Source organism: Schistocerca nitens, chromosome 6 (genome assembly GCF_023898315.1).
Source record: "Schistocerca nitens isolate TAMUIC-IGC-003100 chromosome 6, iqSchNite1.1, whole genome shotgun sequence".
Lineage (NCBI taxonomy): Eukaryota > Metazoa > Arthropoda > Insecta > Orthoptera > Acrididae > Schistocerca > Schistocerca nitens.
The window spans coordinates 684,981,041-685,125,219 of NC_064619.1; the positions used below are offsets into that span (position 1 = coordinate 684,981,041).

Sequence of the window (144,179 nt, forward strand, 5' to 3'; positions counted from 1 at the left end):
GGTTACCCTTGACGCTGCATCACAGACAGGAGCGCCTGCGATGGTGTCTCAACGACGAACCTGGGTGCATGAATGGGAAAACGTCATTTTTTCGGATGAATCCATGTTCTGTTTACAGCATCACGATGGTCGCATCCGTTTTGGTGACATCGCGATGAACGCAAATTGGAAGCATGTATTCGTCGTCGCCATACTGCCGTTTCAGCCGGCGTGATGGTATGAGGTGGCATTGGTTACACGTCTCAGTCACCTCTTGTTCGCATTAACGGCACTTTGAACAGTGGACGTTACATTTCAGATGTGTTACGACCCGTGGCTCTAGCCTTAATTCGATCCCTGCGAAACCCTACATTTCAGCAGGATAAAGCACGGCCTGTACGGGCCTCTCTGGATACAGAAAATGTTCGGCTGCTGCCCTGGCCAGCACATTCTCCAGATCTCTCACCAACTGAAAACGTCTGGTCAATAGTGGCCGAGCAACTGTCGCGTCACAATACGCCCGTCACTACTCTCGATGAACTGTGGTATCGTGTTGAATTCTGCACGGCCAGAAGTGGTTGTTCTGGGTACTTATTTCTCAGGATCTATGCACCCAAATTGCGTGAAAATGTAATCACATGTGAGTTCTAGTATAATATATTTGTCCAATGAATACCCGTTTATCATCTGCATTTCTTCTGGGTGTAGCAATTTTAATGGCCAGTGGTGTATAATAACGGCTGCACTTATACCAGTTACATCCTGTATAATGTGTATAATGTGTGTGCACTGATCCTCTGCAAGATTTGCTGCCGCCGAGCAAACGTGTTTTCTTCGCAATCGTGCTGTTCGGCTCCCGTCGACGGCTGGCCCGCGGCTGTCCATCCCAGGTGTTATTATTTTTGGAGCGGTCGCATTGACTTGCATCAGATCAGCCGCGGTGACGAGGAGCAGAGCAGCCGCGACGGTGGCGCCGCGCGCGGCAGCAGCGGGCGGCGGGCGGCGGGCGGCGAACCCCCGTGCCCGGGCGCTGCCACAGGGGCGCCGTTTTCCGGCGGGGGCGGATGGCGCCGCCGTCCATCACGGGCGCGCTTCCCGTGTCCGCCTCGCCACTGTGCGTGTGTGCGCACTGCGTGCCCCCCACAGTGCAGATAGCCGCCGGCGGGTGCCGAGCCCACCACAAGTTACTACCTTAATGCTGTCACGGGCACTTAAAACTTGTACCTGCCCAAGTTAACAAACAAGATCTTCATGGTTAAGAATATACGTCGGTAGGGGGGTGGGTGTGAAATGTTCCTGATTTTACACCGAGACAATAGTGTCAGAATTTAGATCGTACATAATGCATATGGTTCAAACGGCTCTAACAAGGGAACCTCCCCATCGACCTCCCTCAGATTTTGTTATAAGTTGGCACAGTGGATAGGCTTTGAAAAACTGAACACAGATCAATCGAGAAAAGAGGAAGAAGTTGTGTGGAACTATGAAAAAAAAATAAGCAAAATATACAAACTGAGTAGTCCATGCGCAAGATAAGCAATATTAAGTATGCTGTGAGCTCAGGAGCGCCGTGGTCTCGTGGTTAGCGTAAGCAGCTGCTAATCAAGAGGTCCTTGTTTCAAGTCTTCACTCGAGCGAAAAGTTTACTTTTTTTTTAAGTTATGATCTGTCCGTTCGTTCATTGATGTCTCTGTTCACTGTAATAAGTTTAGTGTCTGTGTTTTGCGACCGCATCGCAAAACCGTGCGATTAGTAGACGAAAGGACGTGCCTCTCCAATGGGAACCGAAAACATTTGATCGCAATGTTATAAATCAACCGATTCCTCCACAGGAAAGCACGTGCGATATATTCTATACGACACTGGTGACGGCATTTGCGTCACATGACAGGAATATGTTGTCGACCCACCTAACTTGTACACTTGGCGAATAGGTAAAAAGATTCGTCTACCTTGCCTGATTTAGGTTTTCATGTAAATTTGGTAATCACTCCGAAAAACGTGATGAAAACGTAAGGGTTTGTCACATAAACTGAAAACAAAAAAATTAAACTTTTCACTCGAGGGATGACTTGAACCAAGGACCTCTCGTTCCGCAGCTGCGCACGCTACTGAAAATAAAAAATTAAACTTTTCACTCGAGGGAAGACTTGAACCAAGGACTTCTCGTTCCGCAGCTGCGCACGCTAACCACGGGACCACGGCGCTCCTAAGCTCATAATGTCCTTGATGGACCATATCTTGCACATGGAATACTCAGTTTGTATATTTTGCTCATTTTTTTCATAGTTCCACACAACATCTTCCTGTTTTATCGATTGATCTGTGTTCAGTTTTTCAAGGCCTATACACTGTGCCAACTTATAACTAAATCTCAGGTGGGTGCGATGGGGAGGTTCCGTTGTAAGCACTATGGGACTTAACATCTGAGGTCATCGGTCCCCTAGACTTTCAACTAATTAAACTTAACTAACCCAAGGACATCACGTACATCCATGCCCGAGGCAGGATTCGAACCTGAGACCGTAGAAGCAGCGCGGTTCCGGACTGAAGCTCCTAGAACCGCTCTGCCACAGTGGCCGGCCATACATAATTATCCAACATAAAGGGTGTTTCAAAAAAGATATATGTATTATGTGGTGTCACCGCCAGACACCACACTTGCAAGGTGGTAGCCTTTAAATCGGCCGCGGTCCGTTAGTATACGTCGGACCCGCGTGTCGCCACTATCAGTGATTGCAGACCGAGCGCCGCCACACGGCAGGTCTAGTCTAGAGAGGCTGCCTAGCACTCGCCCCAGTGCTTTGCTAGCGATGGTTCACTGGCTACATACGCTCTCATTTGCAGAGACGACAGTTTAGCATAGCCTTCAGCTAAGTCATTTGCTACGACCTAGCAAGGCGCCATATTGTTCAAGAATGTATTCTGAACAGATAATATTGTGAATCGTGTATCGTCAAGAGCAACGTTCATCATTAATGGACTAAAGTTAAGTATGAAACTAATTACGTCCGCTTTCTGAATTCTCATTACTTGTCATGTTCCAGACCTCATGTCAGTATGGTTCTTCCCTCCTCGCGCCAGCCTGCGTGAGCTAAAACGCGTGCAGTTCGGCCTCCACTCGTAACACGGTGTTGGCTCTTCTGCTAACACAAAATATTACAAAATACAATGTCGTCAGAACTATCAATCGCTGGGCCATGGCTCGGCTGTCGGAGGAACGAGTAGTAGTTTATATTTACTGCCGCTAGATGTCGGTTGCCTAGTGTTTCCTTCATTACCGTACACACTGCAAAATGGCTGCTCTGCAGCACAAATCATTTGTGTTTTCGAGTTTGCAAAGAGTAATTCCGTGGTTATGGTGCAAATATGTTTCAGACTGAGGTATTGAACGCTTCTTCTGAATTGACAGAACATTCTAAATTGCTATCGACAGTTCGTAGACACCGGATGTGCATGTAAAGGAAAGAGTTCTGGCAGCCCTCGAGTTTCCGACGAACATTTAACACGATTTCAAACCGCTTTCCAATGTTGTCCCACAAAATCAATTCGTCGCGCCAGTCGGGAGTTACAAAAGAAAAATGTTCAAATATCTGTGAAATCCTTTGGGACTTATCTGCTAAGGTCATCAGTCCCTAAGGTTACACACTACTTAACCTAAATTGTCCTAAGGGCAAACAGACTTACACACACCCATGCCCAAGGGAGGACTCGAACCTCCGCCGAGCGGTCTAGGGCGCTGCAGTCATGGACCGTGCGGCTGGTCACGGCGGAGGTTCGAGTCCTCCCTCGGGCATGGGTGTGTGTGTGTGTGTGTGTTTGCCCTTAGGATAATGTAGGTTAAGTAGCGTGTAAGCTTAGGGACTGATGACCTTAGCAGATAAGTCCCAAAGGATTTCACAGATATTTGAACATTTTTCTTTTGTAACTCCCGACTGGCGCGACGAATTGAAGATCTGTAATCTAAACTTGAGACATTTGTAAACACGTGAATCAAGTTTCATAATAGTATTCTTATAGTTTAGTAAATATTGTTTTAAAAAGACCCTTTATTCCCCATCCGCCCCCCCCCCCCCCAAATCCGCGAAGCATTAGAGTAGCACTGGGTGATATTTGACGTAACTAATAAAATAAATCTGTTACTGAACCGTTTGAAGAGGGTGGCATTCACGAGCACAAAAACCAATTTTTACTATTCACCTCCTGTTTGTAATAGCAGTGAATAACTATTCAGTTTTTAGTACAATGATTTTAATCTTGTTAAAATTTCAGTAACTTTAAATAAATCAATACCATTCTTGCAGTGTCAATGTAACGGACAGCTCAGAGTTCCACCTCGCCAACTGTTACACTCATGTGGTTCCATGTAGTTTGGATGTTATTTGGAAGCCTGCAATGTATTCATTTCTCATTAATAGGGCTGGATGTTACCCGTGGCTGGAAAGTACTAGTTCCTTGTGTAAGTCCGGTTAACAGAGGCCGGGTTGCGCATCCCTTCCAGTGCGTGCCGGCCGCGGTGGCCGAGCTGTTCTAGGCGCTTCAGTCCGGCACCGCGCGACTGCTACGGTCGCAGGTTCGAATCCTGCCTCGGGCATGGATGTGTGTGATGTCCTTAGGTTAGTTAGGTTTAAGTAGTTCTAAGTTTTAGGGACTGATGACCTCAGTTGTTAAGTCGCATAATGCCCAGAGCCATTTGAACCATTCTGAAACTTCCAGTGTGGAGGTCGTGACTCGCTTACAGTTCCAGGTGTGTTGTGAGTTCTTCAATGCAGTCTTGTACCAGTGTATACAAAAGTGTGATATCTGAAAGTGAAGTATAGAAAATTTACCTGCAGTTTTATGTGTGACAGGCACAAAAGTATAAAGGCAGACCTGTAGTTATTTGCAAGGGTGTTTTTCGGTAATGGATCAAATTAACAAAAGTTCTCTGAATTCCACATGTTGGTACCATCAGTGCCTTGCACAAGGATTTATTCAGAACTGCACCATGAATTACGTGAGCATTATAGTCGCTTAACCCCAAAATATGCTGTTTCTAAGGACCCTCATTTGTCTAAAAATACAAGAATACAAATTTCCGGAAGGCCGCTGTACTGAGCGGTTCTAGGCGCTTCAGTCAGGAACCGTGCTGCTGCTACGGACGCAGATTCGAATCCTGCCTCGGGCGTGGGTGTGTGTGATGTCCTTAGGTTAGTTATGTTTAAGTAGTTCTAAGTCTAGGGGACTGATGACCTCAGATGTTAAGTCCCATACTGCTTAGAGCCATTTTGAACAAATTGCTTATCTTGAATATACACCTCATGATCAGAAGTTTGAGGACACCTGTTAGTGGATATTAATACCGAGTGTGTCCACTGTTCACCTTATGACAATCTGAACACTGCTGGGGACTGTGTCAATGAGGTCCCTGAATGGCTGTGTGACGAGGCAGTGATGTTGGACGCTGGGATTTGGAGCGCAGTCAACTAAATGAGTCCAGAGGTGTTCCACAGGGTTCAGGCCTGGTCTCTAGTTAGACACGTCATTTCAGGAATGGTATTCTCCACACGTCATTGCTGTTATATGATAGTGTGCATTGTCATTGTGCTACAACCGACCATCGTCTCAGTACTGTTCCTTTACCTCACTCACAAGGGGACGTCACGACGTTGATATCACGGATTTATCTCAGACTTTGTACACCTTTAGCGGGCCATTAAAACAGCATAATGTGCAAGTAGTAAGGTGCACTACACTGGCAATTCCGAGAAAATCGCCAAAGAAGTTTCACCATCTACGAGGGCCGTTCAGAAAGTAACCTGCGGTTGATTTAAAAAAATACACCAAGTTAAATAAAAATATTTTAATATATACATCTTACAACTACATCTTTGCACTATTTTCCTACATAGTCTCCATAGCGATTGAGGCACTTATCGTATCTCTTCACAAGCTTTGAAATTCCTTCTGCATAAAAATCACCCGCTTGTGCCTGGAGCCAGCCTGTGACCGCATCTTTGAGCTCTGCGTCGTCATCAAACCGCTGTGACCCGAGCCATTTCTTCAAATGCATGAAGTGATAATCACTTGGCGCCAGGTCTGGGCTGTAAGGTGGATGGTTGATAACGTCCCACTTGAACGACTCAAGAAGGGCCGTTGTTCTGCAAGCAGAGTGAGGACGGGCGTTATCGTGCAAAAAAACGATACCGGAAGTCAGCATACCACGGCGTTTGTTCTGTATAGCCCGTCGTAACTTTTTTATTGTTTCACAGTACACGTCTTGATTAATGGTCGTACCACGTTCCATGAATTTAACCAACAACACCCCTTTGGCATCCCAAAACACCGTTGTCATCATTTTTTTTCTGGCAGAAAAATCTTGCGAGGCTTTTCTTGGTTTGGTAGGCGAATTTGAATGTGCCCACATCTTTGATTGTTCTTTTGTCTCAGGGTTCACGTACTTAATCCAGGTTTCGTCACCGGTCACGATTCTGTTTAACAATGGTTCTCCTTCGTCCTCATAACGTGACAGAAAGTCTAATGCAGAGGCCATTCTTTGAGTTTTGTGGTGGTCGGTAAGAATTTTGGACACCCATCGTGCACAGAACTTACGGTAACCCAATCTTGCTGTCACTATCTCGTACAAGAGAGTCTTAGAAATCTGTGGAAAACCAGTAGACAACTCCGACATTGAGAAACGTCGATTTTCGCGAACTTTTGCATCAACTGTCTGAACGAGTTCGTCAGTCACCAATGATAGTCTACCACTCCTCTCTTCATCATGAACGTTTTCTCGTCCACTTTTAAATAAACGTACCCATTCACGGACAACTCCTTCACTCATAACTCTTGGTCCGTACACGGCACAAAGCTCACGATGAATAGCTGCTGCAGAATATCCTTTGGCTGTAAAAAACCTTATGACAGCACGCACTTCACATTTGGCGGGGTTTTCTATTGCAGCACACAATTGAAACTGCCACAGAAACTAAACTAGCGCAGGTACGACGTTCACTCGACCACGGCTTGATGCCGACTGACCTGTTGAGTGCGTGAACGCACAGATGGCGTCGCTACTCCCCCCACAACCCGCACTGTGACCAATCGGAGGTTACTTTCTGAACCGCCCTCGTATTATGTAATTGATGTACCTGTGTGAAGATGCTTTCCGCAAGACGTCGCTGTGGTGAAGTGCTTAGCGTTCGCGCTATGCAACAGTGTCATGGCCGAGGCGACGGTCCGAATCCCGCAAACACTTATTTTTAAATCTATGTTTTTTCTCCTGAAATTTTGACAATAGGATGATGAAGTACTTCTCCAACCGCCATTGCACATGCAAAACGTTTTGGTGATTGCTCTGTATAAATAAGGTCCGCTTCTTGAAGAGTTAGCAGTACAGGAACGCGTCTTTTAACTGACGTTCTGTAAGTGCATTATGCGTTGGATCGTCATGATATTCCTTATCTGCAGTAGTCGAAGAACAGGCAGTCACCGTCATTTTTGTAGTACAAGAGTAAATTCTGCGATATTTAAAAAATTTCTACCCACACAATACGTTCTTGCGACGTTAGCAACGTCTCACCGCTGGGCAGGTTAATTGCCAAATGGGGCATGCCCTTGTACCTGCTTTTCGAAGCATCCAGGTGCCTTACCTTAGCAGATGGCGTGTACAACGGATTTCGCAAATCACGACAGGCATACATATTCAGGAAATATGCGTTTCTTCGTTTACTTTTCGATAGTTATCAATATGTTTGTTCTAATACTTACATGTAATTAAAAATGGTAAGTAGTCAGATAATATGAAACGCCATATAACTTGATGCAAATACACGAGTTTTTACATACATCGAAAAAAGTTTTGCATCACCTCTGTTTCGAGAGTTCCGGAACCTGTACAGAAAATTGGAATAGAGGTGGTGATCCAGACTGCTTTATACACCGGTGCCTCTAAGTCACGCAACGTGTATCCACAGGACATGTGGCCTGTAATTGAAGAAGTATCATGATGATCTCTCCATTGACAAAAGATTCCGGAATAGTCCCCCATTCGGATCTCCGGAAGGGGACTGCCAAGGGGGAGGTAACCCTGAGAAAAAGATTGAATAATCAACGAAAGGATAACGAGTCGGGGCGTGAAATATCAGAAGCTAGAACGTGGTAGGGAAACTAGAAAATCTGAAAAGGGAGATGCAAAGGCTCAATCTAGATGTAGTAGGGGTCAGTGAAGTAAAGTGGAAGGAAGACAAGGATTTCTGGTCAGATGAGTATCGGGTAATATCTACAGCAGCAGAAAATGGTATAACAGGTGTAGGATTCGTTATGAATAGGAAGGTAGGGCAGAGGGTGTGTTACTGTGAACAGTTCAGTGACCGGGTTGTTCTAATCAGAATCGACAGCATACCAACACCGACAACGATAGTTCAGGTATACATGCCGACGTCGCAAGCTGAAGATGAACAGATAGAGAAAGTGTATGAGGATATTGAAAGGGTAATGCAGTATGTAAAGGGGGACGAAAATCTAATAGTCATGGGCGACTGGAATGCAGTTGTAGGGGAAGGAGTAGAAGAAAACGTTACAGGAGAATATGGGCTTGGGACAAGGAATGAAAGAGGAGAAAGACTAATTGAGTTCTGTAACAAGTTTCAGCTAGTAATAGCGAATACTCTGTTCAAGAATCACAAGAGGAGGAGGTATACTTGGAAAAGGTCGGGAGATACGGGAAGATTTCAATTAGATTACATCATGGTCAGACAGTGATTCCGAAATCAGATACTGGATTGTAAGGCGTACCCAGGAGCAGATATAGACTCAGATCACAATATAGTAGTGATGAAGAGTAGGCTGAAGTTCAAGACATTAGTCAGGAAGAATCAATACGCAAAGAAGTGGGATACGGAAGTACTAAGGAATGACGAGATACGTTTGAAGTTCTCTAACGCTATAGATACAGCAATAAGGAATAGCGCAGTAGGCAGTACAGTTGAAGAGGAATGGACATCTCTAAAAAGGGCCATCACAGAAGTTGGGAAGGAAAACATAGGTACAAAGAAGGTAGCTGCGAAGAAACCATGGGTAACAGAAGAAATACTTCAGTTGATTGATGAAAGGAGGAAGTACAAACATGATCCGGGAAAATCAGGAATACAGAAATACAAGTGGCTGAGGAATGACATAAATATTAAGTGCAGGGAAGCTAAGACGAAATGGCTGCAGGAAAAATGTGAAGACATCGAAAAAGATATGATTGTCGGAAGGACCGACTCAGCATACAGGAAAGTCAAAACAACATTTGGTGACATTAAAAGCAACGGTGGTAACATTAAGAGTGCAACGGGAATTTCACTGTTAAATGCAGAGGAGAGAGCAGACAGGTGGAAAGAATACATTGAAGAAGAAACGTGAGTCGATTTAGAAGAGATAGGGGATCCAGTATTAGTATCGGAATTTAAAAGAGCTTTGGAGGACTTACGGTCAAATATGGCAGAAGGGATAGATAACATTCCATCAGAATTTCTAAAGTCATTGGGGGAAGTGGCAACAAAACGACTATTCACGTTGATGTGGCGACATACCATCTGACTTTCGGAAAAGCATCATCCACACAATGCCGAAGACGGCAAGAGCTGACAAGTGCGAGAATTATCGCACAATCAGCTTAACAGCTCATGCATCGAAGCTGCTTACAAGAATAATATACAGAAGAATGGAAAAGAAAATTGAGAATGCGCTAGGTGACGATCAGTTTGGCTTTAGGAAAAGTAAAGGGGCGAGAGAGGCAATTCTGACGTTACGGCTAATAATGGAAGCAAGGCTAAAGAAAAATCAAGACATTTTCATAGGATTTGTCGACCTGGAAAAAGCGTTCGACAATATAAAATGGTGCAAGCTGTTCGAGATTCTGAAAAAAGTAGGGGTAAGCTATAGGGAGAGACGGGTCATATACAATATGTACAACAACCAAGAGGGAATAATAAGGGTTGACGATCAAGAACGAAGTGCTCGTATTAAGAAGGGTGTAAGACAAGGCTGTAGCCTTTCGCCCCTACTCTTTAATCTGTACATCGAGGAAGCAGTGATGGAAATAAAAGAAAGGTTCAGGAGTGGAATTAAAATACAAGGTGAAAGGATATCAATGATACGATTCGCTGATGACATTGCTATCCTGAGTGAAAGTGAAGAAGAATTAAATGATCTGCTGAACGGAATGGTCTAATGAGTACACAGTACGGTTTGAGAGTAAATCGGAGAAAGACGAAGGTAATGAGAAGTAGTAGAAATGAGAACAGCGAGAAACTTAACATCAGGATTGATGGTCACGAAGTCAATGAAGTTAGGAATTCTGCTACCTAGGCAGTAAAATAACCAATGACGGACGGAGCAAGGAGGACATCAAAAACAGACTCGCTATGGCAAAAAAGGCATTTCTGGCCAAGAGAAGTCTACTAATATCAAATAACGGCCTTAATTTGAGGAAGAAATTTCTGAGGATATACGTCTGGAGTACAGCATTGTATGGTAGTGAAACATAGACTGTGGGAAAACCGGAACAGAAGAGAATCGAAGCATTTGAGATGTGGTGCTATAGACGAATGTTGAAAATTAGGTGGACTGATAAGGTAAGGGATGAGGAGGTTCTGCGCAGAATCGGAGAGGAAAGGAATATGTGGAAAACATAAGGAGAAGGGACAGGATGATAGGACATCTGCTAAGACATGAGGGAATGACTTCCACGGTACTAGAGGGAGCTGTAGAGGGCAAAAACTGTAAAGGAAGACAGAGATTGGAATACGTCAGGCAAATAATTGAGGACGTAGGTTGCAAGTGCTACTCTGAGATGAAGAGGTTAGCACAGGAAAGGAATTCGTGGCGGGCCGCATCAGACCAGTCAGTAGACTGATGAACGAAAAAAAAAAAAACTCTAAGACCCAGTAGCACGTCCTCTTGCATTGATGCATGCCTGTATTCGTCGTGGCATACTATCCACATGTTTATCAAGGCACTGTTGGTCCAGCTTGTTCCCCTCCTTAACGGAGATTCGGTGTCGATCCCTCAGAGTGGTTGGTGGGTCACGTCGCCCATCAACAGCCCTTTTCAGTTTATCCGAGGCATGTTCGATAGGGTCTGGAGAACATGCTGGCTAGTCGAGCGATGTTGTTATCCTAAATGAAGTCACTCACAAGATGCGCACGATGGGAGCGCGGATTGTCGTCCATGAAGACGAATGCCTCGCCAGTATCCTACCGATATGGTTGCACTATCGGTCGGAGGTTGGCATTCACGTATCATACAGCCGTTACGGCGCCTTCCATGATCACCAGCAGCGTACGTCGGCCGCACATAATGCCACCCCAGAACTGTAGCGAAACTCCAGCACTCGTTGTAAGTGTGTCTAAGTCGTTCAGACTGACCGGGTTGCCTCCAAACACGTCTCCGACTATTGTCTGTTTGAAGGCATATGCGACACTCATCGGTGAAGAGAGGGTGATGCCAATCCTGAGCGGTCTATTCGGCTTGCTGTTGTGCTTACCTGTACCGCGCTACATGGTGTCGAGGTTGCAAAGATAGACCTTGCCATGCGCATCTTGCAGCCTGATGCGCACAGTTTGAGTCGTAACAGAACGACCTGTGGCTGCACGAAAAGCATTATTCAACACGGTAGCGTTGCTGTCAGGGATCCTCCGAGCCATAATCCGTAGGTAGTGGACATTGACTGCAGTAGCAGCCGTTGGGCGGCCTCAGCGAGTCACGTCATCGACAGTTCCTGTGTCTCTCTGTTTCTCCTCTATGTCCGAACAACATCGCTTTGGTTCACTCCGAGACGCCTGGACACTTCCCTTTGTTGAGAGCCCTTCCTGGCACAAAGTAACAATGCGGACGCGATCGAACCGCGGTATTGGTTGGTTGAATGACAGACAACACGTGTACCTCTTTCCTGGTGGAATGACTGGAAGTGATCGGCTGTCGGACCCAGTCCGTCTAATAGGCGCTGATTGTTTACATCTTTGGGCAGGTTTAGTGACATCTCTGAACAGTCAAAGGGACTGTCTCTAAGTGGGAAAAGATATTTTAGAAGCGACACGGAATCTTTAAATTGAACGGCCTACCCCCTATCATGAAGAACAGATGACTGCAATGTAGTCACCACACAGTACGTTGGCACACTGCAGAATGTCCAGCATGGGTCAGGATCATAACCAATGAGCTAGATAGCCCTACACAACAGATGTGTTGTGTCGGTAGTTTCAGCATGCCTTGTGCTGGTTACACGTACTGATGGTAGGAGAGTAGAGAGGATAAGGTGGACAGAGAAAGGATAGGAGCAGGTGGACAGACAGAGAAGGGGATGATGGACAGAGAATTGAGGGAGGAGGGCATGAACAGAGAGGGGCAGGATGAGAATAAAAGAGGGGGGAGTAGGCGAAGTTGTGGAGGAACTGCTGAAATTTATAGATAAGGAAAGAGTCGAACAACGTATTACTTCCTCCCACATACATCTCACGAAATTATCACGACGAGATGGACAGAGAGAGGGGAGGAGGATATAGGCAGAGGAAGGCGGAAGATATGGCTGGAGAGAGGGGGGATGGACAGAGAGAGAGAGGGGGATGTAGGAAATCGAGAGACAGAGTTAGGAAGAGGAAATGGACAGAAATATATGGCAGCTGGACAGAGAGGCAGTGGGAGGAAGAGAAGATCACAAGAAATGGGTAGATGTGTGCAATATATGTGTTGAATACCTTGCGAGTGAAATCGTGGGAAAAAGGCATGAACATCAACGGTCTTACAGCGCTACCTTCGGATATGCCAGAAGGTACATTCACATAGGACGATTTCGGTCAGTTAAGAACAGTGTTGTGGTTAAGTTGGAAGTTGGCAGGTAATCCATTCTGACTCTCACTGCTGGCCACTCTGTAGTCGCCATGAGCATGTACCACCTAGAGGAGGATGGATTCTAAACAAAAGGAATAGGGAGACAGCCCACTGAGAATTGTCACTAGTCAGCAACGGCGCTGCCAGACATTATGCCATCCTCAGGTACGTAGATCAGCTCTTACTTTTAGTTCAGGTTTTGTCTAGATAAAAAGAAGACGAGCTTAGCAAGTAGGAGGCATTATTTTTGATAATGTGTGATTTTCTCCTGAAAAACGGAATGCATTTGTGGATGAAGAAGACTTAGATGCAGATGTTGGGGGAACATAGGCGATATCAAAACAATATCGAGTGGGCAAGCAACACATTACACCGAATGAGAAAGCTTGAGGTTTGTGGAGCAGGTCTGCGGTCGATAAGTCATCGTGGTGTAAAAGAAAAAATACTCAAATACTCGCTAATGATCCGTGAAGTTGAAAAATAACTAACTGCAGTGTGTGATTACGAGTGAAGGAATACAGCTTACGTAGCTTTCGGAGATTATATCGTGATGTTTTTAATGCGTTGACGTGTTGTCATTCTATGACTGTTTCTTTTAGTGGTAGCAGTAGTGAGGATTTATCATCCATTAGAATTCCTACGCCGCCGTTGGTCGTTGTGGAAGCGGCCCACACATCATTCACGGCTACACGTGTAGCACCGCTAGCGGGGCCATTGCGGCTGGCGTGTACCGTAGTGAGCGAGGTCTGTGGCGCTAACGTCAAGTCTAAAAGGCACTGGGGTGGCAGGCAACTGTGATGAGGCGAAGTAGTCGCTCGTGTAATACATGCCCTGCAGTCTCTCGCAATGGTTCGGTAGATCTTCCTGTATACCGCAACCATGTGCTTGGTTTATATTGCAGTGAACAACGAGAATGTCCTAGCAGATATACATTCAGCAAGCAGAGGGTGCTTCCAGTGTCATTGTCATCCCCCCCCCCCCCTACCTGATCGATATTCTAACAGTGTGTGGGAAGAACTACTATTGGTATTCCTCAGTCTGAGCAATTCCTCCCACTTCCTCCTCGGTGGTCATTCTGTGAGACGTATACAGGGTGTTAAAAAAAGTGTCCAGTATTTCAGGGGATGATTGTATGCATGGAAACAAAAATATATAACCGTGGGTCCTAGAAAACATACATTATGACATATGACCACTTGTTCAGAGGAGGTGCTTAACATGATGTCCGTTCATTTCAATGCGCGCCTCTGTCCTTTGATGGTTCAAATGGCTGTAAGCACTATGGGTCTTAACATCTGAGGTCATCAGTCCCCTGGACTTAGAACTAATAAAACCTAACTAAACTAAGGACATCACACACATCCATGCCCGAGGCAGGATTCGAACCTGCGACCGTAGCAGCTTGTCCTTAGATGTAAGGATTCATACACTCTTTGAAATCACCCTGGCTGGTTCTGAATGTGCTGAGATGCATGGAAAATATGATTGTGTTGTGTCTGCACATCGTTTATTCGAGAGACATAGACTAATTACCTCTTGTGCCTAGTGGATTTAGGTCTAGGGAACGAGCAGGCCAGGGAATAAGGTTTTCAAATGTCCTCGTCAAGTGCCTATGCACAGTGCGGAGAAAATGTGCTGGTGTCCACATTATGAATGAACCATATTCCGTAATCTGTCCCGACATGGCGCATCCCCCAGCAAGACAGGCAGTAAACCCCTCAGGAAGTGATGATAACGAGCCCCAGTCAGCCTCAGTGGTATCACGTAAGGCCCTAGCAATCTATTGCCAAGGACGCCTACCCATCCACTGGGTGAGAATCGATCCTCATGCGTTGTTTCTTGAACCGCATTCACAAAAGTCAGATGAATGAAAAATGTGAAAGATCGCTTCGATTTAGTTTTTACGTAATGAGGTAGCGTGGGACCATGTGTCAGAAGCTACTTGGTCTTCGTAAGAGTATCTATTTAATTCCCGAAAGCTTATGAACACTTTAAAACTCAAAAACGAACACTACAAAATTAAATGACGCAGAAAAAGATTTGCAGTAGCACATTAACAAACAACACATTTGCGTGCAAGGCTCTAAGCTACTGCAGAAGTCATTAGTACAGAATAAAAGAAGCGTTTTTCAATGAAGACAGCCTTTCAATTTATATTTGAAAATATGGGTTCAAATGGCTCTGAGCACTATGGGACTTAACATCTACGGTCATCAGTCCCCTAGAACTTAGAACTACTTAAACCTAACTAACCTAAGGACACCACATAACACCCAGTCATCACGAGGCAGAGAAAATCCCTGACCCCGTCGGGAATCGAACCCAGGAAACCGGGCGTGGGAAGCGAGAACGCTACCGCACGACCACGAGCTGCGGACTGAAAAATATGGGGATTCACCATTCGAATATTTCAGTTCTGAACAAAAACTAATCATAACGACACCAGCAAAACTGTTGTTATCCATGTAAAACTCGTTTTTATATGTAGTAATCATATGATTTTCCTTTTGAATGAGGTAATACTATTAATAAGAATTCTGTTGACGATGTTCTTGTGCAGGGGGATGTGTATCTTTTTCTTCTACCATTTCAAGGCATTTTAGGCCATATGTTTCGATCCAGTTCTCAAAATCTGTTTCTTTCTAGTTTTCCAGTACTCCTTCAACACATCGGCTTGTAATCTATTTACTTTTTTATGTTATTCCTCCCATGTTATTTAAATGCTCCTTCTACTTCCTACTAGTGTAATTTGTTTTCTCATTGGTTCTTAAAACTATTAAGCTATTGTCTGACTATACTTTAGCTTATCTTATTGAGTACTGCATGACCTCTGATTGATCTAACATACAGAAATACTGGGAGACACATAACTGTGTAAAATCTAAGACATATTTATTTTATTGTTTCTCTTTTCACATTGTATTTAACTGTTCCGTATGTTGTTTGGAGTATGTTTTAGTTTTGTCTCATTATCGTTGTCATGTTTGCAATTGACAGTGCAGCCTTTATAGCTTATTATCAAGTTATATTTTATATTATTTTGATATTTTCGTATAAATAACGTGTTATTAGTTTTATTTTGTGACACAAGCAACTTGTGATAGCTGATTCGACGTAATTTATGAGTAGTAAACAGTAGCCGGCCAACACTATCACCTTCAGTCTGGAACCGCGCTACCGCTACGGCCGCATGTTCGAATCCTGCCTCGGGCATGGATGTGTGTGATGTCCTTAGGTTAGTTAGGTTAAGTAGTTCTAAATTCTAGGGCACTGATGACCTCAGACGTTAAGTCCCATAGTGCTCAGAGCCATTTAAACCATTTGTCTATACCAAAGGACGCCTTTCGCCAGTGGTACTAAACATCACTGAAATTATATATTTGTTTCATTGCACACTTTGACAACAGAATTTTAATTTCTTGCAATCTCTGTTTTTTCTATTCGGCCGTACCTGATGATACAACTTCAGTGTTGCAAAACCGACTGTACTAATAATGGATTATTCAACAGTTGCTGCGGTTTTGTTTAACGAGAATGCATCCTTACAGCTGTGATTGCACACAGTATAAAGTTTGTTGCCTCGCGGGAAAGTTCAAATTAATAACGTGAATGAAATAGCCGATCAAGCACGTAGCGTAGTAGTCCAGTGAATGAAGGCCAAAAAAGGTCGAACGTGAGAAACAATTTGTGCAGGCGCTAGGTTTTGTAAGGTAGGATGCAGGAGTGCCAAGAAAAACATGGCGGTTGTGGAGGTACGCGTGAAAGTCACCTACGTATGTTTTCCTTGAACAGCTCTAAAAGTGGCGCCTGTAGCGAAATGTTCCCCGGTACAAAATTTAACTAATTTATTTATTCTCTAGGGCCAATAGCGTGCGCGCAGAGTGTGAGACAATGTTGAGAACCTAGCACACTGTGCATGCCCTGTAGCTTAGGTGGTCTTTGTAGACCACCAATTTCTGGTAGTTTCCCGGCTTGATGAACGACAAGAATGCCATGTCAAACTGTTCCTCTCGACTTCCGCTGTGGTATGTTGCAAAAAAACTGTAGTTTACACCTTGCATATGCAGACGCAGAAGTTATTCAGAAATATGCCGTATGGTGATCAGCATTTTTCCTCTCACGAAATAGCCAGGAAGACATTTGTGTCATCTTTTAACTGACAGCCTCCTTACCTGCATACCATGCAGTTTGTGATCCAAATCGTTTCTGTAAAGTTCGTAATCAAAATGGTTTCGTGTCTCAGAAGCACCACTGGACTGAGATCGGTACTCGGCAGTGAGCCTGCACTGCAGTCTGAGGGTAAAGGGCCAGAATGGCGCGTGATAGCTGACGGCCGTGATGACGTCACGGATGAACACCGCCAGTCTGGCGCTGGTAAATGAGAATTTTTGTAATTTCCGGCAGCTACTTGGACGGAAGGTCCTCCAATAAAGAACGGTTCCATAAAACTCACGTATCTGGGGTTTACTGCCGTGCACAAGTACTGAAATGAGAGACAGCCGTGCCGCGTTTTCATTCGTAACCGTACGCGATGACGTGCTGCCGACTTTACGAGATCTACGTGTTTAGCAGCTGCTGAGGTTTCCATTTTCATTTATCGCCAGCAGCTCATGACACGCCCTTATTATAGATGCCATAAATCTTTCGGCACAATGCGTACCTGTTATCTGAGGTGCACTAAAATGGAAGGCACCCTCTCCCGCAGTGCTGTAAAATTTCCTCTCGCGAAGTGAAATCCTATGTGTTTCTCGGAAGGAAAGTATATAAACGCTGCGGTTATCAGAGTTAAAATCTGTAACACGTGTTCAGCGCGTGCGAGAACGGAATGGAACGTCGATCCTCCCACACGTGAATCCAGTTAACAAGAAGACAAAACTCTTCGAGAAACGGGATGTTTCATTTCAGATTCTGGAAACGTTATAAAAAGCACCATGGAACCTGTGCGGGAAGCATTCGCTAGAAACCCAAGTAAACCCATTAAAGAAAGCCAGTAGGGAAGTAGTCGGTCCCCGTTCGAAGGTGCGTATTGTACACAAGCGCCTCCAACTTTTGCATCACATTGTGCCTGAGAATCACCGCACGCTATGTGATTTTGCTGCTGAAATGTTGCATTGTATAGACGGACACAGCGACTTCTTGAATGTTCAGTGACGAATCTGGCTTCCACGTCTGTGGCAAAGTTAGCCGATATAACTGTCGAAAATTGGGAAGCGAGACTCCACACAGTACGGAAAGGACACACCAAAGGTTGGTGTGTCGTTGGGATTACATCAACATGCTGTGATTGTTACATTTTTTAATGGAGTGTACAGTGATGGGGTACACTTTTATGGAGACGTCAGCTATCTATGCAGTTCCACAGCTGCCTCCCGAGATCATTTTCGAGCAGGATGATGCCCCACTCGACTGTCGTCGGAGTGCTACCGCATGTCCGCGTGAGGCTTATGCTGAGCGCTGAGTCGAAAGGAGCCTGGCGGTCCCGTTGCTTGCCCCATCGGTCTTCCGATCTTTCTCCGCTGGATTTGGGTGCCTTAGGCGTTTATCAAGGACATTGTTCACAGAAAGAATGTTCGAGATCTAGTAGATTTCAGACAACACATTTGCGCCACAGTAGGGGCCGTAATACCTGTCATGCTTATTAACATGTTAAAAAAAGGTGCCCTCATTGAACTATACCACCATGCACAGAAATCTTTGAGCTCCTGTGTGCAGTGGTGGTCAAAATAGTTATAGGTACTACAATATAAACAAACGTTTTTATATACCTCTAACCACACATTCTGTATATCAGAATGTCTTAAGTTCACATTTTGTTCCAGATACTTCCATATAACTTTTTCCATACACGACTGAAAGGAGTAAACACAATCCTCTCCACATTTTTGTGTAGATAGGTCTGAAAGAGGTGTCATACCCATTCAACTGTACTGCGCTGCACGAACCATGGGTAGACATTTAATAACTTTCGTCGCTGTTCTCTCCATAATCATCTCCTTCATGCGGCTGTATACTTTATGACGACTGACGCCGTTTCACACTCATGTAAGATACTATGGACGTGAACTATGTTCTCTCACTCTACAGAATTGTGTATATGATAAATCCAAGCTCGATGGGTGTAGGTTCTAGTATAAGGAGAACAATATTTCTTTATACTAGGTAGGAGTAGAAGTAGAATTTGAAACAGTTCGAAAAGAAGTGTGCTACTGTGGCGACTGTAAGGAGTACGTCTGCATACTGCACAGTAAACATTTGTGCGCATGCATCGTACATTGCAGCGTTGGCCATGACATGGTTAGGATCACATCTTGGAGAGAGTGTCCTCTATCGACTGAATATTTACCCAAAAACATAGAATGTCTAGTACACTAGCTATAAGCATTTGTTTGTGTGTATTTTTAGCCTGGGCATCCTGTAGAAGTGTACTGGGAAGGAGCGTCCACATGTCACATCAGGTAAGCCATGTCCAGCTGAAGAAACTAACTGATGACGAGATCCCGTAGCGGTGTCAAACTGTGGGGATGTTGATCCCTACCTTTCACCGACCGTTTCAGACAGTCCCAACTATTTTCTGTGCGATTGAAATGTGACAATTTAGCGGGCCATTCGAGATGCGATCGGATGCCTGAGTGTTCGTCAAACCAGGAACGAACGCGTGCATCCCTGTGATTACAACTGTTTTCATGTTGGGAGTGTCGCCAGCGTAGTTACCATGAACATGTAGAACAGGGGGCAAAACTTTGGTCACCCATAATGCTGAACTAAACATTATGGTTTACGTCCTCTATAACCTGAATGAGAAGGACCCATTAATGGTACGAAATACACCCACAGAACTTCTCAGAACCACCTCCGACGTGAACTATACCCTTTGCATCATCTGAAAGAAGGCATTGTGAGGTACCCGATTCCAAATGTTCAGTGCAGTGTTTGTTCAGAAATTAGTTAAGACCGACGTGTAATCACTGGAGGTCACTGTTCGTCTACATCTACATCATACTCCGCAGGCTACCTAAAGGTGTGTGGCCGAGGGTACTTCTGGTACCACCAACTGATGCTACTTTCCCTGTTAGACTCGAGAATGGCACGTGCGAAAAATGATCGTCGGTAAACCTCTGTACCAGCTCTAATTTCTAAGATTTTCTCGTCGTGATAATTTCGTGAGATGTATGTGGGAGGAAGTAATACGTTGTCCGATTCTTTCCTTCTCTATAAATTTCAGCAGTAGATCTCTCCGTGATGTACAACGCCTCTCTTGTAACGTCTGTCAACGGAGTTTGTTGAGCATGCCTGTAAAGCTCTCACGCCGACTAAACGAACCCGTGCCGAAACACGGCGCTCTTCATTGTATCTTCTCTAGCTCTTCTATCAGTCCTGTCTGGTAGCGGTCCCAGATTTGTTAACAATACTCAAGAATAGTTCGAAGAAGTACCTTCTATGCCACTTCGTTCGAGGATGAGTTACATTTCCTAAAGATTCTTCCTTCAGATGTCAGCTTGGCATCGGCTTGTCAGACTAATTGGTCTATGTGGTCATTTCATTTAGGATCGCTCTGAATAGTTACTCCTAGATACTTTACGGGAGATACTGTTTCCAGCAGTTTCTAATCAATAGTATAGTTGTACAGTAGTCGCTTTCTTTTCCTCTGTAGGCCCAATACGTTACCTCTATTTACTTTCAGAGGTAACTGCCGGTCCCTGCGCCATTTAGCAAGCCTATCCAGAGCCATTTAGGAAATGTGAGAATTATCAGCCGTCATTTCCCTACAGCCTGGCCTCCGGATTACCTGATCTTAATCCGTGTGACATCTAGCTACGGTGTAACTGAAAGACGTTGTGTCCAGTGTTCCAATTACGGACGTAGCTGAACTGAAAGCAAGCATTGCGCAACGCGTTCTGAACGTGACCCCCAAGACACTCCTAACTGCTGGGGAACATGCCGTTTCTCGATTTCAACTTGAGGCAGAAAACGGTCGACAGCATGTGGAACATGTCTTGCGCCACTCTCTTAACAATTAGAAATCGATGTTATTTTTGTTTTCATGCGGTTTCTGGCTCCAGGAAAATTACAAACCGATGTTGCTTTCATTTTCGTGCGGATTTCAGCCTAAGAAAAAATAAAAACCTGTTTTTCGCATCCGATGTGGTACGATCTTGCCGTGGTAGATGTGTGTACCTAACAGTGCCACAGCTTTCGGCTGCCGAAATTTTGCTGGCAAGCACATTGAATAGTACGGATGATATGTCGTGTAACTCAAGCCATAGCCGTCAACAGTCATTCGTAGCCGATCCCTTCTCTCTTAAGACGCTTATAGAGTCATCTATTGGTAAAAGTTTGGTTTTATTTTTGTTCCATCATGACGCATCGTTTTTGTTCCATGATATTGTACATTAAACAGTATGGATGGTGTAATGAGCAACTGAAACCATACGTGTCTTGTTGTGATTCATCGGCGATTTACAACTAACACCAGCCTATCGCACCTACGTTAAGACGCTTACAAATCCATCTTTCCATCTACTGTTTTTTTTTTTTTCGTCACGTTTCTCCTTGCGTTAGTAAAGTTCTTTTCAAATTTGGCGTCATTCTGAGCAATTATTGTCTTTCTACAGCGTTTTAGTACTGGAACCTTTATGACGAACAACCTTTAAATTGTAAACAGAATTAGTCTTATGATGCTTTCTTGGGTGCTTTGGATTTATCTTTACATCTCTCGGTTTTGTTCCGTTAAGAGCGACGTGCTGAGTTCTGTCTGCAAGTAAGGCTTGAATCCAGTCGCAAATTTGGTCCGATAATCGGTAAGCTCGTATTTTTTTCACTAAACGGCAGTGCGGGTCGGCGTCAACTGCCTTCCTCAAGTCAAGGATCACGGTATCAACCTGAGCACCGTTGTCTCCAGCGCTATAGATGTCATGGAGGAACAGAGCGAGCAGTACGATCTCTGTTTGCAGAATCGATATTGATATCTGTAGAGGTGATTTTCGTTTGAATCCGTTTGTCACTGACAAGACGTGACAGTTCGGTCTATACTCCCTGTCTGTCGGAGTGCCTCTACGACGGCGTTTCGCGGCTACAATTGGCACACCGCTCCTTGTAGAAATTTTGGACAGTCCACGTTGATACAGCAACAAACAGGGGAACTGTTTTCACGGTGTGTCCGAGGTCACGTCCAAACGTGAGAGCTGTTTCCTGCCATCGTGTCACGTCTGCAAGCACACCCATCTCACCGTTATTATTTACACGCAGCCACTGGCACGTTCACAGCACTCCACTGGCCCGACTTCACTTGTCGGTGGAGGGTCGCACGACCGCCTGGTACCGGTTCAACACCAGCTGCAGCGCTCCGCAGCGAACTGAGTGCTGTTTACTGTGGGTGACTCACAGTTCGCCCGTTGAGCTTATGGCTGATCTCACTGACCAAGTGGCTCAGCAGTTTCATTTCAGTACCACTGAATACAAAATCAGTTTTCTAATGCTGCGACAAAAGATCGGAGAAATACACGATGTTCCCAGCGACGACGGAATATGTGAATAGGATAAACGACTTCTGCATCTAGGGGCAGTGACAGTTTTCAGCAAAGGACATTAGAATGTGAATGATGACGCAGTCTATTATGTTCTCCTGCAAAGGGACATTAAAAATGTTCGAAAAGCCTCAATAGCGAACATTGGCGCGGTCTGCATAAATAAGTCTTAACACCTTCACAAGATAGAAAAGAGTGGTGAATTATATGGTCGAATAACACACAAAACTTGTAAGATTGCTGTTAGTTGCCATATTTCTCTTCTTCGTAATTTTCTCGATATTTTCCATTGGCACAGTATATCTAGAAGTACATTTCCCTTCTCACAAGAGCTGTGTAGGACGAGTCAAAAAGATAAAGAGATTAGCGACTTCTTCTGCTATACAAAGATGCTGTTTAAACTCGATTCATAAAAGCAAATACATTTTTAGGTGTAATTATTACTCTCTACAATTGACAATATAAATCTTGAAGATGACCATAGGTAACTGTAGGAATAATACTACCTAAGGAAAATCATTATAGTTGTTTTTCAAAATTGTAAAATACACTATGTGATCAAAAGTATCCGGACACCCCCAAAACATACGTTTTTCATATTAGGTGCATTGTGCTGCCACCTACTGCCAGGTACTCCATATCAGCGACCTCAGTAGTCATTAGACATCGTGAGAGAGCAGAATGGGGCCTGCGCGGAACTCACGGACTTCGAACGTGGTCAGGTGATTGGGTATCACTTGTGTCATACGTCTGTGCGCGAGATTTACACACTCCTAAACATCCTTAGCTCCACTGTTACCGATGTGATAGTGTGGAAACGTGAACGGACACGTACAGCACAAAAGCGTACAGGCCGACCTCGTCTGTTGACTGACACAGACCGCCGGCAGTTGAAGAGAGTCGTAATGTGTAATAGGCAGACATTATACAGGAATTTGAAACTGCATCAGGATCCACTGCAAGTGCTACGACAGGCGGGCGGCGAGAAAACTTCGATTTCATGGTCGAGCCGCTGCTCATAAGCCACGCATCACGCCGGTAAATGTCAACAACGCCTCGATTGGTGTAAGGAGCCTAAACATTGGACGACTGAACAGTGCAAAAACGTTGTGAGGAGTGACGACTTACGGTATATAATGCTGCCATCCGACTGCAGGGTGTGGGTATGGCGAATACCAGGTGAACGTCTTCTGCCAGCGTGTGTACTGCCAACAGTAAAATTCGGAGGCGGTGGTGTTATGGTGTGGTCGTGCTTTTCATGGAGGGGTTTGCACTACTTGTTGCTCTGCAAGGCACTATCACAGCACAGACCTACACTGATGTTTTAAGCACCTTCTTGCTTCCCACGGTTGAAGAGCAATTCGGGGATGTCGATTGCGTCTTTCAACACGACGAGCGCCTGTTCATAATGCACGGCCTGTGGCGGAGTGGTTACACGACAGTAAAATCCCTGTAATGGACTGGCCTGCACAGAGTCCTGACCTGGATCCTATAGAACACCTTTGGGATGTTTTGGAAAGCCGACTTCGTGCCAGGCCTCAACGACCAATACCTCTCTTCAGTGCATCACTCCGTGAAGAACAGGCTGCCATCCCCCAAGAAACCATCCAGCACCTGATTGCACGTATGCCTGCGAGAGTGGAAGCTGTCACCAAGGCTAAGGGTGGGCCAATACTATATTGAATTCCAGCATTACAGATAGGGGGCGCCGCGAACTGGTAAGTCATTTTCAGCCAGATGTCCGGATACTTTTGGTCACATAGTGTATGCATGACACATTTTTAGAACTGCAAGCATTGGTATGAAACAGCTTACCTTTACACGTTTTTACATTTGAATTCGACCAAATTATACTTCTTACCATCTATATTAATGTGAATGATAATCAAACCTTTTGTTATGCGATGAAATGTTATTGGATCGGATGGTGACTTTATTTAATGTATCGAGTTCCATTCTAAATATAAAAGATTGTACCACTCACCATTTCCGTTACACAGTACTACTTACTTTCCAAAAATAGTTAGCCAGGGCCTGTTTTCATCATCTCTTGTCCATTATATGTCATTTTTACTGCAAATGAAGTTTCAGGCACGCGATTTATTCTCGTAGAGTTTTCGGGAACAACTTTTTGTGTAGCTACAATACATGTGTATGTGTGTATTAAACTGGGGATCTAGAAACGACCGAGGGGCTTCGTCCCACCGTAATCCTCAGTGGTTCACAACCCCACAACAGGCGACAGCAGTCCACCCACCCCACCGTCGCCCCAAACCGAGCCCAGGGTTATTGTGTGCGGTTCAGCCCCAAGTGGACTCCCCCCCCCCCCCTCCTGAGAACGCCTCATACCAGACGAGTGCAACCCCAAATGTTTGCATGGTAGAGTAATTATGGTGTACACGTACGTGGTTACAGCGTTTGCACAGCAATCTCTGGCATAGTGTAACTGAAGCGGAATAAGGGGAACCGAGGTAGATGGAAAACAGCCTTAAAAACCATTCACAGGCCGGCCGGCACACCGGACCTGGACACTAATCCGCTGGACGGATTCCCGCCGGGGACCGGCACGTCTTCCCGCTCGGGAAGCAATACGTTAGACAGCAAGGCTAGCCGGGCAGACTGATTAGAACACGTAGTCAGAGGTCTGATTCATCATCCGAACGATTGCACATACGTTACACGCACTAAATAAAATGCAAATCGCAAATTCTTCAGCAATGGACTGCTACGCAAATTGTCTCTCGGTCTTTATTTAGACAAATTAGACAAATGCACTGAAGAAAATGGACGAAGGAGTTAAGAACTTTTGCTATTTGAAGGTTAGACGCGGGTATATGTATTTCGGTATGTAGGTGTTTACTAATGAATGGGAATACTTATTTACCGCCTTCATTTTCGAGACAAGTGAGGGGAAGACATACATTTTTACGAAACTAAGGTGTTGGTGCACGGAAATCAAGTTTATTCAAATGTCTGAATAAAAATAATTTGTTAACGCTAACATCGAAACATGGTAATTTAATCATTCGTCACACCTGTACACAACTTTGGTGTTTGGGGCAGACTGTTGATCCATAAAGACCATCGAGAACTTACTGTCGTTGCATGAAGAATACCTTGATGTGTCGGTTACGATAGATGGAGGTGATGTGAACTGTTGTTAAGAAGACAATTCTGGTTCGTACAGTGCCTGCATGTCCCCCTGACAGCTTATGACCTCTCTTTGTGGAGACAGTCACCGGGAATTAATATCATTTTAATAAATATTTCCAAAATGAGATTTACATTATTGATGGAGCAAATTGTGCAACATTTCTAAGGATTACACAAAATACGTGGAAGTCTGCACAAATGAAAAGGTTCCAAAATATTTTGAGAAGAAGAGAAAAATATGAGCGAGTGATAGATAAAGTTGTTAAAAAGCACCTTGGTTTTACATGATTGTTTCGTCAAACCTGGGTATCTGCATTGATTCGCAGCTCTCTTTCCCGTTCCATCAACGTCCCTCTCTTTCTCACCTAATCAAACATTTTTACGAGTGACGAGATCGTTGTGATGTCTGAAAATATTTCTATTTACTTCCAGTACACATTCCTAATTATACATTTGTAGAAAACACGAGTCGCAACAAAACACGCAGTTATCCTAAAAAGCTCTTTTATTTTTATTCCAATCACCAGGTAGTCAATTACAATGCATGATGACCATTCTGGAGTTCTACAAAGTAGTAAGAGGTATCACAGAACAAACAATTTTTCAGCGACATGTAAATATGGTATGGTCAGAAAGTAACAAGCCAAAAAGGATTGTCATTTTATGTAAGAATGTGAGTATGAAATACAAACTATTCGAACTGTCATGTTGACTTTGCACAACACTTTAACAGACTAAGGTGCAGCGATGACAGACATGTGTACAGACGAGCGCGCCATCTGACGTCACTGGCTCGATGAGATTGAACGCCTCTGTCTTATTATTTTCTAGGCCTCGAAATTAATCATCATAAACCGATGTTTAGTACCATGTGTAAAATAATATGGCCCGTAATTGGAATAAATATAAGATTGTTTGTCTGGCGGCGTAACAGATAGCTAAGCGCGCCTGGCTGCTGTGCGGAGGACACGGGTTTATTTTCCTGGTACTGCCGCGGATTTGTCTTTGGTTGGACTACTCAGCCTCGCGATGACCGAGCGAGAGGTGTCCGCTCCAAGAGCCGAGCAGCTGACAGCGGCCAGGGCGTCGACCCCGCGCTGCACGACATCGTGTCTGCATAACGCCACTGGCAGAAGACGACTCGCCTGCCGCTCAACGTGATATGCATATAAACAATGAACTATGCAAGGCACCGCATTACTGCAAAGAAAGTAGTGCAAAATTCACTTCTATGTGAGAGTGTCTGTACAAGAGAATGAAGTGTATTTTTCTTTTTCAATGTTAGATGGATTTTGTATACTTATTCCACTCTTCTTTTTACTTAATATTTATTCTTTAATGTAGTAAAATCCAACAAATAAAACAGTTAAAATGTTGAATACTACTTTTTGCCTGTAAGAGAGAGAGGAAAGTGACTAAAAAAGGTCAAGAAAATAGTAATTAACATGCTTATGATGTAAATACTTAATTCGCTGCATGTTGTAGCACCTACTTTCGTGGTTTTGGGACACTTATCGGGGTACTATGAAGCCGTTTTGTATTCCAGCCGAAGCATAAAATATTAGAACAGAGATTCGGCTCTACAATTAAGTGCAGCACAAAACTTAAAAAAAAAATAGCGGTCGTTGTACCTTCTATTCATATAACAAAGAAACAGCGACCCCTTAGCTGTGACACTCGCCACAAACCGGCGATAGGCCCTTGCAGTGTGCATTGCGGTGTCATGTCCATTGCACATATCGGATACAAATTGTGAAGTTGCCCTTGAAATGCATATACAGATTCCACGGTACATCTGAATGGACCTGTCTGCATTAGCTTTGTAATGACACTCCAAAAATGCGTAGCTCTTATGGGTAAACGTCACGCCGTGCTGGAGGCGAGTGATGTGGGAGGCAATATATGTTGACAACAAAAATACTGTTCTGCACAACCTAAACAAAGATGCGGTTATTTGTGTGCGGTCGTGGATTAAAAATAAATAGAAAAAATATAGCACGGCAGTTGATGAACTAGTCTTCTCCTCCTCACGGCACGTGGCATGCGTGACGTCTTGGAGCCAGCTCCGCAGTTCCTCACGACGCTTTCGCCTTGCGCGGCCCCCTCGTGGGAGGCAGCGCCAGAGAGATCAGCTTTCTGCAGAGGACCCAGAGCACGGCCAGCGCGGCTGCGGCGGCCAGGGCGACGAAGGCGGCGACGTCCAGCAGCAGGTACTGGTACCAGGACAGGTCCAGCGCGGCAGACCTCAGGTGCGGCGCCCCCTGGTGCCGGGCGACGTACTCCACCCAGTACGCCGCCTCCTCCAACGGCGGGCGGGGGCGGTCCCGGAACAGTGCAGACAGCTGCTTGGCCCGCGTCCAGTACCTGAGACACCCACCGACAACAAGTCCAGCTTACTCTCCTGATAATTTCATACGAGAGGCGCCTGCTAAGTTAATACGAATACCAGGAAAGGAATCTGTTTGAAGGTTTTGTTTCTCAGATTACAAGAAGAGAACAGGACCGGAGAGAATAGGAGAGCAAAGGAGAGTAGAGGAGGAGCACAGAGAAAAGGAGTATGGAGGAGAGGAGGGTACAGGAGAGAAAGGCAGACTAAAGTAGTGGACAGGACAGGAGATGAGACTGAGTTTAGAATAGAGAAAAGGGGAACAGTGGTGAGTACGGATGGGTAGAGGAGAAGAGTATGGAGCAAAGAAGATGAGGACTGAATAGAAGAGAGGAGGATAGAGGAGAGACGAGTAGAAGGAACTGGAGGAGAGGAGTGGAAACTAGAGGATAGGAGGATACAAGGAGAGTAGAGGACAGGAGCGTAGAGGACAGAGGGGAGACGAGTGCTGTATGCAGCAGAAGGGAGGAGGATGGTGTAGAAGACAGGAGAATATCGTAGAGGAGAGGAGAAGGGGTAAAGGAGACTAGAGGAGTTGAAACTAGAGCAAAAGAGCATAGAGGAGAGGAGGATGGAGCACAGGAAAGGGAAGGAGAGGAGAAGACAGGAGACTACAGAAGGGCATAAGGGAAAAGAGAAGGATGAAGAAGAAGAGAGAAAAGGAGACTAGGAGAGAGGAGAAGAAACAAAAGGAGGGGAAAATAGGGAGGGCAAAGGAGATGATGATGATGATGATGTTTGGTTGTTGCGTACGCAACTGCGTGTTCATCAGTGCCCATAAAAGGTCCCAAATTTTACATAGCTCAATTTTTATGCAGTCCAGTCTTGCCACTGTCACGAATGATGATGATGAGGAGGAGGAAGAGCAGGAGGAGGAGGAGGATGAGGACAACACAAATACCCAGACCCCAGGCAGAGAAAGTCCCCAACCCAGACGGGAAGCCAACCCAGGACACCATGATCCAGAGGCAGCAATGTTAGCCACGGGAACAGGAATACAGAGGGGAGGAAGATAGAGGAGGATACAGTAGAGGAGAGGAGCAGATAGTAGATGAGTCTAGAGGAGAGGCGTTGAAACTAGAACAGAGGAGGATAGACGAAATGAGGATGGAGAAGAGGAAAGGAGGGTAGAGGAGAGCTGAGGAGGACAGAGCAGATTATAGTACAAATAAAGGACTGAGGAGACAGACAAACAGTAGAGGAGAGGAGAATAGAGTAGACAAGATACAGGTAAAGGAGAGGAGGATAGAGGAGAGGAGGTACAGGACAGGAGAACAGAGGATAAACCAGGAGAGGATGATAGAGGAGGAGAGAATAGAGGAGAGGACAGGAGATTCTAGAAACACTTTTGTTTCCAGAATGAGATTTTCACTCTGCAGCGGAGTGTGCGCTGATATGAAACTTCCGGGCAGATTAAAACTATGTGCCGGACCGAGACTCGAACTCGGGACCTTTGCCTTTCGCGGGCAAGTGCTCTACCACTTGCCCGCGAAAGGCAAAGGTCCCGAGTTCGAGTCTCGGTCCGGCACATAGTTTTAATCTGCCAGGAAGTCTCAACACTTTTGTTTTCCTCTCTAATGTTTGGAATGATGAAGCCGCAGCTTGACGCAATGAAATTCGCTGTCTAGCATTTATTGTTTGATGTTAGGGACAGAAAGAAACCGTTACGTAGTAAATAAGGCCAGCACGAACAATAAGTCATTAACTCAACGTTTTTCTCTGCCAAATGGCCAGTTATTATAATGAAGAATGATGAGACGTTTTCGATTTTTTATGACTTCACCGATGATTTCTGCAAAAAAATCATTGTATACCACTCAGCACTAACTGTTCATCGATACTCTAAAGGACAAAGCTGTAACCAAGGAAAGAAGCGATCATTTTCCTACAAGGGCTTCGCGAATGAACCAATTTTGTTGGTTTCGTTTCGTCTTGGAACATTCAATGAACTGAATGCAGATTCGTTCATGGCACATACGAATAAAGCTGGGTTTCATCTGCTGTTACAATGTTGCGTAAGTATTTAACATATCCTCGGTCGTTCGATTAATGATTCTCATTTTCCTTTACGTCATGCGATGATAAATATTGAATATAATGTCGTGTATAAAATACCCCTTTCATCTGACGTCAATAATTCATGCATATTCGAAAACACTTTATTTGTGTTAGATCTAGCCGCAAACGTACAGACTCAATATCAATGAATAAAGGAGAAAGACAATTACGTAATTGATCTCCCAAAGTATTTAATATCAACATTGACGATGGTATTTGCAGCTGAATTTTTGAGGTAAACAGATACAGTTCAGTCATTTCTTGGTATTAAAAAGACTTTTTTAACCTGACGACCTTACATTGGCCGGCCGGAATGGCCGAGAGGTTCTAGGCGCTACAATCTGGAAACGCGCGACCGCTACAGTCTCAGGTTCGAATCCTGCCTCGGGTATGGATGTGTGTGATGTCCTTAGGTTAGTTAGGTTTAAGTAGTTCTAAGTTCTAGGGGACTGATGACCTGAGAAGTTAAGTCCCATAGTACTCAGAGCCGTTTGAACCATTTTTTGAACATTACGCTGATTTAAAGGAATTCAAATGGTCTTCAGATGGCTACTGAGAAACTGAATGAAATATTTTATGAACATATGAAAATTCCGGTGCAAGCAACCACACCCATGGTTTTTACAAGTAAAGGCCCAACTAAGGCTACACTTGTCGTCGACAACACATTAATTGTGAATGATTAACGTAAAGCAGAAACGTGGCATTCGAGGACGTCACCGTGTTTTTGAAGCATCTAGTGCTGATCTGCTCAGTAAGCAGTGAGCAAAAACAGCAAACAATGTCACGTATATAGTTTGTTTTAAGTTAATGTTGTAGTTAAGTCTATGTAATAGCGTGCCAACATCGATTCTTACAAAATCCAAGCGAGACGTACACAATCACTGAAGGAAGGATTGTCGTGGAATTGTAGTCTCTAACTTAGAAAATGCATAGAATGTGATTTACAAGATCGCGTTCTGTAAGAACACGGCTTAAGTTTGTCTTTATGCTACGTTTTATTGCACCTGGTCTATTTTTGGCAATCTGTGGGCGTCAGTCGTTTGCACATTTTCAGCTTATTGTGAAAAACTATCAAGCGTAATGTGTTGGCTGCTTATTATCTTGTGCATAGCTTATTGTGAAAAACTATCAAGCGTAATGTGTTGGCTGCTTATTATCTTGTGCATCTGTGGCGACTTTCACTTACGTTTTCCTCGAACTTGTTCGCAGTTTCTGGTTGTTATTCGCTTCCAGTTTGATCTCCGTGCAGCTCCTATCTTCACTGGGTTACTACTGCGTAAAGGCATTCACCTTGACCTTTCGATGTTTTTGGAAAATCTGACACAGTACACATAACGCTGAAGGGAATACAAAGGTTCGGTACCATATTTAACGCAAAACATATTTATGCAGCTACAGGTACTTTTACGTATGTAATTCATAAACGACAAGTGGTAAGAGCATAAAATTAAATAATTCGCACCTAAACTGAAAGAGGTTAGGTTAGTGTTTTTTAACGTCCCATCGACAACGAGGTCATTAGAGACGGAGCACAAGCTCGGATTAGGGAAGGATGGTGAAGGAAATCGGCCGTGCCCTTTCAAAGGAACCATCCCGGCATTTGCCTGAAACGATTTAGGGAAATCACGGAAAAGCTAAATCAGGATGGCTGGAGACGGGATTGAACCGTCGTCCTCCCGAATGCGAATCGAGTGTGCTAACCACTGCGCCACCTCGCTCGGTCTAAACTGAAAGAATTATACAGTTTTCACGATGCTTTTTCGTCTGAATGAAGCACATCTGCTACAAACGAGGGTACTAGCTTTGGGAGCACTGTGTACTATCTCGGGTCTTGGCAGGAAGCACTATATTTTCCTTTGCCCTTGAGCTTCGACGTACACGTGCGGCTTATAAAGATCATTTCTACAAACAAAATCTTTGACGATAATTATTAACTAAACAGTTAGGCAAGCAAATAAAAAGTAGAAAAGGAAATTTTGTCTGAAAAGTGTCTGTACTCTGTCAACACGATGTATCCGCACGCATCGGTAAATCATTGTATGGCTGTATTTTGTAAAAGGCTCTCCCAGTTATATGTGCTAAGAGTAAGAAATGACCTTATGGCTATATTTGAAATCAACCTTAGTGCAGTTGTCAGTCGAAATGAAACTGCCATAAGAAACGCACGTTGTTGCAGGGAAGCGCAGTTGCAATACACGGACTGTGGTTACTCACTCAGATCCTGGAGCGGTGAGATTGCGCAGGGCGTCGACGACCTCGTCAGTGGTGATGTGGTTGATGTCGAGCTGGACGGCGACGCCGTGGCGCACCATGTTGGGCACGTTGAGCTTCTGGTCGGCGAACAGCGGGATCCCCAGCACCGGCACTCCGCAGTGCACCGCCTCCAGCGTCCCCATGAGGCCGCCGTGGGAGATGAACGCCCGGATCTTGGGGTGGCCTGAAAGAACAGCACAGCGTCCACTTCAGTCGCAGTACACGCTGAACACGTCTAGCTGCTGTTTTATCCCTTGAGAGAATCAGGTTGTAAAAACTTTCTCGTTGATACCAGTTTCCTGGTCTGGCACTTAGCACGTTCTTAATTGTTTGTTTTCTAGTTTCCCTGGTTATTTTTTTCGGTGATCAGAACACCTCCTGAATTTTTTGATAGGAACCAGCTATGAACAAACAGAGATTCATTCTACTGACAAATGTAATACACTGAAGCGTCGAAGAAACTGGTACACCCATGCGTATTCAAATACAGAGATATGCAAATATGTCGAATACGGCGCTGCAGTCGGGAACGACTATACAGGGTGTTACAAAAAGGTGCGGCCAAACTTTCAGGAAACATTCCTCACACACAAATAAAGAAAAGATGTTATATGGACATGTGTCCGGAAACGCTTAATTTCCATGTTAGAGCTCATTTTAGTTTCGTCAGTATGTACTGTACTTCCTCGATTCACCGCCAGTTGGCCCAATTGAAGGAAGGTAATGTTGACTTCGGTGCTTGTGTTGACATGCGACTCATTGCTCTACAGTACTAGCATCAAGCACATCAGTAGTAGCGTCAACAGGTTAGTGTTCATCACGAACGTGGTTTTGCAGTCAGTACAATATTTACAAATGCGGAGTTGGCAGATGCCCATTTGATGTATGGATTAGCACGGGGCAATAGTCGTGGCGCGGTACGTTTGTATCGAGACAGATTTACATAACGAAGGTGTCCCGAGAGGAAGCGTTCGAAGCAATTGATCGGCGTCTTAGGGAGCACGGAACATTGCAGCCTATGACTCGCGACTGGGGAAGACCTAGCACGACGAGGACACCTGCAATGGACGAGGCAATTCTTCGTGAAGTTGACGATAACCCTAATGTCAGCGTAAGAGAAGTTGCTGCTGTAGAAGGTAACGTTGACCACGTCACTGTATGGCGAGTGCTACGGGAGAACCAGTTGTTTCCGTACCATGTACAGCGTGTGCAGGCACTATCGGCAGCTGATTGGCCTCTACGGGTACACTTCTACGAATGGTTCATCCAACAATGTGTCAATCCTCATTTCAGAGCAAATGTTCTCTTTACGGATGAGGCTTCATTCCAACGTGATCAAATTGTAAATTTTCACAATCAACATGTGTTGGCTGACGAGAATCCGCACGCAATTGTGCAATCACGTCATCAACACAGATTTTCTGTGAACATTTGGGCAGGCAATGTTGTCTTGATGGGGCCCCATGTTCTTCCACCTACGCTCAACGGAGCACGTTATCATGATTTCATACGGGATACTCTACCTGTGCTGCTAGAACATGTGCCTTTACAAGTACGACACAACATGTGCTTCATGCACGATGGAGCTCCTGCACAAAAAAAAAGGTTCAAATGGCTCTGAGCACTATGGGACTCAACTGCTGAGGTCATTAGTCCCCTAGAACTTAGAACTAGTTAAACCTAACTAACCTAAGGACATCACAAACATCCATGCCCGAGGCAGGATTCGAACCTGCGACCGTAGCGGTCTTGCGGTTCCAGACTGCAGCGCCTTTAACCGCACGGCCACTTCGGCCGGCGCTCCTGCACATTTCAGTCGAAGTGTTCGTACGCTTCTCAACAACAGAGTTGGTGACCGATGGATTGGTAGAGGCGGACTAATTCCGTGGCCTCCACGCTCTCCTGACCTCAACCCTCTTGACTTTCATTTATGGGGGCATTTAAAAGCTCTTGTCTACGCAACCCCAGTACCAAATGTAGAGACTCTTCGTGCTCGTATTGTGGACGGCTGTGATACAATACGCCAATCTCCAGGGCTGCATCAGCGCATCAGGGATTCCATGCGACGGAGGGTGGATGCATGTATCCTCGCTAACGGAGGACATTTTGAACCTTTCCTGTAACAAACTGTTTGAAGCCTCGCTGGTACGTTCTATTGCTGTGTGTTTCCATTCCATGATTAATGTGATTTGAAGTGAAGTAATAAAATAAGCTCTAACATGGAAAGTAAGCGTTTCCGGACACATTTCCACATAACCTATTTTCTTTCTTTGTGTGTGAGGAATGTTTCCTGAAAGTTTGGCCGTACCTTTTTGTAACACCCTGTATAAGACAACACGTTTCTGGTGCAGTTGTTAGATCGGCCACTGCTGCTACAATGGCAGGTTATCAACATTTAAGTGAATTCGAACGTGGTGTTGTAGTCAAGGCACGAGCGATGGGACACAGATCACAGAGGTAGCGATGATGTGGGGATTTTCCAGTTCAATCATTTCTCGTGTCTGTCGTGAATATCAGGAATCTGCTAAAGCATCGTATCTCCGACGTCACTGCAGCTGGAAAAAGATCCTGCAAGAAAGGGACCGATGACGACTGAAGGAAGTCGTTCAACGTGACAGAAGTGCAACCCTTCCGCAAATTCCCGCAGATTTCACTGCTGGGCCATCAACAAGTGTCAGCGTGCGAACCATTCAACGAAACTTCATCGAAATGGGCTTTCGGAGCGGATGGGCGTGTACGGGTGTGGAGACAACCTCATGAATCCATGGACGGTGCACGTCAGTAGGGCACTGTTCATGCTGGTGGAGGCTCTGTAATTGTGTGGGACGTGTACATGTGGGGTGATATGGGACCCCGATACGTCTAGATACGACCCTGACAGCTGACACGTACGTTATCATCCTGTATGATCACCTACATCCGTTCATGTCCATTGTGCATTTCGACGGACTTGGGCAATTCCAGCAGGACAATGCGACAACCCGTACGTCCAGAATTGCTACAGAGTGGCTCCAGAACAGTCTTCTGAGTGTAAACACTTCTGCTGGTAACGAACATGACTATTATTGAGCATATCTTGGATGCCTTGCAAAGTGCTGTTCAGAAGAGATCTCCACCCCTCTTACGGATTTATGGACAGCCCTGCAGCATTCATGGTGTCAGTTCCCTTCAGCACAACTTCAGACACCAGTCGAGTCCATGCCACTTCTGCGTGCTTTCGGGGGTTCTACACGATATTAGGCAGGTGTACCTGTTTCTTTGGTTCATCGGTGTATATGGCACTTAGAACGTTTTCCATTTTCACTTTCCATATACCAGCAGGACTATTACTTATAACCCAGTTGAATCTATGGAATGTACGCGGTTTAGAAGGGATAGCTTCAAGTTTGCCAATATCTACCCTTTACTGGTAAGACACAATTCAGGTAACAGAGCAACCGCAACATGCTGCCATTTCTGAAATACTATAGAACTGTGAAAGAAAATAAAAAAGTTGGACATTACAAATAAATTCATGCGCTCAGGTTGAAACGATACAATCGTCTCTTCCAGCTGTTAGAATACGTTAAAGAAACTAGACTCTTCGAGTCTATGCGTTTTGTTACTGTGCCGGACAGGGCAGATGCCTTGAGCGGTAACTAACGGTGCCATTTGCAGATCACCGCGGTTTCCTGGAAATATCCTACCACACGATCAGAGAGTACTGGTGCAGTTGGTCACCTATCGGTCTTCCCGGGCGGGGAGTGGGGGTGGGGGGGGGGGGAGGGGGCTAGCAAATTTTCTCCCAGCATGTCACAGGACATAATTATAGTAATATATTGGTAATTAAAACTAAGTATATAAAACAGAGAAATAGTTAAGTACGATCGACAAGATTATGACTGAAATAAGAAAATTAGAATTTAATAAAAGAAAATGTTAAAAGGAAATAGCAGAAGTTGTCAGAAAGTGGTGATGGCCGCTCAATGATTAGCTTGCGCTTGTTACGATGTTCTGGCTTAGCAGTGTGTACTACTTGCCCTGGATTCTCTAGCTCTCACTTCGCAGAAATAGATGGCAAAGTTCGCTTCTAACGGAGACTTGGTGGCTTTCACTTTTAATGTGGGACTGGTGGAGACGTTGGAGCGGTATGCCGTATTGGTAGTTGGTAACGGTGTTGGAACGCATTCGTGGAGCGAAACGTAAGGCAGATTTGTGTTCCTTCCGCACTGTGACTTTTTTGTGGGTATAATTACTGTGAGTCACGTATTAAAACAACCAGCGTATTAGACGTGCTGACATTATCTTGTGGTGCCGTGCTAACGCTTTGCTAATGGCGCTGTGAATGTAGATCTAATGAACTTATTTAAATTCCTGGTGACCGGGGCATAATAAAAATCTTAATGTAACTGTTATACTTTCACGCATCTTCGTCTCAAGCGTCTTGGCCGTTCCGAACTTGGCCTGTACAGATGCACAGGGTTATTCATGAGTACCTCTGGTATATCAGGAGACTACTGATCGTATATTATGAGACATACAGAAAAAGACTCATATCAGTGGATACAGCGTGTCTTGAAGTTTAGTTTCTCAATATGCGTCCCGGAACAGCGCAGCACTAGGGGGCACGCGTGTCAGAAACAGGGAGGAACCGTATTGACCCGAAAATAAGCCGCACTTTTTACCCAGAGCTCATCCTCGATAAGTTAGGGTGCGGCTCTTATCCACTACCTTGTCCCCTTGTCCTTGTATATACTCTCCTTGTAAACAAATGATGTCCACACAACTAGCGTCAGTAACCGAAACTGGCGTCGAGGCATTTTACTATTTATCGGTATTTTATTGGCGTCAATATTCTGCCACTTACCAACATAGTTTAACTAGCCTATTATTCAGTTTCAGTTGGACACTGGTAAGAAAGCCTGATTAATGTCGATTTGAACGAACGTTTAGAGCTGAAAGTGTCATGAAGCCAAGGAATTCGGTGCAGTTACGAGGCAAGCTCCAAACTTTCAGTTGTGAGGTATACCGCAACCAACAGAGAGTTCGGAAGGAAGTATGCACTGGACGACGTCAGGCTGCTTCAGAATAAAAATGGAAGAAGGCAGTTTCAAAAAAATGGCTCTGAGCACTATGGGACTCAACTGCTGAGGTCATTAGTCCCCTAGAACTTAGAACTAGTTAAACCTAACTAACCTTAGGACATCACACACATCCATGCCCGAGGCAGGATTCGAACCTGCGACCGTAGCGGTCTCGCGGTTCCAGACTGCAGCGCCAGAACCGCGCGGCCACTTCGGCCGGCAAGGCAGTTTCAACTAGAAAATCTTTGAGTGGACCGAAAAGTGGCAAATATCCTGAACTTGCAGATTCTTTCCTACGTGCAAGGTAAGAGGAAATATGGGATACCTCTCTCACGAGAAATAATCCAACTGAAGTTCTCGGAAATCGCAAGAGTCTTAACGAAAATTCCGTGCGAGTATTGGTAGTTGTCATCGGTAGATATAGAAAAATGACTTTGCTCTCCGAAGAAGTACTACTACGCTAACACAGAATGCCAACGGATTTTGAGGAGAAACTGGCAAACTTCCAGCGGTACGTCATCCATATGCGAAAGTGTCACTCATCCCCTTTTGACGAGACTTTCAATGTTGACGAAAAGCCATTATTTTCTGACATGGCGAGTAGTACGACAGTAGGCATGAGAGGAACCTGGAATGAGAGGAACCTGGAATGAGAGGAACCTGGAATAAAAATAATAATCAGAATGACTGTGGTGTTAGCTGTTACAGGCGATGGCGAAAAGTTACCCCCTTATGTCATTCTGAAGAGAAAAACTACGTCCAAAGAAAACTTTCGTAAGGGCTTAGTGATTGTTGCCAGGTAAACGGCTGAATGACAACGCATTTGATTGTTGACTGGCTGCCTGCTGTATGGAATCACTGAACTGGGGTACAGGCTAGTTTACATGCTTTTAGTGGACATCTAACTGCTGAAGTAAAAGATAAATTTGCTGCACGAAGGACAGACTTTTTCATAATACCAGCAGGAATGCCTTGAAAATAGCAGGAGCTAGATGTGGCCATAAACAAGCATTTGAAAAATGTATTCAGATTGGTTCATGGAAGGAGGCCATGTCCATACACCGTCTGGTAAAAGCAAGAAGCCATCCGTCAGTCTTCTGTGGGAGTGGTTTCTTGCTCCATGATGCTCCATGACATCGGAGTACGTCATCAAGGGGTTCAAGAAACGCTGTATATCGACTGATCTAGATGGCAGCGAGGATAACGAACTGTGGGAAGAAAATGAAGATCACGAGAGCAGTGAACCAAATATCCGTACTGATAGTAATAATAGTGAGGAAGAGAAAAAACGGTACCGGTGTGTTCGGTGCCATCATGTTACAACAAAAAGTCTGTGGTACCTACGTCTTACATGTAAGGAAAAGCAAATTTCTGGTAATTTTTCTGCTCTCAATCAGTGTGCAGCTTAGTTTTATTCTTCCTCGAAAGTTGGGGGTGCGGTGTATATTCGTTGACGGCTTTTTCTCGGGTGAATACCGTAAATCATCCATTCCGTACTGAGGCATGAAGTTAGTTCACAACTGGAGATAGGCAACCCTCCTAACACATTTTCAAACCGGTCTCCTATCGCTTCTTCCCGTAGCATCTGCCTGAACGATTTGCGTGCACGCATTGACATCTGCGGTGCCATAAGCGGTCCCAATACAGATCACCTGTAACAGGAGTTAAAAACTCGGGAGAGACGCAACGCTCTGTCCACTGACACATCTCCACTTTCTGTATGTCTTGTAGTTTGTGATCGGTCACTTTACGAAATCCCAGAGGTAATTACGAATAACACAGTGGTAGAGACCGTGCAGGATACGGTGGTCGATGCGCATTGGCCAGTTTTCGTCCTAAGCGCTGGACGAGTTCATTCGTTTGTTCAGAAGGGGAGAGCGACGGTGTTTGCCCCATTTCTGCCGGTCGGCGCAGGCCCTGTCAGTATTCGGTAAAATTTCATTTTTGCGTTAGTTATACCTTTATATGCCAGCTTCATGATAATGTTCCCATCATTTGGGTAGTAGTCATAATTATTGTGATATTTGTGTGGAAGTAAGACACTGCGCGAAAATCGAAAAAGTTTACAGTGAAAAATAGGGGTGGCTATGATTTTGCGTTTGGTGCATATTACATAATATGGTGCTACATATGAAATTTAGCTAACGTATACTATTGAATTTTTCTTTAGTCTTGAGTGGAGGTCTCCATCTAACACCAATCTGGAGAAAACTCAGATGATTAGCACACTCATTAGCGATCGTGCGCACCAGGGATGAATCCAGAGAGAAAGCATCCCACATAATGAGATTTTCACTCTCCAGCGGAGTGTGCGCTGATATGAAACTTCCTGGCAGATTAAACCTGTGTGGTGGGCCGAGACTCGAACTCGGGACCTTTGCCTTTCGCGAGCAAGTGCTCTACTAACTGAGCTACCCAAGCACGACTCACGCCCCGTCCTCACAGCTTTACTTCTGCCACAGTTTTAATCTGCCAGGAACTTTAACATCCCACATATTTCACAAACGGTTTGTGATACTGAAATGGCGTTTTCGCAAATAATAGCACACAGAAAGAAGAGTATTTTTGTAGTATGGTTTTTCAAAACTTGATTATCCACCGTGTTATTCCACTACCCACAGACTTTTATCGATGAAGTAATGTAATTTTTAACGGCCGTCGGCCATCTATGGGTTTTGGAACAACATAACATAAGCAACGACATTACACGTTTATTTTTGTACCTAGGATGTGCTTTTTCATAAGATATTGACCTTAGTTCACTTCACAAACTCAGTAAACCAGTGTTTCAAAATTCTATCGCAATTCCGTCTGCACAAAATGTTAGTGAGGTGAGGCTGTGTAAACTCAGCTGTGTTTTGGCAAAAGAAGCAAATTTTAACATGGCAACAGGAGAAATGTGTAGGTTTTACTCGAAATTCGCCATTCATCATGTTTCAAGTGGTTAAAAAGCCACGCGAAAACGAAACGCTGCTTTTGTTGCATTTTCTGCAGATTTCTTTTTAGATACTAACCAAAGGAGGGGTGAGAGTAGATCTTTTTGAATGGTCCCATGCAATAGTGTGTGTGGAGGGGCTCCATTTAACATTTAGAAATAAATGTGAGTATAGCAGTTTCTCTGCAGCACTCGGCGTTTCCCCTACAGTGCCCGCCAGCATCCACCAGCACTACAGCTCTTCCTGAGCGTGCTCTGCCGGTTGCAGATCTACTGGTCACGTTATTTTATACAACTTTCAATACACGAAGCTAAAGGCATTGCCGCAGTGGTAACGCCGATTCTTGTCAGATCACCAAAGTTAAGCGATGCCGGGCTGGGCTAGCACTTGGATGGGTGACCATATGGTCTGCCGAGCGCTGTTGGCAAGCGGCATGCACGCAGCCCTTGTGAGGCAAACTGAGGAGCTACTTGACTTGACAGGTGGCATGAGCCCCCTCTCATATTTCTATCTTACTCTGACTAATTCGATTTTCCTCTGTAATTGCATGTGGTGAAAAGTTGCTATTCCTTCATACGCGAACTTCCCACGCAGCGTCTCTCGTCACCCGAGTGGTCTGGTGACAGGCGGGTTCTGCTCATTTTGAAAGGGTTAAGCCAACGGATGTGAGGGAGTCGAGTGGATGCTTTCCAGACGCCGACATTGTCATAAGAGCGGGGGCGACGCACCTGAAGGAGCAGCTGGGGCTAGAGATTCTGTTACTTCGCAGAAACTTAGTGAAAACACTTTCTGACTGGCTACCAACGAAGCGTGGGAATGACTTGTGTTCCCAGGCAGTCTTGGCGGGCAAATTCCTGCGTTTTCTGCAAAATCATAACTGTGATTGGCTTGCTCAGAGGATAGCTCCGTGACGTTGCAAAATCGGCGCAGAAATCGAAGCCAAGTATCTGCATTGGTGGAATAGTAGTGCTTCGGCAATAGAGTGGAATTTCCGTCGGTTTTCGAGTACGGGTCCTCTTGAGAGAGTGAGCTCTCGCCTTTCGGTGGGAGTAGGTTACAAGACTGAGCTCTCGCTGCTCTGGACAGCCTGCCTTCCGTTGGCTGTCTAATATACTTTCATTTAATTGTAACTGTTTGACGAAGTTGCTGAAGTTTCGAATTCAACGTAACTTTCCGAGTACAGTTGGCAATTGAGCGTTCTGCGTACAAGCGGCCTATGTTGTCGGTCTTGAGCAGTTTTGGCTAAAGTTGCCTGTATCGGAGTTACTGTGTGACATCGCTTATTAAAATGAATCACTGTACCGTCAGTGATTGTATAGTGAACCTTCTCCGTATCCCTCAGAGGCGCATTTGTGTTGGTAGGAAGTCTTTAATCTGAAACAACCAGACCAGGATAATTTGTTTCGGGCTGTACTCGCGACATTATCATCACCACGACAGGACGTCGAAGCAACCAGCCATCGCCTCCGGTACGCCAGATCGTGTTCTTGCATTTAAGAAGACAGCTTGGTAATGTATGTCCGCAGCACCGGCAAATCAGGGAATTTTGCTGTGTGACAATCAGAGCTCAGCAGAGAACGCCTGTTCCCGTCTTTTCTTTCGTGGTTCTGTCTTGGGTGTTCATTGTATAAGTTCTCACTACTGTAGCAAAAATTAATGTTGGGTTGGCTGGGTGTTTCTCTTAAGATTTGAGTTGCAAGGAGTTGGCTCCACATACCACTTGGTCATAAATGTCATAATCTAGTTTATGGACAGCTTCACCTTCACAGCATTTATTTGAGTATTCAATTTGACACATTGCAAATGTTTCATGTGTTTTGTTTATTATTCTGAGTTTAGTCATAATAAATCAAATTGTTATTTTGGACAGAAATTTCATTCTGTGGATCGGTAAAGCAACCCTTTCATTTCTCACTATGTTAGTGAAACTTTCCTTTATCAAATTAAATTATTGCAGGCGACAAACCCTTTTCTACTCCACTTGCAGGGTCGATTACAGTCAGTTCGCGATTCTTCTTAATGCATGTGGAACAGCAAAACTCGGAATTAGAAAAGGGGGGGGCTTAGAGCATCATTTCCATATGAAGATTCTGGAAGAATTAAGTGTTAAATACACTGCTAGCCTCGGCGCCTCGCAGACTGAGAAGTAGCGGCTCCGGTCTCGTAAACTGACATATGGCCGGGAGACCGCTGTGGTGACCACGTGCCTCTCCATATCCGCATCCAGTGACGCCTGTGAGCTGAGAATGACACGGCAGCCGGTCGATACTGTTGAGCCTTCATGGCCTGTTCGGGCGGAGTTTTCATCACAAAAGCCACATTGGTCTATAAAGTGCAGAAAATGCGGGAAGCTCGAGAATACAGTGCTGCTATGACCCGTGTTCTTGTGACCGATCCTGGAAGTGTTTACGCTCGTAGCTGACTGAGCTGCCAGCTCCACGCGTGCGCCGCCCCGCTACGCGTGCTCCACTTTGCTGAGGGGAGAGCCACTCACTGAGGACGTCGAACTGCGGCAGCCAGGTGGCGGCGAGCACGTTGTCCGGCAGGGCTACGCCCCTGGCGGCGGCCGCCCCCGCGTCCAGCTTCCAGACGAAGCGCTGCGGCCGCAGCTGGCGGAAGGCCTCGGCGAACGCCAGCAGCTTGTCGGTGGCCAGAGTGTCCGCCCGCACCAGCGAGCCGAACGTGAACAGCACCGCGCCGGTCTCTCCGGGCGCCCCGTCCAGGAACTGCTGCAGCTCCTGTCGCACATACACACTTAGTTTCAGCTTCTCCACTTGTCGCAGTTATTAATGACAGGAAACAAAATTCTACCTCTGATAGAGTATCCCCTAGTAGGCTAAACTCCGCTGCTTTGGGCAAGTTGAAACGAGTCTGTCCCATTTTTCTCTCCTTTCGTACTAACACTTATGGTAATTCTACCCATGCATTTATCTCACTAAGCGCAGTGTCAAATACAATGAGCCGATAAAAACCATGGGATACCTCACCCGCAGGATAGGACAGGTAGTTTAAGTTGCGGAAAGGGGCTAAAATAAACGGCTCTCAGTTACATTCCAACATACAATATAATATTTCATCAAACATCACAGGAGCCAAGAAAAAATTTTCTTAAAAAAAACACAGCTTTTAGTTTTGGAACTTCATTAGCGGCTTGAATGCGCCGTACAATCTCATGCCTTAAGGGCAAGACCATTAAAAATGGCTGGAAGCCAGTAACTTAAAACTCAACCAACATCAGAAATTTAAAAGGCAAAGCCTTATCTTAAAACAGTTCCTTAATTAGGCTGAAGGACCAAAGAACCTGACACTTTAAGAGCAAACAAATTCAAAATCGGCTGAAGGCCCAACACTTAAGACTCAATAACATTAATTTTAAGAATGCCGAAGGCTTTACGCAAAACAGTTCTTAAATTAGGCTGAACGCCCAAACCATCTAACACCTTAAGAGAAGAACAAGATTAATTCAAAATGGGCTGAAGGTCCCAAGAATCTGACACTTTAAGAGCAAACAACTTAAATTCAAAATCGGCTGAAGGCAGAACACTTAAGACTCAATAACATTAGTTTTAAAAATGCCAAAGGCTTAACGTAAAACAGTTCTTAAATTAGACTGAAGGCCCATACCATCTGACGCCTTAAGGGCAAAAACAACCTTAAGCCGGCCGTTGTGGCCGAGCGATTCTAGGCGCTTCAGTCTGGAACCGCGCGACCGCTACAGTCGCAGGTTCCAATCCTGCCTCGCGCATGGATGTGTGTCAGGTTAGGTTTAAGTAGTTCTAAGTTGTAGGGGACTGATGACCTCACATAGTGCTCAGAGCCATTTGAACCATTTTTGAACAACCTTAATCTAAAAATCGGCTACAAGACATACAAGTACAAACAACAATAACAAACAAGAAAAGGCAGTGCACGAAAGGGCGCTCAGAAGTTCAGGCGGTCGACCTGGAATTCAAACACTAACGCTCGCTTAGGTGAGACAGGCAGTCGGCCCAACCATTGTCGATCCGACGACAACCCAACCGACAGACAGTCAACAGACCCACGAACAAGATAACCTTCGCTTCACCCGACCGCCACACAACATGGATTTCAATGGAACAATGTAGATGGTATTGGCGCCTACAACCAATTATAGATAGAGCTGTCCAACTACACACCGTGCTGGACAACGACAACACGATGAGGAAAATACAGTGCCTGAATTTACGTCAACGGCCAGGGCAGGTAACCGGAACGTTAACGGTCACAAGGCAGAAGATTCCGCTGGTGCACTTCAGTTTGAATAACAAAGTACAGTTAAACTCCACCGGAGGGTGGCTAAAATTTGCGAACTTGAAAACACATGTTGTTGCTTGCGGGAATATCCCAACAGCCGACAACGAACTGCAAACGACACAACGTGAACACTCGTGGCCTGCTGGTAGTCAAAACTCAACTTTAATGCCCAGGATCGGTGAGCCACGAACCTCGTAGCAATGGGAGCAGCACCACACACTTCGATACCGCATATAGACAGCCAGTGGGCTCGGTCAAACTACGCGCCACGGATATTTCCTCGCTGCTCCACGCCAACCGACCAACTGCCCAGGCCAGGAATTGGTAAAAGAACCAAACATACGTCGGCCGATGAGACGACCAACCGAACGTCCAACCAACGGCCGTCCCGCTCCAACCTCCCTTCGTCGGACAGTTCATGTGTGTCGCCAGCGGTCGGCGAGCACTGGCTATCGGCGCCCCACCGGCGCTCTGTCCCTGACTTCACTGCTGCCGCGTGCCAACTGCACTGTTGGTCCGTCTCCAACTGACTGCCAGACACACGACGACCCGGAAATACTGCAGAGATGTTACGACAGTGTACTTATCGATACTCGCTGCTGCTGCCGCTCACGCGCAAGTAAGGCATGTAGTTAGTGACGCCAGGAAATGGAATAAGAAAACGAGGTGGCAGTACCGTAAGAGAAGAGGACAAACAATAAATGAGACAAACGCGAGCCGTGCACGGCTCACCTCGTAATATCTTGTCGGATCTCCTTATGTCCGACATAGGGCAGCAGTACGACGTGTTATGGACTCAATAGGGCACTGGAAGTAACCTGCAGAAGTACTGAGCCCTGTTGCCTCTACAGCCGGCCATAATTTCACAAGTGTTGTCGGTGCAGGATTTTGTGCACGAATTGACCTCTCGATCATGCTCCATAAATGTTCGACTGGGATTCACGTCGGGCGATCTGGGCAGCCAAGTCATTCGCTCGAATTGTTCAGAATGTTCTGTGGCTAGTGACATGGCGAATTGCCAAAAATTAAAATTCCATTGTTGTTTGGAACAGGAAGTCCATGAATGGCTGCAAATGGTCTATAGGTAGCCAAACACAACCTTCTCCCGTCAGTGAACGGTTCACTTGAACCGGAAGACCCAGTCCATTCCATGTAAACACAACCCACGCCATTATGGAGTCACCACCAGATTGCACAATGCCTTGTTGAACTTCAGTTCATGATTTTATGAGACCTGCGCCATATTCGAACTCTACCGTCAGGTCGGGTCAACGGAATCTTCCGATTCCACCCTTCTGCTTTGACCCATGACGTAAGGGTGTTCTGACGTCATTACTGCGCAGAGTTTATGAGTTGGTTATGTTTGTAGATGTGGTCTTGTTGGGTTTTATGGCTCCCTCTGTGTGTGTGTGTGTGTGTGTGTGTGTGTGTGTGTGTGTGTGTGTGTGTTTGGGATGGCCGACCTACACTTTGCAGCGTCGAAAGTTGTTGGTCGTAAATAATTGGTTTTTGGGGTCTATTTTTCTCGAGTTGTAACGTTTTGTGTATTTATTGTGTATTGAATGTGTTTTAATTTACGAAGGGATGTTTGACTTTTGAATGTTTGACGTGTTGTAGTTATGGTTTTGGTTTTCGTAGTTGTAGGTGTTGGTATCAATAGCTATGATTTACTCGTGTTTTGGTATTGTCAGCTGTGGTTGACCTACATATGTCAAGGGAAGTGTCCTATTCCTGTAGATTTTTGTAATTTTGTTTTTAGTCATTTTGTGTGTTTTGGGATCGTGGTGTGTCTTTTTTTACTGTTATATTTAGTTTGTCCCTTCCCTAAAACCCCCAATTTCCCGCGGCAGCCCCGTTACTTTGATTCTATTTTTGGAGGGAGATGTTATTGTCTTATTTATACGTATCTTCGTGTTTGTTGCAGTGTGTACGTAGTGACATCATAGGCGCCATATTGGAGACGCTTAGAATAGCCATTTCCGCCATATTGATGACGTCATGGGTCTCAAAACAGACGGGTGGAACTGGACACTTCCGTAATCCCGTCAGGTTTCACCAATCTCACATCGGGATTCACCTGACTAGACCACGGTTTGCCAGACGTCTAGTGTCCAAACGATATGGTCACTAGCCCAGAATATGCGGTCCAGGCAGTGTGCTGTCAGCAAAGGCACTCGCGTAGATTTTCTGCTGCAGTAACCACTATCGGCACATTAGATCGCGCTGTCCTGACGAATGTGTTCGTCGTACGTCCCACATGGATTTCAGCGATTATTTCACAAAGTGTTGCTTGTCTATTAGCACTGACGACTATAAGAAAATAATGGTAATTGGAGGAAAGGGGAAGAAATGCCGTATGAAAGTAGGGGGAGAGGAAATAAAGCAAGTGAGTAACTTCAATTACTTGGGAAGTGTAATAATAATGATTTGTATTGCTCAACAGAAATTAGAAAAATAATTGCAATGGCAAAAGAAGGATTCAAGAGGAAACAGAAATTACTTTGTGGACCACTAAAAAAAGATCTGAGGAAAAGACTTGCCAAATGTTACATCTGGAGCGTTGCACTATATGGTGCGGAGACCTGGACATTGAGGAAGGAAGATGAAAGAAGATTGGAGGCACTAGAGATGTGGATATGGAGAAGAATGGAAAAAGTGAAATGGGAAGACCGGGTAAAGAATGAAGAAGTATTAAGAAGAGTTGGAGAAGAAACATGCTGAAAGTCATCAGAAAGAGAAAACGGAACTGGATTGGACATTGTTTGAGGAGGGACTGTTTATTGAAGGAAGGAATAGAAGGAATGGTGGAGGGAAAAAGGGGAAGAGGAAGAAGAAGATATCAAATGCTGAACCATATCAAAGGAGACAAATATTCTGCAATGAAAAGACTGGCTATGGACAGACAAAAGTGGAAGAGGCTTACGCCATGACAAGACCTGCCGAAAGGCTGAATACCAAACTACTACTACTATAGGATAACGCCTCTGCTGTTAAGTGAAGGCCGTCGACCAATGCATTGCCCGTACTGACACTTAATGCATGAAATTTCTCGGCATAACCTTGATACTGTGGATCTCGGAATGTTGAATTCCCGAGCGATTTCCGAAACACAATGTCCCTTGCGTCTAACTCCCACTACCGTTTCGCGTTCCAAGTCTGTGTGGCCATCATCACGTCGGACACCTCTTCACATTAATTACCTCAGCACAAATGGCAGCTCCGCCAGTGCAGTACCCTTTCATATTTTGTGTACGCGGTACTACCGTCATCTGCATATCTGCATACGCTATCTCAAGACCTTCTCAACTAAGTGTACATCGTTGAGCACCCTCATACCGCAGGAATATCCACGGCGTGGAGATTCAGATACCCTATCTCTAGCATCTACCTTCGTTGCCGAGGACGCAAAATCACGTCGCTGTGGTGCCGCCAGACTCAGAGGTAAGCCGACTTGAATTCTGGCGTTGGAAGAAACTTTCACCGGCTGTATTTGTCAGCAAGAGCCTGTGAGGCGGTGGCGTAAAACATATGATCATCAGACTTTTCGCCATTGTCCTGGACTAAGTTCCAAACCTCTCCGTAGTGTCTCAAGGAGTGGGCTTTTTGTTGGGTGAATACCGTAAATCACCATTCCGTACTTGAGGCATGAAGTTTGTTCACAACTGGAGACAGGTAACCCTCCTAACACTGTTAATGATAATCCGCCCGCCGGATTTGGACGTTAAGTCCAGCGACTCCCTCCGTGCCATTCGAGAGGACAAGCTAAGTGTTCGAACCGTCCACGGGTGTACTGCGGGTCCATAGTGTCCAAGGGGCACAATATTTCGGCGATCAGTCATGCCGTCATCGTCAGGTGCGCTGACGAACTGAGCTCCTGAGGGCGGACGGCCGTCCGAAATCCCCTTCCCCCGTGGGCGCGGACCGCGGACCGAATTCGTCAGCGCACATGACGATGGCGACATGTCTGATAGCCGAAATATTGTGCCCGTTGGACACTATGGACCGGCAGTACACCCGTGGACTGTTCGAGCAAGAAATACGCCGGGAGAGGTTGAAGAATCACAAGCAAAGTGTTGTTCACCCCGTCCCTCTTCTCATCATCGCACTACAGAAAGATGACATCACATACGACATTGAGGAGACAGAAATCACGGAATAGCGATATGAACACCAACTATTAAAGGGCGGTGCATTGGTGGTGCTGACTCAGGTGAATCGTGTGAAAAGGTTTCCTACGTGATTACCACAACACGACGTGAATTAACAGACATTTAATGTGAAATAGTAGTTGGAGCTAGACGTATGGCACATTCCATTTCTGACATCGTTAGGAAATTCAGTATCCCGAGATCCCAAGTGTCAAGAGTGTGCCGAGAATACCAAATTTGAGGCATTTCCTCTCAGCGCAAACAATGCAGCGGCCGACGGCTTTCACTTAAAGACCGAGAGCAGCGGCGTTTACGTAGAGTTGTCAGTGCTAACATACAAGCAACATTGCGTGAAATAGCTACAGAAATCAATGTGGGACGTACGACGAAAGTAGACGCTAGGACAGAGCTGCGAAACTCAGCGTCAATGGGCTATGACAGCAGACGACCGAGGCGAGTGCATTTGTCAACAGCGCCTGCAGCGCCTCTCATGGGCTCATGACCATTCAGTCAAACCCTAGACGGCCAGAAAAACGTGGTCTGGTCGGATGAGTCCTGATTTCAGTTGGTAAAAGTTGATGGTAGGGCTCGAGTGTGGGAGTGTGGCACAGACCCCACGAAGCCATGGATCCAGGTTGTCAACAAGGCACTGTGCAAGCTTTTGGTGGCTCCATAATGGTGTGGGATGTGTTTGTGTGGAATGGACTGGGTCTTCTGAACCGATCATTGATTGAAAACGGTTATATTCGGCTACTTGGAGACCATTTGAAGTCATTCAAGGTTTTCATGTCCCCAAACAACGATAGGATTTTTATGGATGCCAATGCGCCATGTCACCGGGCCGCAGTTGCTCGTGATTGATTTGAACAACATTCTGAAGATTTAGAGCGAATAATTTGGCCACCCAGATCGCCCTGCAGGAATCTCATCGAACATTTATGAGACATAATCGAGAGGTCGGTTCGTGCACAAACTCCTGCACCGGCAACACCTTCGCAATTGTGGACGGCTATAGAGGCAGCGGGGCTCAATATTTTTGCAGCGAACTTCCAACTACTTTCTGAGTCCATGCCAGGTCGATCTGCTGCAAAAGCAGATCTTACACGGCATTAGGAGTTATCCCATGACTTTTTTCACCCTAGTGTACTCTACTCAAGTGCAAGTATTTCACAATTAGTAAGTGTAATTTATATAAATTTACTTTCCAACGAGGACGCAATATAGCTATCAGTAGAGTACTCCTTTTGTGCTCATGTATCACCAGTGTTAGTTGACCGTAAAGGCTTGGCCTATGCTGTTATGTTCTGTTAGAAGAGGTATTCGTGAATAGAGCACTAGTGCTTGCGATGTACTACATTAAAACATGTATGCTGAGTTTTTTACCCAGTGTCAATAATGTTTAGAAACCGAGCGTGTCTGAAGTCCTACCTACCTCAAGTGTAGCTAGATATTTGGATGAACAAATACAAGCGCGCAGTGGAACCACAAACAGAAAAAATACCTGGCCACTATTCAAACTCATGGCTTGATTTACAAGGAAATTCGTATAAGCCTATGAGAGTTGCTGAGGTACCTGATTACGAATCTAAGCTGAAAACCTCTGATCAAATAAAAAATTTATTATGCAGCTCATTGGACCTAACACTGTGGTTCAAATGGTTCAAATGGCTCTGAGCACTATGGGACTTAACATCGGAGGTCATCAGTCCCCTAGAAGTTAGAACTACTTAAACCTAATTAACCTAAGGACATCACACACATCCATGCGCGAGGCAGGATTCGAACCTGCGACCGTAGCAGTCGCGCGGTTCCGGACTGAAGCGCCTAGAACCGCTCGGCCACCGCGGCCGGCCAACACCGTAGTAAAAAATAAAAAGAGATGTTAAATAAATACGTATTAAGTGGTATTTTAGGAAGTTCGTCCAGTTGAAAAAAATATTAGTGATAATTTAAAAATTGTGGAAAAAAACGAATATAAATAGGATTCAGTAATCGGCCTGTAAAAACTGCAATATTCCTTTTCTTTTACTCGGGAATTTGCATGCTCTAATACAGGTTAATCATTTGCTACCCTTTTTTTTATGCTGCAGATACAGGGATGAATTCTAATCGTTACACATGAGCAAATGTTGGTTGTTGTTATAGTGTGTGAGAAAAATTGGCGGCATCTTCATAATAGGTTATCTATGAGCTAAGCTGTTAACTCTGATTTGAGAATAATTTGTCTAGGCAGGGCAGTTTCGATGAGATAATCATAAAGACGGAATAATTAAGATATCAGCATTTGGACACGTAGGAAAGGATCTCCGTCGTCAACATAAATTGCCTCCCAGGTCATGTAACTTTGAGGCTACATGTAGAATGTAAATGTTGCTCTTTTCTCATCGATTTGTATTTATAGTAATAACAATTATTCGGCGTCACTATTACTAATACATGTGTAAAAACACAAGTGGGTTTAATACTAAACGTCCTGTCTGAACTAAGATTGTAAGAAAACAGTTGTGGCTTAATACACAGTACATTATGCTCGCTCCATAGACATTCCGTCGTCTCAAAGATACACTCCTGGAAATTGAAATAAGAACACCGTGAATTCATTGTCCCAGGAAGGGGAAACTTTATTGACACATTCCTGGGGTCAGATACATCACATGATCACACTGACAGAACCACAGGCACATAGACACAGGCAACAGAGCATGCACAATGTCGGCACTAGTACAGTGTATATCCACCTTTCGCAGCAATGCAGGCTGCTATTCTCCCATGGAGACGATCGTAGAGATGCTGGATGTAGTCCTGTGGAACGGCTTGCCATGCCATTTCCACCTGGCGCCTCAGTTGGACCAGCGTTCGTGCTGGACGTGCAGACCGCGTGAGACGACGCTTCATCCAGTCCCAAACATGCTCAATGGGGGACAGATCCGGAGATCTTGCTGGCCAGGGTAGTTGACTTACACCTTCTAGAGCACGTTGGGTGGCACGGGATACATGCGGACGTGCATTGTCCTGTTGGAACAGCAAGTTCCCTTGCCGGTCTAGGAATGGTAGAACGATGGGTTCGATGACGGTTTGGATGTACCGTGCACTATTCAGTGTCCCCTCGACGATCACCAGTGGTGTACGGCCAGTGTAGGAGATCGCTCCCCACACCATGATGCCGGGTGTTGGCCCTGTGTGCCTCGGTCGTATGCAGTCCTGATTGTGGCGCTCACCTGCACGGCGCCAAACACGCATACGACCATCATTGGCACCAAGGCAGAAGCGACTCTCATCGCTGAAGACGACACGTCTCCATTCGTCCCTCCATTCACGCCTGTCGCGACACCACTGGGGGCGGGCTGCACGATGTTGGGGCGTGAGCGGAAGACGGCCTAACGGTGTGCGGGACCGTAGCCCAGCTTCATGGAGACGGTTGCGAATGGTCCTCGCCGATACCCCAGGAGCAACGGTGTCCCTAATTTGCTGGGAAGTGGCGGTGCGGTCCCCTACGGCACTGCGTACGATCCTACGGTCTTGGCGTGCATCCGTGCGTCGCTGCGGTCCGGTGCCAGGTCGACGGGCACGTGCACCTTCCGCCGACCACTGGCGACAACATCGATGTACTGTGGAGACCTCACGCCCCACGTGTTGAGCAATTCGGCGGTACGTCCACCCGGCCTCCCGCATGCCCACTATACGCCCTCGCTCAAAGTCCGCCAACTGCACATACGGTTCACGTCCACGCTGTCGCGGCATGCTACCAGTGTTAAAGACTGCGATGGAGCTCCGTATGCCACGGCAAACTGGCTGACACTGACTGCGGCGGTGCACAAATGCTGCGCAGCTAGCGCCATTCGACGGCCAACACCGCGGTTCCTGGTGTGTCCGCTGTGCCGTGCGTGTGATCATTGCTTGTACAGCCCTCTCGCAGTGTCCGGAGCAAGTATGGTGGGTCTGACACACCGGTGTCAATGTGTTCTTTTTTCCATTTCCAGGAGTGTATATCAAAATATTTTCTTAATTATAAGATCCAAAGATTAATAGAGTCAGACTAAACGTACGTTGCTCTTCAGCTCGAGAGGTCTGATGTTTCTTCGATTCACACGTATTATGAACTGAGCCGACATCATTACAGCACAGCAAATATAACGCCTTTGCGAGTGGTGTAGTTTACTCTTCCATCCCGTAAATAAATGATTTCGTACTGTGCTCGTACAAACTCCCATTATTATACATGTACAGACGGTCACTTGGGTTATTTTCGAACGTGCGTATGAGGCTACTGAAATGTTGAAACCGTGAATAAAGTAATTGTAAATGAAAGCTCACATGTTTTTAAAATGGTGGCGAAAACAATTACTAAACAGGAGCGATTACCAGCGATCGGCAAACAAAAACGTGATGCATGCGCACAATCAGTTGTTTGTGTCACTTCTTCCGTAACAGCTGAATGGGATGTCACATCAAAGATATGGATTTTAAACACGCTCCATACTCTTTATCTAACTAAAAACGCATATTATTTGAGCAGCTACATTCCTGTGCAAGCACGGTGTGGTTTGTTGGACATAAAAATACACTGAAATTGCTTATCACACAATCAAGTCTATGTGCTTATAGGACTATAGTTTTTACTGCAAAGTAGAAACTACAGGCTATTCATTCGCTTGCCGCATCGAGAATGGCACAAACCATTAAAGACATTCAAAAATCAGGCTGTGTTGTACAAATGAGTTTATTGGAGCAGCGGCCTTTTCACTGTTTTGTAAACATTAATTACGCAGTCGAAGATAACCCATTGGTCAGTCGTTGTGAATCAAATAAACAGACGCTCTGCAGGTTTTTTAATATTGACAGAACTGTTGTGACGATGCTAAACAAGAAATGAAAGTAGCTGAATCATCAGTATGAAATTTAGCTTATGTCGTCTAAACGAACTGATTTACTTGCCTATTAAGCTATCTGGTATATTTTTTGTTATTTTAAGGTGGGTTCGTACACATACGTTACAAGGGAAATAAACCAGCTCGAAAAGATAAAACACAGGAAAGATTGTTTCAGAATACAGAGATTTGTATGTTATACCAACCAACAACGTCATTCAGCTATAAAACTCAAAGTTTATGTAGAGTCATTGTTTGAAAGTTAAAGAATTTAAAGACGAAATGTGGATGAAGATACAGTACCATATAACAAATGACATGGGCGGCAGGTACATAAATCAGAGTAGAGGTATCATATGGGGAAAGCTAAACATTGCCTGAATCAATGTACGATAGCACATGCAGTAGTGACATAATCATAGCTGTATTACTAAATGAGTAGAACAGTCACACGATACTTTGCCTTTAAAAAATTAAAATACTGTCATAATCTACTCAGTGAAGATTTAACACAATAAGTTAAATATTAAAGTGACAAACTGTGTCCATGTCTTGAGGCAGGGTAAGTTAAGGCTCGCAAAGTACCCACACTATTTTCGTCTCAATATTAAGAATGATAGCAGTTACAATTTTCAATGAACGTTAGACATTATTTCAAACCTTTTAGAAACTTTTCCTCGCTGATCCCTCCACGAAATAATGAAAGGATATACGTGTATAGCTTACTACCTCTTCGCTGTTGATGCCATCAAACTTCAGCATCAGGCATTACATTTTAACTTTTATATCTTTACTACTAACTCTGTTCGCAACACATTTTGCGCATTTTATCCACATACACCACTGACCATACCAACGAAATTATAACATGGTGCGATACACGGTTCAGGAGGGATGACATCGTAATCACTGAGAAGTCTGAGAAACCATCAGCTTTTCTTAACACGGAGCGCAAATTACCCAAACTACAGTCATTCAGTGTTTGATAATGAGAGGACATAGCAATTTCCAACGAACTAGAAACACTATTGATTTTTTTATTCGTCTATGAGAGAACAATCCGAAACTAACAAAATTCATGCTGGAGGCCCAATATGTAACACTTTAACTCATCTGTAAACTAATCAGACATCTGAAACTTTTTTACACAGGGGAGCTGATTCTTTAAAGAATCGGGGCTGAGGGTTAAATGTTTCACGAAATAGAAATTGCTATGTTATGTTTTCTTTCCTTATTCGTCATCGAAATGCAAATAAGGAATCCCGGTGACTTGATTTAGGCACAGCGAAATAGGACAGAAACATGCTACTTGGTGTTCGAGGTTTCCGCAAAGTGGAGTCGCATATCAAAAGCCACAGCGACAACAACATCCAGATCTTCGTGATAAGCCGTTCAATTCATCATTGTGCGTTTCACGATATTGTTTCTTCAACGGTTTGTGCTCGCCTGCTCTTCAGATTCATTAACGTTTGAACATCGACAGTAAACAGATGCAGAGCTCTACAGAGGAATGATCTCGATGGACCGTAGAAGAGACATTTCTCCTTATTTTAAAATTACTCTGACGGAAAATAAAGTCCTAATGGCAAGAAGTAATTCATGTATAGTAATAAAACTACGGTAATCCATATGTCTCGGTAATTCATATAAGTGATTAACGTTGCGAGTTCACAAGTTAATGTAAGCGCGAGTGTAGTTACTGCAGATGTAAAATGCTGGTACATTAATAACCGTCGAAACCCCCAGAATGTTGAATGCAAGCACGGAAAAGTGCATACATTGTGTTCGTACAGTTCCAGATGTCAGCTGGTGGGCTGGCTCTCCATGACTGTCGTACTTGGTCCATCGGTACAAGGACGGTTAGTGCTGGTTGTGTATGACACTGGAGATGACGTCAAGTGATGACCCATACGTACTCGATTGGAGACGTATCTGGTGACCGAGCAGGCCAAGGCAACATGTTGAAGCTATGTAGAACATGTGGGATTACAACGACGGTATCTGGTCGCGTGTTATCCTCTTGTAAAACACCTCTTGGGATGCTGTTCATGAATGGCAGCACAGCAGGTCGTATCACCAGACTGACGTACAAATTTCAGTCAGGTTTCGTGGGGCAACCACGAGAGCGCTCCTGCTATCGGACGAAATCCCAGCCCAGACCATAACTCCAGTTGTAGGTCCACTATGTCTAGGCCAAAGACAGGTTGGTTGCAGGCGCCTTCTTCTAACTAACACACCTTCATCACAGGCACCGAGGCAGAACCAGTTTTCACCAGAGAACACAAAAGACCTCTAACCAGACTCCAATGATCTCTCGCTAGACACCATTGAAGTCGGAAACGGCGGTGGTTTGGGGTCAGTGGAATGCACGCTATAGGGCGTCTGGCTCGAAGCAGTCCTCGAAGTATCCGATTAATAGTTCGTTGCAACATTGCGGTGCCAACTGCTGCTCGGATTGCTGCTGCAGGTGCTGTACGATGCGCCGGACCCACACGTCAGAAACGATGATCTTCCCTCTCGGTAGTATCACGTGACCGACTTGGGCCCGGTCTTTTTGCGACCGTAACTTCCCGTGACGATCGCAATATGTACGGTGGCTGCATTCCTGGCAAATCTTCCTGCAGTTATCCCCTAGCCCTACAACACGAACCTGTTGAAACTCGGTGAGCTGTTGATAATGGTGTCTTCGTTGTCTTAAAGGCATTCTTGACTAACATCAAGTCGCTACGACCAATCTCAACAGTAACTAACTCTGACGACTGTTACAGCACGTATTTAATACAAGCCTGATTTGCGTCGTCATAGTGGCGCTACTAGCGCCACTCTTATACAGCCGGCGCGAAATCTGAATAGACGTCAACTTTCAGATGTAGAAACACGCTTTACAGCTGTTGCTTATCTCGCTCATTCTTCGTGTTAGGAATCTTTTCCGTCGGTGTATTCGGTGTGTTCGGTTTTAGGCGTTCAAGCAAGTAATAAGTTATTAAATTTGTGTTCCGTTTTAAGAAAAGCTAGTTTCTCAGGCTTCTCAACGATTATGACGTCAAATCTCCTGACCTATGTTCGTACAATGACACACTACTGGCCATTAAAGTAGATACACCAAGAAGAAATGCCGATGATAAACGGGTATTCATTGGACAAATATATGATACTAGAACTGACATGTGATTACATTTTCACGCAATTTGGGTGCATAGATCCTGAGAAATCAGTACCCAGAACAATTACCTCTGGCCGTAATAACGGCAGCGGCATTGAGTCAAACAGAGCTTGGATGGCGTGTACAGGTACAGCTGCCCATTCAGCTTCAACACGATACCACAGTTCATCAACAGTAGTGACTGGCTTATTGTGACGAACCAGTTGCCCGGGCACCATTGACCAGACGTTTTCAGTTGGTGAAAGATCTGAAGATTGTGCTGGCCAGGGCAGCAGACGAACATTTTGTGTATCCAGATAGGCCCGTACAGGACCTGCAACATGCGGTCGTTCATTATCCTGCTGAAATGTAGTGTTTCGCAGGGATCAAATGGAGGGTAGAGCCACGGGTCATAACACATCTGAAATGTAACGTCCACTGTTCAAAGTGCCGTCAATGTGAACAAGAGGTGACCGAGACGTGTAACCAATGGCACCCCATACCATTACGCCGGGTGATACGCCAGTATGGCGATGACGAATACACGCTTCCAATGTGCGTTCACCGCGATGTCGCCAAACACGGATGCAACCATCATGATGCTGTAAACAGAACCTGGATTCATCCGAAAAAATGACGTTTTGCCATTCGTGCACCCAGGTTCGTCGTTGAGTACACCATCGGCGGCGCTCCTGTCTGTGATGCAGCGTCAAGGGTAACCGCAGGCATCGTCTCCGAGCTGAGAGTCCATGCTGCTGCAAACGTCGTCGAACCGTTCGTGCAGATGGTTGTTGTCTTGCAAACGTCCCCATCTGTTGACTCAGGGATCGAGAGGTGGCTGCACGATCCTTACAGCCATGCGGATAAGATGCCTGTCATCTCGACTGCTAGTGATACGAGACCGTTGGGATCCAGCACGGCGTTCCGTATTACCCTCCTGAACCCACCGATTCCATATTGTGCTAACAATCATTGGATCTCGACCAACGCGACCAGCAATGTCGCGATACGGTAAACCGCAATCGTGATAGGCTATAATCCGACCTTTACCAAAGTCGGAAACTTGATGGTACGCATTTCTCCTCCTTACACGAGGCATCACAACAACGTTTCACCAGGCAACGCCAGTCAACTCTTTTTGTGTATGAGAAATCGGTTGGAAACTTTCCTGATGTCAGCACGTTGAAGGCGTCGCTATCGGCGCCAACCTTGTGTGAATGCTCTGAAAAGCTAATCATTTCCATATCACAGCATCTTCTTCCTGTCGGTGAAATTTCGCGTCTGGAGCACGTCATCTTCGTGGTGTAGTAATTTTAATGGCCAGTACTGTATAAATTTGCAGACACAGTCAGAGGTGACTTTAGGGCTAGCTTTAACTAACCGACTGTTTGATTTAATGTGCTTACGTGGACCTCAGGACATTTCAGTTGATTGGTTCAGTCAGTGATAGAAGTCCCCTTGGATGAAGATACAAGCAATAATAATGAAAAAAGCAAAATAAGGCTCAGGACATACTGACCTCTATGTTAATTTAAGTATGAATTTTTTCTATATAAAGATTGTAGAATAACAACAAATTCAGAAATATAACTCTGTTTTCCATGTCATACGGAATGTAATGCATCCATCCAGTCATAACTGCCGCCACTGGATCTCGGTTGTAATTTCGTTTTGAGGTACAGACTCACTTTTGGAAGTGGTTTCGCAGCTGTCGGAACGTGTATGCCGCCGACCTCTACGACATTCGGCAGCAACGGTCGAGGAAAGTTGATGCTAAAGTGGCTGTTCACCAGGAAAAGGCTGAGGTTCTTCGCCAGATCTAGCGTCTTTGGTACTTCGTTCCCAAAATACTCCCTGAAATGAAAATGAATTTTACAGTGAGGCGATAATCTGTTCTAGTCAGGTAACAAAAGTAACATATAAAATTAACTTCATAATCGTGCAACTTGCTCTCTTGTTGTAAAATGCGAACTGCAAACCTTCGAGAAATCTAATCAAATTAATGAAGAACTTTATCCGGTGTATGTCAGTTTTGGATAGTCCAGGAGGTAGGACAGTTCTATACAACACAACACTCAATATTTTAGTGATACAGAGTGTGTAAGTTGCATAATACAACGCAGCAATGAAGGAAATAGTTGTAGTTCAGTGTAGAGCATTTATTAATACAGCTATCAGAATTAACTAATGCTGCAGACATTCAACAGTTTGCTAAGTCTGCACTGCACAGTACTTTTATTATTGGTTGGTTGGTTTTTCTTCTATGTATTAGATTTATTTCGAATACTTCTTCATGTGTATAGAAATAAAAACCGCCTGAAGCAGAGTTCGGTATTATTTTAAATTACTGAGAGACGATTTTTGAGTGGATCGCTCATTTTGGCAGCTAACTACGAGAGTCAGTTATTTACTTGCATTACTATTTTATTTTGATGTAGCTGTTACTAAATCATGAGGACAGCGAATGGGAGGTCGATTTACATTTCAGAAATGCATTTCTTTGTGCGTTAAGAGACTCGGTGTGACAAATTCAGTCGGTGTACGAAATTTAGATGGAATGTAACGGCAACAAGATGCAGTGGATAGGAGCCCTATCGTGTCGGAGAAAACAGATAAAATGCAGATGCCACGTACCAAGAAATACTGTGTAGAGGTGTATCAACCTTAGAGTGTAACTTTCCCAGAGTTAATTAAGTCTTTAAAAGAACAAACGATTGCTAATGGGCATAATACGCTTTCCTGCTTGTGTTATAACACTAAAAGTTTTGGATTAACTTTAGTAATTTATGTTTTAGATTCAAGGAACGTTCCGAAACAGTTAAAACTCGACAGATTTCTCCTTTCAGCATCTACTTTGTATTCCGATCACGCTATGGCGTAAAGTATGCTAGTTTCCTATTAAAATATACTCAGGTTATTGTAAAGCATTGCACTAATATTGTGCTGTCAAATAACAGTTCAGTAAGAAGAGTTAATTAAGAATCCAACAAAGGGAGTTGCATCGTTTCCACCTACCAAATAATGCAAACACAATTAACGAAAACATTTTGTGAAAATTCTGACTGAAATGTTTTTAATATCACACATGCTGCTTATAACTATTATTTTACTGCCAGGAACATCACTACATGGCCTGCTCAATAGCTTAACATTAATCTTGTTATCCTCAGTAGGTATTTTATGTAAACGTGTGTACAGAAGATGACTGTATGGTCAACGGTTTGAATAGCAATATTAAAACAATCACTCATTCACAGAAAGTTGACTAGTGATAATGTAAGTTAGTTATGAATAGAATGAGCATTCTACCAATTAGATTTACAGCGCTTTAATTACAAAGATTTTTTGGACGAATATAGGCTAGGTTCCAGGGAGGATATCAGGGAGACGATTCTGACATTTCTGTTGGTGATGGAGGAGAGACCATAAAATTCTGCATATCTTCCAGCGTTCTTGGTCTAGAGAACGTCTTTCACAATGTAGGGTGAATAAAAGGTTAATATTTCCTTGAAAACTGGTGCTAAATTATACAGACACCTACAGAGAAAGTGTGTTAATAATAGAAACTGAAGATCAAGAAAGATCATGTTAAGAGATGTGGAAGGCAAGGTTGAAGGTTATCACAACTGCTTAACAACTTGTACATTGAACATACGATAAACTAAGTTAAAGAAGATTTCGGAACATGAGTAAAAGGGCAGGGGAACAGAACCACTGGCCGCGCTGAATGGCCGCGCGGTTTGAGGCGCCATGTCACGGATTGCGCGGTCCCTCATGCCGGAGGTTCGAGTCCTCCCTCGGGAATGGGTGTGTGTGTTGCTCTTAGCATAAGTTAGTGTAAGTAGGGTGTAAGTCTAGGGACCGATGACCTTAGCAGTTTGGTTCCTTAGGAATTCACACATTTTGAGCAGAACAAGTGCTGAAGTTCGCGTACACAGGAGTCCTCCGCGCCGAACGTAAAGGAAACACAGGGGAGCTGTTGAAGGGAGCGGACAACACACCTAGCTCGGTAAATGGATTAACGATGAAAAAAAGCCAATGTGATGAAGAGTATGATGTCCTGCACAGCACCAGTGTAGAAACAAAACCGTGGTAGTCGAAGCGAAAGAACTGACTGCACAAGATGGCTGACATAAGAAAGATATCACAAATAGAAGGGCACAGCCGACCAGTGCTTTCATAAACAAAATATTCCGTCCGAACAGGCCTTCGAAAGACCAATGGTACCGACCGACCGCCGTGTCATCCTCGGCTGCTAGGCGTCAATGGATGCGGATATTGATGGGCACGTGGTCATCAGACCGTTCTCCCGGCCGTTGTCAGCTTTCGTGACCGGAGCCGCTACTTCTTGTAGCTGCCCAGTTGGCCTCACAAGGGCTGAATGCACCCCGCTTCCAAACAGCACTCGGCAGACCGGACGGTAACCTATCCTTGTGATAGCCAAGCCCAATACCTTCACTGAAAGAATTTTAAATGAAGTGATACATAAGAATGTAAAATTAAGTGGAAAACTGAATTACGAAATGAAATACCAGACAGTATAGGTCAGAAAAGAATATGGAAGAGCCCTACCAGAAGAAGGGGCAGGTCAGTGCAACATCTGCTATGGGTTGGAGGAATAGTAAACTGGAAGGATCACTAGGGGATAATATTAACACGGGCAGTTATCCACTAGAATATTCAATGCAGGTAGGCGTCATTTGTAACTGTTCCACAGCTATGAAAATGCAAGCAAACGATAGGAAAAGAAACAGGAAACCACTAATCCAGTTGACAGATTGATAACTATGAAAAATCGATTCAAAAAACTTCAGTCGTTTTTAATATCATGCGAGTTTTCTGCACTACATTTACAGTGCATGGAGCTGCATCATTTGCAACATGTCGTCGTTCTATTCTTTACGTTTGGAGAGCATTGTCAGTAAGAGGAGCCATAAGCGTTCGTTTCATACCTGTTCAGTTCATCCACTGATCCTGGAACCAAGAGGTCAAAGCCGACGCTCGTGGCAAAGGTGGACATCGTGTTGGCGAGGCGCTCCCAGAAGGTCATGCGCGAGCTGAAAGGCATGAAGTAGTTGGGTATGTAGGCCGGGTTGTCGGGGTTGCCCACGCGGGAGTTTCCCCAGGGCAGCATCACACTGCTCGTCATCCCCACCACTGGGACTCCCCCCAGGTGGTGGTGGAAGGCTGCGAAGCAGTCCGGCCCGAACACCTACAGCAGTTTGTAGGTAAGTTGCCTTGTACACCAGTGACACGTGGGCGAGAAGAGACAGATGCGTTTGAAACGTGGTGCTGCAGAAGAATGCTGAATATTAATTTCGTAGATGGAATAAGTAATGAAGAGGATCGGTTCATAGGGCAAACCTTGAAGCATTAAGGAATAATTGGTTTGATAATGGTGTGGGTATAATTATATACGCTTGACTAGAGCGAGCATTTTCAAATGGTGGTTGAAAACGCTAAACAGAGATGAAGAAGCTCGCATTGGCTAGACCAAAGTGAGACCTCTATCGAACCAGTCTTAGGACGGAAGATGTTCTTTACCTCGAGAAGGATGACGTCGAACTTTTCCTTATTTTTGATCAGCTCTTTGGTGACCGGATGCTCGAAGTTGGGCCTGCAAAAGGACTGCATCTCGAACCAGATGAATTTAATCATGCTGGAGCTCATCGCGAAATCGATAGAGAAGGTATTGACGATGGGAGGCACGGCGCCCTTGAGGCTGCGGTCCTCGTAGGTAGGCGGTGCGTTGTCCTGGGGGAAGTGAGAGAGCACGGTGACGTGGTGGCCGCGGCGGGCCAGCTCCAGCAGCAGTGGCCGGAACATCACCCAGTGGCTGTAGCCGTGGTAGTGGAACAGCGCCAGGGCCCGCAGACCGTCGCACAGTGGCGCCTGCAGCTGCAGCAGCGCAGCCAGGCACCAGCACCACGCCGAGAGCGACGGCACCGCGGCCCAAGGCCGCATCTGGAACAGAGCCGAAGCGTCAGGCAGCGGCTGGAGCCATGCAAGTGCAACAGTGCCAGGGCTCTGCAGTCGCGGCACCACAGCCAGTAGCCAGCACCACCCGACAGCGAAGGCACCGCGCCCCAGGGCCGCATCTGGAACAGAGCCGAAGCGTCAGGCAGCGGATGGAGCCATGGAAGTGGGACAGCGCCAGGGCTCTTCAGTCGCGGCACCACAGCCAGTAGCCAGCACCACCCGACAGCGAAAGCACCGCGTCCCGCGGCCGCGTCTGTAACAGAGCCAGAACATCAACCAATGGATGCAGCCATGGGAGTGGACCAGCTCCAGACAGCGAGTATGTAAGTGACCTCGGTAGAGGTCTCATACTTCCAGTGCTTTGAAGAGACACAGCACTGTCATTCCTGGCGTCATGGTTTGGGGAACCATCAGGTCACGGCCGTTAGTGACTGAGGGAACTCTGAACACACAACAGTACGTGACAGGCACCCCGTATGATCATATGTTACCTCGTACGTGGGAGTACAGTGGTGCCATTTTTCAACAGGACGATGTTTGTCCATACAAGGCATGTATCTCCATGAATGGTTCGTCTGATGTTTTGGTACTCCTGTGGCCAGAAAGATCGCCAGATCTGACCCACACAGAAGATGTGTGTCACCAGCTCGAGGGTCAATTTTGAGGACATCGAGGACATAGTAAAACAGCTGTGGACCACCTTGCCTCAGGACAGGATACAATGACTTTATGAAACCCTTCCTTATGGATTCAGAGGAAGCATCCAGGCCAGAGGGGATACAAGATAATACTGATAAGTGGGCTTGCACTGCAAAGTTCTTTCCTAATCTGACTTCGTTTAGTAATCACTGCAACAACGTCTCATTCCCTATCAAATCGTAATGTTTAGTTTCCTCATCCGTTCTGGATGCTTCACTGTTTTAGCCGGTCGCGTATATTAATGAAAATATTCAGAATCGTTTCTCTTAAGCCTTAGGTGTTGGTTTCGACACAAACTATATACTGGCGCTTAGGCGGTGACAAAAGTGGGTAGTTGCACGTTGTTACTGGGAAATTTATGGTCGAGAGACGAACTTGTGAAGGCGACGTGCACTCGTCGGCAGCACTCTCCAACAGCTGTGAGGTGGTTGGAGGCATTTCATGTCTTTGGGCTGTGACCAGAGGTGGATGTGGGCTTGGGGCTACAAGTTATGGCTTACACTGGTTCAAAATGGTTCAAATGGCTCTGAGCACTATGGGACTTAACTTATGAGGTCATCAGTCCCCTACAACGTAGAACTAATTAAACCTAACTAACCAAAGGACATCACACACATCCATGCTCGAGGCAGGATTCGAACCTGCGACCGTAGCGGCCACGCGGTTCCAGACTGAAGCGCCTTTAACCGCACGGCTACACCGGCCGGCGGCCGGCTGTCGTCAACATACATTGCCTCCAGGGTCATGTGACTTTGTGGCTACATGTAGAATGTTACTATGTTAATATTTTCAGATCGGTTTGTATTTATCGTAATAACAATTATTCGGCGTCACTATAACTGAAACATCGATTTATAAATGAAAGTGCTGGAAAACCTCTTACGTTATTTGATTTTCAAACAGCTGAGCAGAACTGAACGTACTCAGACATTTCTCTCTTTACTTATTCTGATCAACACACAATATTTTTAGTGCAAATCCTCAGTCTATCGCGCTTGGACTGCAGGGAACACTTCTGGCTGTTTCGGACTTACCAAAGCCGATGAACGACCATAAGTCTCCGTATCACTTGAAAGACATTGTACCACAATAACTGCAGACGGGACCCACTGCCCATAACAGACCCTCCATGTGAGGCATCCAAGACCCCAACTCGATACAGAGATAGCGGTGATCCCCAGAAGACATGCAGAAAAGTCGCCTGGTTCCATGAAATGCGGTACATATCTACATCTACATTTAAATCCACACATACGTCTGTGCGCCGCAGTCCTCCGTAGTGTGCAGTGTCGTCTCTATTCCGTTCGCGAATGGTTAGTTGGAAGAATGAGTATCGGTCTACCTGTGTATGGACTCAAATTTTTCTCATTTTCTCGGCGTGACAATCCAGTGAGACCTATGTAGGTGGCAGCAATGTTTGGCCCGACTCTTCTTTCAGTGTATGCTCTCGCAGTCTCTCGATGATGATGATGGTCTTTGGTTTGTGAGGCGCTCAACTGCGCTGATACCAGCGCCAGTACAAATTCACAACCTTTGCTCAGTGCAATCTCGCCACTTTTCGTGAATGATGATGAAATGATGAGGACAACACAAAGTCAATCTCTCCGTGACGTACAACGCCTCTCTTGTAGCGCCTGCCATTGAAGTTTGCTGAGAACTTCGGCAACGCTTTCGCGCTTACTAGAACATCCTGTGATGAAACACGCCGCTCTTCATTGGCTCTTCTCCATCTCTTCTACTCCTCCTACCTAGTAACGCTCCCAGACTGATCAACCATACTCAAGAATCGGTCTAGCCAGTGTTAAGCCACGTCTCTTGTGCACAAATTACATTTCCTTAAGATTCTTCCAGTGAATCTCAGCAGGGCATCTCCTTTAGTTAATCATTCCACTTTTTGTAGCTACTCGCTGTTATCCTTGGGTATTTTACGGTATTTACTATTTCTAAGGATTTATCAACAATGGTACAACCGAACAGTACCATTACTTATGAGCTATAACCTACATTTAGCAGGGACCCCTGCACCAATAATTGATCCTTTCCGGGTTTTCCTGCAGACCTCTGCCGTTCAAACCTTGCTATACAGTATCGTCTGCAAACGATCGTTTGTAAACAATAACACCCCTATAATCTTCCTTTAAGGTACTCCCAAAATGCCAAAATGCCGTCCGTCAATCTCGTCCCATTGAGAAGAACATGTTCAGTTATGTCTTCTAGTAAGTAATTAATGCAGACTCCATAAGATCGTCTTTTGTTCATTAAGCGCCGTTCAGAACTACATCTAATGCCGTCCTAGAATCAAAGAATACACAATCAACCTGCACGCCATTCTTTAAGGCGTTGTAGATCTCTCGGATCAACACAGCAAGTTTGGTTGATTTCGAAACATTTCTGAGTAACCAATTCTGGTTTTATAGAAGAGATTTTCATTCTCCAAAAACGTCATACTGCGGGAGTGTAAAACATATATTCCACTATTCTGCAATAGATGTTGATAGTGTTAATGGCCTGGCCTGTAATTGTCTGCATCCGTCCTATGACCCTTCATCGAAACGGAAAGAACTGCACTATTCTCCAATTGATTGATATCATTCATTGCCCCAGCTCTCTTCATCAAACTGCTGTTATAAAGGGATTAAATTGTTTCGCGTCGGTACAACATGCTGACAGGGAGTGAGGAGCATCTGATACATATCTGGTGAAACATACCTCTCGCTCTTTTGGTGCGACTTCTCGTTTTAGAACCTTTGCACGACATGGAAGGGAAATCCTCGCAAATTTACAAACGATATTTTGGCCTCCTAACAGATTACACATACATGTATGTTCGCTTACAGCATAACACTGTAAGGTGAGTGCAATAAGTGGGACAACAGATGACTAGATTGTTCACGATTTGAGTGGTAGTAGTTTAAAAAGAATTCGGTGGACGCGAGGTTGCTGTCCTTGTTTTCGTGGGCATATTGAACTCCTTTGGAAAACTTCTGGACAGGGTTACATTGCATAAATTTCATCATCATCAGTGTTCTGCCAAAAATCAGGTTTTCACATGGTGGTTCTCCAGGCTGTCCGGTCTTCTGCCATCCTCTTCAGGTCTGCATAATTTCCTCTTCCCTTTATGTCGTCTATCATCTTGTATCTCCTTCTTCCTCTCAGTCTTCTCCCGCAAACCAATCCTTCCAAAGCATCTACTAGCAAGCTCTCCCTTCTCAATGAATGTCCACACCAGTTCTTTTTCCTTTCTCTTAGAACCTTCAGCAGACATCTTCTCTCACCAACCCTTTCCAATACTCTTTCAATACTCACTCTTTCCATCCAGCTTATTCTCTCCATTCTCCCCCACATCCACACCTCAACTGCTTCTAACCTTTTTTCATCCTCTCGTCTGAGCATCCATGTTTCTGCCCCATATAGTGCCACACTCCAGACAAAACATTTCCTTAGTCCTTTATCTAATTTACCACATAAGAGTCTCCTCTTTCTGTTGAGTGCCTCCTTCGCTATGGCAGTTCGAGTTTTCATCTCCTGGTGATATCTCAAGTCTACAGTTATTGTGCTTCCAATATATTTAAATGCTAATGGTAGATTGTCCTATTTTAATATTGGACAGTCTGCGTCTTGTACTGATGACCATACTCTTTGTTTTGCTGTGTTTATTTGCATTCCATAGTCCACACAAGCTTCATTCAGATCTTTCAGCATGTTATTCACTGTCCGCTCACATTCTGCCACTAATACCATGTCATCAGCAAATGTTATGCATTCTAAGACATGGTATTAGTGGCAGAAAGTGAGCGGACAGTGAATAACATGCTGAAAGATCTGAATGAAGCTTGTGTGGAATATGGGATGCAGTTTCAATTGCTATGAGTTGTACCATTTACTTATGGTCGCCACTTCACATGGTACCTATAGCCTGTATCTTCTGCAAGTGGACTTCTGTTTTGCATCGTTCCTCCCACGTTATGTGCCCTTTATCGGACATGCATGTACTTTTCCTCCCTGCACGGCACAGCGATAGCAACACTTTTCTAAACGGTACACAGTAGAACGTTCTTCCCCTGGGGGTGCATGGAGAGGAGGAACTAGGAATCAACAGACATGCACCTCACCTGACATATGGTGAAGTAATGTTTGGTGCTTATGCTGTATATCGTTTCTTGAGTCGCTCACATTTCAAGTCTAAAATACATAAAACATTGAATGGTACTGTCTACCAGGGGAAGAGCTTACGCTATATGAACGAGAAAACTAATTGTTTTTTGCGTACCGGTTCCTGCCACATCGCGTAAATTCGCTTTGCTTCCAAGAGTATTGTCTCCTAAGCAATGCTAGAATATGAACCACTGTTTCACTTTTGACCAAAAATTATTCTACATAATGCTGTGTTGTAGAGTAACACGTCGGACATTTGCGTGTGTGCTAGTATTACTAAAGTGCAGATATTGAGATAAGTGATCACGGTATAAAAAAACAATGGTAATCGCTTTGGAGAGAAAAAGCATCAATACCAGTTGATGTACCTGTAAGATTCTATAGATATTATATGAAAGAACTTGTTTCCCTTCTAGCAGTTTATTGCAGGTCACTGCAACTACAAAGGGTACCTAGCGACTGGATCAAAAGGGTCGCAGGAGGGATCTGTTGTAGAATTATGGACCATGTCTTATGATAATATATTATGACGTTTTTGGAAACGAAAATCTCCTCTACAAAAATCAACATGGGTTCTGCACAGGGATACTGCGAAATTCCACCAATTCCAGATCGCTGTATTCATCGGCTCTGAAGTTGATGCCATATTCCTCGACATTAGGAAGGCATTTGACACTGTCTCGCACTCCCGATTAGTGAAAAGAAAAATACGAGCATCCCGAGTATCGGAACAGATTTGCAACGGGATTCAATACTTTCTTGCAGAGAGAACCAAACACGTCGCTCTTAACGGAACGAAATCGACAGATGTAAAGGTAACTTCGAGAGTATCCCAATGAAGCGTGATAGGACCGTTACTGTTTAAAATGTATATAAATGATGTAATAGAATTCGTCGATAAGCCCTTCACGCCTCTTCGCAGATGTCGTTGTCACAATACGGTAGCAACACCAGAAGAAAGTAACGATTTGCAGATGGACCTGCAGAGGACTGATGAATGGCGCAGCCTCTGGCAGTTTACCTCGAACGTGAATAAATGTAGCATGTTACCCATAATTAGGAAAAGAAAATTCACTACTGTACAACCATCCTATTGATGACAAACTGCTGTAAACAGTAACTACCGTAATATACAGGGTGTCCCAGCTATCTTGTCCACCCAAAATATCTCTGGAACAATAACAGCTATTGGAAAACTACTTTCACCGGTATCAATGTAGGGCTGGGGCCCATGAATGTACATATTTGGAAACATTCTAAAACGAAAGCATATGTGTTTTTTTAACACAAACTTATGTTTTTTTTAAATGGACCTCCTATATTTTTTCTTCAGCAATCCATAGCATGACAAAGCACATACACAATGACGTTGATTGCATCGCAATATTCCCATTACATCCCGAGATATTGAGACGTGAAGTTGACGCTTGAAACACCCGACATGCGCTGCTAGCGCACGTCATGAGGCTCAGGCGTGAACCCCATGCTGCCCGTAATCGCGATGTGATTGACATGTGTAATCACACCTCCATACTTATCAAGAGGGCCGAAACGAATAATACGGTCTGCTGCTATCAACTCTGATAAGCACATAATGGGTTCCCTCTTGCACGTTTTACGTATCTACGTACACAATATGAACCAGTACCGATCGGTGTACACCCGTCAGGTTGTCTTATTTATCCTGCACACCCAAAATAAGGTTTATCTAATGCGTTATATGACCCATTGTGCCTGTAGCGCAGGGCCTGTCTCTACCTAGTCAAGTGTTCAACGTAGTTCCCAGTACTGCCACAGTTACCACTTCGCCTTGTTTATGATTTGCGACCCATGCAAACTCCTGTACTCCACCACCCTCCGAGCATCCCATTTGTTGTTGCTTCGGCGTGCAGTACACCGCTTGCCAGTGTAGTCGTGCATCAGAGTAATCTAGTGACGGAACGGAGGTAGTACACATTGTGACTAGACGTTGTGTTGTGGAACTTATACTGTACAGTATAATGTACACACATGAAGATATGGTAGAAATGCTGCTGATCTATGGAGAATGTACGTTGATGGGAAATACGTTATGAGATTGCTTGTTTGTTGATAGTACTGTTAGCGAACATTATGATTATTAAGTTAATATGTCTGTTTTCTACCCTACTCTACATACCTGTACTGTACCCTGTTGTAGGTGGACGAAATGCTGTTCAGGCAGAACGACTGTACAGAAGACGATTCCCTGACAAGCCATCGCCTTCGCGCCGTATGTTTGGTCGTCTCACATCTCGTCTACGTGAAACGGGAAGCTTAAATCCAAGACCTCGACATCGTCCTAGAACACGCACAGATGAACGTGCTGAAGTTGCTGTGCTCGCTACCATAGCTGTGAATCCTCAAATCAGCGCACGTCAAATTGAACGTGAAGTTGGTGTGTCGAAATCAAGTGCACAGCGTATTCTTAAACTTCATAAATTTAATTCTTACCATGTTCATTTACACCAGGATCTTCATGGAAATGACTTCCGCAATAGGGTAACATTTTGTCGGTGGGCTCTGCTAGTATCACAGTGGCAGTTTCTACAAAGGGCCATTTTACCCAGTGATGTTAAGAAACATTTGTTTGCAACAATTTGTCATCTAACGCATTAGATAAACATAACATTGATAATTATGTGATAATAAAACTAATTGGTTAAACATATTTACATTCATCTTCTATGTCCTACCTGAACTTCCCAAATCAAAACATTTTTACCTAAACAACGGTAAAACTGTTAGTCCACTTGGTCGTTTCACTAAAACCATCAACATGAATTTTACTATTACGAGTGAATGATTAACTGTCACTTGCGCTAGATCTACAGTAAAGCAAAGTTTTAACGTTGAACGGCATTACCTTTTTAGTAACGGATTAACGATAAGCGAAGTTAACTTCGTGACTAACGTTGCGGTACACAGATATGTTACAGAACCGCATCACCCCTAGCCTATGGGATAAATACCTGCTGGAATGTACGACGTTAATGAAGGATGGCAGCAGACCGTATTATTCGTTTCGAACCTCTTGATAAGTATGGAGGTGTGATTACACATGTCAATCACATCGCAATTAAGGGCAGCATGGGGTTCACGCCTGAGCCTCAGGACGTGCGCTAGCAGCGCATGTCGGGTGTTTCAAGCGTCAAATTCGCGTCTTAATATCCCGGGATGTAATGGGAATATTGCGATGCAATCAACGCCATTGTGTATGTGCTTTGTCATGCTATGGATTGCTGAAGAAAAAATATAGGAGGTCCATTTAAAAAAAAACATAAGTTTGTGTTAAAAAACACATATGCTTTCGTTTTAGAATGTTTCCAAATATGTACATTCATGGGCCCCAGCCCTACATTGATACCGATGAAAGTCGTTTTCCAATAGCTGTTATTGTTCCAGATATATTTTGGGTGGACAAGATAGCTGGGACACCCTGTATGTAGGAGTATCTATACTGAGGGACATTAAGTGGAATGGCCACATAAAGCAAATACTAGTAAGCGAAGATGCCTGACTGGCATTCAAAGCAAGAATCGTACGGAAATTTAATTCGTCCACTCAAGGAGTGGCTTACAACGCGCTTGTTCGACCGATTCTTGAGTACTGTTCGTCAATCTTGGACCGTTACCAGCTAAGTCGGAGAGAAGGGGTGGAGAAGATCCAAAGAAGAGCGGTGTTTTTCGTCAAGGGATCGTTTGGTTGGCGCGAGAGCGTTACAGAAATGCTCAGCACTCCAGTGGCTGTAAGAGAGGCGCTGTGCATCACGGAGAGATTTACTGTCGAAATTTCGAGAGAGCACTTTCGCGGAAGAGTCGGGCACCTATTACTCCCTCCCAAATTGCATCTCGCGAAATGACCACGACGAGAAAATTCGAGAAACTGGAAATAATACAGACGCTTACCGACAATCAATCTTCTTACGCGCTGTTCCTGAATGAAACAAAGAAGGAGGGAATCAGTTAGTGGTACCAGAAATATCCTCCACCACACATCAGGTGGCTTGCTGAGAGTTGCTGTAGATGTAGGTATAGATGTATTTGTTGCCATATCGTAAGCACTTCCTAATTTATTGTTGAGCATCAGATTTCAAGTGAATAGGTTTCGGTAATTCTTTAGTGACACTTTATATAGACGTCAACATTTCTTTGCCCAATAGAACCTGCTGCCTGTGGGTTAGTATACGATACTGAAATGCCCTGGATACTGATAATTCATAAGATGTAAATTAATTAAGAAAGGCTTCTAGTAAGAAATACTAGCGTAGCAAAAAACGAAATGCGTATTCCATTGTACACGTAACTATGTAAGCAAGCTACGCGAGCAAGCCGCACTCGAAAGTGGCTCCGGTTTGTACTTCCCGCTGTTAGACCTCGCGGCCGTATTCCGCACGGTGTGACAGTCTCGGAAACAATGTATTTGGATCAGCATGAAAATTTTTATTGATTGCCGTAGGAATCACGCTATATCTGTTATGTATTATTCACGAGAAACGAGTACTCATGTATATGTAAACCGCTGTATGAATATGAATAGGCAGTTCACTATAAATTACTGCCGACCGCGAGACAAGAAGATTCACGCAGACATTTTTATTTTTGTTTTCTGTGAGTGATTAGTTCTTGGAAAAACATACACTCGAATGAGGCAGTAAAGTTAACAGCGTGTTTACGTACTTGAGTGTGGGTGCGCTGGCTGATTATGAAACCGGTGGTAACGTTGAATTTGCTAGCTCTTTATTTTTTTCATTTTGGCAGCTGGGTAGCGATACCACAAATTATTTGTATCTTGTACTGTATCACTATGTATATGCAATGAGCGTCTGCACATTGCTGTTGACTGTCCTGTAAACGCACGTAGAATGATATAATATTGGTGTGTGTGAAAGAAGAGGGAAATAACAGCAGAACAGAACGTTAGGCACGATGCGTATTAGAACAGCTTTATTGCTCCTCCAAAGTTACATACTGCTCATTTATGCAACAAAAGAAAAAATAATACCTATTCTCACTTACAAATTATATAAGCCGTTGAGGAGCGACGGCAAAGTATTGATGGCAGAAATTAGTGCTGTTCATGGTCGTGTAACATGAAATTTTAATCTGATGTGCTAGAATCGACCCAAGTCCTTGGAACTGTAGTAACACAAGTCGGAGTTATATACCACTTTAGTCCTAGTAGACCATACACTAACACAAATTAAATCTACAGACAAATAATCATCAAACACCACTATTTGCGTATTTAAGTCAACAGTTTCTAATGTATTTCTTTACAATTTCTACCAGGTAATACATAAAAATTCAGTTGGGACAACGAATGTGGACAATTCATTGCCGTACATATTACGGAGCTTGTAACAAAGTTCTATAACAGCAAATCACTGAACCAGTTTCCCTTATCTACTATTACAGCCCTGTGGCAAGATTTCGTATTCATCTTGAATAAATGTGTGCTTTACAGTAATATAAATAGCGCAAGGATGATTGCATCTGCGTATATACTCCGCATGCCAACGTACGATGTGTGGCGAGGGGTACCTTGTACCTCTACTTGTCATTTTCTTTCCTGTTCCGCTCGCAAATAGAGCGAGGGAAAAATAACTGTCCATATGCCTCCGTAGGAGCCGTAATTTTCTTATTTTCATGGTCCTTAAGCAAAATGTACATTAGCCGCAGCAGAATAGTTCCGCAGTCAGCTTCAGATGCTTATTCTCTAAATCTTCTCAGTATTCCGCGTAAAGAATGTCGTCGTAAGGTGAAGGATTCCCGTTCGAGTTCCCGAAACATAGTTATCCTCGCGTGTTTGTCGAACCTTCCAGTAACAAATTTGGCTGCCCGCCTCTGAACTGCTTCGATGTCTTCCTTTAATCCGACCTGGTGGGAGCAGGTTACTGTTCATCACACCAATTAGAAAGTCAGTCTAAGTCATCTCGTATCCTCCTAGTCATTTCCAACATCTTCCTGTATACCAGAGTGTTATCAGCAAACAGCTGCAGTTTGCTACCCACCCTGTTCGCCAGATCATTTATAAATTAAAAAAAAAAACAGCGATTCTACCATTCTTAGCTGAGGCCCTCCTGACAATACGCTCTTCTCTGATTAACACTCGCTGTTGAAGGCAATGTATTTGGTTCTGCTGCCCAAGAAGTGTACCCCAGCCACTCACATATCTGGTAACCTGTTCCGTACGCTCGTACCTTCGTTAATAGTCTGTAGCGGAGCACAGTGTCTAACGCTTTGCGAAAATATTGGAAAATGGAATCTCCCTATTGCCCTTCATCCATGGTTCTCAGCATATCGTGTGGGGCATGTTGCGTTTCGCACGGGCGGTGCTTTCTAAATCCACGCTGATTTATGGTCAGAAGCTCTTCCGTGTCAAAGAAATTTACTGCAGTGGAACTGAGAATATATTTAAGAAATCTGCAGCAAACCAATGTTAGAGATATTATAATTCTGGGGTCCGTTCTTTTGCCCTTCGTCTGTACAGGAGTCACCTGCGCTTTTCCCAATCGCTTGGGACTATGCTGTGGGCGAGAGATTCACGATAAATGTAAGAGGCCAGTGCCGCAGGGTACTCTCGGTCAAACCGAATTGGGATTCTATCCGAATATGGCGACTTATTTGTTTTCAGGTCTTTCAGTTTCTTCTCTGCCCCTGGGATGCCTATTGGTACGTCCTCCATACCTTTGTACGACGGTCTAACGTCTCATGTTTGCACGATCCTCCTGCATGATGGTTTCTTAAATGCGATATTTAAAACTCCGGATTTGCATTTGCTACCCTCTACTGCCACATGAGTGTGCTCAACGAGGGCCTGGACAGAATACTTTGACTTGGTTCAAAATGGTTCAAATGGTTCTGAGCACTATGGGACTTAACTGCTGAGGTCATCAGTCCCCTACTACTTAGAACTACTTAAACCTAACGAACCTAAGGACATCACACACATCCATGCCCGAGGCAGGATTCGAACCTGCGACCGTAGCGGTCGCGCGATTCCAGACTGTAGCGCCTAGAACCGCTCGGCCATCCCGGCCGGCTGCGACCGTAGACACACATAGTAACGGACAGAGTGGAATGTAATGGATGAGCTTCTTTTTCAGAACAAAAAGTGCTCCGCTCCTATAACCGACCGTTTTCGATTATGTGGCTAAATTTAAATAGATAAAGTGATGGTTAAACAACAACAGATCAATGGATAGAGAGAGAAATCAGATGTTTGCTTGGTTTCAAACTCATACCGACATGATGCAGTCTTTGTGATTTTCATTTCTGTTTCGAGTTTTATCGCTGCTTCGCTTTTGAGTTTGCAGCCGACTGTAATCTCGAACCTTTTACTACTCGGAGATGACGGCGAAGACTGCAAATTTTCCTTAAGGCTCTGAGCGTAGAGAAATGCCGCAGACAGCGAGAACCAGACAGTACGATGATATCTAATTTAAATCTCATCTCCAGAAGGTAGAAGAACGACCACAGGAGTGATTTTAAACTCAAACGGTGAGAAGCCCAAGAAAGATAGATCACGAAATGTAGCAGTCTGAATTCACAAATAAACAAAATACGGATTTTTTATGAAAATCTTGTTGGTTCGTGCGTCGAACTCCTCCCCTGATGAAACCAGCGTGTCACCCAAAAGTCCAGTCAGCTTCGCACCGCATTTCGTGCGGCGCTTTCGGTGGGCTCTCTAGGCTAGGCCCGCATTCGCGATTTTCAGTCGCGCTACTTGTTTGCCGCAACAATGAAATATGGAGGCTGTAACACGAGCAAGTGCATCTACGGTCAAACAGTAGCTAGCGATTTAAAAAACGCACGTGCGGTGCGATGGTCCCACGTATACTAGGGACGTTAAGATTCTGTTTCTCAATCGCTCTCCCATTGTGCTGCAGACAGACAAGTTCTGTGCTCCAGCAACAGCCTAATACGAGAGTTGCGGCACAGATGACATTCATAGAGCACCAATTTTATTCATTCATGTAGCCGTTGCCGTTACCGCAATTTATATTTTCTAATATTGCCCAGGTACTGCTCCTTATGGAGTCACATGGTCATTTGCAAAATAATCCCTTATCTGAATATCGGGCGCATTAGCTACTGTTCCTATAGGCTCACAGCGCTGCAGAAGGCATTCACATGGTCGTCCTCAATTCATACACCGTCATTTTTCTTTCTATATTATGTACAATATAACAGGCTTTTATTATTATGTCCGAGAAACCGACATCCACATCGATAGGCTGATGAAGTAGTCTCAGTTTTTTAGCCAAAAGCCCAAAAGAACATTCTACCGTTCTACGATCACGAGAAAGTCTATGGTTAAGAACAAACTGTTTCATTGTAAGCTTTCTCTTGCAGTACGTCTACATAGCGCACCTAGTAACGATATCTGAGCTGCTTTATCGCTCTTATTCGTAGTAAAAGCGCCACCAAATAAGCCATCTCGATGAAATCCACGGAGGTGCTGAGAGGAATTGCGACTTTTCCGTCGCCGTGTGGGTACGATACTGTAGTCACGCGACAGCGGTTGTTCGGTCCTGCCTGCGTGCGCCTAGTCTCACTGTTTACCAAATCCCCTAAACGTCTTGACCTCCTGGTTACTAGCGTGTTGATTCACCTCTGAAAGACACCTGCTTAGCATGGTTTCAGCAGTCTACAGATATGTGGCACCATATATATATATATATATATATATATATATATATATATATATATATATATATATATATATATATATACTGGGTGAGTCACTGACTAATGCTACCTAGAGTAACTCCGAAAGTATGATAGTAGCTGAAACGTTTGTGGGATGAAAGTTGCATGGGACAATGGGGACCATAATATAACTTTGCTTTTTTGTTGCTAGGTGGGCTCGCGTCAGAGATATGAAGGTCAACTTTTTTTTTTAAATCGGATGCTATATTTTGGTACTTCTTTTCTCATAGCAGCTATCGGAACGAATCCAACGATGTGTAACAGTAAGGTCTTTGAAGGTCAACGAAGGTCACAAAGATCGCATGAACGTCTATTTACAGAAGGTGTTCGAAGTGATGACCATTGGTATCAATGCAGCGCTAAAATCTTCTTATCATGGATTGAATGGTATTCCTTATGACTTCGGCGCTTATCGACGCATGTGCTCTCACAATTCTCTCTGTTATATCACGCCGAATACGGCGTATCCATCTAACATGCCATTGACATGTAAACACCATTCCACAGTTTCGCAGTACAATACTAATAGGATCGTAAGCTAGTATCGTCGAATCAAGCGCATGTGGATGATGTATTCCTTCGAAGAACAAGTCGATATGCTTGTCAGTTACTTAGAATGCCAGCGACATTCAGTGAGACCTAGAAAGATATCCTCAATGTACTCACCTTACACGTCGTACATTTAAATATGTGTAAGATAAATTGAGAACAACTGGTTCTTTAACGCATCGGAAACATATTCGGCAAAGGAAAGCTACTAACGAGGAAACGGAAGTTGGTACTCTTGCCACTGTGGTTCGAGATCCTTGTGTTCGTTCGCGTCAAATCGCAAGAGAATCTGGCAAGAGCCATAGTAGTGTTGTTAGTGTTCTGCATCGCCGTAATATCATCCTTACCATATTAGTCTCCACCAAGAATTAACTGGTACGGATTGTATGCGACTCACTGAATTTTGCCGATAGGCTAAGCTTCAGATTCAGAGGGATGACACATTTATTAATTTGATTTTATTTACTGAGGAGGCTACATTCACTGACCATGGAAATGTTAATTTTGCATAACATGCATTATTGGGCAACTGAAAATCCGTGATGGTTGCGGCAAGTTGCACACCAAAAACCGTGGTCGGTGAATGTATGGTGTGGGATTCTCGAGGACAGAATTATAGGCTCTTATTTCATCGAAGGAAATCTTAATGGTAGGAAGAACACCACATTCCTGCAAGAAACATTAGGTCTGCTATTAGTAGAAAAACCTTTAAGAACAAGGAACAGAATGTGCTATCAACACGATGGATGGCCGGCACATTTTACGCTGCTGGCTAGAAGTGCGTTGCAGAGACAGTTCCCAAATCGTTGTATTGGACGCGGAGGAGATGTGTCGTGGCCGCCTCGTTCGCCAGACTTGACGCCTCTGGATTTTTTCTTGTCAGGATTCGTAAAAGATATTGTTTATAAAATGGTTCAAATGGCTGTGAGCACTATGGGACTTAACTGCTGTGGTCATCAGTCTCCTAGAACTTAGAACTACTTAAACCTAACTAACCTAAGGACATCACAAACACCCATGCCCAAGGCAGGATTCGAACCTGCGACCGCAGCGGTCGCGCGGTTCCAGACTGTAGAGCCTAGAACCGCTCGGCCACTGCGGCCGGCGATATTGTTTATAAAGACGTTCCAACTACACCAGAAGATATGCAAGAGAGAATTGTCAGAGCATGTACTCCGACAAGTGCCGATGTGATAAGGAATACCGCTCATCCACGATAAGAAAACTGCAGCATTGCATTGATACCAATGGTCAACTCGTCGAACACGTTCCGTAAACAGGCGTTCATGCCACGTTTGTGATGTTCGTTGACCTTCAGAGACCTTACTGTTACATCATTGGATTCGTCTCGATAGCCGCTGTCAGAAAATTAACGATAGCCGCTGTCCGAAAATAAGTACCAAAGTACAGCAACCGATTTAAGAAAACTAAGTTGACCATCATATCTCTGACGCGACCCCACCTAGCAACAAAAAACCAACGTCCGCAGCTCGTGGTCGTGCGGTAGCGTTCTCGCTTCCCGCGCCCGGGTTCCCGGGTTCGATTCCCGGCGGGGTCAGGGATTTTCTCTGCCTCGTGATGACTAGGTGTTGTGTGCTGTCCTTAGGTTAGTTAGGTTTAAGTAGTTCTAAGTTCTAGGGGACTGATGACCATAGATGTTAAGTCCCATAGTGCTCAGAGCCATTTGAACCATTTTGAAAAAACCAACGTCATATTATGGCCCCCGTTGTCCGATGCCACTTTTTTCCCACAGGCGTTTCAGCTCTTGTCATACTTTCGGAGCTATTCTTGGTGGCAATAGTAAGTGACTCACTATATATGTGCCCAGAATAGCCGTTCCTCCCACCCACCATTCGCAGATGGAACAGGTATGGGTAAAATAACTGGTGTACCAGAAGTACCCTCCGCCATACATCGAAATGTGTCCTATGGTGTGTAGGTGTAGAGAAACGCTTGCGAGTGACAGGTGTAACAGGTGTAATGGTCCCCGAGCATACATAGGTGGTGAGCACTATATGACTGTTCCCATAGGATGATTACGAGACGATTTCGATCACAAAGTAGCACTCGACCGGTATGCTATCAACTGCTTCGACGTAAAGGAATTTGTTCATTATATCCTAAAGTTTCGCGTAGTACAAGTTTGTTCAAATATAACATAACAGACGCTTTAGGCTGGAAAATAAAATCGTTTCATTCCAGGCTTTTCTCCTTTTTATTTTTACTCTGTCTGCTCATATCGCGCGATTCAAGATTTTTCTTTGGGTTCCTCACCATCATGTACTGACAGTGAGAACCATCTCTTATTCACGTAGACTGAATGGCTTGTTTGGTGAACAGTTTGCTTGAGCTAATACCACCAATCTGAAACAAGAGCGCTGCTCAACTTGTTATTTAGTCACACTTTCTTTTTTTGAAAAAAAGTTTTTTTTTGAGCATTTGTTGTATCTCAGTTGAAACAGAACTGCAAAATACCTCGACTGCCGTGAGCACTTTTCTCCTAAAAATAAAGCGTCAATTTGACGATGCACAGCAAAATGCGAAATCGATCCGAAAATTTGTAGATCAGATAAACAAATTTGTCCTATCTTTCGGTAAGGAATTTATTTACAATTCCAACCAATCGGGATTTGATGAGGAAATGCATATGAAAGGAACTCTGGAAATAATGCATTCGTATAGAATTATACCGATTGTTAATCTGGATGGTAAATTGGCCGGTAAGTTATTTATTGTGCCGATAGAAGTTGGAAGTAGTCAGCCCTCTACCATTCTTTCTCGTGTGCGTGATCTTGAAAGGGGAATAGGGAATATTTACGTCAAAGCAAGCGAGAGTGGGAAAATGGGCGTAAGAGAACTACAACTATGGTATGAGCACTGCTTATGGCCGGTCAAAATAGCTTGCTTTTGGTTGATTCCTGGTCTGTGCATGAAAATCATATTCCTTTAGGTCAACTATACCTCCTGAAATTCAGCCTTTGGATGTTCGCTTTCACCGTGCGTATAGGATATATTATTGTACTATATACAGCTACGCCTTAAGGGATAGTCAGTTTCAAGATAGCTCCACGACAGACTGTTTCGCATTCGGTTGCATGCCCCCACAATCCACCCCGCTATGCCAATACGATTCTATACGCATTCCTTAATAGTGGAAACCTAGCTGAACGTCATACACGGTTTGTAACTCCCCGCCTTCGATCTTGATGGTTCAAACCTTTTTTATCACTGCGGCGCCCCGTTTCTTATTCGTTGTTCATGGAGCAGGTTAACAGATTGCTGTGAACATTTCTTGAACCCTGAAAATGTCCTCTTTGTGAAGAGTAATACAGACATCTCACAGAAAGTTGATCTCTGCACCTCCTAGACACCCATTTTCTGTCACCCTCCTGATTTATTGTACGTGGTGAGTTATTAGAAGCTAATATTTTTCCTGTCATAATTGTTAACGCGAAAGTCTTACTAAAGATTGAACTTCAGTTATGGTCGCAAATTGATTTACATACATGCATCGACGTAAGATGCAAAACTGTAAACTTTGGCGGCCGATGGATGAACGTTGACGCTGCAGCGCAGTTGCACCGCGCAGCTGTCAGTGGTACTGTGGTGTGCGTACTGTAAGACCTTCAGTACACACACCATCAGATTATTTGACTTGTCGCTCTAACGAAGTAGGCGAGTGTCAGAAATATGTCTCGTGGTCTTACCGTGGCGTGTTTATCTTCTGCCGTTAGGTCAGACGATAGAGTAGCAGAACTTGATTAATTTTCACACACATTTATTAAAATAATAACAAGCATAAAAATTACTTAACTTGATTCTGGATGCTATTTACAACTGACAATCTGAAGTTCCTTTGGTATTGGTACGTTAATCTTATTCTCACATACATCTCTTATACTTGACAAAAGTGTCTATACATTTATCTTCAAGGCTATTTACAGGCACATGGTAATCTTATTAGGCGCAGACTGAAACTTGACTATAGACTGGTACAGACAAATGTAGAACTCGTACAGACCGGTACAGACTAATGCAGACTGGTACAGAGTGATGCAGACAAATGCAGACTGACTTATCGGAGGTCTGTACACTCGTTATAATACCTCGCGCGTTCATGTATCACTGCGCGAGTGTGATCCGCGAGGAGAAAAGGTTCTACAGCAATCTCATTGGCTGCGTTACATATTAATACGCAGACCGGCGGAAGCAGAATTTGCTCTGTCTCTAAGGCAGCGCCATCTCGTAGTGCCAAGACGGACGAGCGCTGCGCCTGCGCTGTTGTGCTTAGCGGGGCGCGCTCTATTGGGAAAGTTGTGTAAGCGCTGACTAACTATGTACACAACAGGTACTAAACAGGGAACATGTCGATACCAGAGGATGAAATCTTTGCGAATTTCGTCCGCATACTGAGTTGGACAGTAACTATGTCTCTCAGACAGGCTCGTGAACAATATGCGCAGATGTCAGCTTCTGAGAAAGAATGTGTCATTGGCCTCAAAAAAGTCGGTGGTAGTAATCGCCGAATAACTCGACATTTGAACAGACGTGATGCCAGAATTGGACAATGTTGGCTGGACTGGGTGAACCATGCCGAACACAGCGTCAAGAAGGGAGTGGTCGACCTCGAGAGGCGACAGAACGCGGCGACACAGCAGTTGCACTCAAGGCCACGGATTCTTCATCGATCCGCTTTGCAACTGGTGCTTCAGTGACCACAAGGACCGTTAATGGGTCGCTCACAGAAAGTGAGCTGAATTCACGCCGACTGATATTGATCACTGTACACCAACAAACCCGTTTGCAGTGGTGTCGGGATCACTCGGATTCGGCATGTAATCTCATTTATCGGAGATTAACTGTCTCCAGTAATGAGTGCGGCATCGAAATGACCTCCGATGACCAGTGAAGACACTTCTGGAGACGCCCTGGGCAGAGGTTGGGTAGCAACCTGACGGTCGCCCGACGTACGGCCTCGACAGCCAGGAGTGATGGTCTGACGAATCATTTGGTTTCGCAGCAGCACCATTTGTTTGTCAACCGCGGGATACTTACGGCACAAAGGTACTTCGACTATACTGTATGCCCCGTTTTACTATCCTTCATGGGAAAACCACCTGGCCAGCCGCGGTGGTCGAGCGGTTCTAGGCGCTTCAGTCCGGAACCGCGAAAACACTACGGTCGCAGGTTCGAATCCTGCCTCAGGCATGGATGGATGTGTGTGATGTCCTTAGGTTAGTTAGGTTTAAGTAGTTCTAAGTTCTAGGGGACTGATGACCTCAGATGTTAAGTCCCATAGTGCTCAGAGCCATTTGAACCAATTTTTGAAAACTACCTGGGCTTACGTTACAGCAAGATAATTCCCACACATCCTGAGAATTTCTATTACGTGTCTTAGTGCTTGCCAGAAGATACTTTGGCCAGCAGTGTCGCCGAATCAGTCCACGGCTGAGAATTTTTGCATTATTATGGGTGGAGCCCTCCACCCAGTTCGGGAGTTTGACGATCTAATGGAGCAGTAGAACACAAATGGCCGGCCGCAGTGGCCGTGCGGTTAAAGGCGCTGCAGTCTGGAACCGCAAGACCGCTACGGTCGCAGGTTCGAATCCTGCCTCGGGCATGGATGTTTGTGATGTCCTTAGGTTAGTTAGGTTTAACTAGTTCTAAGTTCTAGGGGACTAATGACCTCAGCAGTTGAGTCCCATAGTGCTCAGAGCCATTTGAACCATTTAGAACACAATGTGGCACGATATCCCTCGAGAAGACGTCCAACAACTTTATTATTAAGTGCCAAGCCGAATAACGACATGGAGGAGGGTCAGAGTTGGACTAACACGTTACTGACTTGCTCAATTTGTGTAACTCTTTCTCTTGAATGAATTATCAAATTCTTCTGAAATTCTAATAATAAATGGTTCAAATGGCTCTGAGCACTATGGGACTTCTGAGGTCATCAGTCCCCTAGAACGTAGAACTACTTAAACCTACCTAACCTAAGGACATCTCAAATATCCATACTCGAGGCAGGATTCGAACCTGATCCATACCCGAGGCAGGTTCAAATGGCTCTGAGCACTATGGGACTCAACTGCTGAGGCCATTAGTCCCCTAGAACTTAGAACTAGTTAAACCTAACTAACCTAAGGACATCACAAACATCCATGCCCGAGGCAGGATTCGAACCTGCGACCGTAGCGGTCTTGCGGTTCCAGACTGCAGCGCCTTTAACCGCACGGCTACCCGAGGCAGGATTCGAACCTGCGGGGACTTAACTTCTGACGTCATCAGCCCCCTAGAACAGAACTACTTAAACCTACTTAGCCTAAGGACATCAGACATGTCCATACCCGAGGCAGGATTCGAACCTGCGACTGAAGCGGTCGCGCGGTTCCAGACTGTAGCGCCTAGAACCGCTCGGCCACTCCGGCCGGCGAAATTCTAATAATTTGTTTGTCTGTGCGTGTACATTACATCTACCAATTTTGTAATTCCTTCGTGTTGCGTCGTCTTTTATGTCATGTAGTGCATTTTTCATTGGTTGTGCATGAAATTTGAGTTTTCCGTCGAGGCAAAGTGATATGCTATGTTTCACACCAATGGAAAGCTGGATGTCGTGTTAGTTTTCCATAAAACATGTCCACTCTTAGTTGCAACTCATTATTTCCAAATTTCAGAATCATTCTCCGGAATGTTGGTTCGTTGGTTGCTTGATTTGGGGGAAGGGACCAAACAGCGTGGTCATCGGTCCTATCGGATTACGGAAGGATGGGGAAGTAAGTCGGCCCTTTCAGAGGAACCATCCCGACATTTGCCTGAAGTGATTTAGGAAAATCACGGAAAACCTAAGTCAGGATGGCCACACGCGGGATTCTCCGGACGACCAGACAGAATGTGTCACGCTTCATTCAGTCGGTGACTGAAACTTAATATTCTACTATGTAGTTCTGATGGTGTAAAGACAGGACATGCCGTCTGTAATCATATACAGTCTGTAATCATAGATACTGTCTCCCTTGTCTCAGAGTTGAAGTTGTTCCACTGAACTGCATTACCATTCGTCTTCCACGAGACTGAATTTACGGATGCAGTGCATCTAATAGCAATTTGCATGATCTCTCGAAGACGTCTGACGGAATAATTCATGTACTTCACTGTTGACGTTGTTGTTGGGAGTTCCCAACTCTCTACGCGCAATGCGTTTGGTTTGCAGATATTCCGACGCTGCCGTCATTCCTTGTTGCATAATATACATAATCGCAACAGTTTTGTCACGATACCATCTTTTCAGAACGTACAGGACCCTCAGCTAGTACTCGTATGTGGTACCTGTGACCAATACGGATGACGTAATAAAGCACAGTTTGCATGTACCATCACTTTTCAGTTAATCTTGCTCACACCACGTATTTTTTGTCCATCTGCGATACTAGAGAGGGAACTCGGCATTCTGGAACCTACGAGATGGAAAACAAAAACAGCCTGCGAAAAGTGATGATTGTAAATTATGAATTGGTAACTGACTTGCAGTTAATATAACAATGCCTATTACGGTAGCACAGTGCCGTGCTATATTACACTGAATCGCCAAAGAAACTGGTATAACCATGCGTATTCAAATGTAGCGATATGTGAACAGGCAGAATATGGCGCTCTATAAGACAAGTGTCTGGCGCAGTTGTTAGATCGGTTACTGCTGCTACAAAGGAGGGTTATCAAGGTTTATGTGAGTGGTGTTACAGTCGGCGCACCAGCGATGGGACATAGCATCTCCGAGGTAGCGATGAAGTGGGGATTTTCCCGTACGAAAATTTCACGAGTGTACCGTGAACATCAGGAATCCGGTAAAACGTCAAATCTCCGACGTCAGTGCGGTCGGAAAAAATCCTACAAGAACGGGACTAACGATGAGTGAAGAGAATCGTTCAACGTGACAGAAGTCCAACCCTTCTGCAAATTGCTGCACATTTCAATTATGGACCAGCAAAAAGTGTCAGCGTAAGAACCATTCAACGAAACATCATCGATATGGACTTTCGGAGCCGAAGGTTCAACAAAAATGTGAACGAATATTCCCTAAATGGGTTTCCAAGTTCTACAATGGATCGAAGGATGACCTATGTCATATCACATCTATAATCTAGGTTTAAATTAAGTTTCATAAAAGAGAAAACTATCAAAAATGGTCTACAGTGACCCTCAATTATCTTTAATTGCTTATTTAACTTGTCGTAAATTACAGTGGCTGATGTGGCTTCTCAATAATTATGTAACAGAAAAATCATCGTGTCTTAGACTTTATTTTCCAGTAGCAAATGTGAATACCATGAGCTTTAATTGACGATCGGCACTAGTATCACGCAAAAAGAGGATGTAATAGATGAGACTTCTGCAGTTCTGAGTGAAGCCTTATGCGGCATCTCGTGCGTTCATTACCTTGTCGGTGGTTAGTCAGTGTCAGGGGCCGGCGGGCGGCGCAGCTCCACACACCTCGCCGTCTCGGAAGCAACTCTTTCTCACTTCTCCTTACTACAATTTACCGAAGCTGGTTTAAGAAAAAGGTATCTGGCTGTGTTTTCAACTGACCAATCAGGGTCTCAATGTTAACCTTAAGCTCCACCTACAAAAATTCTGTCTATCGAATGAGAAACGTTATACTTTTCGTGGTGGGGCAATGTTTTTAACTTTTGCAACGTAACAGAGACGCGTATAGTCTCACGCTAAAACTTGCAGCCCTTTTAGTGTTATCGTAAGATCTATACTGTTCTTCTGGAGGGCTCTACTTTTAACATGGGCTGGGGGGGTGGTCTTGGCGGTCGGCTGGCGACGTGGGTGTCCGTCCTTTAAAGTAGGGCCTTCTCGCTTACACGACACTGCTCTCAGCTTCTGTTCTCGTTTATCCCCTCGGAACTGCGTCTGTTTCACAGTGAGGAGGTATGACATGCATTTAGGCGTTCTTGTGTTAAGTCTGTGGTATTCCATTTGCTCATTCGTTGATCGTATTAGTTTGGTTAATCTAATGTCAGGATTTATTCGTAACTATGTGACATACTGTCGGATTTGCTATCGTGTCAGGGTTTTCATGGAAGGTGTTTGATTGCCTGACACCTTACAGTGGCTCCAGGAACACTCTTCTGAGTTTAAACACTTCCGCTGGCCACCAACCCCCCCCCCCCCCCCCTCCAGACATAACCGTTATTGACCACATCTGGGATGCCTTGCAACGTGCTGTTTAGAAGAGATATCCACCCCCTCCTACTGTTACGGATTTATGGACAGTCCTGCATAAGTCGAGTTCATGCCATGTCGTGCTGCGCCACTTCTGCATGCTCGCGGGGGCCCTACACCAGATTAGGCATGTGTACCAGTTTCTTTGGCTCTTCAGTGTATTATCGCCTAGTAAAGTGGAATGTATATTAACTGCACTTAGAGCTCTTGTTCAAGTCTCCAAAAATGACAGCACGCCAATTAATCGGAAGGATTTGGGACTTTCAGCAGGTCGTCTTTCATTATATATCACGATATATCCACTGGGCACCTGCCAGTCATCCTCAGGTGAGCCACCGAAGACGGGCGGAGACTTCCACCGCACCGCAAGTTATTAGCGCGCTGTGTGTACTCCGAGCATGCGTTCAGATCTTGGTGACGGAATGACCACACTCATCGGAGGGCAGCACTACCGATGGTGGAACTAAGGAACCCACGAGGTAAGTGCGTGAACTCAGACGATCAGTAACAGTCAAAAATTTGCTTCGAATATAAATAGCTAGAAAAACAGTGGTATCAGCCATTCCGACAGAAAACTGTGCATTTCACCATGAGAGCCGCTGGAATGATCAACTTTTCAAAGTACTTCAGTAATGCGAAGAAAAAGAGATCGATATAATAGGACCAAAATCATATTCTTCACTGTCGTGACTTACTGCAGTATTTCCGTCTGCTTGAAAGAATTACCCCATCTGAAACACAACCTTTTCCTGTGCTTTGTTCACCGAAACGAGAGACGGCCTGTAAACAAACCAAGGAGCGTGGCCGTAGCACTGCCGTCGAGGGGCGGACGAGACGGTTGGTGCTCGTTCAGTGAGGCAGCTTACGTTGCAGGTATAAGCTCGTTAGTGTGTGTTGCTATACAGTGGTGATTTTGGAATCTGTCTGCACAAGTTGTTTGAAAGACCAGTTGATGATTAGCGTAAGTACCAGTGTTTGAAAGCACATTCAGCATTCGTTGTTTCTGTGACCACGCAGTAGCATGGCATGTTTTTCATTAGCATCACATACTAGTAAACTCATCAAGTCATCCTTCAGGGATACAGCGAGCGGGGTCAATATGCCAGTTTTGAGTCAACTCAAGAAGCGACCAAAGAAGAAACCATTAACTTGTTCAGACAAATGCACGCCTCTTAATGAGCAAAAAATGTTGTATGCAAAGCAGTCAATGGCCGACATTGTTTTGAAAACAGCTGCAACTAAAAGTGTTGGTCATTTTTCATTGTATCGTGTGATGAGTACAAGAGAACGCTCAATCTAAAATTTCCCAACAAAGTAAAAACACGACAGAAGCTTTTAGAATGTGTTGCTGAGTTTGACAGGGACGCGATGCGAAGAAGAGTACATGAAATTATTTTTCGTAACCAACTGCCAACAACTGACAAACTGCTCGCTGCCGTCAATGAACAGCTGACAAAGTGCTCGCTGCCGTCAATGAAGGTCCAGATTTGGGCAGTTTTCGAAGAACGAAATTTTATAAATAGTAGGAGGAGAGGTGATACTCCTACGTGGCGCGTCCCAGGTGGTGGATAGGGAATTCCTCACCGGTTTACCGGCGGACTTGAGTGAAACAAAGTAGCTCTCGCGGACCAAACACACCCTCTTCGGTTAACAACCGGAGTTTTAAATCGGAGCTTGCTCCAACTAAGGTTGACAACCTTCGAAAGTCAAAAATGGAAAGGTCTTTTAGGAAAAAAATTCCACCGTCCTGCTCAAAAAGGCAGGAAAAGGCTACATAGGATTCGCTGGGTAGTCAACTAGAAGACAGCGACGAATCGGAGCGTTTGTAACCATCAAAATGCACACTAAAACATAAAAAGAAGATTAAACATGAGCAGATAAATTATATAGCAACACACAGCATAAACTCACTACTTCAAACCGGAAAACTCAAGGAGCTCACAGATGAACTAAGTAAACAAACATTTTAATAACAAGGATCCAACAAATGAGAAACACCACACAGGACCTATTCGAATCACAAGGATACAGAATTTATAATGGGAAACCAGGACCGAGGGCAATGAAACAAAGTCCCCAGTTTGGAACAGGGTTTTCAGTAAATATAAAAATAATAGATTCAGTAACGGATTTCCAAGCAGTATCGCCAAGAATTGCGACTCTAAGCTTTAAAACAATGAATAAAACCTATACAATAATAGATGCTCATGCCCCAACAAATGAAAAAAAATGTCTAAAAAAAACAAAGGAAGAGGTAGATAAATTTTGGGACCTTCTAGAACAAACTGTGAACGGAGTAAATAAAAGGAATGTAAAAATCTTATTGGGAGATCTCAATGCTCAGTTGGGAAAAGAAAGGAAATAAAAAGATATAATTGGAAAATGGAGTCCATATAAATTTACGAACAAAATCGGTCAAAGACTTGTGGAACTCTGCAGAGAACACAACCTTATATCTAAATCAACATACTTTAAGAGGAAGCCAAGTAAACTTAAAACAGGGAAACATCCAGACTGGAGGAAAGGGGAGTGGCAGCTAGACCATGTCTGTGTGGACAAACATTTTCATAAGGAGATCCACAATGTTAAAGTACTGAGAGGAGTAGACACAGGCTCAGCTCATTGTATAGTTAAAATTAAAATCAAATTCATTAATTTAAAGAAGAGGACCGGAAAAACTAATAAAATAAAAAGGAGGTTTGACCCACATCAGCTAATTAAATATAGTAAATACCAACAAATAACACAAACCATCTAATTAACAGATGATCTAGAACAACTAGTGCCTGATCTTAAAAAAGAAACAGAGAATCTAGTTCCCTTGAACCCACGAAAGAAACATTCATGGTGGACATCAGAATGTGACAAATTCCATGAAGATAGACACCAAGCATGGTTAAAGATTCAAACACACAAAACTGAAGAAAATGCCATCAACCAAAAAAATGAAAGAAAAGAATTCACACAAAATATTAGAAGAATCAAGAGAGGATTCCATAAAGATATTATAAACTCTATAGAAGGTAATTATCATAAAACCAACTCCAGGATCTGCTATAAAATCTTTGGGAAACAACTACATCAATATGAGGCCCCTACAATAATACTGAAAGATGAAGATGGAAGAATGACACACAGTAACAAGGAAAATGCAGAAAACATGGCAAAAGCATTTAACAAACTTCTGAACTGCGAGGAACTCAAAGAACCCTTACAAATCAACATAAGTACCCCAATAAAAACCAAACCTAACAAATTACACCCGCCAACTTTCCAAGAACTAGAAAAAATTCTTAAAGAACAAAAAAATTATAAGGCATGTGGAGAAGATCATGTTTTTGTTGAAATGTGAAAAAATGCAAGTGACACAGTCAAGACCTCCTTACACATGGCTCTAACTAAAATTTGGGTAACAGAACGATTCCCCGATCATTGGACCACAGCTATCTTCCACCCACTACACAAAAAGGGAGATAAGAGCAACCCAGACAACTACAGTGGAATCTCTCTCCTAGATTGCACATACAAAATTATGTCCAAGATCCCATATGAAAGAATCAAGGAGCAATAAGAACAGGAGTTAGGGGAATATCAGGGAGGTTTCAGACCATGGAGAAGCTGTGCAGAGCAGATAATTAGTTTAAAATTGATTATGGCATACTACAAGAAACGAAACAAACCTCTGGCAATAACATTTGTAGATTTTAAGAAGGCATATGACTGTCTCCACAGACCTTCAGTATTAAACATTTTAAGAAATCTAGGACTCCATCCAAAACTTATTAAAATAATACAACTCACTCTAACCTACACCAAATCAAAAGTGAAGTTTAGAGGAGAAATTTCGGAACCATTCCTCATAAAAACAGGCTTAAGATAAGGTGACTGCATATCACCATTACTGTTCAACTGTGCACTGGAATGCATAATGAGAGAATGGCACAAGGACAATCCAAAGATGATAAGAATTGGAAGTGCAAAAGATGATATTAGCTTAAACTGCTTGGGATTCGCTGATAATCTTGCTCTCCTAGCCAACACCGTTCAAGAAGCCAGGCAACAAGTGAAATCACTACAAGAAATAGCAGAGAAAGTAGGCCTATCATTTGAGAAAACGGAGATTATGCTAACTGATCCACCACTTGCAAACAAACTTACAATAGGACAACAGGAAATCAAAATTGTTGATAAATTTAAATATTTAGGCGAAATAATAACACACAATCTAAATGAGAAGCCATCATGGCAGAATAGAATAAAAAAAACTGAACTACGCAAATTACATTACCAAAATTACATACAACAAAAAAATGCCTATCTATAGATGCAAAATTAAAACACTATAAAACAGTTACACAACCAGAAATAACGTATGCAGCTGAAACTATCTTCAAAACAACTAATACAGCAGAAATTGACAGAATACTAAAAATAGAAAGAAGAATAATTAGGACATGTATAAATAAACAGTATAAAATAAATGGACATTGGAGAATAGCATCAAATGAAACAGTATATAAGAAAATAGAACCAGTCATGAGCGTGATCAGGAGGAAACGCATCTCATTCTTTGGACATCTGATGAGAACTCCTGAAAACAGAATTAGTAAAAAAATAATACAAAAATTATGGAATAGCAAGAGTGACATTAAATGGATCACAGAAATTAAGGACGATATAAAAGAACTCCAAATTACAGTAGATGACCTAAAAAACAAGACAGAGAAAATCAGAATACTGCAAGACCCGCAAACCGGACGGCAAATGAAAATAAATAAAAGGAGTACAGGTAGAGTGGTCTCAGATGAAGAAAGAAAGAAAATATCTGAGAGAATGAAGAAATATTGGGCAGACAGAAGAGCAAAACACCTTTCATATAAGAATAGACTCTAATAATTATATTACCTAAATATGATATTAAGTTACTGTTGAGCCAAATTGTATCCCTGTGTAACAACTTGTTTACAACTTTGTATTTTTTACTAGAGTGGTCCAATGAAGGCCATAAAATAAATAATAAGGAAAAAATAATAAAAAATTGTTAAAATAAAGGAATGAATTTTAAATATGTTCGGTGTGGACGCGATATCATGCTAATAGTCAGGCATGGCGTCATTTTATGGAGGCGGCGTTATCTACGATCCCTTAAATTGTTGGGAGATGAAGCAAGCCGCATTTAGTATTTTGAGGGGACATTGTTGGAATCAAGGCACACTGAAAGTAACGTCTAGGTAGATAACAACATAAAATCTTCAAAACTTGCGTTTCTGTCCGGATTATCTACCGGAAAAAAGGAAAAGGCCTCACTATCACACACACTGGGAACAAAGATGGTTTCGTCGGTGGCTGCTTGTGAACTTTATGTTCAGTCTTGTACCCCAGGAAGGAAGGGAGAGGATGTTGTTATGGGTGGCCAGTATCCTCTTTCTACAACACAAACTCACACGTGGATTAATACGGTTCCTTATTTACATGAACCGTAGATTTTACTTAACTGTCATAGAGTCATGTTGCAAGACAATATTGTGCCTATTAGAAACGTCAGTATCGCTATGGGTAAAGTACAAGTCCCGCTATGCTAATGAATGACAGACGCCAAACTAGAATGTGAGTGACAGAGAATTAGTCCGTCAGAGACTGAACTAGTGAGTGACTGAGACCCTCCGGTCAGGGCGGCATTTTAAATACTTGCTGGCAAGAGGGCGTTGGCGGCCTGTTGCTTGCGGTGCTCTCTCGTGATAGGTGCATTTGATCCAGTGCCTACTATCGATCTTCACGCTACGTCTTTGCCGGCCGGAGTGCTGGCGACAGCTTAGGATCATACGTTAGAGAAGTGGTTTCAAGATGTTCTTTCTCGGTTTCATGTGGTATAATGCGCTATACAATTCTCCTGGGAAAGAAAAACTTCCGAATGCAAATTCCAATAAGCAAAATGTATCAGAATTGCTAAAATGTAAAAATATCACTTTTGAAAATGGTATATTGAAGAAAGAACTACCAGATACCATTAAGAATGACAGAGTAGGGCACGACGAATGAGCAGTAGATGAAATGGCTAATAATGCAGAGGAAGTTGTTCTTTGGGTTACTCCGTACCGTTTCTAATTAAATGCTAACAAATTTGTTCGAGCCAGAATCAAAGCTACAGAACTTAAAGAGGAGTGAACAAAGTGTGGCCTCCATGTGATGAAAAAAGTTAAGGGTGAATGTGGAAACCAGACTTCATTACAGAGGAGAGAGAAGAGCGTTTTGTTATAAATCTGAATGAAAATAATTCAAGGTCACTATGCACCACCTATATGTACACATTGATGTAGCAACAGGTATGGCTGTAATACCCAAATGTGGTTATTGTATATTGTTCTGTGTAGGCAGTGCTTAGAGACCTGTTCAAATATTCTATTCTCTATGTGTAGCTTTCCAAACAGTTCTTACAGAAAATACAAAAGAGCATTTTATTGTTGATTTAGATACATAGTCATTGTTATGGCTTGAACTGGGAATATCCAAAATTTGCATCAACGGCGATTTATCATTTCTTAATGCGCTACCAGTAGTATATCTACCAGTAATATTTTTACTACCTCTGTATACCCTGTGATAAATTTTCGTCTCGTTTACGTTGGATGTCACTCTTATTTTATGTCGGCATCCGTCCTTTGGTAAGTCCGTGTAACTTCATACTAGTGTATTACTGAAAGTAACGTATACTCTGAATTGTCAAAACAAACTGTCGTATAACATTTCCAGTTTTGAGATGACTGTATATTTTTTTGTCGTCCTTGAACGTTATTGTAACCGGTGTTGTCGTTAAAACAGGTTGTGTATGAATCTGCTAGGCCACCTGTCGGTTTTTTGCGTTTTATTACACTGCAGCCCAAGTTCATAGTACAAGGTTTCTCACGGGGGACGCACGCACAGCTGTGACGTCAGCCCGTCGGACAACTCCACAGTGTGCTCAAAGGATTTTCGACACCCCTACGTGTAACGCGAACGCTGAATGCTTTCACTGGAACAAGTAGCGGTCAGTCACAGCTCTCCCTGAATGGACTCTACTGACCTGATACTGCTGGACAGCTATTAAAAGTGCAGGTGTGAGATTTCAGTGAAGTGGACAAAGCAAAGTGGAACAGAGTAATATGAACAGTTGAAACCATTCAAGTGGTGCAGTGTCAAACGCCACACTAAGAACATTTTCTGGCTTTTGCAAAGCATATTGGAAAATACGAGCAGACCTGGATTTTGGAGCAGGAAGCTGACTGCATAGCACAGCGAGAAGTCATCGTTCTCAAGTATAACTTATATTGCCTAAAGAGGTACATATAAAGAGGTTAGCAACATTTTGTTAACATCGTTATTCGAAAAACATTCATATAAATGTGTGATCACTCAAATGGCACTTGTGGTGATGAGTGCAGTTTTGCTTGTGAATAGCTCATACAATGGTTTCTGGGACGAGAGTTTATATTTTAAGCGAATTTGCGTGCGGTTCTGATAGAGCCAACGCACTGCCATTGTCAGCTGTCTTCAGGCTTGTCGCTCACCGTGAAAATTGCCGCACTTTGTCGTCTTCGTTTGGAAGAAATCTTGGAGACGATTGGGTTCTATGCATTACTGAGCTGGTACTCGCTATCACAGTTAGATTTTCCGCCATGTGTGTTTCGATGGGTTCTATAATACAAAAGATGCTATAGCTAAAACTACTATTTTATCATACTCCATTGAATGTTCGGTAGAGAAATAACGGTCAACCATAGCAGACTCGATTGCTTGCAGAAGGCGGATATGGCCTTGATGGTCGGTGCGTGTGGTCTAGCATATGTGAACGGTAACACATTGACAAGGTATGTGTAAATTGCAGCCTACCACAATGGCAAATCGTCCTTCACCGATCCCAGTACGTCTGCAATTTTAGATGATGGGTTAAAAACCATTTTAACGTCAGATTTCCGGGGTAATATGGCTGTCTTGAATGAAGTTTTACAAATAAATGGAAGAAGAAAAAGAGAATTTGCTGGTGTGCTTTACAGCTTATCCATTTCCTGGTTTTTGGCATTTTACTGGTAGCATCTTATTAATCTGCTGGCTAGAATATCAATTTTCTGTGTATTTTAAACATAGCTGCGCTACAGCAACGGTTCCACGTAATAAGATTAAAAGCAGCCGACCAGTTGCAAAAGAATAAAGTAATCTTTACCTAGGTTTCGATAGATTTAAATCTATCTTCTTCAGAAGACGGCAGTATTATATTAACATGGAGTGATACGTCTTTGTCATTTTTACAAACATCTGCATAGCTCCATTAGTCCAAATAAAATATAGCCCTGAGTACAGGGTTTGTCAGACAAATAAAAATAAGTACATGGAAGTTGGAGAGCGCATAAGCGACTGAGTAAAATCGGCCAGCGTAGTAGCACTGCGGCCAGGGCAGGTGGCGCTCCGGTCGCGAACTATGTGCACTGTTCGCTAGGTGGGCAGATCTTTAGGTAAAATAATAGAATCCGAGTCAGTGTGAGCTCTGTGTGCAAGCGTTTTCAGCACACTCGTTGTCTGGGACGGGCGATGATTACCCGAGAGATTGAAAATACGTACTGCTGTGATTGGGATTTATATTAAATGAATGCCCCAAAGAGCACCCAATCTTCCGTCCAGCCACAACTTCCAGGAATTTCAGGTAACCAACTTTCTACGTTTCCATACTTGTTCTTATGAACGGTGGTGTAAAAATTCCATTAGTATATCTTGTCCGCGAGGTCACGCTGTGGAAGTATCGTGCATATTTCTCCAAAATACATCTGCTTTGACGGTCGCTGACTCCAAGGCTCTCTTCTTAAAGTCTTCCACAAAAAAATGTTGGTTCCCAGGGGTGAAAGAGGACTGACCGCTCATGGCGGCTAAGAGACACTGTTGCTGACGAAGCTGGCAGCTCTCTGTGGAAAATTTCGCAAACTACTGACAAATTCTTCCTACTATGTTGTACAAGTGCTATAAGTTTTCGTTTTTCTATCCTTCCTGTTTTTGCAATTTTACTTACCAGTCCTGTAATTTGGCAAATGTATGAGAAGTTTCGGTACCTCTAAAATGTATTAACCTTCGTGTGTTAGGTCTACAACTTTGCAGTAGACGGCAGTAACCGCAAGTGGTGGTTCAGGTGGTAAGTCGCCAGTGCCATACAATGAGCTTAGGCGTTTGTAAAAATAACGTCATCATAATATTAGTCGATTTCTGGTTTCATCATAAAGTTAATGTCGACTGAGTATGTCAGTTTAGGAGCCCATTTCTCCTCATTTGCGGGATGTTTTAAGTTTCTGCTGTAACATGTAGAAATCCGCGGAAGGAGGTCACAAAATGCTGGGTAAGACCTATGGTAAGGCAAATATTAGTGAAAGAGCGTGCAGAGAATGGTTTCAACGTTTCAGAAGCGGTAATTTTGACGCCTAAGATCGGCATGGCGGTGGAAGAGAGAATGTTTTCGAAGGTACTGAAACTGACGCATGCAGTCACAGTAGGTCGTTATCGAAAGCATTTGATGGATCTGAGATTAGCACTGAAAGACAAACGACCACAGTACAGCGACAGACGTGGAAAGGTGATTTTTCAGCATGACTATGCTCGAAACATAGCTAGAAAAGTTGAAATTGGAAGTTCTGCCTCACTCGCCGTTTGCTATAGACTTCGCTCCCTGTGACTACCACCTTTTTCGATCAGTGGCACACGGCCTGCCTGACCAGCACTTCTGGTCATAGGGACAAGTGCAAAATTCATCGATTCATCGATGTCCTCAAAAGACGCCCAGTTCTTCGCCAAGGGAACTACGGGCTGCCCGAAAGATGCGACAAAGTAGTGGTCAGATATGGGAGTACTTCGAACGTGAAGTTTTTCACAACGAAGCCTCGAACTTCGAGAAAAATGGGCGGAAGAGAAGATGTCGAGCTGCTACAACGCGGCTCCGATCGGTCACAAATATCCTACCACGGCGTCGTGTGTGTACGTACTGCATTGTTATCAGGTTTTGGACGGTGCCGTGCTACAGTGGGCAGTCTTCGTCCACTCAGTAAATGTTCGGCGGATGTGCGTGACAGCCGAGGCATGGGAGACGGGAAGCGGCCCTGGACACACAGACAGACCTGTGATCAGCTCCCGACCTTGTGGCAGCGAATGACGTAACCAGCCATGAAACCGCCAGACTTCGCTCTTTCCGTTTCTGACCTCTGCGCAGCCCTGACCACTAACGACAGAGCAAAACGAGATAGGCTGGCACTGCGTCTCGTGCACGTCAATCAAAGAAAACGACTCAGTTGGCTAATGAAACATCTATGGTGCTTCATTCACACACGGTTCGACGCATGAGGGCCGTCTTGTCCAATAGCAAAATAACTGCTCCTCATCTGTACAAAAGAAAACTGGAGTTCTCTTGTCTTATAGTTGAGACTGCGCGGAAAATGGTTGCCTACAATACGCAAGCTGTCAAGGTGGGCAGTGAAATGTACGATAAGATAGGGTAGTCGTATTTCGTAACGTAGTTCGAGGAAGCATTAAGTACACAATGGGGCTGTGGGCGGAAAAGGTATTGCGCTACCAGAAGACGTTGTTATGCTGATATGCAGTAGACGGACCGTAACAAGAATATTTGACGCACCTGTGGCGCGCCTAACATCCAGACATCTGTATCTACTTCTGGGAGGGGGGACTCACCGTATTGTGAGTGCAGAGAGAGAGACGGTAACAGCCACCACATTGCGCTCGACGTCCCAGCGACGGAAACATGCTAATAAAACTGTAAGGAGGGAAGATTGGGTTTGACGTCACGTCGACATCGAGATCATTAGAGACGAGCACAAACGCGGATTCTGTCAAGCTTGGGGAACTAAATCGGCCGTGTCCCTTCAAAGGCACTATCCCAGCATTTGCCTGAAGCGATTTAGGGAAATCACGGAAAACCTGAATCTGGGTCGGCGGACGAAGGTTTGAACCATCGACCTGCCGAATGCGAGGCCAGTGCGCTAACCACTGTGAAACACCTTACAGCCTGCTTTCTTGGTCATTTACTGAATCTGGGCTACAGCGTACCTCACAGGAACGCACCGCTGACTTCACATTATTCACTTTACTATCGAAGTTCCTTACTGCGGAGGACATGGTGGTATGACAACCATTCATTAAGAAACTGTGATTATCTGTGTACAAAAGCTGCAACATTAAGTGAGAGAGCTGACGTAAGTGTACATGGTGATTTTGGTAAATGAGAAAAAAACTACTGGAAACGATCCTACAGAGAATATGTAGCAAAAAGGGCCATAGGTACATATCTAGATCTACATCTGCATCTACATGGATACTATTCAAATCACACTTAAGTGCCTGGCAGAGGGTTCATCGAAAGACCGTCGCAATAATTCTCTGTTTCTCAAATCTCGAACAGCGCGCGGAAAAAACGATCACCTATACTTCTCCGTGCGACTTCTGATTTCCATTATTTTATTTTTATGATCGTTATTCCCTATGTAGGTCGGCGTCAACAACATATTTTCGCATTTGTTGATTGAAATTTCTTGAGAAGATTCCGCCGCAATGAAAAACGCCCTTGTTTTAATGATTTCCACCGCAAGTTCTGTATCATGGCTGTGACTCTCCCTCCGAAGTGGCCAAGCGGTTCTAGGTGCTTCAGTGCGGAACCGCGCTGCTGCTACGGTCGCAGGTTCGAATCCTGCCTCGGGCATGGATGTGTGTGATGTCCTTAGGTTTAAGTAGTTCTAAGTTCTAGGGGACTGATGACCTCAGATGTTAAGTCCCATAGTGCTTATAGCCATTTGAACCATTTTGAACTCTCCCTCCCTTATTTCGCGATAATACGAAACGTGCTGCTCTTCTTTGAACTTTCTCGATGTACTCCGTTAATCCTATATGGTAAGGACACCAGAGCGCGCAGCAGTACTGCAAAAGAGGACGGACAAGCGTAGTGTATGCAGTCCGAGGTAGGTACACCCACTTGAAGGTGGACATAAAAGGCCTTTGACAGTGGTCCCCGCATCAGCACCAGTGAGGTGCCCCGCCAGCATGGGATAAACGAGGCGATCGGCAGGAACATTCTCCAAGACAGCTGCTACTATACGTGTCACTTACAGCGCGTGCACGCCTTATCTACGGATTTAATTCCGTGGCGGCGGTTCTGTCGCTGGTCCGTCGCAAAGGCTACCACAGTGTTGCGATTTCTATCATTTATCATATTCACAGATGAGGCTACCTTCGCGAGTGGTAGTATTTCCAAGCTCCACAACGCCAACCTGTGGGCTACGGAGAATTCCCAAAGTGTGGTGTCAGCGTACCATCAGCACCGGTTCAGCTTCAGTATGTGGGCGGAGATATTGGCGACAGCATCGTGGGACCCGTCAGCCTTCCCCTCGCCTGATGGGGGACGTGACTTTGGTGCTAGGAAGGGTAATGTGGACACTATGCGATGGTGCTCCAGTTCACTGCCCCCTTTAATATGGAGCTGAGACACTGGTACAAGCAGAACATTCCAACTCTCCTGTCGTGTTCTGTCGTAGGCGCAGGATGAAAATGTTGTGCACTAGCGAACGCGTAATGCTTAGCAATTGCTAAATATGTATGGGAATTGGATACAAGACCTAATCGCCTTCTACCCCTCTCTCTGTTCATCTCCTTCTACCTCCCCCCCCCTCTCGCTGTCCATCCGTACCTCCACCTCCTCCTCCTGTACGCCCATTTCCTTTCCCCACCCCTCTCTGCCCATCTCCTCACACCATGTGAGGATGGCTGCTAAATGTCATCATCTCGCATACTTTTTATCTGCAAACATGTATCATTACAAAGTATCGGACGATTCAGGTAATAGGTGTACGCGGGTAAGTCGTAAACAGGTCTTTCCAGTATTCTATTGATGCCGACTGCGCTATCGTAGTTAAAACTACCTACGAGAAATAAAACGAACAGCACATTTTCACAACACAGCATTTTCTTTTTCGCAGCAGGTTTTAACGAAAAAACCTGTACATTTTTCTTTAAAAAAACATGTAGCATAAGTCCGTCTGAATGTTTACGGGGTTATTGTGTAGAAATTTGAAGTAAAATGCGCAAGACCTTTTCGAGATTTTGCTAAGAACGTTTCCTCTTTGTATATATTAAAAACATGTAGCCTGTACCCGTCCGAAAGTTTATTAGAGTATCGTGTAAAGACGATAAGTAAGTCAATCAGTCACGAACTTTTCGACATTTTTGGTAATAACGTGAATCAACGACTTGTTTTTATACAATCGTATAGATATACGCTGCAAGTAATAGTGGTAATTGTATAAGATGTTAGACGTCTGTCGACAGTGAGCTCAGTACGAAGTAAAAAAACAAATACTGTTTCCAAATGAAGTGCAGCAAATAGTTACGACAGCGATCATAGTGGAAAATCCGTATACGATTTTCCTCCTCTGGGTATCAGATCGTCGATAACACAGGTATCAGAGCACACCTCGGCATTGGTTGCATGCTTAGCGTGCATTTATCGCGTATCGCACGCCCAACGGAAACACCCAAATGCCTGGAAAACAGCACAAGTGACTCCCTTACGTAAGAAAGGTAGAAGAACTGATTCGAAAAACCGCAGACCAATATCTTCAATGTCGATTTGCTGCGGATTTTTTGAAAGTATTCTGATTCCGAAAATAATAAATTTCCTTGAGAGAGAGAGAGGCTTCTATCCACAAATCAACACGGATTCAGGAAGCATCGCTCGTGTGAACTCAACTTTCCCTTATCTCGCACGATATCCTGCGACCGTGGATGGAGGGCAGCTGTCAGATTCCATACTCCTGGATTTCCGGAGAGCGTTGAAACCGAGCAGATTGGACGGTAGGTGATATTATTCCCATTATCCGCGTAATACACTACCGATCTGTTGAACAAAAACCTGTGCCCTGTGTTTGGAGATAAGCCGAGGTCCCACTGGTCTTCAAGACGGTTAACAGAAATTAACCGGACTAATGACCTCAGCAGTTGAGTCCCATAGTGCTCAGAGCCAGAAATGAACCGCGGAACTAACGTCCAGTCTGATTGAGGTCCATCTGTCGTAAAATCTTACCACAAATTCTGAGCTTATTCGAACAGAATGTCCTCCTACATGCATGGGTATCAAAAACGCCGATCACGCGAAAGCCTCGTTTTCATCAGAAGCCATCATCAAAGCCACTGATCAAGAAACTCGGGCGTGACGTAGTATTTGTTGACTTCAGAGAAGCGTTTGCCCGGTATCGTCCGCTTCCGAAGCTTAAGTTGTCGGCGCCTGACGGATATGGGGACTACCCGAATTCGATTCCCAGTACTGCCAGGGATTGTACGTTCTAATGCGACTGGAAAGCGGTTCATTTATCATCGGGATACCAACTGAGAAGCCATCTAAATTAGAAGCAGAAGCTCCAAGGTCGGGGCAGCCAACAATGGCCATGAAATCGGTTTGTTGACCCCATGCCTCTGAAAAACCGTATCCGAATGACGCCATGCACTGAGGATGACTCGGTGGTCGGTCGGCAGCGCGCGATTATTCGGTACTACGATAACGTATGTCAACAAAAGTACGATTAAATGGAGTACCAAACAAACATTATCACCGTTGAGGGATTCTTGGTAGGCATCACGCAACAGGTTATCTTGGATGGAGAGCGGTCGACAGAAGCTCAGATACTTCCGGAAGTGCTCAAGGAATGTTTACTGGTAAACTTGTTATTCGTGTTTACAAAGGAGACTGCCTAAAGACCAGATCATTATTTACAGTTACCATTATTCAACTCAGACAAATGCCTGGGTGCAACAGTTTTGCCGGTCGGAGCGGCCGAGCGGTTCTAGGCGCTTCAGTCTGGAACCGCGCTACCGCTACGGTCGCAGTTTCGAATCCTGCCTCGGGCATGGGTGTGTGTGATGTCCTTAGGTTAGTTAGGTTTAAGTAGTTCTAAGTTCTAGGAGACTGATAACCTCAGATGTTAAGTCCCATAGTGCTCTGAGCCATTCGAACCATTTTGTAATAGTTTTAAGTGATATAAACCGGAATGATTAGGTAGATAAGCCAGGTGCCAGACCTCGCTTCATCGGCAGGATGCTGTGAAAGTACACTCAGGCTAGAATGCTCAGAAACGCACTTGTGTGTCCCACCTTAGAATACGGCTCAAGTGCGTGCGATAAGTATCAAGTAAACGTACAGGGGATATTTTGAACCCATGTGCAGAAAGGCGCCAGCCGGAGTGTCCGAGTAGTTCTAGGAGCTTCAGTCTGGAACCGCGCGCCTGCTACGGTCGCAGGTTCGAATCCTGCCTCGGGCATGGATGTGTATGATATCCTTAGGTTAGTTAGGTTTAAGTAGTTCTAAGTTCTAGAGGACTGATGACCTCCGATGTTAAGTCCCATGGTGCTCAAAGCCATTTGAACCATTTTTTGCAGAAAGGCGGGCACCACGGAAATGTTGATAAACCTGAACTGGCAGACTTTTGAAGATGGACGCAACTTATTCCGCAAAAGATTACTCACAAGGAACCAGCGAGTTATGTTACACGCTATCTTATATCCGACGTTTTGGGTTTCCTTAAAGGACTTTACTCTGATCGAGTATCGTACTTTGTGTGTACAATGCATAGCAGCCAGTGGAAATCTGGTTCTTAAGAGATCAAAATGTTATGCATAACAACCAGATAGTAATTAGCAGGAGTTCAATAAATACGCGGACGTGCTAAAAAGTAATGTCTCCGAATTTTATTTTTGTGATAGCTTTTAAAGCTTTTTAAACAAACCAACCGTTGTTAACATTCTACACCTTTATTCTCCATATCTACATATTTATTTCTCAGCATAGTCCCTTTGTCCCAACGAAAAACCAGGTTTTGACACCATCACTGCAACATGTTTGACTGTGTTGACGCAACTACAGGCTCACTTCTGCTTGCACCATGAAAATCGGATGGAGCAGGACTCATCGATGGCAGTGAGCGCAGGGCGTCGGACTGTTGTAGATGTAGCAGCGCGCGTGTGTGGCCTGGCGTTGTCGTGCTGAAAGAGAGGGTGCTTCATGCGTGGGCGAATTTGTCGAATTCGAAACTCGATTGCAGCCCCGATGTAGTTAACACACCGCCATATTACACGCTATAATTCGGAGTCCTCTGGTGGCAGAGGGCTGCAGATATGCAAACGTGATGAATAAAGATGTAGACTGTTAACAACGTGTGTTTATTTTAAAAACTTTAATAATTTGCATATAAAATGTTCCGAGGCATTACTTTTCAGCGCGTTCTCTTAAAAAAAAAAACTGGAAATGCGTCACACCTTTCTGCTTTTGGATAGCACCGTACAGGTGTATGCTTACTGTCCATCTTTGGCACCTACACCAGCAATGAGTCGGTTCCTAACTGCTTTCAACAGAATGTTTTGCACACGAACGGCAGTCTGAAATGTTGCCAGCAAAGGCACACGCGGAAATCTAACGCTGTGAAGTGCCGAGATAAGACGATGGCGTAAACCTAGGGATCGAAAAGGTCATTCTGTATTGAGGCGGCGTTCATAAATTTTCTTTTCATTTTAACATAAAACGGTTTGAGTTTGTTGCCTCATTAACAACGGCGGCAGTACAGTGTGTTAATTGTATGACGGCACAGTTGTGAGGGTAGTGTGGGGAGAGGAGGAAGCAAGCACTGGCTGGCGAGGGGAGTGGAGCCGTTGCGGGGAAATGCGCTCACAAACCATTCACCCGATTGCAAAGTACTGTAATATGAATGTGTTTCGAAATAGCACAGTAACCAGTGGTGTTTCCATACAAAGCAATACGGTAGCAAGGAAAAATGTAATATAAGGTAGTTCGCACGAAATAGGGGGCTCCTTCAAAGTGATTGCGAACAAAATATCTGAAATGGAAACTCACCTTTTCTTGCCAGGCGTTTGTGGTGATACGCCAGGATGATTCTTGAAAAACTGTTTGAATCTTCCAATGCTACGCATGCTTTGTCCTGTGTATGTAGCAGCTCTCACTAAAGATTAGATTTGTAAATGGGGTGAAGCAATTTTTTCTGCTCCCTTTCCCTTTCGCAGCATTCAATCACGCGCAATATAATTTCGCGAGCATCGCTACGTAATACTGGTTTCCTCCTAACCGTAGGCCTACCGGTATGGGTTGTTGGCGACTACTCCCGAGATGGGCCAGCAACTGCCTCTTCACTCATTTTGATAATGTTTAGCACAACTGCACACTAAAAACACGCAGAACAGTACAGCGCAAAACAATAACGAAGCAGACGACAATGGCTACCTTGTACAACACAGTCAGCTACGTAATGTTGGCAGCAGTCGAAACTGCGTGCCTACCGAAGCCTTCCGACGTTTACCGACTTCTACCGATTCGGGACTATGGGAGAGGTCTGCCATCTAAAAGTTAACACACAGTATATGGCAACAACCAGCGAATGGGGAGACAGCTACACGTAGTCCCTGCATCTTGAATACAACACTTCAGCTTGCTCTTCCGATGGTATTTCCATGCACTAATGACACGAATGTTCCTGAAGACTATCGCGCCTACAAAGAATGACCTCAACGAGTTCAAATTCAAAGGATATCTGGAAAAACGTACTAGCTGTAAATGATTCACACTTTCAAAATGGCTCTGAGCGCTATGGGACTTAACATCTGAGGTCCTCAGTCCCCTAGAACTTGGAACTACTTAAACCTAACCAACCTATGGACATCACACACATCCATGCCCAAAGCAGGATTCGAACCTGCGTCCGTAGCAGTCTCGCGGTTCCGGACTGAAGCGCCTAGGTCCGCACGACCACCGCGACCGGCGATTCACACTTTCATAGGCGTAAAATTCCTGTGTAAAAAGGTTATTACGACTAGCACACTACCTGTCATTGACTCTTGCCTCGTCAAAGCCTCTTAACAAAACCAAAAAACAGGAAATAAATCTGATAATCTGATAATACAGACTGCCAGTCTGAACTCGCTAAGTTACAAATTATTTATCAAAACAATCTGACACAGCAGAATCAGCAGAACTGTTTATGAAAGGCATCTTCTTAAGTAATAATCTTCTTAACTAATAGAACCCAGTACGTTTTCCTCGATGGTGAGTGTTCATCGGAGGTGAGGGTATCATCTGGAGTGCTCCAGGGAAGTGTGGTAGGTCCGCTGTTGTTTTCTGTCTACATAAATGATCTTTTGGATAGGGTGGATAGCAATGTGCGGCTGTTTGCTGATGATGCTGTGGTGTACGGGAAGGTGTCGTCGTTGAGTGACTGTAGGAGGATACAAGATGACTTGGACAGGATTTGTGATTGGTGTAAAGAATGGCAGCTAACTCTAAATATAGATAAATGTAAATTAATGCAAATGAATAGGAAAAAGAATCCCGTAATGTTTGAATACTCCATTAGTAGTGTAGCGGTTGATACAGTCACGTCGATTAAATATTTGGGCGTAACATTGCAGAGCGATATGAAGTGGGACAAGCATGTAATGGCAGTTGTGGGGAAGGCGGATAGTCGTCTTCGGTTCATTGGTAAAATTTTCGGAAGATGTGGTTCATCTGTAAAGGAGACCGCTTATAAAACACTAATACGACCTATTCTTGAGTACTGCTCGAGCGTTTGGGATCCCTATCAGGTCGGATTGAGGGAGGACATAGAAGCAATTCAGAGGCGGGCTGCTAGATTTATTACTGGTAGGTTTGATCATCACGCGAGTGTTACGGAAATGCTTCAGGAACTCGGGTGGGAGTCTCTAGAGGAAAGGAAGCGTTCTTTTCGTGAATCGCTATTGAGGAAATTTAGAGAACTAGCATTTGAGGCTGACTGCAGTACAATTTTACTGCCGGCAACTTATATTTCGCGGAAAGACCACAAAGATAAGATAAGAGAGATTATGGCTCGTACAGAGGCATATAGGCAGTAATTTTTCCCTCGTTCTGTTTGGGAGTGGAACAGGGAGAGAAGATGCTAGTTGTGGTACGAGGTACCCTCCGCCATGCACCGTATGGTGGATTGCAGAGTATGTAAGTAGATGTAGATGTAGATGTAGGGAAATGAAACAGGTTTTGGAAAAGATTTCTGAGTAATTATCACTTTGAAATTACGAACTACGTAATAGAGAAATATCCATCGAACTACAGACCTATATCATTGACGTCGGTTTGCAGTAGGGTTTTGGAGCATATACTACACTCAAACATTTTGAATCACCTCGAAGGGAACGATCTATTGATACGTAATCAGCATGGTTTCAGAAAACATCGTTCTTGTGCAACGCAGCTAGCTCTTTATTCGCACGAAGTAATGGCCGCTATCGACAGGGGATCTCAGGTTGATTCCGTATTTCTGGAATTTCTAATCAAGCTGCGGGCCTATGGGGTATCGTCTCAGTTGTGCGACTGGATTCGTGATTTCCTGCCAGGAAGGTCGCAGTTCGTAGTAATAGACGGCAAATCATCGAGTAAAACTGAAGTGATATCAGGTATTCCCCAGGGAAGCGTCCTGGGACCTCTGCTCTTCCTGATCTATATAGATGACCTGGGTGACAATCTGAGCAGTTCTCTTAGGGTGTTCGCAGATGATGCTGTAATTTACCGTCTAGTAAGGTCATCCGAAGACCAGTATCAGTTGCAAAGCGATTTAGAAAAGATTTCTGTATGGTGTGGCGGGTGGCAGTTGACACTGAATAACGAAAAGTGTGAGGTGATCCACATGAATTCCAAAAGAAATCCTTTGGAATTGGATTACTCGATAAATAGTACAATTATCAAGGCTGTCAATTCAACTAAGTACTTGGGTGTAAAAATTACGACCAACTTCAGTTGGAAAGACCACATAGACAATATTGTGGAGAAGGCGAACCAAAGGTTGCGTTTCATTGGCAGGACACTTAGAAGATGCAACAAGTCCACTAAAGAGACAGCTTACACTACACTCGTTCGTCCTCTGTTAGAATATTGCTGCGCGGTGTGGGATCCTTACCAGGTGGGATTGACGGAGGACATAGAAAGGGTGCAAAAAAGGGAAGTTCGCTTTGTATTATCACGTAATAGGGGAGAGAGTGTGTCAGATATGATACGCGAGTTGGGATGGAAGTCATTAAAGCAAAGACGTTTTTCGTCGCGGCGAGATCTATTTACGAAATTTGAGTCACCAATTTTCTCTTCCGAATGCGAAAATATTTTGTTGAGCCCATCCTACATAGGTAGGAATGATCATCAAAATAAAATAAGAGAAATCAGAGCTCGAACAGAAAGGTTTAGGTGTTCGTTTTTCCCGCGCGCTGTTCGGGAGTGGAATGGTAGAGAGATAGTATGATTGTGGTTCGATGAACCCTCTGCCAAGCACTTAAATGTGAATTGCAGAGTAGCCATGTGCATGTAGATAACGAATATATTGCTATTATGATCATCATTATTCTGTATAATTCACAAATTATGCAGCTAACATTGTTAACCGAAAGCAAACACTCTAAGAATGACTGCTAAGGTGTAGTGGAGTATCTGTAGACCATAATTCTGCCAGGTAATGCATAACTAAATAGAATAATCATTACCGCACTGAACGGACATTTACATTTATTCTTGCGCCTATAAAGATCAAAATGTCTTGCTAAACTATATGTGATTCCAGCGACACCACTTAATTGTTGAAGGTAATGAATATTACGTGCGAATCGTGTCACCAGAAAACACATGGTGAAGAAAAATTCGTGCATTTAGACTTAACATTGTGATTCCTCATACTGGCAATACAAAAATGTCTCTCACAAAATTTCGTCCTGTGCGTATTTCGGGCAGTAAATAGAGATTAAAGACTGACAGTCTGGCAACACTCCAGTCGCACGTACGCTAACTACCTCTGCCAGGATATACGACAGTGCTGTGCCGCTGGTGCTGGGGATAGCGTTTTGGCTTAGCATGCAGGAGTCAAGGGTTAGATTCTGGGTTGAAGCTTATTTGTTTTTTATTAGCTAAATCTTGTCTGCATGGTATGGTAACTAGCGTCTTAATCGTCATACAGCGATTACAGTGGGTCTTCTACAAAACGTTTACAACTACGTACTATGAACACAAGAATGGAATCGTTTTCATTGATCAGCTTTTAAAGTAGCCTTTTGCACGTCGTGAGAGCGAATTGTTTCCCGCCATTGCATCTACTAGATTACAAACCTGTTTTCTGTGTACCCTCTCCCAACGGTCCCACCAAAATTATTTGGAATGCACGTTGCTAGCCCTACTGGTGACGCAAGGCTCTAAAGAAATGTAATGGACTTGAACATGGCAAGAATAATAGTTGGTATTAACGGATGGGACCATTGGGGTAGGGTACACAGAAAACAAGTTTGGAATATGGTAGATGCAGTGATGCGAAACGATTCGCGTCTACGACACGCAGAGGGCTTTTTTAAAAACTGACAACGGATAACGATTGCACTTCTGTTTCCGTGTTCGTAGTGACTAACTGTGAATGTTTTCCAGAAGGCCCACTGTAATCGCTACATGACGATTAAGACGCCAGATATCGTGCTAGGCAGACGCAATATAGCTAATTCAAACAAATAAGCGTCGATCCAGAATCGAACCCTCGACCCAGTTCACCAATTACACAGCACTGCTGCTGTATGCTGCCAGTGCTAGTTATCGTACCCGTGAATGCAGTGTTGTCAGACTGCCAATCTGTAACGCCCATTTACTGCCCGAAATATGCGCAGGACGAAATTTTGTGACATATATTTTTGTATTGCTAGTATGTGAGGAATCGCGCTGCGTAGTCGAAGTGCACGAATTTTTCTTCGCCATGTATAGTTAAGCGACATCTCACGGCTATAGCCCCAGACATGATAACTAGCATTCAATAATAAACATTAGTTTTGGCTGAAATACCTGTGGTAAGCAACACAGTGGTTTTTTTTCTTTTACTCATTCAAAATTTCATTTTTTTTCCGTTTGATGCTGGTTACATTATCATTTTCAGTCCACGGGCTAGCATGTGAAGTCTGCGATAGCTTGCGTACCAATTTCTCTAATTTTTATTGCCTTATTCGGTACGTCGCAATAGGACAAACCCATAACAGAGCGACAGGTGACTCTGCCCCGTCCGGAATCGCTGACACGCTGCTACTGAGCCCTTTGACACGGACTACGGCGATGTGGTTTGACTAGACTTAGCGTGAAACTGACCTTTCGAGAGGCTACAGTGGTTTCTCTTGTCAGCCATTAGTGCTCCACTGCTGGGAAAAAGGCCTCTCCCAGCTTCTCGGTCTCTGTCCCACGCCGTCGTTGGCCATGATAGTCCTCCACATGAGTGCAAACTGACTTGTCATCTACTTATTTTTCGTTTTTCAGTAATACTTTCCCCTTCTAGAGTCAGCCATTTTATCGTCAATTTGGTCCTTCCGATGTCAGATCTCCTCATACCAATTTCCCCTCGTTACCACCTCAGTGACTGAGTTTCGGTCAGTTCATCGCACGACCGCTACGGTCGCAAGTTCGAATCCTGCCTCGGTATGGATGTGTGTGATGTCCTTAGGTTAGTTAGGTTTAAGTAGTTCCAAGTTCTAGGGGACTGATGACCTCAGATGTTAAATCCCATAGTGCTCAGAGACATTTGAACCATTTTTGAACCAGTTCATCGTTTCTTCTTGTTCCATTTTTTAACGTATTTCTTCGACCCTGCCCCTACGTGATATAAACTAGTCGAAAACATTTTACAGCTTCCTTATGACATGTATTGTTTTTGTTTTTTTACTGGAAACCTGTTTCTCGATACTTTTTTCACTAAAGGAAATCCAGCTGAACTGCAGTAAAAGTAAACCATTTTGAGTGCAGTTCTGTGACTCGCGCTGGGTCTCCAGACGTGAACAGGACAATGCAGCTAGTGTGCACTGCGCAGACTTTTCTCACGCCTCGAAGCTTGCTCTGAATGACTCTGAGCACTATGGGACTCAACATCGTAGGTCATAAGTCCCCTAGAACTTAGAACTACTTAAACCTAACTAACCTAAGGACATCACACACACCCATGCCCGAGGCAGGATTCGAACCTGCGACCGTAGCAGTCCCGCGGTTCCGGACTGCAGCGCTAGAACCGCACGACCACCGCGGCCGGCGAAGCGTGCTTTGAAACTTAGGCCTTTAGCACACTGTCACGTTAATACAACAACTGTTGTCAGGTAGGGAAGTCACGCGAAAATTCAGCCGATAGCTTGAGATACACAACACTGTAGATCTGCTGAAATTGGTTGCCCGAGGTCAACAATACCAGCTGACGACAAATCATGGTTCGCAGCACCCCGAGTAGAATGCAGCAAGAGTGAGCGCTTTTCAGTAGTTGGCATGTTGGCAAATGGAAGCATTCGTATGCGCCTGTGAAATGGTTTTTATAATAATTCATTACGTTCAAGATATTGGACGTAATGAATAATTATAGTAACCGTATGTTGCCATTTTGGAGGCAGCTGGGAGGGCTGCATCGACCCAAACAGTTCAGTTCGTCCACTACGTTGCCGTTACGAACAAAAGTACAATACTGCTGCTGGTTGGTGGTTTGATTTATGGGAGGCGACTAAACAGCGAGGTCGTCGATCCTATCAGATTAGGGAAGGATAGGGAAGAAAGTCGACCGTGTCCTTTCAAAGGAACCATCCTGGCATTTGCCTGAAACGATTTAGGGAAATGACGGAAAACCTAAATCAGGATGCCCGGGCGCGGGTTTGAACAGTCGTCCTCCCGAATGCGAGCCCAGTGTGCTAACCACTGCAGCACCTCTCTCGGTACAATTCTGCCGCGTGAAGAAAATGAGCAAAGGGATACCTGGTGTGGAACCTGGATCAGCAACTTAGGATTCTGTTCACTGACTAGTGCAGGATTTGTTTGACGCCTGATGATCGTCGCTGAAAAGTGGTGTGGAAGCAGCTAGGATACAACGCACGCCTCACACATGCATCCACACGGGTCCAACGGGGAGGTTGACCAGTAACGTTTTTGGGCTGGTAGAGCGACCAGATGCCCGACGCCTCTCAGCTCTGGGTCATTTAAAGCCTGTGCAGTATCGCTACAGAACCCTTCAACATATTTCCCAGACCTACAGCCAACACTGCGGCATTAGGTTCATCTTTCAAGGCGACAATACAAGAGGACACCTCGCCCACCTTGTGAAAATATTCCTTCAGTAGCAAGTGACAAACCGAATAGAATATCTTTTGCTGTACCAGCTAAAATCTGCGGGTCGCCTTTGCAGGAACCCTTCTTACACACTAGATGACCCGGAAGGCCGTAGTCGAAGAGTTGGATTGGCTTCAGCAGCAATTCCTCGATCTCCTTGTGAACATCTTACCAACGGAGGTCGAAGCATGTCACAGGACGCGGGATGCCACGACATGGTATTTTATGTTATCCAGCAGCAGTTTTGATTCCACAGGTGTGCAAATCACCTTCGAACAGACAGATTTCCTCTGATTCTCTTTCGAAGTAAAGTAATTGTTTTAGTTTCATAAACGTTACTATTGTGTGCCCCTTGAACGTAGGCCCACTCAAGTTCGCGAGTATACAGTTTTTTGATCAATCTGCTAAACACACTGTGTTGCAATACAGTCTGGATCATACTGATTTATGTTAATGTTTATGTATGTAGACCAGATATGACAGCCATATACTAATGTACACAAACTGAAAATCTTTTGTCTTACATAGCGGTGTGTCCCCCTTCGTAACAGATCTCTAGCTCCAATACCGTCTGCATCCATTCTTAGAATGGATACCAATTACTAGTTGCTGACTGATGCTGAATGACACAACGTGTCCTACATGCATAAACCGGTTTTCGGTAGCTACGCCATCAGCAGGTACAATGATAAATATGTGACGCAGTGAAATTTTGTAGGATGCAATCAAACGAATAGCATCAAACAATGGCTACCCTCCTATCTGGCTGGACTCAACAATTCACAAAAAGTAGAAACGACAGGTGTACTCATCTTTAAGCTGTCCTCGAACTACGGCCTCAAGGAAGCAATAAACGGTGCACATTCCATATTTAGATAGGGTCTTACTGTATGTAGACAGGAAATTAAAAACATAATTTTATGTGCCCAAGACTGTTGGACACTTTGTGCCCGATGGTAAAGATAGCACTCCAGCTTTGGAAAAGAGTGCAGTGTCTAAAATTACTTCTAATTACGGCAAAATCTATGTAGGTCAGTCTGGCAGGGCAACGGTGAAATTATCAGATCTGGAGAAGAAGGTTACTGGTCTTGAAAACAGCGAGAAATAATAGCGTAAAGACAGCAGATGAGATGGAAAATACCAAATAGAAGCTGGCTGGCATGTGGACAGCTGTTGGCCCTGTGACGGAGATAATGGTTCCATGTTCGACGTGAGGGTCACAGCTGGGATAAACCGATAAGAAATGTTCACTGCTGATAACAAGTGAAGCTGACAATGGATTCACAGCAACCGAAACGCCGTGCTTAGTGTAAAATAACGTTATCTGTGACTGAACAGACAAGTTATTCACCTGAGCTATTCGTATATTTTACCTACAATAATGCAGTTTATTCCGTATTTAAGCGAGACGGAACTGTACGTCGTCTGTTCACGGCATTTCTATTGCCTATGAACGCAATGGAAAAACACATTTATGAGGCCGTTGTTATGTTTCCTATAGCCCGTTCTAGAGCCTGTGGATTGAATATGAAACCACACTTACATTGCGAACCAAGAAGTAGCCTTCGTTTTAGTGCTCGTACAACATATGAGTGCAACCCTGTAAAATTAAGGACATCTTTTTTTCTGAGTGGTTAGTAAAAGGTTAGAAATACACTCATCGCAGAGAGTAAAGGGCTATGGAGCAGAAAATCAAAGCGCTGGCGGCACTTCCGCGAAATGTGTTACAGGCCGTAAACAAACAGCAAACGGCCGAGTAATAACCAGTGGGACAGTACTTCTCAGAGAAGCGTAGGCTACACTACACAGATCCGTACAAATACCGACGGCAGAGACAATTCATGAAAACGAAATTTTTTTTTCTAGTTGAATTCGGCACACCGTGACTGGTCGTTTTGACATTCAAGTTTCACTGACTTCATGTAAATCCAGATATCATCAAATGAAGAATGTAGACCTTAGTGTAATAACTATTATAGCAAACACGATGGAGAACTTCCAACCGTATTCATAGTTCAAGGAACAATATTTTTTTGAACAGCATTGATACACAGCCTCTTTCGATCGATGAACCCCATTAACTACTGGAACACTTTCCTCTTACCTGTCATTAATACCGTTTTCGGAAATTGCTGACGCTGTACAAACAGCAACTTCAGCAATTATTTTATTTCTCTGACTGGATGTAATTTCTATCGTCATTAGATCAGTCACTATAAAATAGCATTAATATCCGGTGGACTAACTGTTTGGGAATCCCAATGACTTTTATTCTTTTGACTAAAGTAACATAAAACCTGTTTGTGGTTGCTTGCTGTACATCATCAAAAATTTATGTCATATAACAGCTGCGGTCTCGAATCATGTCTCTCTTTGACAAATTTCACTTTAGTTTTCGTATTTTTAACAGTTTGTGTGTCGTTTCTCAGGCGGGATTTTGAGTACTGCCATAAACCACAGTCTGGCTGATTGGTGTACCATACGTACTGTTATTCTGGCAGACGAATTTATTCTGCGTCATCCATACTTGTATTCTTGCAAAACAAAAGGGTTGGTTGATTTAGGGGTCATCGGTCCCATCGGATTAGCCAAGGATGGGAAAGGAAGTCGGGCGTGCCTTTTTAGAGGAAACATCCCGACATTTGCCTGGTGTGATTTAGGGAAATCACGAAAAACCATTTAGGTTTGGTTGGCCGTCGACCCGGGCTTGAACCGTCGTCGTCCCGAATGCGAGTACAGTGTGCTAAACACTGCGCCAGCTCGCTCGGCAAAATCTACATCTACATACATACTCCGCAATCCACCATACGGTGCGTGGCGGAGGGTACCTCGTACCACAACTAGCATCTTATCTCCCTGTTCCACTCCCAAACAGAACGAGGGAAAAATTACTGCCTATATGCCTCTGTACAACCCCTAATCTCTCTTATCTTATCTTTGTGGTCTTTCCGCGAAATGTAAGTTGGCGGCAGTAAAATTGTACCGCGGTCATCCTCAAATGCTGGTTCTCTAAATTGCCTCAGTAGCGATTCACGAAAAGAACGCCTCCTTTCCTCTAGAGACTCCCACCCGAGTTCCTGAAGCATTTCCGTAACACTCGCGTGATGATCAAACCTACCAGTAACAAATCTAGCAGCCCGCCTCTGAATTGCTTCTATGTCATCCCTCAATCCGACCTGATAGGGATCCCAAACGCTCGAGCAGTACTCAAGAATGGGTTGTATAAATGAAAGGGAACAGAAATTCTTTGATAGGTGGAAGTATTTTAATAGTATGAAAAGGAAACAATATACCCTTTGGAATGAGAGGGATCATTAAAATTTCACTAGAAAAGTACACATAGAAGTGGAAATAGTTAATTACATAATTTAATATTTAAAAGGTATATAAAGTATCCTGTTAGTGAGAGTCTATTTATTGGCACCTCTTCTTTTTTCAGTCAGATGATGTTGGCAGTTGGATTAAATACGAGGATTGGAACTTAATAGGGTGGTAACAGTGCCGTAGAGATGCATCTCAACGGAATAAAATAATGCCGCTTATCTTAGATACACACACTTTCCTTACCTCAGCGCAAACGGACGCTCCCTTCTCACATCACGCACATGCACAGTTACGAGGGGGTTAGTGTAGCGGACGGTCTTCTGCAGTGCTGTCAAGATGTTTTACAAAAGAAAACATCCACGGAGTTGCATTAAAATTTGAATGTGGCGAGAGGTTGTAGAGCACAACAGTTAAAGTGACTTGCGAGGAATCTACACTGCCTTATAGAACAGTGGCAAGTCTTCAGCGACGGACGCTGCAACGTGACAGATACTCGTCTGCCAGCGCGTGCCCGTATGAGTGAGGAAGTGTCCGCTCTTCCCGTGTTGCTGGACAGTGATGGACGCCAAACGACTTCTGAGCCGGCCAGGTATACAGGATTAGCCCACAGGACTGTGCTCCACACCCTGAAGTTACGTTTGAGCATGAGAAAATTTCTTCACCGTGAGTTCCACAGCCCCGCGGGATTAGCCGAGCGGTCTTAGGCGCTGCAGTCGTAGACTGCGCGGCAGGTACCGGCGGCGGTTCGAGTGTGGGTGTGTGTGTTTGTCCGTAGGATAATTTACGTTAAGTAGTGTGTAAGCTTAGGGACTGATGACCTTAGCAGATAAGTCCCATAACATCTGACACACATTTGAACATTTTTTTTTTTTTTTTTTGAGTTCCACATCATCTGGAGGAAGCACAGGAACGATTACGACACTACGCTGCTTGGACTCAGTTGGAACTCTTTCTTGTGCCGCGTCATTACGCTGGAAGAGTCATTAGCTAAATCAAAAGAGTGGTGTCAATATTGGTCACCGTGTCGATGGAATGTTCGTCAGAGACCCAGAAACGTGGAAGTTATGCTGATACCCGCGCACCACTGTGGTGTTATTGGTGACATCCCATAACACGTGTCCTTCCCCAGCAGCAAACCGTCAGTACGCTGTATTACCGATCACTTTTTGGAACAAAACTTGTGACCATCTCTGAGAAAGAAGCGGCTACAGCCCACACACCACCTTATAAGACAACGCTCGGGTGCATACAGCTCAAGCTGTGACCGACGTGGGACTGAGAATAGCTGTACCCTCAAGTATTCTGCCGGACTTAAGTCCTTGTAACTTCGGTTTGGCTTCAAAGGCGATGTAAGCACTTCGAAGCATTCGCTTCAGAGCTGTTAGGGACTCGTAGAGAAATAGAGCGCTACAACTATCAACACAACTGTCGCTGTTAAAGGTTTCCTACTACTTCCACAATCGCTGGTAACGTGTTACACACAATGTGCATAAGTGCTTTGAAGGAAGACCCTAAACCTTTGAAACATTTAGATATTTTATATCGATTGTATGTAAATACTTGCCACTAATAACATTCGTTCGCCTCCGTAGCTGGCCCTGTCAGGGATTTTTTCCTCGGTGGGAAGACTGGTACGGGATGCACTCAGCCTGCTTTGGCCAACTGAGGAGCTACTTGATCGATTTGTAGCGGTTCCAGGGTCAAGAAACCCGACAACGAATGGGCGAGCGGTGAGCGACCGCATGTCTGCATCTACATCTACATCTACGTCGCTGCTCCGCAGTCCACCTTACGGCGCATGGCAGAGGGTACCCCGTCCCACGTCTGGTCAATTGCATTCCTCTTCCACTCGCAAAAAGAACAACAGAAAAACGACATCTATATGCCTCCATATGAGCTCTAATTTTATCTTCGTGGTCCTTATGCGAAATGTATCTTGGCGGCAGTAGAACAGCTCTGCAGTCGGCTTCAAATGATGGTTCTCTAATCTTATCAGCAATGTTTCTAGAGAAGCAATATTTTGTACATGGCTGCACGTTCAGAGACCGTGAATAGTTACAATTGAAAGAAAAAAAGCCGTCGGTCACTATTTTTAATAAATTAACCTGGTTTCAACACTGCTAGGAGTGTCTTCCTCGGAATTTAAATCAAAGAATGGACTATAACATGGTCACAGAATTATGACTAAAAACGTATGATACAGAGTATAAGTACGGCATCATCGTGAAAGACTGGCAGTACTTACAGGGTGTTTCAAAAATGACCGGTATATTTGAAACGGCAATAAAAACTAAACGAGCAGCGATAGAAATACACCGTTTGTTGCAATATGCTTGGGACAACAGTACATTTTCAGGCGCACAAACTTTCGAAATTACAGTAGTTACAATTTTCAACAACAGATGGCGCTGCAAGTGATGTGAAAGATATAGAAGAAAACGCAGTCTGTGGGTGCGCCATTCTGTACGTCGTCTTTCTGCTGTAAGCGTGTGCTGTTCACAACGTGCAAGTGTGCTGTAGACAACATGGTTTATTCCTTAGAACAGAGGATTTTTCTGGTGTTGGAATTCCACCGCCTAGAACACAGTGTTGTTGCAACAAGACGAAGTTTTCAACGGAGGTTTAATGTAACCAAAGGACCGAAAAGCGATACAATAAAGGATCTGTTTGAAAAACTTCAACGGACTGGGAACGTGACGGATGAACGTGCTGGAAAGGTAGGGCGACCGCGTACGGCAACCACAGAGGGCAACGCCGTTCGCCGTGTTGCAGCTGCGGTCCAAATGACGACAACGTCCACGTATCGTCTCATGCGCCAGAGTTTACACCTCTATCCATACAAAATTCAAGCGCGGCAATCCCTCAGCGCCGCTACCATTGCTGCACGAGAGACATTCGCTAACGATATAGTGCACAGGATTGATGACGGCGATATGCATGTGGGCAGCATTTGGTTTACTGACGAAGCTTATTTTTACCTGGATGGCTTCGTCAATAAACAGAACTGGCGCATATGGGGAACCGAAAAGCCCCATGTTGCAGTCCCATCATCCCTGCATCCTCAAAAAGTACTGGTCTGGGCCGCCATGTCTTCCAAAGGAATCACTGGCCCATTTTTCAGATCCGAAACGATTACTGCATCACGCTATCTGGACATTCTTCGTGAATTTGTGGCGGTACAAACTGCCTTAGACGACACTGCGAACACCTCGTGGTTTATGCAAGATGGTGCCCGGCCACATCGCACGGCCGACGTCTTTAATTTCCTGAATGAATATTTCGATGATCGTGTGATTGCTTTGGGCTATCCGAAAATACAGGAGGCGGCGTGGATTGGCCAGACATGAACCCCTGTGACTTCTTTCTGTGGGGACACTTGAAAGACCAGGTGTACCGCCAGAATCCAGAAACAATTGAACAGCTGAAGCAGTACATCTCATCTGCATGTGAAGCCATTCCGCCAGACACGTTGTCAAAGGTTTCGGGTAATTTCATTCAGAGACTACGCCATATTATTGCTACGCATGGTGGATATGTGGAAAATATCGTACTATAGTTTTTCCCAGACCGCAGCGCCATCTGTTGTTGAAAATTGTAACTACTGTAATTTCGAAAGTTTGTCTGCCTGAAAATGTACTGTTGTCCCAAGCATATTGCAACAAACGGTGTATTTCTATTGCTGTTCGTTTAGTTTTTATTGCCGTTTCAAATATACCGGTCATTTTTGAAACACCCTGTATATGTCATTTATAAAATAATAAATATGCCGAAAGGGCATTAGTCACAAGGATATTTCAGATAAAGGAAACTGTGATGGTGAGCCACCAAGGGCTGCTCGTTACTTGCGTGGTGCAGATTGCAAAACAGACTAGTGTCTACTCTGCATGATACGTTTTTAGTCATAATTCTGTGACCATGTTATAGACCATTCTTTGATTTAAATTCTGAGGAAGACACTCCTAGCAAAAAATGGTTCAAATGGCTCTGAGCACTATGGTTCAAATGGATCTGAGCACTATGGGACTTAACATCTGAGGTCATTAGTCCCCTAGAGCTTAGAACTCTGAAACCTAACTAACCTAAGGACATTATACACATCCATGCCCGAGGCAGGATTCGAACCTGAGACCGTTGCAGTAGCGCGGTTCCAGACTGAAGCGCCTAGAACCGCTCGGCCACTACGGCCGGCACACTCCTAGAAGTGTTGAAACCCGGTTAATTCGTTAAAAATAGTGACCGAGGGCTGTTTTGTTTCAATTGTTTCTAGAGAAGAACGTTGTCTTCCCTCCAGGGATTCCCATTTGAGTTCCTTAAGCATCTCCGTAACACCTGCTGTTCGAACCTACCGGTAACAAACCTAGCATCTCGCCTCTGAAATGCTTCGATGTCTTCCTTCTATCAGACCTGATACGGAGTCCAAACACTCGAGCAGTACTCAAGGACAGATCGCAGTAGTGTCCTACATGCGGACTCCTTTACAGGTGGACCACACTTTTCTAGAATTCTCCCAATAAACTTAAATCGACAATTCGACTTCCCCTTCCCTACCCCCACCCCCTCCCCACAATCCTCACATGCTCATATCGCTTTGTAACGTTACGCTCAGATACTTAAACAACGAAACTGTGTCAAGCAAGACATTACTAATGCTGTCTGAAGGAGGAGGTTAGTATTTAACCTCTCGTTTACAGCGAGATCATTAGAGTCGGAGCACAAGCTCAGATTACAGAGGATGGAGAAGGAAATCGGCCGTGCCCTATGAAAGGAACCATCCTGTTACTTGCCTCAAGCGTTTAGGGAAATCACGGAAAACGTAAATCAGAATGGTCAGAACGTGGGTTTGAACCGTCGTCCTCACGAATGGGAGTCAATTGTGCTAACCACAACGATACCTCACTCGGTATGCTGTCCGACCATTACGCGTTTGTTTTTCATATTCATCCGCATTATGTTAAATTTTTCTACGATTAGAGCTAGCTGTCATTCATCACGCCAAATAGAAATCTTGTCTAAGTCATCTCGTATCCTCCTACAGCCACCCAACTTCGACACCTTACCGTAAACCACAGCATCATCAGCAAACAGCAGCAGATTGGTCCACCCGGTCTGTCAAATCATTTACGTATATAAAGAATAATAGCGCTTCTCTCACACTTCGCTGAGGCATTCCTGGCGATAACCTTCCGGAGATCAAAAAGTATGTAATCTGCCTGTTGACCTTCATCCATAGCTCGCAGTATATTACGTCAGAAAATGGCTAGTTGAGTTTCACATGAGCGACGCTTTCGAAAGCCATGCTGTTCCTGGACATAAGCATATCGACCTCAAGAATTTTTTTTATACTCGATCTGAGAATGTGCTCAAGGATTCTGATGTTAGGGATATTGGTCTGTAACTTTGCAGGTCTGTTCTTTTGCCCTTCCTATACACAGGAGTCACATACGCTTCTTACCAGTCGCTTGGGACCAGTGGCGGATGCAGAAAAACCTCAAGGAGGGGACGTTGAGGATATCTTGAGCTACCTTTACTTTTGCCGTAATAAAAAATAATCAAGTCACATACAAAAATTAAGAAAGCCTTATTTAAACTGATTATACACGTATACGATACCATCTTATGATATAAAAATGTTACAATTGTGGTTATCTTCCTTAAATGATGAATTCTATGCACCTACTCTTCTTGGCAAATGGGTTAATTACATCGGCAATAGGACAATCAATGTCATGGCGAGTATTCAACAGAGCTACGCCATTAAGTCGATCCTCCTTCACTGTCGACCTCAGCCTTGTCTTTGTACGCCGCAGGGTTGAAAAACGTCTTTCTAATGTAGCAAAAGATGCAGGTAGACAAGAAAACATTTTGTACAGCGTGTGCAAAGTAGGATAGTCAGATCTAGGAAAACGGACAACGCTTGCATAACAGAATCACGATCATTAAGGGCGTTTATTCTCATTTGCTTGTATTGAAGAATCGCCGGCCGCAGTGGCCGAGCGGCTCTAGGCGCTTCAGTCTGGAACCGCGCGACCGCTACGGCCGCAAGTTCGAATCCCGCCTCGGGCATGGATGTGTGTGATGTTCTTAGGTTAGTTAGGTTTAAGTAGTTCTAAGTTCTAGGGGACTGATGACCTCAGATGTTAAGTCCTATAGTGGTCAGAGCCATTTGAACCATTTGAAGAATCTTTCACATTAGTCCCTTTTTAATTACAAAGAGCGACTCTTCTTCAAAGAATCGTAGTTCGGTTAAGCACTGATTCAATATATGTGCCAGATCATTACCGTCATGTTTCAGTAGTTGTGAGGGCAAAAATATCTTGAATTTTAAATGTTAAATATTTTCTTCATCAAAACGTTCTGTCATGTCAGTTGTAACAAGATCCAGTGTTCGAATAAAAACAGTTATTTTCCGTTATGTCATAGCATCATCATTATGATCGCAGTTTTTAAGAATCTCCTCGAATCTATTACCGGAGATATACGCATCAATACTTTCTCATACCTAACTCGTTTTAAACTACTGTTACGTTATTAGTAAAAATATTGTTACGAGTCTCGTAACAATATTTTTACTGAGAAATTACTATGAATTACTATTATTAATAAGCCGCGCGGAATGGCCACGTCGTTTGAGGCGCCCCGTATCGGATTGCTCGGCTCCTCCCGCCGGAGGTTCGAGTCCTCCCTGGGGCATGGGTGTGTGTGTTGTCCTTAGCATAAGTTAGTTTAAGTTGTGAGTAAGTCTAGGGACCTGAGCAGTTTGGTCCCTTAGCAACTGATACACATTTAAACATTTATTATTAATACTTCACAATCAACTAATCACACTCACTCTTAACTAATCTTCAAACTTTCACTTGCTACAAATAGGAGTTTTTACTTATTCATTCTTCAGTATTAATATTTCTGCTTCTGAATGTAAACTAGCTTCCTATTCGGCGAATAGTCCGTATTTATAGCGCTACGTATCGAAGGTTCTCTGTAGAAGGAAACAGTAGAATATTCGGGACTTTTCTCGAACAAATGAGAGACAGAATAACGTATCGAGATCACTAGAATGGCCACGACTTTTCTCGTAGGTATGTGCTAGCTCTCTATGTGCCAGACAGAATCGTGTAAAATACGATGACGAGGACGCGTGTGCTGTATAGGATAGCACAACTACTCGATAACTCGATTCAGTCGAGTCGACTGACAAAAGAAACGAATAGCGTGAGGGCTGAATGGCGGCGGCGGCGGGGGTGGCAATTAGGGGGCCCCCGACACTGTTAGAGATTCACGATGCTTCTTTATCCGCATGTAATGACACCGCTGGCAAAGGATGACACGGTGGTCAGTCAGATCTAAACGGCCCATCTAGGTTCAGAACACGGAACCTTATATACTATTAAGGTTTCAAAGCTCACACTTGCTTACCCAAGACAAACGAAACAAAACTGTGATCCTAATAGTACACGAAAACCTTCGTCAGTCGTACAAAATTGCCTGAAGTACAAATGGCCGAAACCAGATGGAGCCGCAGAAGAGCGCGCGCCACTCACCTCTGGGCAGCTGAGTCGTGGAAGCGCTGCTGCAGGCCGACTGTTCAGTCACTGCCCCACGGCCGCCTCTGGTCTGGTGGGTCGCTGCCGCCATGCGTCATCCGTTACGTCACAGCTACTGTGCGCTCGTCCGCGGAGCGCGTCGACTGCCCGTGTGTGGCGACGGGCGATGTCTTGCCAGAGCAGATCTGGGGTCAGGGAACGTGGCGTAGTAGCAGGCGAGGGACGGGCGAGCGATGCTCAGTTGTACTAGGGCTGGTATTTAATCCAACATGAGAGTAGTGTTAGGCGGTATCCACGCTCAAGTGTGCAGGTATTAAGAAAAGTGATTCGTGCTGTGGGAGACGTCGAGGAGTTCTTACCAGAAAGTACTTGAGCTCTAACAAACACAAATACACCAAAATCGTGTGAGAAATAATGTAAGGGTCTCTTATTGCACTAGTGACACTCCCGCATCTGCAAAACTCTGCAGTCGTCCGTTAGAAGCCTCTGCGTATACCATGCCACATTGCACACTGACCTGCCGGTACGCCAGTCGGGACCAGCAGGGACGCTGCAGTGTGCCTCTGAAGTTGCGTTTTGTGACATTATTAGTGTATTGAAGCGTCAGGTGGCTCGGCGATTGGTAATCAATCCTGCTAATGTATTGTGATTGGTTGAGATGAAGTTACGAAGAACCCTTCTTCGTGAAGATGGTATTGGTGTAGAAGACGAATCATTCGCATGTTTTCTGGTATCTATTATAGTGCAGAAATATGAGCATAAGTTAGAAACAGATACTGTTGTAATACTAACACATAATGATGATGATAGGGATGACAATGACGAACAACTCATTGCAAACGGTAGTGCTACGGCAAGTGCGGGAAGAGGCGATGGGAGCAGTGGCAGTGAATACCAACCGTCTCCCAAGAAGAAGGTTAAAGTTGCAAGTATCATCACGGTGTTTGACGACAACACACTGGAGAACATGTACGATGATTATTACGTAAGAGGTTTCGACACATACGTCACCTTAGAAAAATTAATGAATTACTGTGCTGATAAACATCTTATGTTATTTGATTTTCAAACAGCTGAGCAGAACTGAACGTACTCAGACATTTCGCATGTAGCTCTTTACCTATTCTGATCAACACTAAAATGACACACAATATTTTTAGCGCAACGCAATCTGACTTTCAATAACCGCTACAAAAGAATGACCCTGACTAACATTAAACTATACCTTTCACAATTCACATACCTCACAAAAATCTTCGTTACTCAAGCTACTGCAATACAGCGAGCGCCACTACTGCCAGCTAAATAAAAGATTCAAACTACTGAAGGCACTAACTACTGATAGGCATAGTTAGCAAATGAAATATTTTGATAGAGAACAAGCAATGTATTTACCTTAATACTGTTCAAAAGTCATAATATATATAACAGTTCATGACATCCATTTTTACAAGTGTACTGTTTCTGATGGACACACGTCCAGATCATCCGCTCTCAAAAATCCGCCATCTCACTTCCTTACATCCACCACTGCTGGCTGCTCACCTCCAACTGCGCAACGCTACGCGCTGTTAACAGCCACCTGCCCAACACTGCAATAGCGCATATTACAACAATGCCACCCAGCCACAGACTGCACACACCACAGCCAGTGGTTTTCATACAGAGCGCTACGTGGCGTTACCAATATAAAAACCTAATCAGCCTACTTAAATAGCCCCCATGCTCCCCACAAAAAATTTTACAAATTGTTTTGGGAGTGGCCAATACAGATTTGAAAAAATTTTTCATAATTACAATAACAAAGAAATCAAATGCACACACTTATTGATACAATGTTGGTCAAAAGCTAAAATTTTCTCACAGTCCATAAAGACAGTCCTGATCATTCATCACAGTAAGATTGCAGTGTTTTTTTTTTCTCAAAGTCTGAGCAGTAAAAGAGAATGTGTGGTGTCACCGCTAGACACCACACTTGCTAGGTGGTAACTTAAATCGGCCGCGGTCCTTAGTACATGTCGGACCCGCGTGTCGCCACTGTGTGATCGCAAACCTAGCGCCACCACAAGGCAGGTCTCGAGAGACTGAGGAGACCTCGCCCCAGTTGTACGGACGACCTAGCAAGGCGCAGTTAATCCATATCTGGAGAGAGATTCATTTGTATTACCAAGAGATGTACAAGAAAACATTAAAGTTAAGTATTATTCCAGCTCCGTTCTTTTCTTCATAGTATTAATTACGTATCCTGTTCCAGTACTTCACGCCCGTCTGCGTTAGTCTCGCGTGCATTTTCAGCCACTTCGATCTACACGGTGTTGGCCCAGCTGCCGACACATCAGAATGCACACGGAAGTAGTGGATTTTCATGCAGTCTTGAAGAAGTAGTGTTGTCCTTCCAACGGAAAGACAGTGCTGACTCTTGACATACAGACAGGTAATAGGCCACAAAAGAGCAAACCCACCGCAGAGTCAGTCGAAGTTTTGAAGAATGTTGGTAGGTAGGTCATCAAAGAGCAGACCCACTGTAGTTCTGGTAGAGTGTAGGGTATTGGTGGACCACCAGAGGTGCAGACCCACTGTAGTCCTTGTAGAAATAATGGTATTGGTGATTCATCAAAGGTGTAGACCCACTGTAGTTCTTGTAGAGATGGCTAGCAGCCATCTGTTGCGACTGTGCAGGTGCACAATCACCATCGAAGAGTCTTGTGGACAACATAGCAAGTCCATGAACCACCACTTGTGCACTCACAAAGTTTTTGGAATTGTCCTTAGAACCAGCAATAGCAAGTCCATAAACCACCACTTGTGCACTCGCAAATTTTTTTCTTGAAATGTCCTTAGAATCAGCAATGCTGTTAACCAGTCCCTTGCTGAATTATTAACACACGTGCAAACACTATCAGTCCCAACTTCTCACATATAGTGCATTACTATGACCAACAGAAAGGTGTGCAGTGAAATGTAACTTAATTTGAAGAACTGGTGTCTATACAATTATAAATTTACAACATAAGAATACAATTACAAAGGTACAAAATACATCATTAAAGAACATAATGGTACAGATAACATTTGTAGTAATACAGGCTTTACAAAAGAATAGAAATAGACATATACATCAGTGTTACAGGAATTATGACATAAGTAAATAAATAAAATAATGAGAATAGTTTTTGAAACATTAATTTCACACATGAGAATTGAAACAGAACAGAATTAATAATGTGTAAACATCTTTACAAAGAAAATGACATATTATTAATGCAAATTATATTTGAGGATAACAGTATTCCTCATCATAGTGAATGTAACTGACTATTAGAAAAATTCTACAACATAATTCTTATCAGATAAACACATAAAGACAGGAGAAAGACAAATTCACAAGGGTACATAAACACATAGCGGAATAATACAAAAGGAAAGACAGGGTTCGTTTTCAGTGTAACATTTGGTACGGCAATCCAACCCAAAACTTCATTCCATAGATCTTTCCTCTTATTTCAACATTTGTTTCCATCAAAAAATCCTATCCAAGCATGCTTTCTGTATTTTTCTTACCTCATTATTTATTTTCCATTATCTTACCTCATCATTTACTTCCATTTTCCATTATCTTACCTCATCATTTATTTCCAAGAAAATCCTACCTAAACCTGTTGTCCCTAAACCCTACATTTTTATTCATATCCTCTTTCAAAATACTTTTTTGGCCAAACCATTTTCTTATAGCTTCTCAATGCATTTCTTCCAATTCATCACAACTTGTTATCTTATATAGCCTACCCCATCTTAAGCTAACTTAAATCTACTAAGCTCAGATATATATAACAAGGGACAAGGCAATGCAGCAGCACATAACAAATTAACACAAACAGCAATGACAAAAAAAATGGAAATTGGCAAAGCAAGCAGCAGTATATATAAATTAGCAAAGCACTTGCAATATTACAACTAATATAAGGCAATGTGCAGCAAACAAGAAAAATAAATCTGTAGTAAAACTGGCTTAACAGAGTAATACAAAGTCAAATTCAGTAACATTATGCCTGGCAAACAGCAGCAGCAAATGCTATAACTTACGCCTAAACATGACAAAGCTCAAGCACAAAAAATATTACACTAAAGACAACAATGCAGATAAGGGAAATGTATATTCACATCTTAATGTCTGTGTAATTAAAGTGGTGCACCACAATAACTTATTCTACAAAAAATTACTTGAAAAGAAAATTATATATTCAGTTACTGTTATTAGTCCCTTCTTGTTGTTCTTTCCTTTCCAAGTGCTCCTTTTTCGAAGAATGTGGACCATACAATTATTATTTAATACATCTGTTGACAGAAAGTGTTCACATTATCAAATGCATTTAATTTTATTTTATACAACCAATGCTGTAACACAGCTGGAGCCGGCCACTGTGGTCTTGCGGTTCTAGGCGCGCAGTCCAGAACCGTGCGACTGCTACGGCCGCAGGTTCGAAACCTGCCTCGGGCATGGATGTGTGTGATGTCCTTAGGTTAATTAGGTTTAAGTAGTTCTAAGTTCTAGGGGACTGATAACCACAGCAGTTGAGTCCCATAGTGCTCAGAGCCATTTTTGAACACAGCTGGAAAGCATATATCAAATGCAATAAGCAACTATCTAAAGCGAAGCACAAAAATATCATTCAATAGTCTTGTGGCATTTCATAAGTTAGTAGAAATTCTCTCAACTCTCGTAGAAAGACACTTTTCATAATCAGGTGTGCAGATGTAAGAATATTTCCCATCAGTTCATAAGCATTTCAGTAAGTAGTACAAAGTACAATATGTTTCCAAGTAATGAGCGTGTCGTATTTGCGATGCTTTCTACAAAGGAATGTCAATAGCGAGGATAATGGCTCTTTTTTTTCTACACCTGTGCCTCTGAAAGGCACACACTAATGGCTTTTTTCCAGGTGACTGTCGTACAGCTGGGTGCTTACAGTGCATTATGACAAGGTGACCTACCTTCCTTACCGAAATATTTACATCAGTTTCCGTTACAGTGACAGTTTGATACAAATAAGATTTCACAGGTCGAAATATTTGCTTTACAAATCTGTAGAAACAAAATCTTATAAATATAACAGTGTCCAAAAAATTTTCGCTGGCATTGTGATACATTCACACATTTACACACATTTCATAACACTTAAAGTACGATTCTTGGTTTCCAACATCCTTTTTCTCAAATCAGAGTGCCTAACCACTACTCATTATTCCTTACCTTATTACCTACATACATATTCGTCGACACTTCAATATTTCATCATAATAAATACATAGCACAATCAAATTCCTCATATAGCGTCAGCTTATTGATCATAAACATACCTCAACAGCATAATACACATTGTCATCATAATAATAACATCATAAAAACTCAGCCAAATCTCAAAAACGTCGTAGCTTTCTGCGATAATTCCATAACCTAAAAAAATTCTCAGCTCATTTCAATAGTGTCATCTACCTCAAACGTACTTTAAAAATCATGATCTCATACCAAATACATCATTCAAACCTCTCATAGTATCACAATGGTTGTGAAAAAACATGACGAGTTCACAAAGTACATACAAAATACAGTTTCATAAGTGTGAAGTTATCCAACTGTGTAATTGCGTAAACATCTGTCACTGACATATTAAAAAAATGTTTGTTTCTCTGTTAAATAATCAGGTAACTGTGTAATTCTGTGTTGGAAAAATATGGTACCGATGTGTAAAGTTGTATAAGCAAATACCATATTAGCTAGGGCTCCTTGTGCTTGCCACACACATGGTACACAAAGTAAGCGTGTACCTCCCTGAGGATTAATAAAATTATACACTCAGATGTTACAGATTACAGCAACGGAATGAAATGTATCACAGAAAACTTTCTTTGTAATTCAAAAATCTTTGAAAATAAATGTTTTAAGTACAAAATTAATCACTCAAATGCGTGTCCTGTAGCGCTAAATGTGCGTCTTGCTGTAAGATAATTCTGTGGAAGTGTCGTAGTTATCGTCCTCTGTAAGAAAAGTTCTACTGAAGTCAATGTACTCACCTCATCATAAACAAAAGTGAAATGCTTTGCGTATAGATATCTTAGTTATTACGCTTATTGCCGTGATGAAGAAAGTACTGTGCTGTAATGTATTGTTGTGCTACGGAAAAGGCAGTCTCATTGTAGCTATATCACAAAAGTTACTGCTAAAACATGTTTTACTTTCCAAAAGAATTCAGAAAAACTGTGCAGATATAAAACAGATACAGCGCAAAAGCAATAATATAAATTGTGTCACTCATTAGTAGCGTCGTGATATAATCGTGTAGCTGTCAAATAAACTAACCACTGTGTCGTCTGGTATCTCTCAGAAAGTACTTCAAGTCCAGAATGCATTTTCAAGTAAACCAAAATGTTGCATTTATATCTCGTCAGCAGTACTGGTATATGCTCTAAGTATGTGAGCCTTATAGTCGTTACGTAATCATACAACTAACAAGCAAGAATGTACACACACAATAACACTGTGTCATCTGTTCACTATAACAATGCATTCGTAATTTCTGTTTAAATAAGTTCTCTTGGTTTTTGACTGGATATTTAACTTCAAACATTCTTGCATGTTAACAGATTCTAAGTCTGACAAAGCATACTAGTATTGTAAAGTGAAAAATTTTATAGCAAAGACTAAGTTAAAAAAACAGATTATCTTTCAATAAACGGTTTTACATGTGAAATGTCGTGCAATCCTTTTACCCTTCCTAGTGCGCAGAGTTTCAACTTCAAAGCGATTATTATGTTGTGTAAGTCGGTAACGAATGCTAAAATTTTTCTCAAGGTTTAGCGTCTGTGCTTTCTTTCTCGGAGTCAGCCGGCGCACGTGGCTACCTGCGGTGCGAGTCATTGTCTGTCTCTTTGTTGGCGCGCGTCGTTATTAGGATTTGGAGATCTAACCGCTACAAATACACCTTGACGAGAAGGCCCTGCCTTGTTTGAATCCCGCCAGTTCTGATGAAATTCAGGTCTGTCGCTACGATTATATCGTCTGTCGTCAAGTCGGTAGATTCCATAGTTTCTTATTTGTCTGTCATGTGGTGGAGAATTTCTCCCTGAATCGTAACTGCGCGGTGGACCGTTGCGTCTGAAGTTATTCTGTCTCCCTTGTTAATAATTATTTTGGTTCCCATATTGTCTGTTTCTCTGATTGTCTCTGTGATAGTCATTACTAAAGAAATGCGATCTTTCTCTGTAACGGTTGTCATACGGGTGGTGTCTGTTTTGGTCACGATTTGGTTGTGAGAATAGCCTTGTCGTGTCCAGTTATTATTTCTTTCGTCGCGGAATTGTGACGGTTGTGACCTGTAATTGTTGTGTTCCTGTTTTCGCGTCCCGCGATTGTCAATGTCAATTTCCAATTCTTGTAACAGTCCCTCAAAAGCTTCAATGTCTTTGCAACGTCCTGCCAAAATAATGTGTTGTAAATGTTCAGGCAATTTGATTAAGCAAATGCGGATGAGTTCTGAGGGGCTGTATGTGTTTGAAAGATCCTGATTCTTATGTAATATGCCATCGAAATATTTGACAAGACTAGAAAATTCCGATTGTTCGAAATGTTTCATCATTATGATGCTATGTTTTACTCGGTCTTGTGTAGCTTGAGACCAATATGCTGAGAGGAAGGCATGATAAAATTCTCCTTCACTGTGACAATCGTGAATGACCGATCGCATTCTTACAGCTGGTTCATTCTCTAAATAGCCACACATAAATTCTAATCTGTGCTCTAATGACCAGCTGGGAGGAAAACAATGAGAGAATTGATGAAGCCACGCTTGTGGATGAATGTCGTTGCCGGAATTCTTAAATGTTTTGAATTTACGTGTAGTAATAAACAGCTTATAGTCAAAATCATCTTGTCGGCGAGTCGCATGTCGGTCATTGTTACGTCGTTTCGGCGGTTCCATCTCAAAGTTCGGTGTACCTCGCCAATTTATTTCATAATTTCCGAAGTGCCCTGTGTTATTATTTTGTGGCTGTTCCGTATTTCTATGTCCCTCTTCCCGTACTGGAGCGCGAGTGTCCTCTGAAATATGTAATTCTTGTATTACCTGTGTCAACTGATCTTGTACTTCCCGGATTTCTCTTTGGTGTTGCGTATTAATTTGATTCTGACTTTGTTTGAATTTCCTAATTTGTTCGTACTGTTCTGTGTCAGTGAAGGCTACAGGTCTTGTGTCATTCAGATTATCATCCACCTTTGTAGATAATTAGTGAACTGATTCGAAAGTTCGGCTACTTTCTCCGATAGTGAACACGTTTCCTCAGTGTGTGTTTCTGAACCAAGTTTCAGAGTGCCCATTTGTGTTGAAATCGTATCTACTGTGTCCTTTAAGTTTTTCCTGAGTTTTTGCAAGTTGCGTAACCGAATCGGTAGATGCAACTGAGTCAATTTTAGCTTGCAAGGTCTCATGATTTTCATGAACAATAGTTTGCAGTTCTTTTATGGCTGCTTCGTGATTCAGTAATGTATTTTCATGCCGCGAAAAAATAGGTTGGAAATGCTCACAAATTTGTGTTTTTACGTCATTACAGACTTTTTGACATTTAGATTAGATTTTATGTAACTCAGTAGTTAAATCTTCACGTGTTTGTTCAAGCGTGGTCTCTAACTTTTGAAGATTTTGTTCCATTGTGTCTAACTTTTGAAACTTTTGCTGTGTTTGTCCCATTTGTTGTATTAATTGTAATAACAATGCACTGGTGTCTGAAACATGTTCCTCAGTGCTTTTCGGCAGTGAATTTTAACCGGCAACATTCACATTTTGACAAGCAGAAAATGTGTCTTGACTTATTTGATAAAACAGTGAGGACCCAAAACCTGAATCTACAGTATTTGCGAGATTGTCTCGTGTCATTTCGGATTCCTGAGGCGAGCTGTTGCCGACCTATCGATTGATAATGCTTCGCTGTTCACTAATTGTTTCACTGTCTACGCCATTATTTGCCGCCCGCTCCATTTCGCTATGCACAACTACCAAATTACTACTTTGAATGTCTGTTAATTCATTACACAGTGGTGCTGATAAGCTACGCTCGTCGTCACTATTATTTCTCAGTTTTCTTTGGAGCCTAGTGTTACGTTTTTCACACGCTATTATTGTCACAATATTTCACACGATAACACAGAAAAGCATAATTTGAAGAGCAAAATAAGAAAACACATTAACGTAGCACTGAAAATAATATCTAGTTAATTGTAAGAGCAGCTGCGAAATACTTGGTGCAAATCTACATGCATGCCACAACTGTTTTACTGTACAACAAAGAAAAACTACAACTACAAAGGAAATTTTCTCTATGATTACGCGCTAGCAATAAACAATAGCTACACTAATTACACAACTACAAGAAAAAATCAGAAGATTCCAGTGAGGTATCCCCGGCTAAAGGTCGACATATGAAACGTCCCCTTAGAAAAATTAGTGAATTACTGTGCTGGTAAATCCCTTACGTTATTTGATTTTCAAACAGCTGAGCAGAACTAAACGTACTCAGACATTTCGCTCTGTACCTATTCTGATCAACACTAAACTGACACACAATATTTTTAGCGCAATGCAATCTGACTTTCAAAAATCCCTACAAAAGAATGGCCCTGACTAACATTAACCTATACCTTTCACAAATCACTTACCTCACAAAATCTTCGTTACTCGAACTACTGCAATACAGCGGGCGCCACTACTGCCAGCTAAATAAAAGATTCAAACTACTGAAGGCACTAACTACTGATAGGCATAGTTAGCAAATGAAAGATTTTGATAGATAACGAACAATGTATTTACCTTAATAGTGTTCGAAAGTCATAATATATATAGCAGTTCATGACATCCATTCTTACAAATGTACTGTTTCTGATGGACACACGTCCAGATCATCCACTCTCAAAAATCCGCCATCTCACTTCCCCACATCCACCACTGCTGGCGGCTCACCACTAACTGCGCAACGCTACGCGCTGTTAACAGCCAACTGCCCAACACTACAATAGCGAATATTACAACAATGCCACCCAGCCACAGACTGCACATAGCACAGCCAGTGATTTTCATACAGAGCGCTACTTGGCGTTACCAATATAAAAACCTAAACAGCCTACTTACACAGTGCGGAACCTCGCGACCGCTACGGTCGCAGGTTCGAATCTTGCCTCGGGCATGGATGTGTGTGATGTCCTTAGGTTAGTTAGGTTTAAGTAGTTCTAAGCTCTAGGGGACTGATGACCTGAGATAGCCGGCCGAAGTGGCCGAGAGGTTCTAAGCGCTACAATCAGGAACCGCGCGACCGCTACGGACGCAGGTTCGAATCCTGCCTCGGGCATGGATGTGTGTAATGTCCTTAGGTTAGTTATGTTTAAGTATTTCTAAGTTCTAGGGGACTGATGACCTCAGCAGTTAAGTCTCATAGTTCGCAGAGCCATTTGAACATTTTTGAACCTAAGATGTTAAGTCCCATAGCGCTCAGAGCCATTTGAATTTTTTTGAGAGTGAATCGGGAGGTGACTGTAATCGAGATATGGTGTCTATCTGCCGGTGTCGCTTCACTGAGGCAAGAGAGACTTCAGTGCGTCACTCATTGTCCCACTGCCTCCTTGAGTTCAGGTCTCGAGAGGCAAGCGGTATGTGCAGATATGTATTTCTCGTCTTTGTTAGCAAAAAAACTGTGGTATATATTAAAATTTATGGTGTAAAATAATCGCAGATGTGAGACTTGAGTTCCTCCCGGCGTTAACAAAGTTCAAATGACTTACGGGAACGCAGCTGGGTGACGTCATCGATAACATTCATATTTCGACAGGTGACCACAATGTCATTTCCAAGGCAAAACTACAGCAAGTAAGCGCTGAGCAAGGGAATTTAAAACACCGGTTTGCAGAGCATTAACGGAAATAAAACACACACACACACACACACACACAGACATACACTGAAAATACCAGAGCCACAACACAACCAAAAACAACCGACGCCAGAAATTATCGACAGTTAAAATTAATCATCAACGGGCGTGGTAGCATTAACTCTGTCCCTGGATTAGGCGAGCGGTCTAAGGCGGTGCAGTCATGGACTGTGCGGCTGATCCCGGCGGAGGTTCCCTCGGGCATGGGTTTGTGGGTTTGTCCTTAGGATAATTTAGGTTAAGTGGTGTGTAGGCTTAGGGACTGATGACCTTAGCAGTTAAGTCCCATAAGATTTCACACACATCTGAACATTTTTTTTTAACTCTGTCCCTCTGTTCCTCGACAAGGGAGTGAGCAGAATTTTCACAATAACCTCCATCTCTGTTTATCAGGTTACTTGCTTATTTAATTTCTACTGCCCCCGTAATAGCACCATCTCAATAACTGGAAGTGCATGCCAGAATTTCCGTGTTGTTGTTCTCTAAATGATGACCGGTGCCAAGACAAGGCCCTGGAACAGCCAAATTGCTCTGCCGTTGTAGTCATACGCTCAGTAGTCAGTAGACCGGTCTTCCACGGTTCTGATATTCTGACCATTCTGCCTCACGATGGGAGCATTTTCAACAAGAGTGATCATATTTTGCGGAAATGTGATGTGAAATGTGTCTTCCTGCCTCCGCTGACAACAGCCGAGCTGTTCGATTATTGCAGAACACTCTCTTGCTACCGGTCATCCTATGGAATGTAACACCACCGAAATTCTGGCGCACACTTCTGGCTGTTGCGATATTGTTAGTAAGGAAGCACGTAACCTTGTAAATAGAGATTGAGGTTTTTGCTTAAATTCTGTGAGGAATGCCGCTCTCTCCTTTGTCAAAAAACGGTGTGTGTATGTGTGTGTGTGTGTGTGTGTTTGTCTTATCTTTCCGGAATTGAAAACTGGTTCCATTCGACACTAGGCGCCTGGTACAGCGACCGGTTGTGAGTTTTTTGAAATAAGGCAGTCTCGGTTGCAAAGTCCTTTTTATTTACAGGAAATGATGCGTTTCGTTCTTTTCGGGCATCATCAGGTTGGCGTAAAAATTATTGTACAAAACCACCATATGTCAGCAATAATGGACGAATGCTGGTTTTCCACATTAATTTTTACGACAAACGCGTCATTTCCTGTAAATAAATAAGATTTTGCAACCGAGACTGCCTGTTTTCAAGAATTTACGGAATTCCTTCGCTAACCGAGGTTTCAAATTCTCTTACACAGCACTTACTTGCTGCCGTTATGCCTTGAAAATGATAGGGTGGTCACCTGTCGAAATATCGGCGATTGTCGACAACGTCACCTGGTTGCGTTCCTTTAAGTTATTGGAAAATCACAGATCTATTTAAACAAAAATCGTGATTTATATATCTGTATTTTAATCAGTTATAACTGTGTGTGTGGAGTATCTGTGCGTACAATTACTTCCCGTTTACTGTCATATTGCAACACGTATTTCTGCTTGCATCTCACCCTTCTACCTCGGAAAGACGCTATATTTTCTTTGACGTAAGATGAACTATCATAATAACATTTTTACATTTATTTATTTGCATATGATGTCTAAAAATTACTTAATAATCACATTTGTAGGGCAGTGGAGTGAAGAAAGCCTCCAGTTAGCAATCGAGAACGTAAGATTGGTGGTTTGGACTGTTTTCGATCTTCTCACGAGCATGTTACTACATGTCGAACATGTGCAACGACTGCACTGTAAAACAGTAAATCTCAACCATAGAACAGTTGGTAATTGTAATACAAGTTTTTATTTGGTATTGACAATAATTTATACTGTAGAACTAGTGGCGATATCAAATATATTTTGCCATTTTACCAAGATCTCGGGATGAGATACATAGTCATCGGTTTTTAGTTTGAAGAAATCTTGCCAAACATGTGATTAATCTCGGTTTGAAATTCTCACAGTTTATCGTGATATTTCATGTAGAAACAAAACGTATGGTTTCTTCTCCCGAAGCACTATATTTGGTAATCCTTTAACTAATCTGATGGACGAAAAGTCATCGAACAATAGGAAGCGCGAGTTTAACGTTAACATTATCATAGCGCCCTACTCCTCACTTCAACAACTTGCCAAAAATGGGTCAAATGGCTCTGAGCACTATGGGACTTAACTTCTGAGGCCATCAGTCCCCTAGAACTTAGAACTACTTAAACCTAACTAACCTAAGGACATCACCCACATCCATGCCCGAGGCAGGATTCGAACCTGCGACCATATCGGTCGCGCGGTTCTAGACTGTAGCGACTAGAACCGCTCGGCCACCCTGGCCGGCAACAAGTTGTCAGCTACAGTCTTGTTGAAGGAACTATTTATGTACAGTACATTCCCCAAAAACCCATCGAAAGTGTTGGACGCAGTGTATTTCGCAAGAATATTGGTCGCATCCTTTCTGTTTTGCACTCATACAGTGCCAAGGAAAAATGATTGTCTAGATGACTCTGAGCTCATCCTATAAAACCTACGGAGGCAACAGAACGGATACACAGTCAACAGCGAATATCTATTCCCCAAATTTACGCCCAGCAACTTAATGAGAAAAAAGTTCATTTGTGCTTTACGCTCCCCGTTAAAGCATAACTCACAAATGTTCGTATGAGCTATAACGACCAGTTACAGTCTAGCAGTACAACTTGCAGTTTTTCCAGCACCTTCCTTCGTACGAATTTGGTAAGTACTCGTATGAACTGCCTATTGGCTTCTGTCTCGGGTTCTTCGGCCGACGTTCATCTAATGATTTTTCTGACGTTTCGCCAGCACGAGTGGCTGGCATTGTCAAAGCTTCACCCTCCATTGCCGGTGGTGAACTGGAGCCGAGCTCGCGGCCGCAGACTATATGTACCTGGCGCGCCAACGTCCGAGGGCTTCTCCGCGGTCATTTCCGGTGCGGTTGCGGTTCCCCTCTTGCTACCTGCGGCGGTCGTTCGCTGCAGTACGGGAAGCCAGGATCCGTTTACCTTAAGGCTTTCCTCTTTCTTGTTGAAACTGTTCGCGTGTTTTTGTATTTCTACAGCTTCTCTAAACAAGCGCGTGTGATAGTGCTTCTCTACAGCCAGAACTTCCGTGTCGGCGAATTTTATTACGTGGTCGGTCTCATTCAGTGCGTGCTCTGCCACGGCCGATTTCTCCACCTGCCCCAACCTGCAATGTCGCTTATGCTCTTTGATCCTGGTGTTAATGGATCGTCCAGTCATTCCGACATAAACTTTTCCGCATTTGCATGGTATACGGTATATTCCCGACATTGCAAGTGGGTCTCTTTTCTCCTTCGCCGATCTAAGACACTCTTTGATCTTCCTTGTCGGTTTGAAAATCGTCTTTACGCCATGTTTGCGCATTATACGGCCGATTCTGTCCGTCACTCTGGGAATGTATGGCAGAAAGGCCGTACCCGACATTTCTTTTTCTGGTTCCTTACTTCGCCGGGTGTTTGGCTCTGTTACACTTCTAATGTAATTTGTGGAGTACCCATTGCTCCTCAGAACAGTTTCCAGGTGTTGCATTTCTCGTTTGAGGTGTTGCGGCTCACATATTCGTCCTGCTCTCGTTACGAGCGTACTAATCATGCCTCTTTTCTGGCTCGGGTGGTGGTTTGACAGTTTGTGCAGGTATCGGTCCGTGTGTATCGGTTTTCGATACACGCTGTGTCCCAGGTTTTCGCCGTCCCTTGTGACCAGCACATCTAGAAATGGTAGTTTCTTGTTCTTTTCTACTTCCATGGTAAATGTTATGTTGGCATGGAGGCTGTTCAAGTGCCTTAGGAAGTCACCGAGCTGTTCTTCACCATGGCTCCACACCACGAAAGTATCATCGACGTACCTGTACCACACCTTAGGTTTGCAAGTCGCCGATTCCAGTGCCTGTGCTTCGAATTGTTCCATGAAGAAGTTGGCCACCACTGGACTGAGAGGACTACCCATGGCGACGCCTTCCAGCTGTTCGTAGAAATCACCATTCCACGTGAAATAGCTCGTGGTGAGACATGCATGGAAGAGCTTTTTGATGTCTTGCGGGAACATGGAACCGATGTGCTCCAGAGCGTCACTGAGTGGCACTTTCGTAAATAACGAAACAACATCAAAGCTGACCAGTATGTCGTTTGGTGCAAGTTTCAGTTCCTTCAGCTTCTCAATGAAATGTCCTGAGTCCTTAATGTATGTGTCGGTCTTCCCCACGTGTGGCTGGAGCAGAGAGGCCAAGTGTTTTGCCAGTTTATACGTTGGTGAGCCAGGAGCGCTAACGATCGGTCTCAGTGGAACGTTGTTCTTGTGGATCTTGGGTAATCCATACAGCCGAGGTGGTAGGGCTTCTGTGTTGCGCAGGTTCTCTGTATGTCCGCTGGCAGAGAAGACGCCTTGATTAATCGATTCGTATTCCGAGTGATACGCTGCGTCGGATCTGCACTTAGTTTTCGGTACGTCGTCGGATCTAATAGGTCTCGGATCTTTTGCTCATAATCTTCGGTCTTCATTACGACGGTCGCATTCCCCTTATCGGCAGGCAGTACCAATATACTCTTGTCGGCGTTGAGATTCTTAATGGCTTGTACCTCTTCTTTCTTCAGGTTGCAAGCTGGTGGTTTTGCTCGGCGCAGTATCCTGGCTGTTTCAGTGCGTATTTCCTCTGCCCTTTCACAAGGAAGGGTCCGAATGGCTGCTTCGGTGTTGGCAATGATGTCCTCCGTAGGTATAGTTCTCGGGACGATAGCGAAATTCCCTCCTTTTTGAAGAACAGACACTTCCTCTTCGGTCAATTGTCGTTCAGTGAGGTTGACCACTGTGTGTGACATGTCGGGAAACGCCTTGTCGGTCTGCTTCCGGCATCTTTCAAACTTTTTCTTCCGCCGCTCGGTGCAGCGCTCGAGTTCGTTCTGCATGCTCCTGTGAGTGATGCTGTCGATCTTGTCCCAGTCGTCTCGATGCATTCTGCTACTTAGTTGATAGAAAATGTCCAGAAGTTCCTGATCCGTTCTTGCCAAGTCTCTCCGTGTTGTATGTATTCGCTCACGAAGAAAAGCTCGTTCCATTCTGTCGTAGATGCGATGTGCTTGGGCGGTGGTGAATAGGCGCTTACATCTCAAGAACTTCGGTGTAGCACCTTCATCTCGGCATCGTGACAGAAAGGCGAGAGAGGACATCAGTCGCGCTTTCTTCTTCCGTCGTTGGTCAAGAACCCGAGACAGAAGCCAATAGGCAGTTTGTCAACAAGTGGCCACGAAAGCCTTAACAATTTTGTGTTACGCCTCTACGGGGAGGAAATTTGCAGATTGTACCGACGCCTTGACCTTCACCTTCATAGGACACAACGGCTGCTCCCTCCCCGATCACATCCTATACAGCCCCTCCCTCTCTGATACCATCACCCAGTACTCAATAGGCGACACCCTCACCAGCCCCCACCTACCCATCCTTTTCAGCACCACTGCCATCAACCCCCCTCCCCCAGCTCCAACATCCCGAACGATAAAACTCCATAGCAAAGCTGTCTGGGCAAAGTACAAAGAGACCATTAACAACAACCTACTGGCCCCACTAACCATTACCGACACCGACGACCTTAACCACATCAATGACAGAATAATAGACACCATCAAGACAGCCATCGACGCAGCCATCCCCACCAAAACCATCGCCTCCTTCAAACCGCACCTTCCCCCCGAAATACTCAGACTGATCCGAGAAAAAAGAAAGCTCTACCGCGAAATCAACAAAGACAGAAACCCCGACCTTAAAACAATCTGGAACAGACTAAACAACGAAATTAAACGACTCACCTCTGAGCACCGACAAAAACAATGGGACGGAACCTGCTCCAAACTTGACTACAGACAAGGACGCAAATTTTGGAACAAGTTCAAGACACTCACGGGACAAAACACTGACAGGACATTCAAACTAAACGTAGACGACTCCCCCACCACCGACCCCACACAAGTAGCAGAAGCCTTCAAAACCATCCTAGAAGACACCCACAAATTCCCACAGGACCCCCTTTTTATCGAGCCATTCCACCACACAGTTACCACAGAACTCCCCCTGCTACTCGTCTCCCCCACCGCCACCACAGAAGAAGAAATTAAACTGCAGAATGTAATTACCGACAGAGAAATTAAAAAGGCCATCTTCTCAGGCAGAAACTCAGCCCCTGGCGAGAACGGGATACAGCGTCTTCACCTCCGCAACTGTCCCCTCAACACCATCATCCCCCTCCTGTCCCTCCTTTTCAACTTCTGCCTCTCCCACAACACCATCCCCACAGCGTGGAAATCCGCCAAAGTCGTCATGATCCCCAAACCAGGCAAACCTAAATCAGACCCCAAATCCTATCGCCCCATATCCCTCCTTGACGTCCTCCGCAAGACCTTCGAAAGAATAATTACAGACAGACTCACACACTTTACTGACAAGCTCCAACTCATCCCTCACCTCCAGTCCGGCTTCCGAAAACTCCACTCCACCAATGATCCCCTTCTCCGACTCACATCAGACATAACAAGACACCAGAACCTTGGACAGTGCACGCTCGCTATCTTTCTGGATATCGAGCGAGCATTCGACAAAATCTGGCATGACGGACTTTTATACAAACTGCTTAAGACAGGCTTCCCATCACAGACAGTACGACTAATCAAAACTCTATTAAACGACAGACGCTGCCAAATCCACATCAACCAAACCACCTCATCCCCTTTCCGTCCCGAAGCAGGAGTAGCCCAGGGTGGGATTATCTCCCCCCTGCTCTACTCCCTGTACACCATTGACATCCCCACCCCGACAAGAACCACCGAACTACTCCAATTATACGCAGACGACACAGCATACTGGAATTCAGGACCCTCGATAAACACCATCAACAACCAGACAGCGACCTACCTGACAAAACTAGAAGACTGGATGCGACAATGGCGCATCAAACCCAACCCCACCAACACCCAACTCATCCTATTCAAACATCGTAACATACACAAAAAGAAAAATCAAAATCCCGACCACATCTCCCTCACGCTGTGGGGCACCCAGCTCCTCCCCTCTTCCAACGCAAAATACCTAGGCGTCCACCTTGACAAGTATCTCAACCTAAGCAACCACATCAAGGAGACCCTGAGTAAAGCCCGTCAACGACAACAACTCATACGGCGGGTACAAGGCAAATTTACAGGCTGCAATGATAAGACAGCTGTAAACACCTATAAAACCTTTGTCCGCCCACTATTTGAATACGCGGCAGCGCCTCTCGCCTGCATCTCCAAGACCCAAGCAGAAAGAATCTTTCGCACCGAAAGGCGAATACTTCGCAGCATACTACGACTCCCACCCTCCACCCCCAGACAAGAGGTCTTTGAGGAAGCAAAAGTCACCCCTGTCCAAACAAGATTAGCCATCCTGAGAGCCTGCTATGGGAAAACCACCCTCACCTCCCGACCTGACCTACACACAATATACACCCACAGACCCAGACACAGGAACAAACCCAAACACAAATACACTTGCCCACCAAGAACAATCATAAACAACACCCTCCACACCTTCCCTGACACTATACACCAACACGAACACGCAAGACAATTACACATACAGAACAACGACACTCCTACCCCCCCACACCTCCAGGCATTGAACCCCGACCGCCCGCCACCATAAACCTTACCGAATCGATAGCAACAATACGGCACATAAACACGCCTCCACTGTCGCCCTGACTTTTGTATTCTTTTGTATTTTTGTTTTTATTTTTCTATTTTCATTTCTACTACTAGCGCCATCTCCAATTCTATTTGACTTCTACAACTTAAAAATTGTAAAAATTGTAATTAGTCTGTAAGATAACAAAACAATTGTAAACTGCCAAACACTGTTTTGGGAAAACAGTAATTAGTATGTAAGTTAGCAATAAGTACAAAATAAATAAAGAAAAGGAAAAAATGTAATACCCTCATTTCTGGCCCCAATAGAGCAACAAGCTCTCCAGCGGCCCATCCGCCTCCCTTCAGGAAAAAAAAAAAAAAAAAAAAAAAAGCTCCGCTCCAGTTCACCACCGGCAATGGAGGGTGAAGCTTTGACAATGCCAGCCACTCGTGCTGGCGAAACGTCAGAAAAATCATTAGATGAACGTCGGCCGAAGAACCCGAGACAGAAGCCAATAGGCAGTTTGTCAACAAGTGGCCACGAAAGCCTTAACAATTTTGTACTCGTATGAACTTAGTAGGGGCTCCAAACACTTCAGCGGTGCTCTAGAATTGGCCACATTATGACAGTAGTGTTTCTTAAAAAAATAATTGTGCGCTGGTCCCAGAAATGTCCCGACAAATCTCGTTCATTGTTTACTATACGTTTTCCAGTTTCATTCGATTTCATATGGAATCGTAGAAAGAAACATTGGTACTGACACGATACAATAGACTACATACACAAAGGCATGCTGAAAAGTAATGCTTCAGAATTTTGTATGTGAAAACTCTTAGAGATTTTGAAATAAAACAAATGGTATTAACATTCTGCATCTTTAGTGTTCATGTCTACACATTTATTTCTCAGTGTAGTCACTCTGGCGACAAACGCGTTTCCCCCAACGAGAGACCAGTTTGTTGATACAATCGCTGTAGAATGTTTGACTTCGTTGACTGAGCCAGAACCTCACCTCTGCTAGCACCGCTTCATCGTTATAAAAGTGAAGTCCTCGAAGGTCTTGTTTCCGTTTTTGGAACGCATGAAACTCGAAATGTGCCAAGTAGCGAGGCAGATGAACGACGACAGAGAATCCAAGAAGTCGATTGTTGCAGATATCACAGCCCTTGTTTGTGGTCTGGCATTGTCAATGCTGAATGTGTTGACGAACTCCTCGAATTTGGAGCTCAATTACAGCACGCTGGCTCTCACGTACCGACACAGTTTCGATGCACACCGCCATATTACACGCTACAGTTGGGACCTTCAAGCGTCAGAGGCCTCCAAATATGTTGTTTTATTTAAAAAGCTTTAAGAGTTTTCACATACAAAAATTTCAGAGGCATTTCAGCATACTCTCATCCTTACATTTAATGTAGTAGTCTGAAGCTATCGACTTCTTTCTCTGGTTTATAGGCGTCAGCTCGCATTCAACACAACGACTAGACCTATACTGATAGTCTATTTTACTTACCGGGAATCACAGTAAACCTAAATCAGGATAGCAGATCAAAAGCTTCAGCCTTTCGGGTGTCAGTGCAATGAAATGTGATTTTTTTCGATTAAGTCTTACTGTGTCGTTATAATTAGAGTCTCGCTTCTAGAGCCAGTGTAGACGGAAAACTGTTTACCGTGTGTGCACCCAACTTTCTAGCAATGATAATCAGATTTTGTGCACTGCAGGATTTGCGTTGTTAGTGGAGTTAGTGACCTGATTCGGCGTTAGGCGCAGGTACTGGTACGGCGACGTAGGGTTGAAGCCAAGTATCAGTGGGCATTACAGTTATAGACACTCAGCATGGGTTTCGACAAGGTGAGCAGGACTTCACTCGTAAATCTGTTTCATCAAAACAACAGCAGTATTGAAGCTGCTCTTCGCGGGCACCGACGCATTAAAGGAATATAGAGATGTCCTCTTTCCACATCAGGATTGATGAATATGATCTACATCTTCATCCACATGGTTTCTCTGCAATTAACGCTTAAGTGCCTGGTAGAGGGTTCATCGAACCATTTTCATACTACTTCTCTATCATTCCACTCTCGAATGGCGTGTGGGAAAAATCTTTCCGTTCGAACTCTGATTTCCCTTATTTTTTAATGATGATCATTTCTCCCTACGTCGGTGGATGTCAACAAAATATTTTTGCATTCGGGAGAGAAAGTTGGTGATAGAAATTTCGTAAATAGATCTCGCCGCGAAGAAAACCGCCTTTGTTTCAGTGACTGCCACTCCAACTTACGTATCATATCAGTGACACTCTCACCCCTATTGCGTGATAACACGAAGCGAGCTGCCCTTCTTTGCACTTTTTCGATGTCCTCCATCAGTCCTACCTGGTAAGGATCCCATACCGCGCAGCGGTATTCCAGCAGAAGACGGACAAGTGTAATGTGGGCTGTCTCTTATGTGGGTTTGCCTCATCTTCTAAGTGTTCTGCCAACAAAACGCAGTCTTTATTTCGCTTTCCCCACAATATTATCCATGTGGTCTTTCCAATTTAAGTTGCTCGTAATTGTAATTCCTAGGTATTTAGTCTAACTGACGGCCCTTAGATTTGTGCGATTTATCGTATACCGAAAATTTATCGGATTTCTTTTAGTACCCATGTAGATGACCTCGCACTTTTCTTTGTTTAGTGCTAATTGTCACTTTTCGCACCACACAGAAAGTCTCTCTAGATCATTTTGTAATTGGAATTGATCGTCTGATGATTTTACTAGACGGTAAATTACAGCGTCATCTGCAAACAATCTAAGGGGGCTGCTCAGATTGTCACCCAGATCGTTTATGTAAACCAGGAACAGCAGAGGGCCTACGACACTACCTGTCGGAGCGACATATATCGCTTGATTGAGAAGTTAGAATTAACTCTCGATTAAGAGAATTGTTACTGGGAGCTGTTGACCGCCAACTGAGCCACAGATTATTGAAGAAGTTATTGTTGCCACTGCTGAGAATGCTGGTCTCAGTATGCGATCTTCAAGCAGTGCTCGAACTGCGCCACGACAACTGAACATTATTCCATGGCCCACCGTTCGAAAACTGCTGAGAACAGTTGTGAAATGGTACCCGTACAAACTTCACATCCAGACTGCCGTCACAATGAGCAGCGCTTGCAACCTGCAACGTAAAACATGGTACTCAAGTCAGAAACGTCTCCCCCTCATGGACAAATTAGAATGTGTTTCGTTTAATGGTTTATTCGTAATTTTTTCTTCCACAAGCCTTTACGAATGTGTAACAAAGTTTCAATGTTCTACGATCACTCGTTTTTCATTGAAGCTCTCTCAAGTGGCGGACATTTAATTATAACCATCCCGTACTTTGGATTCTCCACGTCAGCAAACTATACGTCACTGCCTGTATTCACATACGAGGTGTATTTTGATAAAGTAAACAGCTATCACCCTCCAAGTCATCCATCGATAGCGTGAACATACCAAGTAAAATGTACTGCGGTATTGCGGCTAGAGGGCACAGCACAAGTTCATATAATTTCAAGTGACGTGTGAAAGAATGTCAACGTTATGTGTCTCACAATGGTGACTTGGCAGGTAACACAGGTTCCATAGCATTACGGTATTATTAGCTACTTACTTTTCTGTAACTAATATACTAAGAAGCTACAGGAATGATCACTCTGTCGCCGTTATTACTTAAACTGAGGTGGGAACTTCGTACTGGGGCCTAAATAAGGAACAAAGAAGAGGAGACATTTTATTTGGACTAGAAATAGTTTAGTGTTTGTTTTCGGAAATAAATCTTCCAGAGGATGTGGAAGGTACACTTGTGCACTCTCGCTCAGTGACTCCACTACTGCGACGTCATCTAACATGGCGCGAGCAGTGAAAACTTCAGACGGTTATTGTAGGCCTGTGTGGTACATCTGCAACACTCGTCTGCCGCACTGTGTCATTGCTTCGTACGGCCAGTTAGGATGATTGCGGCCACTTAAGTTACATAACTGCCATACATACACCACTCACACGCCATCGCTTCCTCAGTGCACACGCACCACAGCACGTTCCTGTCGTCTCACAGTAATCGCAACATAAGGTCTCCGCTGCCTAGTGTCCTAGTTTTGCCCGTCAACAAAATGAAAGAAAAAGAAAGGGAGTGTCAACCTACTCCTCTGAGGCCGAAGTCTGTTCCGCATAGTTCAATACCTAGTTGCATTTAAGAAAAATCTGAAGCATTTTTTCGTAAAAATCAACGAAAATGACCAGTTTTTCTCTCAAATCAACTATATAACCAGTTTCTCTCTCGGTCAATGAGCAAAGCAAATGCTCCCATCTCATCCTAGTTGTGCATTACATTACATTAATATTTGTTCCATGGATCATAGACACACACACACACACACACACACACACACACACACACACACACACACACACTGGTCATACCGGACTCGAGACTCCATTACCGCAGCAACGTATTTTCGTCATCTGTCCC

The 144,179-nt window shown here is 44.0% G+C and overlaps 1 protein-coding gene across 1 annotated transcript; it reads right to left on the reverse strand.

Annotated features, from left to right (window-relative positions):
- Positions 1–25,998: 25,998 nt before the first annotated feature.
- On the reverse strand, positions 25,999–121,084 carry LOC126263216 (UDP-glucosyltransferase 2-like). The gene is made up of 7 exons (XM_049960285.1): positions 121,023–121,084; positions 62,188–62,607; positions 61,596–61,855; positions 58,332–58,497; positions 42,705–42,948; positions 32,173–32,395; positions 25,999–27,875 (listed from the first exon to the last, which is right to left on the reverse strand). Exons 2-7 carry the CDS (start codon positions 62,605–62,607, stop codon positions 27,587–27,589), a joined length of 1,602 nt encoding a protein of 533 aa, XP_049816242.1. The 5' UTR covers positions 121,023–121,084; the 3' UTR covers positions 25,999–27,586.
- Positions 121,085–144,179: the final 23,095 nt, after the last annotated feature.

Excerpts from the sequence above, each read along its gene's own strand:
- LOC126263216 (XM_049960285.1), bottom strand. The coding sequence starts at position 62,607 with ATGCGGCCTTGGGCCGCGGTGCCGTCGCTCTCGGCGTGGTGCTGGTGC. Across the intron at positions 58,498-61,595 it reads TCAGTGGATGAACTGAACAG|GGAGTATTTTGGGAACGAAG; the intron begins GTATGAAACGAA and ends TTTTCATTTCAG. Across the intron at positions 32,396-42,704 it reads GCCGCAGTTCGACGTCCTCA|GCCACCCCAAGATCCGGGCG; the intron begins GTGAGTGGCTCT and ends CTGTTCTTTCAG.